Source organism: Heteronotia binoei, chromosome 12, assembly GCF_032191835.1.
Source record: "Heteronotia binoei isolate CCM8104 ecotype False Entrance Well chromosome 12, APGP_CSIRO_Hbin_v1, whole genome shotgun sequence".
Classification (NCBI taxonomy): Eukaryota; Metazoa; Chordata; class Lepidosauria; order Squamata; family Gekkonidae; genus Heteronotia; species Heteronotia binoei.
Genome location: NC_083234.1, coordinates 5,433,722 through 5,571,166, shown reverse-complemented (window position 1 = coordinate 5,571,166; position 137,445 = coordinate 5,433,722). Strand labels below are relative to the sequence as shown.

Genomic DNA, 137,445 nt, shown 5'->3' with positions numbered 1-137,445 from the left:
CTCTGAGCCTCCCAGCTTCCAAAGTGGCCTCTCATCTGCAGTCGCCCAAACTGCACCGTAAGGATAATAGTGGCCTACCTGACAAGGCTGTTGTACAGACTGGCGGTGGAAAGTGCCCTCAAGTCAAGGCTATGGCGACCTCTGGTGGGGGTTTCCGGGCAAGGCAAGATGCATGCAAAAAATAAAGCGTAGCAAGGGCGAAATGACTGAGGGAGGGGGGCTCTGCCTTCTGCCCGCAAGGCTCCAGCTTTCAGGTAGAGAGGAGTAATGCAGGGGTTGGGGGGAGGGGGTTTATGCACCAAGCCCCAGCATCAGACGATCTGCAGTAGAAGAGCAAGATCCAAGCCCCGGAGCACCTTGAAGAGCACCTCAGACAGGTTTCTCTCCTGCCCATGCTGGCAAAGCTTATGGGCTTTAAACAGCAAACCCATTTTTAAGTGCTTTCATGAAGAAAGGTTGAAACGCTTGGGGCTCTTTAGCTTGGAGAAACGTCGACTGCGGGGTGACATGATAAAGGTTTACAGGATTATGCATGGGATGGAGAAAGTAGAGAAAGAAGTCCTTTTCTCCCTTTCTCACAATACAAGAACTCATGGGCATAGGCTTCCCAATCCCCAGGTCCCAGAGGGGGATCCCCCGGTTTTACAGGCTTCCCCCCTCCCCCAGCCAGCTGGCCAGCGGGGGAAGCCCCACCCCCAGAGCCATCATGCACCTCCATGAACGATTCCCATAGGGAATGATGGGGAATTGATCCATGGGTATCGGGGGCTCTGGGGGGCCTGTTTTTTGAGATAGAGGCACCAAATTTTCAGAATAGCATCTAGTGCCTCTCCCCAAAATACCTCCCAAGTTTCAAAAAGATTGGACCAGGGGGTCCAATTCTATGAGCCCCAAAAGAAGGTGCCCCTATCCTTCATCATTTCCTATGGAAGGAAGTCATTTAAAAATTTGTGCAGTCCCTTTAAATGTGATGGCCAGAACTCCCTTGGAGTTCAATTATGCTTGTCACAGCCTTGCTCTTGGCTCCGCCCCCAATGTCTCCTGGCTCCGCCCCCAAAGTCTCCTGGCTCCACCCCCAAAGTCCCCAGATATTTCTTAAATTGGACTTGGCAACCCTATGGGCACTCCATAATCAGTCAGGTTAGAAGGGATAAAAGGAAGTTCTTCTTCATCCAAAGGGTGATTAACACATGGAATTCACTGCCACAGGAGATAGTGGCGGCTACGAGCAAAGACAGCTTCAAGAAGGGGTTGGATAAACATCTGGAGCAGAGGTCCATCAGTGGCTATTTTTGTTGTTGCTCAGTCGCACAGTCGAGTCCGACTCTTTGCGACCCCATGGACAAAGTCACACCAGGCCCTCCCGTCTTCTACCATCCTCCGAATTAGCAACACTCTATTGGGGCAGTGATGCTCTGTATTCTTGGTGCTTGGGAGGGACAACAGTGGGAGGGCTTCTAGCGCCCTGACACCACTGGTGGACCTCCTGATGGCCCCTGTTTGGTTTTTTTGGCCACTGTATGACAAAGAGTGTTGAACTGGATGGGCTATTGGCCTGATCCAACATGGTTTCTCTTATGTTCTTATGTGACACAGAGTATTGGACTGGAAGAGCCATTGGCCTGATCCAGCATGGCTTCTCTTATGTTCTTATGTGACACAGAGTGTTGGACTGGAGGGGCCATTGGCCTGATCCAACATGGCTTCTCTTATGTTTTTATGTGACACAGAGTGTTGGACTGGAGGGGCCCTTGGCCTGATCCAACATGGCTTCTCTGATGTTCTTATGTAACACAGAGTGTTGGACTGGAGGGGCCATTGGCCTGATCCAACATGGCTTCTCTTATGTTCTTATGTGACACAGAGTGTTGGATTGGAGGGGCCCTTGGCCTGATCCAACATGGCTTCTCTTATGTTCTTATTGGCCTGATCCAACATCAGAGAAGAACATGGCCTCTCTGATGTGACACAGAGTGTTCGACTGGAGGGGCAACAGGCCTTATCCAACATGGCTTCTCTTATGTTCTTCTGTGACACAGAGAGTTGGACTGGATGTGCCATTGGCCTGATCCAACAGGGCTTTTCTTGTGTTTTTATGTGACACAGAGTGTTGGACTGGAGGGGCCCTTGGCCTGATCCAACGTGGCTTCTCTTATGTTCTTATGTGACACAGAGTGTTGGACTGGATGGGCCATTGGCCTGATCCAATATGGCTTCTCTTATGTTCTTATGTGACACAAGAGTGTTGGACTGGATGGGCCATTGGCCTGATCCAACATGGCTTCTCTTACGTTCTTATGTGACACAGAGTGTTGGACTGGATGGGCCACTGACCTGATCCAACATGGCTCCTCTTATGTTCTTATGTGACACAGAGTGTTGGACTGGATGGGCCATTGGCCTGATCCAACAGGGCTTCTCTTCTGTTCTTATGTGACACAGAGTGTTGGACTGGAGGGGCCATTGGCCTGATCCAACAGGGCTTCTCTTATGTTCTTCTGTGACACAGAGTGTTGGACTGGAGGGGCCATTGGCCTGATCCAACAGGGCTTCTCTTATGTTCTTCTGTGACACAGAGTGTTGGACTGGAGGGGCCATTGGCCTGATCCAACAGGGCTTCTCTTATGTTCTTCTGTGACACAGAGTGTTGGACTGGAGGGGCCATTGGCCTGATCCAACAGGGCTTCTCTTATGTTCTTCTGTGACACAGAGTGTTGGACTGGAGGGGCCATTGGCCTGATCCAACAGGGCTTCTCTTATGTTCTTCTGTGACACAGAGTGTTGGACTGGAGGGGCCATTGGCCTGATCCAACAGGGCTTCTCTTATGTTCTTCTGTGACACAGAGTGTTGGACTGGAGGGGCCATTGGCCTGATCCAACATGGCTTCTCTTAAGTTCTTATGTGACACAGAGTGTTGGACTGGAGGGGCCATTGGCCTGATCCAACAGGGCTTCTCTTATGTTCTTCTGTGACACAGAGTGTCGGACTGGAGGGGCCATTGGCCTGATCCAACAGGGCTTCTCTTATGTTCTTCTGTGACACAGAGTGTTGGACTGGAGGGGCCATTGGCCTGATCCAACAGGGCTTCTCTTATGTTCTTCTGTGACACAGAGTGTTGGACTGGAGGGGCCATTGGCCTGATCCAACATGGCTTCTCTTAAGTTCTTATGTGACACAGAGTGTTGGACTGGAGGGGCCATTGGCCTGATCCAACAGGGCTTCTCTTATGTTCTTAAATGCAAACTTTAAATAGAAGATCTTATTTCCTCACAGGAGTTACATTTCTCCAATACCTCAGTTTTCCTTTTGTCTGGCGTGTTCACTTCAAGCCAAGCACTGGGGCATTTGTTACCCTCATGCAGAGCTTTAGATGGCTGGGAGACATCTTCCGGGGGGTGAAGGGCTGGCAGAGCCTCTTCTCTGGCCGAGGCTGCTGTACAGTTAATCTAAAAATAGGTCAGACTCAATCCAAGCAGAGTGAAGGAGGATTCTTTGGGGGCGGCGCCGCGTTTGAGATTATCTTCTCGCAGCACCCTGGAGTAGCTGCATTCCGGCCTTACAAATAACAGCTGCCCGCCTGATCCGACCTCTCAGTGCCTTCTCGCATCTCGCTGCCCCGTCAGCTACCCCGCCTCCTTCTGGGCCAGAGAAACAACCTACAAGAGAGAGTTCTGTGCAGCGTCTCCGTGGCACAACCTCGAATTAAAATCAGCCAGCAGGATGGAGTCTGCATGCACAGTGACCGGGGGCTTCTTGCTAGATTAGAATAACTGTCCTGCACTCATGTTAGATAGGAGCACCAATAGTGTGCCTAGCTTTTTGTAGGGCTTCTTCAGTAAGGAAAAGCAGCCCTGCAATATCTGGTCGTTGCTCAGGCTGTACGCGTATGGATTAGGTAACAATAGGCTTGGTGCCCAGTGCGCCCTCTAAACTGAGTTAGCGTGAGCTAGCCCACAGATTTCTAGCCTCCAGCTCACACATTTTTGCCTTAGCTCAGGAAGGAGGACCCCGGAGCACACTAATTTATACAGTAGCTCACAACTTTAATGCCAGGAGCTCACAAAGGAGAATTTTTCCTCACAAGACTCTGCAGCTTAGAAGGAACATTGCTGGTGCCTGAATAACCCACGTTAGCCTGAGACTGAGTTAATCGGTGCTGGGAAGCCAAGCAAGGTCAGACCTGGTTAGTACTCGAATGGGAGGCCAGCAAGCAAAACCAGGGTTGCTATGCAGAGGAAAGCAACGCAAGCTCCTTTTGTCTCTCGCCTTGAAAACCCCATACTTTGTTTGTGACTTGACGGCCCTGAATTTGAATGATAGACTGGGATTTTTGCTGCGGGTTTCCACTTATCATTTAAGGTGTGATTGTTTCTGAGTCTTTCTTGTGTCTGACGTTGGAGACATTGGCTTGGATACCATGGATTCCACTCCTCTAATGGCAGCCCCTTCCTTTAGCACAGGGCAGACTCTGCTGACATAAGAGGCTCTGATGGTACGGTGGCTCAGTGACAGAGCATCTTCTTGGTAAGCAGAAGGTCCCAGGTTCAATCCCCGGCATCTCCAACTAAAGAGGGTCCAGGCAAATAGGCATGAAAAACCTCAGACCCTGGAGAGCTGCTGCCAGTCTGAGTAGAAGAAGATATTGGATTTATATCCCGCCCTCCACTCCGAAGAGTCTCAGAGCGGCTCACAATCTCCTTTCCCTTCCTCCCCCACAACAGACACCCTGTGAGGTGGGTGGGGCTGAGAGGGCTCTCACAGCAGCAGCCCTTTCAAGAACAACCTCTGCCAGAGCTATGGCTGACCCAAGGCCATGCCAGCAGGTGCAAGTAGAGGAGTGGGGGATCAAACCCGGTTCTCCCAGATAAGAGTCTGCACACTTAACCACTACACCAAACTGGCTCTCCAAGACTATGCTGTGCTGACTTTAGGGAGGGGTGGTGGCTCAGTGGTGGAGCCTTTGCTTGGTAAGCAGAAGGTCCCAGGTTCAATCCCCGGCATCTCCAACTTAAAAGGGTCCATGCAAATAGGCGTGAAAAACCTCAGCTTGAGACCCTGGAGAGCCGCTGCCAGTCTGAGTAGACAAGACTGACTTTGATAGACCGAGGGTCTGATTCAGTAGAAGGCAGCTTCATATGTTCTGCTTGGTAAGCAGAAGGCCCCAGGTTCAATCCCCGGCATCTCCAACTAAAAAGGGTCCAGGCAAATAGGTGTGAAAAACCTCCGCTCGATACCCTGGAGAGCCGCTGCCAGTCTGAGTAGACAATACTGACTTTGATGGACCCAGGGTCTGATTCAGTAGAAGGCAGCTTCATATGTTCAACTACGCACCTATTCTCAGTTTGGCATATTGATAGGAAAAATACTGGAAACCGTCCAACTTTTATCCACGCTTCCAGGTTTCCTTCTACTTCCCACTGTAGGAAAAAGTCCTCCCAGCACCAGCGGAACACACGAAGCTGCCTTCTACTGAGTGAGACCCTTATTCTATAAAGACCCATATTGCCCCTACTGACAGACAGTAGCTCCCCGGGGTTTAATGCAGAGGTCTTCCTTTCACAGAGATCTGTTACTGGAACCTTTTATAACTGGAGATTAAGCTTTCTGCGCAGCAAGCAGGGGGTACAGAGGCTCCGGCCACCTCCAGTATATGGCCTAGTAACAGAGGCAGCCAGAGGACTTGGTGGGCTTCAGATGTGGACAGAATGGGGCAGGTGCAGACGACAGTGGCGAGGGTGCTCAGGGGCCTGGAGACCTAGACGCCCTTGGAGGAAAGGCTGAGGGACTTGGGAACGTTCAGTCTGGAGAAGAGGGGGTTGAGGAGGGACAGGACTGCTCTCTTGAAGGATGTGAAGCGCTGTCGCTTAGAGGAGAACAGGAAGCTGTTCCTGTTAGCAACAGAGGAGAGAACTCATAATAATGGGTTTAAATTAAGGGTGGGAAGGTATCGACTGGCTATTAGGCAAAAAAACCTTTTTGCAGTAAGAACTGTTCAGTAGTGTTATCAGCTACCGAGGGAGGCGGTGAGCTCCCTTTCACTGGCAGTCTTTAAGCAGCAGCTGGATGAACACTTCAGGGATGCGCTAGGTGGATCCTGCGTTGAGCAGGGGGTTGGACTAGATGGCCTCTATGGCCCCTTACAACTCTGTGATTCTAAGCTGGGGGTCTCTGACTGAGCCCGTAATCAGTGCTTTCATAAAGATTTGTCTGGACAAAACTCAAGACTGTCTTTTTTTTCCTTGCAGAAGCTAATGGCAGAGAGGGAAAGCTAGTTTGGAACAGCCAAACCAAGTAGAAGTGGATGGGTCAAATCCATCTCTGCCATCCTCTGCGTGGCCCCCCACACAGGGCCTGCAGTTTGCGCTTCGAGGAACAGAAGGAGACTCTCTGTTGGAGCCCTTTTCATGCTCATATGCACATACCTGAAAGATACAAAGAGGCACAAGGAAGGACACTTGGAGCTCTTCAAGAAGAATCTTTATTTGCGTGTGGATGCCTTTCCCCACCCCATGTCCTTTGTGTAGACATAACTCCACTGGGCTGCAACCACAGCGCAGAAACCGGAAGGTGAGTTCAGGAACTAAGGGGAAGGAAGGGAGTCAGCTATACGTGGGGGAAGGAGGGGGGAGATAGGGAGCAACATCCACCCAGAGTTCTGTATGGCACTGTAAGAAGATGAGACACTTTCACATTTGTGCCTGAAGCCGTGATGGGGCAGAGGGCACGGTGGCTCCAGGCACCTACAGTACATGGCATAGTAACTGGGGCAGCCGGTGGGCTCCAGAAAGCTGGCATGGGCCACCCCACTTGTCTCCCACCGCTTCTCTCCAAAGGAGGTGTTTCAGATCAGTCCACAAGCCTCCAAGCCTGGTATGCACTTGGAAAACTGGACAATGGTGTTGGAAAAGGGTGACAAGCGCTAACTCCTCAGAAACCTAGGCGTTTTTTCAGCCATCTTTGTGGGGACACGCTGCTTGCTTCTGACAAAAATTCCACCCTCCAAAGGGATCTCTGCTCCCAACATTAGAGGGGTGGCCGGTTTTGGTCTGTAACAGACAGCACTTTAACTTGGCAAGCAAGGAAAGAGATGATGCGAAGGATTGCCCAAAGCTTTCCATAGTAGGACGAGGGACTTTTTTTGTACTTTGGTTTCCTGAGTCCCACGTGAGCAAGATAACTCGTTGGCCACCTCCCTTTCCCAGGGAGCTTAAAATGCCCACTGCATGAGGGAATGGGATCCTTTAAGAGGACATGCAGCTTTTCACCAACCTCACACTTATCTGGTTCTTCCTCATCGCAGTTGAGTTGGGCAGAAACCTGCCGTGTTTGCTGGAGGTTGCTTAAACGTTGGCTTCCTGGAACTCGTTGCTTCTCTCCTCCTCCATGATGTTGGGGAAGTAGTTCTTGGAGAGGCCCTCCTCGCTGGGACCGTCCCCGTGCTGGGTGTCATTGTTGAGCTCTGCCGAAAGGCAGGGCTGCATTAAATGGTCCCAGTATAAGCTGAGCGTCGACTGGTCCTGCGCCGCCATGGCCTTCATCTCGTGCATTTCTCGTGCGCTAGCTACCGGAGTCTGGACTTCAAAGGTCTTCTCAAATCGAGTGTAGTCAACCCGGAAGGCCCCTTTCTCCAGAGACATGCAGGGCTCAAAACGGTGCCCCCAGAGGATCTCGTCTTCGGTGTACGACGTCCGGGCTTGACACGTCATTCCTGCAAGAAAACAATGTTGGGGGCGCACAGAAACTGGATAAACATCATACAGGCTTAAATCCCACCTAAAATTCAGTGTTGGCTCCAGAAGGTGTTCAGAAACACACCCTCCCCTTTGTCAACTGTTGTGGCCTGTTCACAGTTCTTTCTTCACCTTTCTCATACTGTGAGCTTCACCTGCCAAAGTGACGTGTCTCAGAGACGTTTGACTGACTGTTGAAGTTTGTATCCTTTTGTGTTATTTTAGTTGGTCCTAATAAAAGATGCTAGCCCTGTCTCAGGAGATCTCAGAACCTAAGCAGGGTCAGCCCTGGTTAGTACAAACTGGAGAGCCAGGTTGGTGTAGTGGTTAAGTGTGTGGACCCTTATCTGGGAGAACCAAGTTTGATTCCCCACTCCTCCACTTGCACCTGCTAGCATGGCCTTGGGTCAGCCAGAGCTCTGGCAGAGCTGTCCTTGTGAGAGCCAGTTTGGTGTAGTGGTTAAGTGTGCGGACTCTTATCTGGGAGAACTGCATTTGATTCCCCACTCCTCCACTTGCACTTGCTGGAATGGCCTTGGGTCAGCCAGAGCTCTGGCAGAGCTGTCCTTGTGAGAGCCAGTTTGGTGTAGTGGTTAAGTGTGTGGACCCTTATCTGGGAGAACCAGGTTTGATTCCCCGCTCCTCCACTTGCACCTGCTGGAATGGCTTTGGGTAAGCCATGGCTCTCAGGAGTTGTCCTTGAAAGGGCAGCTGCTGTTAGAGCTCTATCAGACCCCCCCCCCCCCACCTCACAGGGTGTCTGTTGTAGGGGAAGGAGATAAGGGAGATTGTAAGCCGCTCTGAGACTCTGATTCAGAGAGAAGGGTGGGGTATAAATCTGTAGTCGTTGTCTTCTACTACTTGGATGGGAGACCACCAAGGAAGCCCAGAGTTGCTACACAGTGGCAGGCAACGGCAAACCACCTCTGTTCCTCTCTTGCCTTGAAAACTACACATAAAATAAAAGACACCTCCATGGCTTTTGTGTTTGAATTTTACTTTGCACCAGTGTTGCTCCCTGCCACTGGACTATACTGAGTGCAAAAGCAAAGGGTAATCAATTGTATAGAGGAGCAAGCCAAAAAGGCATGCTAAGTAATTACCATCCCAGAATTCTATCAATGTAAATTGCTGTACTGCAATATGTACAAGTCAAGTAGGTGGGTGGGATACAACAGAACAGCAATATTCAGTTGTAGTGCTGGCAGACACGGTAAGGTGCTTACGGGGAGGGACGGTGGCTCTGTGGGTAGAGCATCTGCTTGGGAAGCAGAAGGTCCCAGGTTCAATCCCTGGCATCTCCAAAAAAGGGTCCAGGCAAATAGGTGTGAAAAAACCTCAGTTTGAGACCCTGGAGAGCCGCTGCCAGTCTGAGTAGACAATACTGACTTTGATGGACCAAGGGTCTGATTCAGTATAAGGCAGCTTCATATGTCCATTTGCACAATGCTTACCAGTGTTCACACATGTAAAATTTCTTGAGTACTGAGATTTATAAGTAAAGTAAAGTAAATTTATTTTTGTATCCCTCCCTCCCCCGCCAAAGGCAGGCTCAGGGCGGCTCACAGACATGGGACAACCATGATTTCGATAAAATACAATCGAGACAAAGGCAGATTAAAATACAATTAAGTTACCGTTGTAGATTAAATTAAAATAGATAAAACAGCTGTTATAAGTTAAAAGTTGATGGTTAAGGTGCTACAGTTTCACAGTCATGTATAAGATGGCTAGGTGGCTACAAGTCAATTTAGCCGGGTTCTATCTTAAAAGCAAGCTGAAAGAGGATGGTTTTGCAAGCCCTGCAGAACTGATTCAAGTCCCGCAGGGCTCGCACCACCTCTGGGAGTTGATTCCACCATCAGGGGGGCCATTGCTGAAAAGGCTTGCTCCCTTGTTTTCAATCTAGCCTCTCTTGGCCCAGGGATTTTTAAAAGGTTTTGAGAACTAGATCTCAGTGCTCTCTGGGGAACATATGGGGAGAGGCAGTCCCTAAGGTAGGCAGGTGGTGCGTGTAGTCCCGAGAAATGACGCTGTAGTCCCGAGAAATGTCAATCTAATAGCAAGTACAAGTCAAAGAAGGAATGCAGTGGCAGCTTGCACTAAGGCAGAAATAATAAACGTAACAAAGCAGCAATTAGACACCCACTCCAGGTATTGTGGTGTTTCAGATTTTCTTCATCAGCTGCAAATTTCCTCTAGCAAGCTGCTTCATTGGAACCCAGTTTCAGGATCTCTGTGTTCCAGACAAAAGGTTCACAGCATGGTAATAGAATCTTTTACTATATATATTGCAATACAGCAATTTACATTGATATAATTCTGGGATGGTAATTACTTAGTGTACCTTTTTGGCTTGCTCCCCTACACACCTGATGTACTGGCAGTGTTGACTTTTCAAAGAAAGAAAAGCAGATGTCAAGAGAGCATCAGCCTCAGCACGCAGTAATTAATCCATGTATTCATATCCCACCGAGGAGCCCAGAGTGGGATACATGGATGAGCTTTCCCCTTTCCCCCCTTCACAACAGCCCTGCAAGATGGACTAGCCCAGGGGTGGCCAAACTTGCTTAATGTGAGAGCCACACAGAATAAACATCAGATGTTTGAGAGCTGGAAGGAAGGAAGGGAAGCAAATAGATGGGAGGGGAGATAGAGGTGGAAAGAAAGCAACTTTAACTTTAAATGCATTCTCCAAGCTGCCAACTTGTTTGGAGTGGTGATTTAAAGACATAAATGCCTTCTCCAAGCTGGCTGACGGGGCGGTGGAGGCTTCGAAAGCCACACAATACATGTGAAAGAGTCACATGTGGCTTCCAAGCCGCAGTTTGGCTACGCCCAGACTAGCCCAAGAGTGTGTGCTTGGCCCAGGGTCACCCTTCACGATTCAGATGCAGATCCTCCTCCCTAGACTAAGCTCGACATCCTAACCGCTGCACCGCAAATCCTCTTTCCACTTATTGAAACTTCTAATTCACCCACTGAACAAACTTCTCATGGTGAACGTTTGAGAGCTGCCACAAGATTCCGGCCTCTGTTTGAACAGAGCTTAAGTGATGTAGGAGACTGTAAAAACAAGTTTCAGTGTTGATATATCAGCTTTGTGGGATCACAACCAGAACATCACGGACAATAGGATTCAAAAGGTTCCCAGGCTTTGCTGTGCTCCAGTCAGAAAAACCCTGGCTCCATGCCTCAGGAATCTCAAACAGGCTGTTTTCCAGGGGAATTAAACCCCTCTGGAGCGTGAGACTGAGAAATCTCTACTCTGAGATTCTTTTTTTTTTCCCCTTACAAATTACAGGTCCAGAGCTTCTTGCTTGGGATCCTTGTAAAAATAAGCCAGTTTAGGTTTATAAACGGAGTAATTACTTTAAGGAAATTCTGTCCAATGCAAAAGCTTGGAGAAAAGGGATGGGCATATCCGGGGTCATTTGGATTTGAATGTGCAGCCTCATTTGGAATAGTGTGTACAATTCTGGTCACCGCACCTCAAAAAGGTATTATAGCATTAGAAAAAAATGCAGAGAAGGGCAACTAGAATGATTAAAGGGATGGAACACTTTCCCTATGAAGAAAGGTTAAAATGCTTGGGGCTTTTTAGCTTGGAGAAACACTGACCGAGGGGTGGCACGATAGAGGTTTAACAAGATTATGCATGGGATAGAGAAGGTAGAGAAAGAAGTACTTTTCTCCCTTTCTCACAATACAAGAACTCGACATTCAGTGAAATTACTGAGCAGTCAGGTTAGAATGGGTAAAAGGAAGTACTTCTTCACCCAAAGGAGCATTAACACATGGAATTCCCTGCCACAAGAGGTGGTGGCAGCTGAAAGCATAGACAGCTTCAAGAGGGGATTGGATAAACATGGAGCAGAGGTCCATCAGTGGCTACTAGCCACAGCGTATTGTTGGAACTCTCTGTCTGGGGCAGTGATGCTCTGTATTCTTGGTGCTTGGGGGGGGGGGGGGGCAACAGTGGAAGGACTTCTAGTGTCCTGGCCCCACTGATGTACCTCCTGATAGCACCTGGGGTTTTTTTGGCCACTGTGTGACACAGAATGTTGGACTGGGTGGGCCATTGGCCTGGTACAACAGGGCTTCTCTTATGTTCTTATGTGACACAGAGTGTTGGACTGGGTGGGCCATTGGCCTGATCCAACATTGCTTTTCTTATCTTCTTTAAATCTTCTTGTTCTGCTACTACTGAAGAATATATCCTACGTGGCACTTGTTCTATGAAAATAGCAAACCACTCTGCCTGTTTTGGCCTTCGGAGGACGTCCCATTAGAATTCTGTTTGCCTGAATTGCTGAAGTTGCCATTCTTCAGAATTCATCTCCTGCTCCAGGATTGCTGGTGATCAGCCCCTGGGCGGTGGCGGGAGGGGGGCATTTTAGGTGCCAGGGTGCATGCAGGAGTGTCCCAGACAGCGGCCAGCTGGCTACTTCAGCCGTTGCAGCTGTTGAAATCCACTTTGAATGACTGAGGATGTAGTGCAGAATAAAATGACAAATTTCTGGTGCATCTTTACCAAACAGAAGCACCACACTCTCTCGGCCCCTCAGTCAATGCAAAGAAGAAGAAGACCATAGATTTATACCCCGCCCTTTTTTCTGAATCAGAGTCTCAGAGTGGCTTACAATCTCCTTTATCTTCCTCCCTCACATTTTTCCTGGGGTAGCTATTAGGGTGGCCAGATCATCCCGCCCACCCGGGAAAGTCCCACCCCTGCCCCCAAATTCCCACCTCACAGGTTGGCTAACCCGGGACCAATCAAATCCCGGGTTCGCCAAAATCCCGCTGGCTGGCTGGCTGGTGCCTGGGGTGGGATGGGCGCGCTTGTCGGTGCCAAGGCCAGAGGGTGGCAGGGCGCTCCAGCAGGTAACCTCCCCTCTGCCGCGTGTCCTTGGCACCCGGGGTCTCGATCGCCCCCCTCGGAGCCGACCCCCTCCCCCGCTCTCGTGGAAGGCTCTGCACGAGCAGTTAGGGGCTCCCCTCTGCCTGGGCAGCAGGCGGGTCGCTCAAGTCGTCCCCAAGTCCTGGGTGCAGCTCGCCTCCCCGCTTTGTGCCCAGGGAGAAAAAGAAGTCGAGCGCGTTCGAACTAACACCCCCAGCAACGAGTCCGAAACTTCTCTTCCTCAGGGGAGCAAAGTGTGGAAAGGAGCAAGGCGAGCGCGGCTGCATCCTGCAGGAGGGAATTTCAAAACTATTGCACTGCTCACGGCACCCGTGCTGACGCAGCCAGGGCAATTCTCCTGCCTGCCTTGGAAGCAAAGGAGGGGGTGGGATATTTGGGGTGGATGCGGGTGGGCGGGGAGAAGCTTTCTCCGTGGCGTTTTCACAGCAGACCGCGGATTAGACCTCTCAGTTTTGGTAAACACCATTATATAGAAGGGGCCCTCACCTAATTGGTCCGTGGCTGCCCACCCTGCTCTCCACCCTGCCCGCAACGCGTTTCCCAGAAACTTGTCTTTTGCCGGCTCCCGTCGCTCTGCCTTCCCTCCTTTCTCCGGGGCCCCCACGTGGTCCTGCGGCTCGGAGCCAGCGCCGCCTTCCTAGCTGCCGAGGCGGCTTCGGAGTAAGTGGCGGGAGGAGCGGCGCGAGGCAAAGGATCTCTGGCTGCCGCCGCGCCCTCTGCGCAGGGGGGAGCTGGGGAGGGGGTGCTCCTGCCAGCCCCTTCTCTGCTGCTTGCTTTGGGGGAGGAGGAGGAGGGTGCCCAGCTGATGCATTGTTGGGAGATCGGCGATGCTCGGATCCTGGCCGGGGCTGAGGCTTGCTGCTGACGCTTGGGGGAGAGCCCTGAGAAGCTGGCGACGAAGTAGACTCAGTAGCGTAGGTATCTTGAGCTGTCTGTCTCTAGAGCGGGGGGGGCAAGCTGTGGCCCCGGAGCCACATGTGGCTCTTTTACACCTATGATGTGGCTCTTGAAGCCCCCACCGCCCATCAGCTGGCTTGGAGAAGGCATTTCTCTCTTTAAATCATTTCCCCAACCATCGTTGATGCATTTTCTACATGGCTTGGAAAATGCGTTTCAAGTTGCTTTCTTTCCACTTCTCTCTGGTCCCTCCCACATCTGTTTTCCTTCCTGTCTTTTGCAGCTCTCAAACTTCCAACATTCATGGCTTGCGGCTCTCAGACATCTGATGTTTATTCTATGTGGCTCTGACGTTATTAACGCCTCAGGCTCCAGGGCTTCCTGCTTCCCCGCTGCTTCTAGTTTCAGCGGTGGCATGACGTCACCGGAAGTGATGTCACCGGAAGTGATGTCACTTCCTGTTTGCGGTGGCGCGTGCTTCGCGCACACACACACACATTCATTCCCCCCTCAAGGTGTCCCTGGCTGGCCTGCAGATATTATGGCCACCATAGGTATGCACTTGTCTTCAGAATTTTTCCAAGACTGTAGGGGTCAACAACGCAAAGGAGATGATGATGATATTGGATTTATATCCCGCCCTCCACTCCGAATCTCAGAGTGGCTCACAATCCCTTTTACCTTCTTCCCCCACAACAGACACCCTGTGAGGTAGGTGGGGCTGAGAGAGCTCTCCCAGAAGCTCCCCTTTCAAAGACAACTCCTACAAGAGCTCTGGCTGACCCAAGGCCATTCCAGCAGCTGCAAGTGGAGAAATGGGGAATCAAACCCGGTTCATCCAGATAAGAGTCTGCACACTTAACTACTACACCAAACTGCCTCTGAAGAGACAGATTCTGCATACAGGAAGCGAAGCACATGATGTTAGGGTGGAGAGGAGACTGGGCTTGGGAAGATGCCCCTACTGGAAGAACTGGGTAGGACAAGCACACCTCTCTTGTGGCTTGTGCAATGTCTCAGGGCATGAGAGACTGAACTGCCAGCATGGTGTAGTGGTGAAAGTGTCAGGCTAGGAGCCCAGAAACCCAGGTTTGAATCCCCACTCTGCCATGGATGCTTGCTGGGTGACCTTATGGCAGTCACACACTCAACCCACTCCACCTCACAAGGCTGTCGTGAGGATAAAATGGAGGAGAGGAGAACTGAAAGCAGCTTCGGGCTCCTGTTGAGCAGGAAAGCAAGATATAAAAGTAAACAAGGCTTTTTTTGGAGCAGGAATGCACAGGAGACTGGCTTGGTGTCAGCGGGTGTGGCCTAATATGCAAATGAGCTCCTGCCAGGCATTTTCTGCAAGGAAAGCCCTGAAAGTAAAGAAAATAAAATTGCACGGCCAGAAAATTGTGGCTGCTGTTTCTCTTTGGACTGGGCTTTGGCGTCAGGTCCGGAAGTTCCCATCTCTTCCACCCTGTCAGAAGGCGTGCATGGCCGTTGTCTTGTGATGTTTAAGCAACTATGGGGATCTATTTTTTTGCAGGAAATTCCTTGTTAATTATGGGATAAGATCATTATTTACTATGCAAACTTTATTTTTTAAAAAAACAAAAACCCCTTTGTGCTCCTAAACCGATGGCAGCTATCTGGAAGAGCAGGGTTAGAATTGTTTAAACAAACTCACACAATCCTATGCCCAGTTAACTCTTGAGTGACACAGCATTCATTATTCATGGCTGGGCAGAAAAGGTAAAGACGCCCCATTTGTTTGCCGTGGGGCTGCACACCGACCCCCGCCTCAGCCCAACCCCAGAGGCCTAACACTCCAGCCCCATCTTCCAGAACAGAACCGGCAAAGACCTGCCACACGGCACCTGTGTTTTAAGAATATGAAAGCAGCTGGTCTTTGAGATATCGTGGACCATCCCAGAAATTGTTTCTGTGGTGGGGGCTCTGAGTTTTACAAAAAAAAAAAAAGTTTAGAGTCTCCAAGTTGCCCATAACTGCCTGCAGTGAATTTATCACGTTATTCAGGATGCTGTCCAACTGGATTGACTTTTTCCTCTTCCAACAAGTTCAGGATGAAAGAAGGTCTTAAGGACCACCAGATGGCACCAAACCTGGAATTCCAGCTTTTTAGGATTTGGTCTGGTCCCTGAGCGTTTGCCAGAAATATTCCAGTCCCTGGAGTTGTGGGTCATTTCCCCCCCCTCCTCGTGAATACACACACACACACTGTACCTGGTTGTCAACTAGATTTGTCAGGGAAGCAGTTTGCATTATGTTCTCCCATAGCAATATATGATCTTTCTCTTACAATAGGGAGGGACAGTGGCTCAGTGGCAGAGCATCTGCTTGGTAAGCAGAAGGTCCCAGGTTCGATCCCCAGCATCTCATAACTAAAAAGGGTCCAGGCAAGTAGGTGTGAAAAACCTCAGCTTGAGACCCTGGAGAGCTGCTGCCAGTCTGAGTAGACAAGACTGACTTTGATGGATCGAGGGTCTGATTCAGTATAACGCAGCTTCATATGTCCAATATCCAGGGCTTTTTTTGAGCAGGAACACAGTTCTGGCTGACTTGGTGTCAGGGTGTGTGGCCTAATATGCAAATGAGTTCCTGCTGGACTTTTTCGGCATAAAAGCCCCACATGTCCTCTTTTATATGGCAAAAAGAATAAAAGCCTTCTCGTAGCTCTTGAAATGCACAACATCCACAGGAGCGTGATCAGGAGAGAAAATACCTCTTGGTTGGACCCAAATCACCAAGACCCGCCACAGCCCCCCTGAATATGTGGTGGTAGCAGCTGGATTTGGGCCCCAGAGTTAAATCTAGGGCGTTTTCGCACTGACCTTAATCGGCAGCGACGCCCCTCTTCACCGCGCAGGCTCTGCGCGGATTTCGCACCAATTGCCGCGGAGCACCCGGAAGAGCCGCAAAGTCCCGCGGCTTTTGCAGCGCAAATGGAAACTGGTTTTTGGCGGTTTCCATTTGTGCCGCAAAAGCCGCGGGACTTTGCGGCTCTTCCGGGTGCTCCGCAGCAATTGGTGCGAAATCCGCGCAGATCCTGCGCGGTGAAGAGGGGTGTCGCTGCTGATTAAGGTCAGTGCGAAAATGCCCCTAGTTTCTCTGAGATCATTCATGCTGAAAAAAAAGTAACTTCTGAGTTAGCTGGCAGTGGGGAAGAGAGCCCACGTGCTGTAGCAGTTGAAGTGTCTGGCTAGGATCTGAAAGATCCAGGTTTGAATTCCCACTAATGCGTGGAAACTCTCTGGATAACCTTGGGCTGATATCTCCCTCTCAGCCTCACCTTTCTCACAGGGTTCTTATGAGGATAAAGTGGAAGAGAAAAGTCTCGTCAGCCGTCCTGAGCACCCTGGAAGAAGGAGAGGATAAAATACGCAAGACAGTGTGCGTTTGCAATAAAAAAGGCCAACGCCATGCTGGGAATTATTAGGAAGGGAATTGAAAACCAATCAGCCAGTATCATAATGCCCCTGTATAAATCGATGGTGCGGTCTCATTTGGAGTACTGTGTGCAGTTCTGGTCGCCGCACCTCAAAAAGGGTATTATAGCATTGGAGAAAGCCCAGAAAAGTGCAACTGGAATGATTACAGGGCTGGAACACTTTCCCTATGAAGAAAGGTTGAAACGCTTGGGACTCTAGCTTGGAGAAACGTCGACTGAGGGGTGACATGATAGACGTTTACAAGATAATGCATGGGATGGAGAAAGTAGAGAAAGAAGTACTTTTCTCCCTTTCTCACAATACAAGAACTCGTGGGCATTCAATGAAATTGCTGAGCAGACAGGTTAAAACGGATAAAAGGAAGTACTTCTTCACCCAAAGGGTGATTAACATGTGGAATTCACTGCCACAGGAGGTGGTGGCGGCCACAAGCATGGCCACCTTCAAGAGGGGGTTAGATAAAAATATGGAGCAGAGGTCCATCAGTGGCTATTAGCCACAGTGTGTGTGTATATATAAATTTTTTTGCCACTGTGTGACACAGAGTGTTGGACTGGATGGGCCATTGGCCTGATCCAACATGGCTTCTCTTATGTTCTTACGCAAATTTGGAAGCTGCAACTGGTACAAAACGCAGCAGTCGGGTTGTTGTTGGAGCTACTTTTACAGGAGCACGTTCAACCTGCACTGGTGATGCCTCAGTGGTTGCCCGTAGCATTCCGGGTTTGCTTCCAGGTGCTGATTATGACCTTTAAAGTCCTATATGGCCAGGGACATACTTACTTCCGGGGCCGCCTTTCCCTGTATGAGCCCCAGAGAGCACTAAGATCAAGTTCCCAGAGCTAGAGCCTTTTTGGTAGCACCCCTGCCCTGTGGAACACTCTCCCCCAAAATGTCAGGGCCCTGCGGGACCTGCCACAATTCCGCAGGGCCTGTAAAACAGAATTGTTTAAATTGGCCTTTAATAACTAACGGGGAAGCGACCACTACACCACAGCCTGGATCTTCAAACCCATCCCAGTATAAACATAGAGCGCCTGACAATATTCAACAACATTATTGTGTGCAGCGCTAAATACGGACTAATAATACTGACGCCATCTTGAATTTCAGGATTGTAACTGTATTATGTATTATATGTATTGTGATGTAGTTTAATGATTTTGTTGTATTCTATTTTAACTTTATGTATTTTTAACTATTGTTAGCCGCCCTGAGCTCAGTTGGGGAGGGCGGGATATCAATATAATAGATAAATAAATAAATACTGAATACATAAGTTCTGAATACATAATACTGTATGTAATACTGAATACATAATTCTGAACGTTATGACCAGAGGGATTTCTGTTAACAAGATGTGGTTGATAGCAGGGCTTTTTTTTTTTTGTAGAAAAAGCCCAGTAGGAACTCATTTCATATTAGGCCACATGCCCCGTGACCTCACCTGCTCAGTAGGTTGCTTTCTGCGTATTGACACAGAACAGGGCAGTGCCATCAGCTGCATTTAATGCATTAACGGTGTTCCTGTGTGTTCCTGCTCAAAAAAGCCCTGGTTGATAGGAAATTTATTCACCAGAGCCAGAATGTGAATAATTGCGCCAGGGCTTTTTTTTGTAGCAGGAACTCCTTTGCATATTAGGCCACACACCCCTGATGCAGCCAGTTCTCCAAGAGCTTACAGTAGGCCCTGTAAGAAGAGCACAGTAAACTCTTGGAGGATTGGCTACATAAGAGGGGTGTGACCTAATATGCAAAGGAGTTCCTGCTACAAAAAAAGCCCTGAATTGCAGTATGGAGACAGGAGAGAGCTCCAGATGCAGAGAAATGGCTAAGGAAAGTATGGTATATTATACTTTGAGGGAAAATATTTCTGTATAGGAAATTCTGGGATGCATGCAAGATAAATCTAGAACTCTGGTCTCCATTATTTTTTGGAATAGAGATAAATGGGAAAAATCGAAAAAGAGATCTTGAACTTATCACTTCTTGGCCTTTTGACTAAGATCAAATGTAAAAAAAGAGATACTGAACCTTGTTTAGATTGTCAAATCTTACTTCAAAGATAACTGTATTATATATTATGTATTATGTAGTTTCATGGATTGATTCGTATGAAGTAAAGAGGTTATAAAATTAATAATAATAATAGTAGACAAATGCTGCACAGACTGGTAGAAGAAGATGACGATACTGGATTTATATCCCACCCTACACTCTGAATCTCAGAGTCTCAGAGCAGCTCACAATCTCCTTTACCTTCCTCCCCCACAACAGACACCCAGTGGGGTAGATGAAGATATTGGATTTATATCCTGCCCTCCACTCCGAAGAGTCTCAGAGCGGCTCACAATCTCCTTTACCTTCCCCCACCCACAACAGACACCCTGTGAGATAGGTGGGGCTGAGAGAGCTTTTACAGCAGCTGCCCTTTCAAGGACAACTCCTATGAAAGCTATGGCTGACCCAAGGCCATTCCAGCAGGTGCAAGTGGAGGAGTGGGGAATCAAACCCGGTTCTCCCAGATAAGAGAGCTATGGCTGACCCAAGGCCATTCCGGCAGCTGCAAGTGGAGGAGTGGGGAATTAAACCTGGTTCTCCCAGATAAGAGAGCTATGGCTGACCCAAGGCCATTCCAGCAGGTGCAAGTGGAGGAGTGGGGAATCAAACCCGGTTCTCCCAGGTAAGAGTCCGCGCACTTAACCGCTACACCAAACTGGCTCTCACAAGGACAGCTCTGCCAGAGCTATGGCTGACCCAAGGCCATTCCAGCAGCTGCAAGTGGAGGAGTGGGCAACCAAATCCGGTTCTCCCAGATAAGAGTCCACACATTTAACCACTAAACCAAACTGAACCCTGACAAAGGGTTGCTCCAGCCCTCCCCTGGTGATGGGAAGGGTGCTCACCTGTGGCTTCCACGATGCCTTCGAGGATGACAATGATTTCAAACTGCTCCTTCTTCAGTGCTTCCGCAGACATCTCCCAGAAGGGGCTGAGGTCATTGATGACGTGGCAAATTATTTGCGGCTCCACGAGGAAGAGGCGGTCCTCTCCCGTGTCGTAGCCCAGGTTCAGCTCTGACTGCTCCAGCGGGATGAATTCTCCTTCCTTTGTCTGCCTGGACTTAATCAGCTTGGCTCTGATTTTGGCATCCACCATGTGACTGTCCCGCAAGTCCCCAATGCGTAACATCAGGCAAAGCTTCTCGTCCCGGTGGGAGATGACGCACTTCTTGCTGAATATTAAGGTCTGGGCCCGCTTCTTGGGTCTGGAGATCTTCACAAACATGCACCCCACCATGAGGGCGTCGATCATGGAGCCGATGATGGACTGGATCATGAGCAAGACGACCCCCTCCGTGCAGTTGGCCGTCACAATTCGGGAGCCGTAGCCAATAGTCCGCTGACTTTCCACAGAGAACAGTAAGGCAGAGATGAAGCTGTCGATGTTCTCGATGCAAGCCTGCCACTCGGTGTCCCCTATGTGGTTAACATCGTCCCTCACCCAGGCATCCAGGAAATAGATAATGCCAAAGACCACCCAGGTGATGACGTAGCACATGCTGAAGACAAAAAGGAACCAACGGTACTTTAGATCCACAATGGTGGTGAAGATATCCGACAGGAACCTCTTCTTCTCTTGAATGTTGCCCAAATTCACCTGGCACTTGCCCATTTTGGTCACGTAGCGCTGCCGCTCCTGCTTGTTCCCCAAACTAAATTGCCGGTCGTCGTCCATGAGTTTGCAGCGCCGGCTTTGCCCTTTGTCCGAATTGGCTACAGAGACGACACTGCGGGTGGGGGTTTTGCTCCGCGCAGAGCTGATGATGTTGGGTGCGCTGAGAGCGTGCTGCGGATAAAACTGGGAGTTGAAGTCCCGCCACAGTGTAGACGGCGACGGCTCGGTTTTGGAGCCGCGGTGGTATCTGGGCAACTCGCCTGTATTGATGGAGACACTGGGGCGGCGTTTGGTTGGCACAACTGTCCCGTAAGCGGTCGGCTCCAGTGTGCTGTGTGCCCTCTGGAGAAGGAGTGACCTGTTGTTGGGGATGGTTGAGCTGCAGGATCCGGAAACGTAGTTGCAGGTCAGGGCACTTCTCTTTGCGGCGGTGGCTTCTGTTGGTGGGTGGCTGTCTTTTACGGGACCCATAGAAATGGCCACCATTTCGGGCTGCAAGAGGAAAAAAAGAACATGTCAGCATGCATGCAAATCCAGCCCCCCTCCCATTCCCCATTAAATAACTGAGTCACCTGCACGGGGACAATCATGGATGTTTCTGCTGCTGACAGATCCCAGGAGGCAGCCGTGTCGGTCTGAAGCAATAGAACAAAGCAGTAGGCAAGTGCACCTTTAAGACCAACTAAGTTTTATTCAGAACGGAAGCTTTTGTATGCTCTTCAGCCAGTCTGATGAAGTCTGCTTAAGAGCATGCAAAAGCTTCCATTCTGAATCAAACTTAGTTGGTCTTCAAGGCGCACTTGTGTACTGCTTTGTTCTGTTGTTGGCAGGCTTCATTTTGGGCAGGAGTTCACAGGAATGGAACTCCAGAACCTCTAAATTTTATTGTGCTCTTTTGTTTCTTACCCCCCCCCCCAAAAAAATACTCGCTTCTGGGCTCCATTCTTCAAACCTCCTGTGATGATTTCGCTGAACGCTAAGGTTTGTCAGGCCCTGGGTCTATCAAAGTCAGTATTGTCTACTCAGAGTGGCAGCGGCTCTCCAGGGTCTCAAGCTGAGGTTTTCCACGCCTACTTGCCTGGACCCTTTTGAGTTGGAGATGCTGGGGATTGAACCTGGGACCTTCTGCTTACCAAGCAGATGCTCCACCACTGAGCCACAGCCCCATTCATGGATCTCCAGCTGAGGTTTTTCAAGCCTGTTTGCCTGGACCCTTTTGAGTTGGAGATGCCAGGGACTGAACCTGGGACCTTCTGCTTCCCAAGCTGATGCTCTACCACTGAGCCGCAGCCCCCATTCATGGCTCTCCAGGGTCTCAAGCTGAGGTTTTTCACGCCTACTTGCCTGGACCCTTTTTAGTTGGAGATGCCGGGGCTTGAACCTGGGACCTTCTGCTTACCAAGCAGATGCTCCACCACTGAGCCACAGCCCCATTCATGGCTCTCCAGCTGAGGTTTTTCAAGCCTGTTTGCCTGGACCCTTTTGAGTTGGAGATGCCAGGGACTGAACCTGGGACCTTCTGCTTCCCAAGCTGATGCTCTACCACTGAGCCGCAGCCCCATTCATGGCTTTCCAGGGTCTCAAGCTGAGGTTTTTCACGCCTACTTGCCTGGACCTTTTTTAGTTGGAGATGCCGGGGCTTGAACCTGGGACCTTCTGCTTACCAAGCAGATGCTCTACCACTGAGCCACTGTCCCTCCCTTAATGATGGAAATCTCCATCATGCCACTGTGAGAAAGTAATTTAAAAAGTATTCTGGGAGTAAGGTTTTATTATGACAATTCTAATTCAAGAAGCATTTTAAGGGAGATGCTGAGCTGATATATTTTGGTAGACATTTTGGTGATGTCAGGGCTGTATGGCATATGCAAATGAGTTGCGCTAATGAGCTCCAGCACCTCTTTTTCTATGAAATGACCTTGGGCTGTTGGTGTGCCCCATGCCCACGAACTTCCAGACAGGCAGTAGTGCCAGCTCTGCAGAAGATCCTGACCAGCCACAAGGCGATTGGCTCGGTCTGGCCTCAGGCTAATATCAAGATGGCCACCTGAGAACACTGAATCTGGCCGTCTCAGATGTACATAGCAGTTCTCCTTTTGGGATACAGTCTTGAGATTCTAGATTCAAGTCCAGTATAGTCTTGAGATAGAAAAGCAGTGCTGGAAGGACCCTCAAGGGTCATCTAAGTCCAACCTCCTGCACAATGCAGGAAATTCACAATCCACCCTCCCCCCCTCCACTGCCCTAGTGGTCCCTTCTCTACAGGCTTCCTTGGAAGGTGGGTGGGCTCTCCTTCCTTGGAGGTTTTTAAAGAGAGGCTAGATGGCCATCTGACAGCAATGCGGATCCTGTGAATTTAGGGGGAGGTACTTGTGAATTTCCTGCATTGTGCTGGGGGTTTGACTAGATGACCCTGGAGATCCCTTCCAACTCTAGGGTTCTATGATTCTCCTTCCTTGGAGGTTTTTAAACAGAGCCTAGAGGGCCATCTGACAGCAATGAAGATCCTGTGAATTTAGGGGGAGGTGTTTGTGAGTTTCCTGCATTGTGCAGGGGGTTGGACTAGATGACCCTGGAGGTCCCTTCCAACTCTATGATTCTATGCCCAGAGGAAGACAAAAAGCCTCCAGGATCTGTGGCCAATTTGGCCTGGAGGAAAATCCCTTTATGACATCAAAATGGTGATCAACATTACTCTGGCCATGGAAGAAAGGGCCATGAGAGCCTGGTGCTGGCTCACTCCTTCCCATCCTCCCTTTTATGATCTACTTAAGGTCACAGAATCAGCTTTGCTGTCAGCCAGCCATCTAGCTTCTGCTTGAAAGCCTCCAAAGGAAGCCTATTCAGTTGAGGAAATGTTCTATCAGGAAATGCTTCCTAAGGGCTGGCTGGCTGGCTGCTCTCCTAATCTAGGGATTGCTTTGCAGTTGCACCAACTATTAAATGGACAAAGTAGGTGGGGTGGGGGGAGGAGGGGCCATCAGAAAGGTTCAGGAGCTGTGCTCCTGTGAGCTCCTGCTGAATTCAAGGCCTGCATCTATCTCTGTTAAAATTTGTTCTGTTAGTTTTAGCCTAGCTTTCCAGCCTGTCAAGATCATCCCGTATCTTGACTTTGTCTGCCGCTGTATTTGCTACCCCTTCCAATGTAATGCCATCTGCAGATTTAATGAGCACCTCCTCTATTCCTTCATCCAAGTAAATGGTGAGAACAACCTCTAATCTGCAGTTATAATCCGTAAATGAACAGGCTGGATGGGAGAGAAAGAAATCCTTTTCTCCTTTTCTCACAATACAAGAAATCGTGGACACTCCATGAAATTGCTGAGCAGTTGGGCTAGAATGGATAAAAAAGAAGTCCTTCTTCACCCAAAGGGTGATTAACACATGGAATTCACTGCCATAGGAGGTGACAACGGCTACAAGCATAGATGGCTTCAAGAAGGGATTGGATAAACATCTGGAGCAGAGTTCCATCAGTGGCTATTAGCCACAAGGTATAGATGGAACTCTGGGGCACATGATGCTCTGTATTCTTGGTGCTTGGGGGGCAGCAGTGGGAGAGCTTCTAGTGCTCTGGCCCCACTGGTGGACCTCCTGAGCCAGTTTGGTGCAGTGGTTAAGTGTGCGGACACTTATCTGGGAGAACCGGGTTTGATTCCCCGCTCCTCCACTTGCACCTGCTGGAATGGCCTTGGGTCAGCCATAGCTCTGGCAGAGGTTGTCCTCGAAAGGGCAGCTGCTGTGAGAGCCCTCTCAGCCCCACCCACCTCGCAGGGTGTCTGTTGTCGGGGGAGAAGATATAGGAGATTGTGAGCTGCTCCGAGTCTCTGATTCAGAGAGAAGGGCGGGATATAAATCTGCAATTCTTCTTCTTCTGATGGCATCTGGTCAGAATGAGCTGATAGCAGGTAGCAAAGGTGCAGAGAGGGTCTCTGGTGTACTGACCCCAGTATTATTCCTCTGATTCTAGGTTATTAATTCAGGTACGTTCAGAAACAGGACAGTTAGAAACAAGACCAACGTTTGTTCTGTATTTTTGAAAACCACCCCAGCCATAATCTTGAAAATGCAACTGAAGGACAACTCTCCCCTGTCCCCCAAGAAGTCAGGAGGTTTTCTATAGGCCAACTATCTGTTATCAGAGCTGGGGCTCCAGGGGTGGCGGTGGGGTGGCGGGGAGTGTCAAATTAACTCCTTGAATTGGGATGATCTCGTGGGGAAACGTTTCCCATGGTCAGGAGAACTCCTTGTGAGGGAAATACCATTCAAAAGGGATGGGGGGGGGCAGGATCGGAGCCTCATCCTAGCCGGAATGAAGCCAAAACGTTTGGCAGCACAGTTTGATTCCAGAGGCAGAAAGGAGACAACGGCTGGAAAGGAAGCTTCCGCCATCTGTACCTGAGACAAGCGTTTCATTCGGCGCATTTAATTGATATATCGTGCCGTTGCATTTAAGGAGCATCGCCATCAGGAAGTAGTTAACAAGACAAAGGTGTGGACTAGACATACAAGTTTGTATCTGCTGTCTGGGCAGAAAGTTCGCCCTTTAAAACGTCTCTTGTTGCAACCAACAGCCCTGCAGAGTTTCCAAGACAAGAGGTGAACAGAGGTGGGTGGCTGGCCGTTGCCTCCCTCTTAATTAGCATTGCCGGCCCTAAGCTGGGAAATATCTGGAGATTTAGGGGTGGAACTTTTAGGGTGAAGGGGAGGGACCTCAATGGGGTATAATCGCATAGAGTCCACCTTCCAAAGCAGCCATTTGCTTCAGGTGAACTGAAGATCAGTTGTCATCCCAGAAGATGCCCAGGCACCACCTGGAGGTTGGCAACTCTACGAAGTTTGCAGAGCAACCCTGGTCTTCCTTGGTGGTCATGCAGGTCAGGGCGACATACCTAGAGCAGAAGCACTTTGGTGTCTCTTGAGGAAGGGGGCAGTTTTGATCCACTACAGCAAACAGAGGAAACATAGAATCATAAGAGTTGGAAGGGTCTCCAAGGTCATCTAGTCCAACCCCCTGCACAATGCAGGAAACTCACAAATACCTCCCCCTAAATTCACAGGATCCTCTGTTGAAAAACCTCCAAGGAAGGAGAGCCCACCACCTCCCGAGCAAGCCTGTTCCACTGAGGAATCGCTCTAACGGTCAGGAAGTTCTTCCTAATGTTGAGCCGGAAACTTTTTCGAATTAATTTCAACCCATTGGTTCTAGTCCGACCTTCTGGGGCCACAGAAAACAATTCTACACCATCCTCTCTAGGACAGCCCTTCAAGTCCTTGAAGATGGTGATCCTATCACCTCTCAGCTGCCTCCTTTCCAGGCTAACCAGGCCCAGCTCCTTCAACCTGTCTTCACAGGACTTGGTCTCCAGACCCTTCACCATCTTCATCGCCTTCCTCTGGACCAATGTTCCCTTTAAGCTGTGGAGTCTTGTGAGCAAAAAATTCTGCTTTGTGAGCTCCTGGCGTTAAAGTTGTGAGCTCCTGCATCAATGAGTTTGCTCTGGGGCCATTTTTCCTGAGCTAAGACAAAAAGGTGTGAGCTGGAGGCCAAAACTCTGTGAGCTAGCTCACACTCACTCAGCTTCGAGGGGACCCTCCTCTGGACCCGTTCCAGCTTGTCTATATCTTTCTTAAAATGTGGTGCCCAAAACCCTGCTCTCCCCTCCCTCCCCACCCCCCAAAACGCTCCCGCTTGGGCGGCCACCCCCAGGAGGCAACTGGGCCCGATGCACCCACCTTCTGGGGAAAGGTCCCGTATCTGCTGGTGTCTGTAGGGGGGCGAGGGAGATAGGCCAACATGTGCTTAGCCGTGGGCGTCTTTGCCGGGGGGATGGAGTTTCTGCGACTCCGCGAGTCTTCGCACATCAGCCACCAGTCGCCGGCGTTCTTGCGGACGCAGATCCCGTCCTCCGGCTGTGAGTCCTCCATGTCGCCGCTGGAGGCAGGCAGCGCCATGACTGCAGCAGGCCGAAGCAGGGCCTAGCTCCGAGCTTTACACCGTCTTCGGTGGGGGGACCTTCCGCAGGAGACAACAAGAGAGTGAGGGGGGGTTATTTTGTTGGAGTGAGTGACTCAGCCTGCCTGGACACTGGGGGGGGGGGGGGGGCGCTACATCACTCTCATTGTGTACAGGTGTCACCTCTTCGAATGGGATGCCTCACTTTGTCTGAACCCCTCTGACTCCTTACTCGCTTTGTCTTCCCCCTCTCCTCTCATGGCCTTCCATGGAGACACACGCCTGTGCTGGTGTCTCCGGTAGAGACCATGTCCTCAGACCTCCACACACATTATGCCAGATAAACTGGCCACTTGGGATAGGGAAAAGCCAGTTTGGTGTAGTGGTTAAGTGCTTGGATTCTTATCTGGGAGAACCGGGTTTGATTCCCCACTCCTCTACTTGCACCTGCTGGGATGGCCTTGGGTCAGCCATAGTGGTTAAGTGCGCAGATTCTTATCTGGGGGAACCGGGTTTGATTCCCCACTCCTCCATACGCAGCCAGCTGAGTGACCTTGGGTCAGCCGTAGCTCTCGCAGGAGGTGTCCTTGAAAGGGCAGCTGCTGTAAGAGCTCCCTCAGCCCCACCTACCTCACAGGGTGTCGGGTGTGTGTGGGGGGAAGGTAAAGGAGATTGTGACCGCTCTGAGATTTGGAGTGGAGGGTGGGATATAAATCCAGTATCATCATCATCAAATACTCTTTAGATTAGACTTCTCTCTCTTCTTTTGACTGCAACCTGAATGTGAACTGGAGCTACTTAAAAATAGATCCAGGTGGGCAGTCGTGTTGGTCTGAAAAGATCCAATTCTGGGAGATCCAAAATCCACCTGGAGGATTCTAGTCAATATGTCAAGGCTCTTATTCAAATTACAAAACAAAAAAAAATTCTAAATATAAATAATCACAAAATTGGAACCATATCACGTATTCCAAATGGAAATCCCACTGGGATACACTTTTGGTAAAATACATAGACAAACCAGCTCTGAACGTCTCTTGCCTTGAAAACCCTGCAGGGTCGTCGTAAGCCGGCCACAACTTGGTGGCACTTCCCACCACCTCCACCAGATTTGGAAGGGCCTTCTAGGTAATCAAACCCAGCCATGTGCTGGCCCCCCAGAGGATCCGCAACAATCCAGTTCCTGCATTCAGGCATCCTCCTACAATCACATCTGTTCAAGTCTTCCAGGAGAACCTTGTCTTCCTGCATCGCTCTTTGGACTAATGCACATAAACCGAAGAATTTTTGAGCAGTGGTTCCAAATATATGTGAGTGATTTGAGGAAGGGAGAGCCTCTCGAAACACGTCATATCAAACCCGGGAGGCATGTCGTCATCACCTTTCCACGCTGAAGTGTAAGAGAAATCACCACTGGAAATTGACCAGAGTCTTGGAAATTGATCAGAGTCTTCTGTATGGACTTCTGTTATTGTAAAGTGGTTTTAAATTATACTGTGGCTTTGGAATGAATGTGTAACATTGCACATTTAAAGTGCATAAACATGTTAATATAACACGTTAATGCAAGCGACATATACTTTTGTGTGTCTGCTCAACTTTCAGATGGAGCCCGGAGATCTCCTAGTATTACAGCCAAACTCCAGATGAAAGAGGTCAGTTCCCCTGGAGAAAATGTCTGACTTGGGGCATGGCCTCCCAGAGCATTATACCCTGCCCCCTCAACCCTCACCTTCTCCAGGCTCCACCCCCAAATATCCAGGAATGCCCCAGCCTGGAGTTGGCAAAAGCAAGCTTCTAGAAGAGCCAGCCAGTCAGGTCAAGTCTAGGGCTGAAGAGGTAGCAGCCAAGACGTCTGCCAGAGAAACTCCTTTCCATTTCCACCTGCATTTCATAAGGACATAAGAGAAGCCATGTTGGATCAGGCCAATGGGCCATCCAGTTCAACACTCTGTGTCACATAAGAACATAAGAGAAGCCATGTTGGATCAGGCCAATGGCCCATCCAGTGCAACACTCTGTGTCACAGAAGAACATAAGAGAAGCCATGTTGGATCAGGCCAGTGGCCCATCCAGTCCAACGCTCTGTGTCACACAGTGGCCAAAAATACCCAGGTGCCATCAGGAGGTCCATCAGTGGGGCCAGAACACTAGAAGCCCCCCCACTGTTGCCCCCCACCCACAAGCACCAAGAACACAGAGGATCACTGTCCCAGACATAAGAACCTAAGAGAAGCCATGTTGGATCAGGCCAGTGGCCCATCCAGTCGAACACTCTATGTCACACAGTGGCCAAAAAACTTAGGGCCAGGACACTAGAAGCATTCCCACTGTGCCTCCCCCCAAACACCAAGAATACAGAGCATCACTTGCCCCAGACAGAGAGTTCCATCTATACCCTGGGGCTAATACCCACTGATGGACTTCTGCTCCATATGTAGGACTTTTCTGCATTCCTCCCCTCCTCTCCCCAAACCCTGCTCTCCCCAGGATCCACCCCCTCCCCTAAATCTCATGAATTTCCTAGCCTGGGGTTGGCAACCCCACCCCTACAGTTCAGACCCAGTCTGATGTATCAGCAGCAGCCAGCAGCCCAGTCTGTCCTTCCTCACGTAGACAGTGCCGTAACCGAGAACAGCTTCTCACCTGCAACAATGACCTACCCAACAGAGACGCAGCCTCAGAGAGCGGACCCCAGGGCTGACCCAGGTGCTGCCTTTGTCCTCAGGCGCATGCAAACAACACAACCTAACAGCATCAGCTATGCCGTCATCTTCCAACACGATATCAGCCCCTTTGCAAAAGAATAAATAGACACAAACCTGACATTGCAAACCACAATCTTCGGAAACAAGAGGATGAACGTTTTAAACTTCCATGCCGTTCTGTTGCTGATCTGAGAAATACTCTTCTCCTACAAAAGGACTTCAAACTGAATGCAGTAATTTTTTTTTAATTAAGATTTGTCAGCATGCCCGATGCTATCTCCTCACACGCCCGTGAGGTTTTAACAAGGAATTTGGATCTCTCAGTCACTGTAGGTGTTAATATCTTGTATATCCCATCCGTTACAGATGTTAGTTCAACTACACTTCTGCAACTTCTGTTTGGATCTGCTTATCTTGTTTCATCCTGCACTTTGCTAGATTAGATTCTCCATTAATCCTACTTTGCCCCTCTCACAACAGTTGGGGGTGCCCTTCGCCCACTCCGAGAGAATTGATTACTCTTCGGGTTGGATTTTGTGTTAAACCGGCTTCTCTTTTGTGACATCTCACCGCCACCCCCGGCATGCGCAGCTCTCTGCTGTAAGTGAATGCAAGATCCAAATGAAGGGACACATCGTGCATCTGATGAAGTCATCTTGGACTCACAAAAGGTTCAGCTGGAATCAATACTCCCTCTAAGCCTGGGGGCTGAATCAGGCCCCCGGAGGGCTCCTATCAGGCCCTTGAGCAACTGGCTGTTGTCGGCTTCCTTCTCCTTCTCTCTTGCTTCCTTCTGCATCTCAGCTTGCTCTGCAAGGCTTGCCCAGTTGCACAGGAGCTACAGAGCAAATACTTTATTTTCTCCATTGGCTGAGGCTCCTCCCTTGGGGAGGAAGTGGGATGGGAGAGCTTGCTTTGCCAGGCTCTCTCAGTTGCATAGCACAGTTACTGAGTCAAGGCCCTCTTCCTTCCTTCCGTCTGAGGTTCCTCCCCTCCTGGTCCCTTGGGTAAGGAAGGAAAGAGCCAGAGCTTCCTTTACCCAGCTCCCTGGATCCAATGGGAGAGATACAAAGAAAGCACCTTTAAGACCAACGAGTTCTAATGTTTTAAGCAGATTTTGGGGGGGCACAATGGGAGAGCTTCTAGCATCCTGGTCCTTCTGATGGATCTCCTGATAGCACTTGGGTTTTTTGGCCACTTTGTGACATAGAATGTTGGACTGAATGGGCCTTTGGCCTGATCCAACATGGCTTCTCTTAGGTTCTTATTTTATGTGGGTTTTTTAAAAAGATATATATTTGTGTTTGTCTGTGACATTTATACAATTTATATCTCTGCTACCTAATCTTAAACAAGTACTCACAGGGCCTGGCCTAACATGGCTCGGGCCAACAAGGTCAGATCCGGCCCTCATAACAAATGAGTTTGACACCCCTGCTCTTAGCTGAGGAGTCTTGTGAGCAAAATTCCACTTTGTGAGCTGCTGGCACTAATGTTATGAGCTGCTGCATCAATTAGTTTGCTCTGAGGCCATCCTTCCACAGCTAAGACAACAATCTGTGAGCCGGAGGGTAAAAAAACGGTGAGCTAGCTCACACTAACTCAGCTTAGAAGGAACACTGGCTGGAATAAATGCTGTTAATCTCTGAAGTGCCACTCAACTCCTGGATCACTTTGCTGCTAATGAGCTGCTGGAGGAGAAGAAGAAGACGACTGCAGATTTATACCCCGCCCTTCTCTCTGGATCAGAGACTCAGAGCGACTCACAATCTCCTATATCTTCTCCCCCCACAACAGACACCCTGTGAGGTGGATGGGGCTGAGAGAGCTTTTACAGCAGCTGCCCTTTCAAGGACAACTCCTGCGAGAGCCATGGCTGACCCAAGGCCATCCCAGCAGCTGCAAGTGGAGGAGTGGGGAATCCAACCCGGTTCTCCCAGATAAGAGAGCTCTAGCTGACCCAAGGCCATTCCAGCAGATGCAAGTGGAGGAGTGGGGAATCCAACCTGGTTCTCCCAGATAAGAGAGCTCTGGCTGACTCAAGGCCATTCCAGCAGATGCAAGTGGAGGAGTGGGGAATCAAACCCGGTTCTCCCAGATAAGAGAGCTTTGGCTGTCCCAAGGCCATTCCAGCAGCTGCAAGTGGAGGAGTGGGGAATCCAACCCGGTTCTCCCAGATAAGAGAGCTCTGGCTGACCCAAGGCCATTCCAGCAGCTGCAAGTGGAGGAGTGGGGAATCGAACCCGGTTCTCCCAGATAAGAGAGCTCGGGCTGACTCAAGGCCATTCCAGCAGGTGCAAGTGGAGGAGTGGGGAATCGAACCCTGTTCTCCCAGATAAGAGAGCTCGGGCTGACCCAAGGCCATTCCAGCAGATGCAAGTGGAGGAGTGGGGAATCCAACCTGGTTCTCCCAGATAAGAGAGCTATGGCTGACTCAAGGCTATTCCAGCAGCTGCAAGTGGAGGAGTGGGGAATCAAACCCGGTTCTCCCAGATAAGAGAGCTCTGGCTGACCCAAGGCCATTCCAGCAGATGCAAGTGGAGGAGTGGGGAATCGAACCCGGTTCTCCCAGATAAGAGAGCTCTGGCTGACCCAAGGCCATTCCAGCAGCTGCAAGTGGAGGAGTGGGGAATCAAACCTGGTTCTCCCAGTTAAGAGTCTGCACACTTGACCACCACACCAAACTGGCACTGCGCCAAACTGGAGGTGGAAAAAGCTGGTCAGGGTGTGGCTGCCTTATGGCAACCCCACAGGGTTCTCAAGGCAAGAGACGTTCAGAAGTGGTTGGCCCTTGCCTGCCACGGCGTCACACCCCTGGCCTTCCTTGGGGGCGTCCCATCCAAATCTTAACCAGAACAGACTCTTCTTAGCTTCCCAGATCCGATGAGCAAGCTAGCCACGGTTAGCCAGAGTCGGGCTAACACAGCCGATGGTTCTGCGTTTGTAAAAGGGACATGTGAGCATCCCAGCGTTCCCAGTGCCCACCTGGAAGCGAGATAATGGCTCCGAAGTCTTTGCGCCTGTTGGAATTGCAAATGCAAATGCTAAGGAGGGTGATATTGTTTATCAAAGTATTTGCATTCCCTGCTTTCCCTTCTGGTTCAAGGCAGTTTACAGGAACAGTTCAGATCATTTGCAATTAAACCAGAATGAAATAACAAAACTCAAATGCCGCCCCCACACCCCAAAAAAGAGAGAGATGCCAGCTATGATATGCAGGATCTACAGTGGAGTGCCTCTGTGGGTTCCTTCATAGGAAAAACACAGAAGAAAAAGGGAAGTATTTGTGAATCACTGCATTATCATGGCAGCTGTCCTGTGAGCGGTCCCCTCTGAAGCTGCCTTTGCCACCACCCAGCCATGGTGGGCGAGGCAGGCCAAGTCGAAGCTCCCCGCCACGGGCAGCGCCAGCTGGCTGAGGAAGCACACGGCCGGTTCTGCAGCCTCAGCCCAGAGAGTGCATTTGGGCAGGGCTGGGCTCAAAATGAGCCGAAGGAGATGAGTGGGTGGTTGCCAGGCCGCAAGCTCAGCCCTTGCAAAGTTCAGGCCAAGCCAGAACAAACAGGAGACCGAGAGATTGCTGCCGGTCGCGATCCAAGTCTGGAGGAAACCAGTCTTGCGTCCAGGAATCTGGCACTCAAATGGGGAACGTTTGCAAGAGAGAGATGCTTTGGGGCTTGGATCAACATATGGAGCAGAGGTCCATCAGTGGCTATCAGCCACAGGGTATAGATTGAACTCTCTTTCAGGGGCAAATGATGCTCTGTAATCATGGTGCTGGGTGGGGGGGCAAGAGTGGGAGGGCTTCTAGTCTCCTGGCACCACTGATGGACCTCCTGATGGGGCCTGGGTGTTTTGGCCACTGTGTGACACAGAGTGTTGGACTGGATGGGCCATTGGCCTAATCCAACATGACTTCTCTTATGTTCTTATGTGACACAGAGTGTTGGACTGGATGGGCCATTGGCCTGATCCAACAGGGCTTCTCTTATGTTCTTGTGTGACACAGAGTGTAGGACTGGATGGGCCATTGGCCTGATCTAACAGGGCTTCTCTTATGTCTGGGGCAGTGATGCTCTGTATTCTTGGTGCTGGAGGGGGGCAAGAGAGGGAAGGCTTCTAGTGTCCTGGCCCCACTGGTGGACTTCCTGATGGCACCTGGTTCTTTGGCCACTGTGTGACACAGAGTGTTGGACTGGATGGGCCACTGGCCTGATCCAACATGGCTTCTCCTATGTTCTTATGTGACACAGAGTGTTGGACTGGAGGGGCCACTGGCCTGATCCAACATGGCTTCTCTTATGTGACACAGAATGTTGGACTGGATGGGCCATTGGCCTGATCTAACAGGGCTTCTCTTATGTCTGTGGCAGTGATGCTCTGTATTCTTGGTGCTGGAGGGGGGCAAGAGAGGGAGGGCTTCTAGTGACCTGGCCCCACTGGTGGACCTCCTGATGGCACCTGGTTCTTTGGCCACTGTGTGACACAGAGTTGGGCTGGATGGGCCATTGGCCTGATCCAGCATGGCTTCTCTTATGTTCTTAGGGCAGCCCTGCTGGTCAGCAGTAGAACAGTTAGATTTGAGTCCAGGAGCAACTGAGAGACCCAAGACTCCCTTCATCCCATACTAGTCAGAATGGAGAGGAATAGATTTTCAGGGTTTCCAGCTCTGGCTTGGGAAGCACCTGGAGGTTTGGAGGCGGACCCTGGGGCAGGTAGGGGTTGGGGAGAGGCAGAGTCTCCATATGACACAGTGCTATACAGTCTACCTTCCAAAGTGTCAAGTTTCTCCAGGGGAAGTGCGCCTTGGGGGTCTGGAGATCAACTGAAGTGTTTGGAGATCTCCAGGCCCAACCTGGAGGTTGACAACCCTGTGTCCTTGGACTTTATATCAGAGTCAGAAGGTGGCAGGAGCATTGCAAAGAAGGGGCGTGAGAGGCAAATGAGCACTGCACATTGTTGCAGCTTGACTAGAGCAGAGGGGAAACACAGAGGGGCAGAAAGTTAGCAGCTGTAGTGAGAGAAGAATTCTGTGTCCCTCTTAGTCAGTTTGGTGTAGTGGCTAAGTGGATAGACTCGTTTCTGGGAGAACCGGGTTTGATTCCCCACTCCTCCACTTGCATCTGCTGGAACGGCCTTGGGTCAGCCAGAGCTCTTGTAGGAGTTGTCCTTGAAAGGGCAGCTTCTGGCAGAGCTCTCTCAGCCCCACCCACCTCACAGGGTGTCTGTTGTGGGGGAGGAAGGTGAAGGAGATTGTGAGCCGCTGTGAGACTCTTCGGAGTGGAGGGCGGGATATAAATCCAATATCATCTTCTTCTTCATCACCACCGCTGGGAGGTGTGGGGGGGGGACCATTGTTCTGAGTTTGTGAGTGAGAAGGAAATCTCAGGTGCTGCCTTCACACTGTCGGTCACAGGGGACGACCCCTGAGCCAGTTTAAATGCCTTGCATCCCGTCACCTGCCCGTATTCTCACAACTCCCTGCTGGACAAACTGTTCTGCTGCCGGCTGGGAAAAGCCAGGCCAGAAGAGGCTAAAAGCTGAAGCCTGAGCAGGGCAAAGAAATAGTCTTTTCCTTGAGGGGTCATTGCCCCCGCCTGCATTCCTTGCAAGCGGAAGAGCGGGAGCGGGGCTTTTGCCTTCCCAGCAGGGGATTTCTCATTCCTCTCGCCTGTGTTTAAATAATGAGCTTCCAGCCAAGCGCACGCAAGCCAGTTGGGGCAGGGCTGGGTATTTGTGTGGGGGCGGGCGGCTGCCTAATAGCAGATGGCTAAACTAATTAGGGGACAGGAGAGCACTGCCCAGGCTGCGAGGTGTGTCTTTCGGCCCTTCCTTTCAGGTCTACGGCAGCCCAGAGGGGGGGGGGGGGAAGAGGAATGCATCTGGTAGGGTTGCCAGTCTCCAGACGGGGGCTGGAGTTCTCCTGGAAGGACAACTGACCTCCAGACAACGAAGATCTGTTTCCCTGGAGAAAACGGCAGTTTTGGAGGGAGGGCTTTTAGGGCACGATCCCCTGCCCTGATCCTTCCTTTCCCCAAACCCCAACACAACGAGACTTTTCCTCCCTCTCCCAAAAGATTAGAAGTGAGGGCATCGGACGAAGTTGCTGGGCCGTAGGTTCCGGGTGGACGAAAGGAAATACTCCTTTACACCGAGAGTGATTAAAAGGTGAAATGCCAGAGGATGTAGTGATGCCCACAAGAACAAACGGCTTCCAAGATCTGATGAGATCGTGATAGGCTGGCTTGTCCAGGTTGGGACAAAATGCATATCTGCAAAATGTTTATGTGTATGCGTGCATGTTGGTAACCACCTATCTGAAAACTGTACACACTATGACTCAGATTAACAGAGGTGTCGAGCATGCAGTTCAGGGGTCGAATCAGGCCCCTGGAGGGCTCCTATCAGGCCCCCGAGCAATTGGCTGTCATCTGCTTCCTTCTCCCTATATCTTGCTTCCTTCTGCATAACAGCTTGCTCAATCGCACAGGAGCTACAGAGCAAAACCTCTATTTTCTCCATTGGTTGAGGCTCCTCCCTTGGGGAGGAAGGGGGGGGAGGAATAGCTTGCTTTGCCGGGCTCTCTCAATTGCACAGCAGAGCTACTGAGCCAAGCCTCTCATCATTCTATTGGCTGAGGCTCCCCCACCCCACCCCAGTCCCCTGGGGAAAGGAGGAAAGAGCCAGAGCTTCCTTTGCCCAGTTCCCTGGATCCCATGGGAGAAATACAAAGAAAGCATCTTTAAAACCAATGCATGCTAATGTTTCAAGCATGTTTTAAGTTTTTTTTTAAATATATATTTGGGGTTTTCTGCGTTCTTTATAAAATTTATATCTCTGCTACCCAGTCTTAAATAGGTACACACCTGGCCCAACTCAACATGGTCTCATTTATGTCAGATCCGGCCCTGGGTTCGACACCCCTGGGTTACAACCCAGCATAAGGGGATTCAGGACAGACTGATGGAGAGAGCTGAGTGGCCCCCTAAGGCTGCCCTAAAGCGAAGTCTGATCTCCAGGGGCCTGCAACGCCTATATTGGCTCAGCAGCAGCCCATAGAAAACTGATCGGCGTGCGGCAAAGAGACTCTGCTGGGAAATCAGGGCTTTCTCCCCCTTGCAGCTGAGATCAGAGTGTTTGACTTTTGGCATCGCTCCGAACACGGATTCTGGCAGTCAGCCAAACAGACATGCACCAAAGCCGCTGCAACGGCAGCTTGTGGTGGTCTTCGATCCAGGGGGCCACAAGGCTGACTTGATACCTTTGGGCAAGTCAGTGACTCTCAGTGATGCCTCCCCTCACAGTGTCAGCGGAAGGAGAAAAGGAAACCAACAGCCTCTCTGTTTGAGGACTGCCACTCCTAGGTCATCAACGGAGTGTCCAGTGAAAAGAACTTCTCTCGCAGCCTGTCACAAGATCCGGTGCTCCAAAGGATTTCTCCCTGGTGCCAGACAGGAGATGGGATGAGGAGGGGATTGGATCAACATCTGGAGCAGAGGTCCATCCGTGGCTATTAGCCACAGCATATTGTTGGGACTCTCTGTCTGGGGCAAGTGATGCTCTGTATTCTTGGTGCTTGGTGGGCGGTGGGGGACGGTGGGAGGACTTCTAGTGTCCTGGCCCAACTGATGGACTTCCTGATGGCACCTGGCTTTTTTTGGCTACTGTGCGACAAAGAGTGTTGGACTGGATGGGCCATTGGCCTGATCCAACAGGGCTTCTCTTATGTTCTTATTGGTTACAGCGTATTATTGGAACTCTCTCTCTGGGGCAAGTGATGCTCTGTATTCTTGGTGCTTGGGAGGGGCAACAGTGGGAGGACTTCTAGTGTCCTGGCCCCACTGATGGACCTCCTGATGGGGCCTGGGTTTTTTTGGCCACTGTGTGATACAGAATGTTGGACTGGATGGGCCATTGGCCTGATCCAACATGGCTTCTCTTATGTTCTTATGTTTCTCTCTGTCTCTTTCACACACACAGTGAAATCATAGAGAATCACAGAATCATAGAGTTGGAAGGGACCTCCTTAACAAACACTTAGCAAATCTGTATTTAGTAAGCGGTTCTCTTGGTAGACTCTTTGCCGTTTTAGGAAGCTTTTCACATATTCAGGTAAGAAGCCTATGGGGCATTCATTGCAAACGCAAAGACTGTCATCTACAGGTTTCCGTTACTTTCTATATACCAGCGAGGTTGTTGGGCTGCTACCAGAAATGATGTATTTGCAGCTCGACGAAGCACAACTCTGGTACGTGAAGCTGCCTTCTACTGAATCACTTCTTTGGGTTCACTGAGATCAGTCTTGGCCTCAGGCTGAAGTCTTTCATATCAAAGTAGGGGGTGTCAAACATGCAGTTTGGGGGCCGAATCAGGCCCCTGGAGGGCTCTTATCAGACCCCCGATCAACTGGCTGTCACCTGCTTCCTTCTCCCTCTCTCTTGCTTCCTTCTGCATCACGGCTTGCTTTGCAAGGCTTGCTCAATTGCACAGAAGCTACAGAGAAAAACCTCTGTTTTCTCCATTGGCTGAGGCGCCTTTCTTGGGGAGAAAGGGGGGAGGAATAGCTTGCTTTGCCAGGCTCTCTCAATTGCACAGCGGAGCTACAGAGCCAAGCCTTTCTTCTGTTGGCTGAGACTCTCCCCCCCCCCCCCCAGTCCCCTGGGGAAGGAAGGAAAGAGCCAGAGCTTCCTTTGCCCAGTTCCCTGGATCCCATGGGAGAAATACAAAGAAAGCATCTTTAAGACCAATGAGTGCTAATGTTATAAGCAGGTTTTAAGTTTTTTTAAAAAATATATGTTTGTTTGTCTGTGTTTCTTTTTTATAAAATTCATATCTCTGCTCCCTAATCTTAAATAGGTACACCCATGGCCTAGCCCAACCAGGCCTTATTTATGTCAGAGGCAGCCCTCGTAACAAATGAGTTTGACACCCCTGATCTACAGGCTGCTCCTTAACTACAGTCTTGGTGCTTGGGGGAAAGTGCAACAGTGGGAGGGCTGAACCGAGGACCCCCATACCAAGCAGATGTTTTGCCACTGAGCCCGTCTGGGCATGCCCCTCTTTCAAAGACACAGGGGGAAACCCAGAAGCAGAAACAGCTTGGTGCCACCTTCCACCAGATCTTGGGACCTGATTGGATAAATAACTCTGGCATTGCTGACTGTCTAGGATACTCCAGGCTTCCCCACCACAGCCCAAGCTTTCTGGAGGCTGTGGATTCACAGGCAGTGCGTTTATGACGGCAATCTGTCAACCTCATCTCCCTGAGACAGAAGGCTGCAGCTTGGGGTCAGGTCTGTATTTCAGCTCCCCAAACAGTATTTTGAATGAGGAGGACCCTGGCGGAAGACATGGGGCGTTTAAGAGGAGCTCTGCAAAAATGGTCCCACGAGGGAACCATTGGTGCTCAGGGTTCCCAGCCTCCAGAGGGGCCTGGAGATCTCCCAGAATTACAAATTATTAAATTCTGGGCTCAGTGCAGGAGGAAGCTCTTGTGTATTTATTTATTTATTTTAAGATTTATATCCCGCCCTTCCCACTAGGTGGCTCAGAGCGGCTTACAACATATAAAACTAACATAAAATATAAAATTAAACGTTAAAATTGACATTTCATAATTTATAGTTAAACATTTGTAATATACATGAACATTAAATCATACAGCGGTCCTAAAGCTACACTCATCAGTTTCAAGTTCAGTGTTCCATGTTCAGTATTCGGTGTTCTGTGTTCTGTGCCGATTAGTTGTGGGCCAGCCGGAAGAGGGATGTCTTACAGGCCCTGCAGAATTGGGTAAGGTCCCACAGGGCCCTTACCTCTTCCGGCAGCTGGTTCCACCAAGATGGAGCCATTACGGAGAAGGCCCTATCCCTTGTAACTTTCAAACGGGCTTCCTTTGGCCCGGGAACAACCAGGAGGTTTTGGGTTCCTGATCTTAGTGCTCGCTGGGGAACGTGTGGGAAGAGACAGTCCCTCAAGTAGGCAGGTCCAAGGCCATATAGGGCTTTAAAGGTAATAACCAGCACCTTGTACCAGACTCGGTAACATATTGACAGCCAGTGCAGAGCCCAAAGTCCCGGCTGAATGTGCTCCCACCTTGGGAGCCCTAATAACAACCGGGCGGCGGCGTTCTGCACCAGCTGCAATTTCCGGGTTCGGCACAGTGATTTAAGCTCTTTGTTAGTGATTCAGCATCTCTACTAAAAAGGTAAAGGTAGTCCCCTGTGCAAGCACCAGTCATTTCTGACTCTGGGGTGACGTCACATCACAATGTTTTCATGGCAGATTTTTTATGGGGTGGTTTGCCATTGCCTTCCCCAGTCACCTTCGCTCCCCCCCCCCCCCCCCAGCAAGCTGGGTACTCCTTTTACTGACCTCAGAAGGATGGAAGGCTGAGTCAACCTTGAGCTGGCTGCCTGAACTTCCGCCGGGATCGAACTCAGGTCCTAAGCACCAGAACAGGTGGCAATATATCCACTTGGGGCAGGGGAAAAACCCAGCCCCCAAGAAGCAGAAGCTCATCTGTGTTTGGGCCCTTTTTGGATCCTTCATTAGAATATGCATCCCCATTGGCAGATCCTAGAATCCTCTCAAGTCTATCGTGATGCGCCTCAAGTTCGGTCCTATAGCTCCAATGAGCCAGGTAGGAGCTTACACCCAACATGTCCAGGCAGGCCTTCCCATACACAACACCAATGGTCCCCTGGGAAAAGAAATCAGTCCTCCTGGAGAGAACTGTTGCTTTGGAGAGTAGCTTCTATGGCACATTCCTCCCTCCCTTCCTCAGATCCGCCTTGCTCATGCTCTGTCCCCCAAATCTCCAGGAATTTCCCAACACAAACTTCCCTCGGCCCACCCTGCCCCATCCACAGACATCTGGCTGCCCGCTCAAGAGATGGAGTCACAAGCCAGCTTCATTTCATAGAATCATAGAGTTGGAAGGGCCCTCCAGGGTCATCTAGTCTAACCCCCATGCACAATGCAGGAAACTCACAAAACCCTCCCACTAAATTCACAGGATCCTCATTGCTGTCAGATGGCCATCTAGCCTCTGTTTAAAAACCTCCAAGGAAGGAGAGCCCACCACCTCCCGAGGAAGCCTGTTCCACTGAGGAACCGCTCTAACGGTCAGGAAGTTCTTCCTAATGTTGCGCTGGAAACTCTTTGGATTTAATTTCAACCTGTTGGTTCTGGACCTACCTTCTGGGGCCACAGAAAACAATTCCACACCATCCTCTAGATGTGTGGTACTTGAAGATGGTGATCCTCTCAGCCGCCTCCTCTCCAGGCTAAACACACCCAGCTCCTTCAGCCTTTCTTCATAGGACTTGGTCTTCAGACCCCTCACCATCTTCGTCACCCTCCTCTAGACCCATTCCAGCTTGTCTATATCCTTCTTAAAAGGTGGTGCCCAAAACTGAACATGATCCTCCAGGTGAGGTCTTTCCAGAGCAGAGTAAAGCAATACCATCACTTCACGTGATCTGGACACCATACTTCTGTTGATACAGCCCTAAATTGCATTTGCTTTTTTAGCCACCATCCTCAGTCTCCACCCCCAAAATCCCCAGGTGTTCTCCAACCTGGAGCTGGCAAAACCCCTAAAAATGGAGCCACAACACAGTTTGTAGGAAATGCTTCAATGCTATGCCCCACCCGGTCCACAAAATCAAATTAGGCAACAGCCCGAGGGAAAGCAGGCAGTCTCAGCCCAGAAAACACAGCGAAGCGATCTGCTGTCCCCAACCTCAAGATGCTGCCTTTTTCTCCATAGGAGGATGAAGGGCAAGGAGTGAAATGGGCTCATTTGGCCCTCAGATTTTTGGAGGCAGCAGAACGCTTTCGTAGCGTATGGAATTGGGCCTGGAAATTCACAGGAGCCTGTGGAGGCTCTTGTAAACTCCCCTGCCTCAGCAGAGAGTGGGGCATGAATTGAACTAATTAATTAATTAAAACCAGATAAATGTGTTCTGGACATCCCCGCTGGGGAGTCGGGTTGCCAAGTCCAATTCAAGAAACATCTGGGGACTCTGGGGGTGGAGCCAGGAGCAAGGTGCTGACAAGCATCTTTCCACTCCAAAGGGAGTTCTGGCCATCCCATTGAAAGGGACTGCACACCTTTGAAATGCCTTCCCTCCACTGGAAATAATGAAGGATAAGGGCACATAAGAACATAAGAGAAGCCATGTTGGATCAGGCCAACGGCCCATCCAGTCCAACACTCTGTGTCACACAGTGGCAAAAAATTTTATATATACACACACACTGTGGCTAATAGCCACTGATGGACCTCTGCTCCATATTTTTATCTAAACCCTTCTTGAAGGTGGCTATACTTGTGGCCGCCACCACCTCCTGTGGCAGTGAATTCCACATATTAATCACCCTTTGGGTGAAGAAATACTTCCTTTTATCCGTTTTAACCTGTCTGCTCAGCAATTTCATCGAATGCCCACGAGTTCTTGTATTGTGAGAAAGGGAGAAAAGTACCTCTTTCTCTACTTTCTCCATCCCATGCATTATCTTGTAAACCTCTATCATGTCACCCTGCAGTCGACTTTTCTGCAAGCTAAAGAGTCCCAAGCGTTTCAACCTTTCTTCATAGGGAAAGTGCTCCAGCCCTTTAATCATTCTAGTTGCCCTTCTCTGGACTTTCTCCAATGCTATAATATCCTTTTTGAGGTGCGGCGACCAGACTTTTTGAGGTGCGGCACCTTCTTTGGGGGCTCATAGAATTGGACCCCCTGGTACAATCCTTTTGAAACTTGGAGGGTATTTTGGGAAGAGGCACTGGATGCTGTGCTACAAATTCGGTGTTTCTACCTTAAAAAACAGCCCCACCCCCAGAGCCCCAGATACCTGTGGATAAATTCTCCATTATACCCTATGGGAATCAGTCTCCATAGGGAATAATGGCATGCCCAGCAGACATCCTCCACCCCCCGCTTTCTGATGACCTTGAAGCGGGAGGAGGGCCTCCAAAACGGGGTATCCCCTGCCCCCACCCGGGGATTGGCAACCCTACTGGGGAGGGGGCCTCTTAGCCATATAAGAACAGGCCTGAGGGATCTGACCAGTGGTCCCTCTGGACCAGCATCCTGTTTCCAGGAGTGACCAGTGAGATGCTAGAGGAAAGCCCCCAAGCAGGGTCTCACTGATTCCTTTGCCGGCCAGCCCCAACATCTCCTTTGAACACAAAGGCCTCCTTCGACTCTTACAGCTCATAGCTCACAATACAGACCTGTCCTCCATAGATCTGTTCAACCCCAGGAAAGATGGTCTTTAACAGATACACAGAGCGGGGAGAGAAAGGTTCCCTTTCCCAACCAGTGTTCCCTCAAAGCTGAGTTAGTGTGAGCTAGCTCAGTTTTTTAGCCTCCAGCTCACACCTTTTTTGCCCCAGCTCAGGAAAAATGGTCCCAGAGCAAGCTAATCGAGGCAGTGGCTCGTAACTTTAATGCCAGTAGCTCACAAAGTAGAAATTTTGCTCACAAGACCCCACAGCCCAACTTCACTGGGTATTTGAAGGCACTTACGTCCAAGACAGTAAGAGACATCCAGTTAGTGGGATCCCTAGGTAAGGCTGCCAGCTCTTGGACGGGGAATTGCTGGCGATTCTGGGGGAGCAGGCGTGGGAAAGGAGGAGTTTAGAGAATGGGGGGACCTCAGCACGGTACAATGCAATCAAGTCCACCTTCCAAAGCAACCATTTCCTCCAGGGGAACTGAGCTCGGTCGGCTGGAAATGAGTTGCAATTCCAGGAGATCTCTGCCCACACCCTGGAGGCTGGTAAACCCTCCCCCCTCCCCTGGGAAAGCAGGATCTGGGAAGATTGCCAAGTAGGGTGGGCAACTGGTAGAAAAGGAGGATTTCATAGCAAACCAAATCACATCCTGCAGCTGTCCCTGCTCCCACCCCCCCCCCCATCACCTTAGATTAGAACATCAGAACGTAAGAGAAGCCCTCTTGGATCAGGCCAATGGCCCATCCAGTCCAGCACTCTGTGTCACACAGTGGCCAAAAAACCCAAACAGGGGCCATCAGGAGGTCCACCAGTGGAGCTAGAAGCCCTCCCACTGTGCCCCCCCCAAGCACCAAGAATACAGAGCATCACTGCCCCAGACAGAGAGTTCCAACAATACCCTGTGGCTAAGAGCCACTGATGGACCTCTGCTCCAGATGTTGATCCAATCCTCTTTTGAAGCTGTCTAGGCTTGTAGCTGCCACCACCTTCTGTGGCAATGAATTCTCCAGGTTTGAGCTCCAGGAATTCCCTGAGGGGGAGTAGCTTCTAGAAGAGGCAGCTGGGGCATCTCTGGGCTGTGGAGGCAGCAGCCAAGAAATCTGGAGAATCCTGTTTTGCACTCGCTGTTGCATCCCTTGGAGATCTTTCCTGCTTCCCTCCTTGCTGCGAGCCAGTCCCCCAGGGGTTCTACTCGCACTAGCATTGCCAATCCCCAGGTGGGAGCAGGGGATCTCCTGGTTTGGAGCCCCCTCCCCCGCTTCAGGGTCATTAGAAAGCGAGGTGGGGAGAAGGAAATGTCTCCTGGGCACTCCATTATTCCCTATGGAGACCAATTCCCCATAGGGTATAATAAAGAATTGATCCTCAGGTACCTGGGGTTCTGGAGAGGCTGTTTTTTGAGGTAGAAGCACCAAATTTTCAGCATAGGATCTGGTGCCTCTCCTCAAAAATCCCTCCAAGTTTCAAAAAGATTGGACCAGGGGGTCCAATTCTATGAGCCCCAAAAGAAGGTGCCCCTATCCGTCATTATTTCTAATGGGAAGGCATTTAAAAGGTGCGTGGTCCCTTTGGAGTTCAATGATGCTTGTCACAACTTTGCTCCTGGCTCCACCCAATGTCTCCTGGCTCCATCCCCTGATATTTCTTGAACTGGATTTGGCAACTCTAACTCGCACAAAGGTGCGAAGATGCTTAAATGTCAGGGGTGCCGCTTCCAAGTTGTGTTTTTTGCTGGCCCGCGGGAGATTGATCCCCTTTCACTTTGCAGTTCAAAAGCCAGGAGATCACTGTGAATTCTAAAGGCCCCTTCACCTCAGGCAACCTGGCAGCTCTCTGTCAGGGATGCCGTTTAGTGAGTCAGTCAAAGGGGAAAAGGAGAGGTCCCCTGTGCAAGCACCAGTCGTTTCTGACTCTGGGGTGACATTGCTTTCACAACGTTTTCACGGCAGACTTTTTACGGGGTGGTTTGCCATTGTCTTCCCCAGTCATCTACACTTTCCCCCCAGCAAGCTGGGTATTCCTTTGACCGACCTCGGAAGGATGGAAGGCTGAGTCAACCTGGAGCTGGCTACCTGAACCAGCTTCTGCTGGGATTGAACTCAGGTCGTGAGCAGAGGGCTCTGACTGCAGTACTGCAGCTTTACCACCCTACGCCACGGGGCTCTTAAGGTAAAGGTAGTCCCCTGTGCAAGCACCAGTCGTTTCCGACTCTGGGGTGACGTTGCTTTCACAACGTTTTCACGGCAGACTTTTTACGGGGTGGTTTGCCATTGCCTTCCTCAGTCATCTACACTTTCCCCCCAGCAAGCTGGGGACTCATTTTACTGACCTCGGAAGGATGGAAGGCTGAGTCAACCTCGAACCGGCTACCTGAAAACCCAGCTTCCGCCGGGGATCGAACTCAGGTCGTGAGCTAGAACTTAGGACTGCAGTACTGCAGCTTTAACACTCTACACCACGGGGCTCTTGAGTCGAAGGGAAGAGAGGGACAGAACTCAGAGCAAGGCTCCAGGCTCTCCCTTTGCATCTCTCCGTGATTAAATTGAAAAACTGCAGCTCGTTCCAAGAGCATTTGTGGTTTTCATCCCTCCTAAGAGCCAGGGAGAGGGGAAGCCTCCGGAAGAGCCTCACGTGGGCGGAAACATGCGGGGGGGGGGAGCCCGGCTCCTTAGCCTTTCTGAATAGTAGCAGCCTGTCGGGTTGCCAAGCTCTATGAAAGGCCTGGAGGTTTCCGGAAGGGCGACAGATCTCCAGGCTGTAGCGATCAGTTCCTTTGGAGCAAATGGCAGCTTTCAAAGGTGGAATTTCTGGAGTTATATTCCAGAGAGACCCTCCTTCCCCAAACACCACCTCCAAATCTCCAGGAATTTCCCAACCCAGAGTTGGCAACCCAGGCCACTCGACACGAGCTCAATGTCCATCAATGAAGTGGGAGGAGAGATGAGAAGATGCCTTTTTGGTTGGCGGAGGGGGGGGACAGCCTGAGGGGGGAGGATGTTGACATGCTAGGAGAGGCCGAACCCCGTCTCTGGAGATGAGGGGACCGAAGGGCCCTGCCTGTCCCCCAGCGTTCCCACGTAGGACTTCCGCTTTGGATTGCGACCGCTCCTCATTTGGCTTCAGCCCATGGCTGGCTCGATGGTAGAAAGGGCTGGCAAGTCGCAGCTGACTTCTGGCGACCCGGTAGGGTTTTCGAGGCAAGAGATGTTCAGAGGCGGTTTGCCGTTGCCTACCCCTGCACAGCCACCCTGGGCTTTCTTGGCCATTTCTTGTCCGAACACCAACCAGGGCCGACCCCACTTAACTTCTGAGATCTTATGAGATCGGGTGGGGCAAAAAACACCCAGAGGGGGCTGGCCCAGGCCTGGAGCTTACCAGGGGCCCATGGGGTTTGGGGGGGGGGCTCTTCCCATGGCCACCCTCCTCCTATCTGATTTAAATCGCCCCACTGCCCCTCCCATGCCATTTAAAGGACCCGCCGATCAGCCGGTCGACAGGCTCTTTCAATCACACAGGAGGGAGAGGGATGCCCCCCCCCAGTTTTCTGCACTCACCCCCATGGGCCGCTCCCCCTGTGGCCCCTAGCTACGGGGCTGCACTGACTCTGGCTAGCAGGCCTGGGCGTCTCCCAGAAGGGTTGGCCTCCTTAGCTTCTGAGATCTAATGAGACGACAGCACAGGCCCATCTGGTTCCTAACATGGCCGACTTCCCTCTGCCTTCTGGCCGGCGAGAAGTGGGGCGCTTACCTCATCTCTCTGACGGAGCGCGCGGCCAGGGCTGGATCCGGTCAGCGGCAAATCCCTCTCTCTCCGTCCCCCTGGAGCTCCCGCCTGCTGGCCCTCCCCGGTCGGTCGCAGCAGAGTGTCGGTCCCCTCGGAGGCTCCGGGCAGGGCCTAGGGCTTGCCCTTCATGGCGCTTCCGGGCCCGTTCCCATCCCTTCTGGAGGAGGCCAAACCTTCCTTCCCCAGTTTGTGCCTTCGGAGCTGGCGAGGGAGACCCAGGGAGCCAAGCGGCCGCCTTCCAATCCCTGCTCTGGGAGAAGAAGGTCACCCGTTAATCTGTCTCAATGGCAGGCAGAATTACCTCAAGATGATTTAATCAGGGCCCGGGCAAGGAGGAGAGATGCTGGCCGGGAGGCTCTGGGGCTCACAGGGTTAATCTGCCGGTTTCAAGAGTTGCTGCTGCCCCAAATAGCACATGGCCGGTCGTATGGGGAGAGCGTCTCTGGAAGCTCACCCTCTGCATCAACCAGCAGGCCCCCCCAACCTTCCAAGGGACCCAGTTCTACCATAGCCTTGGAAGGGGGGGGGGCAAGGCTGCCAGTCCAGTTAAGTGTGCGGACTCTTATCTGGGAGAGCCGGGTTTGATTCCCCACTCCTCCACTTGCACCTGCTGGAATGGGTTAGCCATTAGCTCTGGCAGAGGTTGTCCTTGAAAGGGCAGCTGCTGTGAGAGCCCTCTCAGCCCCACCCACCTCACCGGGTGTCTGTTGTGGGGGAGGAAGGGAAAGGAGATGGTGAGCCGCTCTGAGACTCTTTGGAGTGGAGGGCGGGATATAAATCCAATATCTTCATCTACCTCACAAGGTGTCTGTTGTGGGGGAGGAAGGGAAAGAGATTGTGAGCCGTTCTGAGACTCTTTGGAGTGGAGGGCGGGATATAAATCCAATATCTTCATCTACCTCACAGGGTGTCTGTTGTGGGGGAGGAAGGTAAAGGAGATTGTGAGCCACTCTGAGACTCTTCGGAGTGGAGGGCGGGATATAAATCCAATATCTTCATCTACCTCACAGGGTGTCTGTTGTGGGGGAGGAAGGTAAAGGAGATTGTGAGCCGCTCTGAGACTCTTCGGAGTGGAGGGCGGGATATAAATCCAAATCGGCCGGTGTCAAACCTTCCCTTCCTGGGTAAGGTCATAGAGCGGGCGGTGGCGACTCAGCTGCAGGGATTCCTGGAGGACACTTCCGCACTGGATCCATTCCAGTCCGGCTTCCGGCCAGGTCACGGGACGGAGACAGTTCTGGTCACCCTCATGGATGATCTTATGCGACATCTGGATCAGGGCGGCTCTGCAGTGCTGCTGTTATTAGATCTGTCAGCCGCTTTTGACACGGTTGACCACCAGCTACTGACAGACCGCCTCACCGATGTGGGGATTCAGGGATCTGCTTTGCAGTGGCTGACTTCCTTTCTCCAAGATCGGGGACAAAGGGTGGTGATAGGGGAGGAAGCATCCCAGAGGCACTCCCTTAGTTGCGGGGTGCCGCAGGGAGCGGTCCTATCCCCGATGCTATTTAATATCTATATGCGCCCCCTTGCCCAGATTGTCAGGAGGTATGGACTGGGTTGCCATCAATATGCGGATGACACCCAGCTCTACCTAATGATGGGTGGCCAGTCTGACTGCACCCTGGAAAATCTAGACCTGGCATTACAAGCCGTGGCCTCTTGGCTCAGACTGAGTCGGCTGAAATTGAATCCGACGAAGACGGAGGTTCTCTACCTGGGTCGGGGTGGTCCAGGGAGAGAGATCCAGCTGCCGGCCCTTGACGGGGTGCCACTGATACCGGTCCCCAAGGTCAAGAGCTTAGGCGTGCTCCTTGAGTCCTCCCTTACAATGGAGGCTCAGGTGGCAGCCACTGTTACATCTGCCTTTTTCCATCTTCGGCAAGCACGGCAGCTGGCCCCTTACCTGGAGCGCAGCGACCTAGCGACGGTAATCCATGCTACGGTCACCTCAAGAATAGATCACTGTAATGCGCTCTACATGGGGCTACCCCTGACGCTAACCCGGAGACTACAACTAGTGCAGAACGCTGCAGCACGGCTGTTAATGGGGCTACCACGACGGGGGCACATTCAGCCAGTGCTGAGAGAGCTGCACTGGTTGCCTGTTGTGTTCCGAGTTTGCTTCAAGGTGTTGGTATTAACCTTTAAAGCCCTCTATGGTCAGGGACCTGCCTATCTACGGGACCGCCTTTCCCCACATATCCCCCAGAGAGCACTGCGATCAGGGACAAAAAATCTGCTGTCTGCCCCTGGCCCAAAAGAAGCCAGGCTATGCGCAACAAGATCTAGGGCCTTCTCGGTGGCAGCACCAGAACTTTGGAACACCCTCCCAGAAGCTATAAGGGCCCTGCGGGATTTGTCGGCGTTCCGCAGGGCCTGTAAGACCGAACTGTTCAGACAGGCTTTTCTGGTTGACTGAAAATGGGCTGCCACCGGACATCCTGCAGAAGCTGGCGATCATAGTCAGAACCCACTACCGCCAGACTGGATTGAGACAGCGCAAATAGTTTTAAACTGATAAGTGTATTATGGTTTGATATGTTTTATGGAATTGATTGTTTTTATGATATTGTAAGCCGCCCTGAGTCCGCTTGCGGAGAGGGCGGGATATAAATGTAAAGTAATAAATAAATAAATAAATAAAATATCTTCATCTACCTCACAGGGTGTCTGTTGTGGGGGAGGAAGGGAAAGGAGATTGTGAGCCGCTCTGAGACTCTTTGGAGTGGAGGGCGGGATATAAATCCAATATCTTCCTCTACCTCACAGGGTGTCTGTTGTGGGGGAGGAAGGGAAAGGAGATTGTGAGCCACACTGAGACTCTTCGGAGTGGAGGGCGGGATATAAATCCAATATCTTCATCTACCTCACAGGGTGTCTGTTGTGGGGGAGGAAGGGGAAGGAGATTGTGAGCCGCTCTGAGACTCTTCGGAGTGGAGGGCGGGATATAAATCCAATATCTTCATCTACCTCACAGGGTGTCTGTTGTGGGGGAGGAAGGGGAAGGAGATTGTGAGCCGCTCTGAGACTCTTCGGAGTGGAGGGCGGGATATAAATCCAATATCTTCATCTACCCCACAGGGTGTCTGTTGTGGGGGAGGAAGGGGAAGGAGATTGTGAGCTGCTCTGAGACTCTTCGGAGTCGAGGGCGGGATATAAATCCAATTTCTTCTTCTTCTTCCAAGTGAATCTGAAGTCAGCAGGAAGGTGGGCTCTGTCCCTCCCTCTCAGATCTTCGTCTCCTCAGTCTGGAGAAGGCCTGAGGCTGCACCTGCAGTGCCTACATGGCAGGGAGATTTACAGCTGTTTTATGAAAACCCGAAGAGGAGCCAGGCCTCTGGGATAGGCATGGAGGATGTGGAGGAAGCTCGCTTCTAGGCCCCCCAGGAAAGGGCTGCAAGTAGGGTTGCGTTGTGTATATGTGGACTCTTGTGAATGTTCTTCGCAGCATTCCCGCCTGGCTCATCATCGGAGCCTTAAGAGCTGCGCTCGTCTAGAACCATGGACGGTAGGATCCACATCTCTGCTCCCCTGCTCCAATCAGAAGCCCCCTCCTGGCTCAAACGACCAATGGCATTCTAGTGTGGGGAACCTAGGACTGTATATAGTTGGCCCCTTGGCTCAGTTTAGCCGGTCTTCTTAGCCACGAGTTACCATGCTGTAACTCAATAAAGCGCTATAATCACAGCAACCTCATCTCTCCTGGGAACGGGCCCGGAAGTGCCATGAAGGGCAAGCCCTAGGCCCTGCCCGGAGCCTCTGAGGGGACCGACACTCTGCTGCGACCGACCGGGGAGGGCCAGCAGGCGGGAGCTCCAGGGGGACGGAGAGAGAGGGATTTGCCGCTGACCGGATCCAGCCCTGGCCGCATGCTCCATCAGAGAGATGAGGTAAGCGCCCCACTTCTCGCCGGCCAGAAGGCAGAGGGAAGTCGGCCATGTTAGGAACCAGATGGGCCTGTGCTGTCGTCTCATTAGATCTATATATTATATTATAGGTTGCCAGCTCCAGTCTTGGAAATTCCTGGAGATGATGGAGACTACGGGGTGCAGAATTTGTGGAAGGGAGCAACCTCCATGGGTTATAATGGCATACAGTCCACCCTACAAAGTAGCCATTTTCTCCAGGTAAATTGCTCTCTGTGGTCTGGAGATCAGCTGTGTTCCCAGATCTCATAAGACACGTTGGATCAGGCCACGGCCCATTCAGTCCAACAATCTGTGTCACACAGCAACCAAAAAACCAGGTGCCATCAGGAGGTCCACCAGTGGGGCCAGGACACTAGAAGCCCTCCCACTGTTGCCCCCCAAGCACCAAAGATACAGAACATCACTGCCCCAGACATAAGAACATAAGAGAAGCCATGTTGGGTCAGGCCAGTGGCCCATCCAGTCCAACACTCTGTAACACAGTGGCCAAAAAACCCAGGCGCCATCAGGAGGTCCACCAGTGGGGCCAGGACACTAGAAGTCCTCCCACTGTGCCTTCCCAAGCACCAAGAATACAGAGCATCACTGCCCCAGACATAGAACATAAGAGAAGCCGTTGGGTCAGGCCAGTGGCCCATCCAGTCCAACACTCTGTAACACAGTGGCCAAAAAACCCAGGCGCCATCAGGAGGTCCACCAGTGGGGCCAGGACACAAGAAGCCCTCCCACTGTTGCCCCCCCCCCCCAGCACCAAGAATACAGAGCATCACTGCCCCAGACAGAGAGTTCCAACAATACGCTGTGGCTAAGAGCCACTGATGGACCTCTGCTCCACATGCTTATCCATTTCCCTCTTGAAGCTGGCTATGCTTGTAGCCGCTGCCACCTCCTGTGGCAGTGAATTTCATGTGTTCATCACCCTTTGGGTGAAGAAGGGCTTCCTTTGATCCGTTCTAACCCAACTGCTCAGCAGTTTCATTGAACACCCACGAGTTCTCGTATTGTGAAAAAGGATAGAAGTCCTTCTTTCTCTACCTTCTCCATCCCATGCAGAATCTTGTAAACCTTTATCATGTCACCCCTCAGTCGACATTTCTCCAAGCTAAAGAGTCCCGATCGCTTTAACCTTTAGGGTTTGTAGAATCTTTCGGGCTCAAGTGCCGTGTTCTACTGGAGAAAGTTTTCCTTCCAGACGTTTCGTTCTCAGCTGCGGAGAACATCCTCAGTGGCGTTGCAGCCGGAGCAGGCGCTCTGACCTTCTTGGCTGCTGTGCGTTGAGTGGGCTTTAACCTTTCTTTATTTTGTAACCTTTCTCCAGACCAATGTTCCCTCGAAAATGTGGAGTCTTGTGAGCAAAAATTCTGCTTTGTGAGCTCCTGGCATTAAAGTTGTGAGCTCCTGCATCAATTATTGTGTTTCGGGGCCTTTTTTTTTCTGAGCTGAGACAAAAATGGGTGAGCTGGAGGCGAAAAAATTGTGAGCTAGCTCACACTAACTCAGCTTAGAGGGAACACTGCTCCAGAGCCCACCGTGGGTTGCCCGGTCTCACCCCCTGGCTATCGGGGGATTACCCCCCCCCCGGAAATTGGCAGCCCACCTGGGAGCAGTGAAGAAAGCTGTGTGAAGAGGGAACATCCCAAGAAGAGATTCAGCCCTTGGCAGGCCAATGAGAATGGGACCTCTGTGCTCAGTGCATAGCCACCCACCCAGCAGGCCTCACGATGTATCTCTTCACGGGGAGGAGGGAGCACGGAAGCAGCACCAGCCGCTTCCTGAAGACAGGACCTACGGCACAGCAATGGCTGCTCCTTGCAAAATCATCCCTGCCCTAGAAAAATAAGGCTTTAGTCCCACACATCCCTGCTGCCGTGGGCAGAGCGGTCTTCTTATCTAGGCAGGCTCCTCCTTGTGGTTGGGAAAGAGGGTCGGCCTCAGAGGTTGGCTTCGCTGGGCAGCTGCCATGGCCCAAGAAGAACCTCAGGAGGGCCTACAAGCCCACCTTTGACCTGTGCAGGTGCAGCCCCTCTTTCTTGCTGAGCGGTTCCTCAGTGGAACAGGCTTCCTCGGGAGGTGGTGGGCTCTCCTTCCTTGGAGGTTTTTCAACAGAGGCTAGATGGCCATCTGACAGCAATGAAGATCCTGTGAATTTAGGGGGAGGTGTTTGTGAGTTTCCTGCATTGTGCAGGCGGTTGGACTAGATGACCCTGGAGATCCCTTCCAACTCTATGATTCTAGGATTAGGAAGACCTTCCTGACCGTTAGAGCAATTCCTCAGTGGAACAGGCTTCCTCCTTGGGAGGTGGTGGGCTCTCCTTCCTTGGAGGTTTTGAAACAGAGGCTAGATGGCCATCTGACAGCGATGAAGATCCTGTGAATTTAGGGGGAGGTGCTTGTGAGTTTCCTACATTGTGCAGGCGGTTGGACTAGATGATCCTGAAGGTCCCTTCCAGCTCTAGGATTCTAGGATTAGGAAGACCTTCCTGACTGTTAGAGCAATTCCTCAGTGGAACAGGCTTCCTCCTTGGGAGGTGGTGGGCTCTCCTTCCTTGCAGGTTTTTAAACAGAGGCTAGATGGCCATCTGACAGCAATGAAGATCCTGTGAATTTAGGGGGAGGTGTTTGTGAGTTTAGAGTGGTTCCTCAGTGGAACAGGCTTCCTCCTTGGGAGGTGGTGGGCTCTCCTTCCTTGGAGGTTTTTCAACAGAGGCTAGATGGCCATCTGACAGCAATGGAGATCCTGTGGATTTAAGGGAAGGTGTTTGTGAGTTTCCTGCCTTGTGCAGGGGATTGGGCTAGATGACTGTGGAGCTCCCTTCCAACTTTATGATTCTGTGAACTGGAGATTCTCACAGAGGATGTCAGGAAGGTCTTGGTAGATCAGAGAAGATCTTTGTAAGGTAGGAAACGTGTCTAAGCTTCACAGTCACTGAAGGGAGCTTTGATTCCTGAAAGCCTATAACTCAGGGGTGGCCAAACTGTGGCTCGGGAGCCACATGTGGCTCTTTCACACATATTGTGTGGCTCTCAGAGCCCCCCTCTGCCTCATTAGCCCCCTTTGCCTCATTAGCCAGCTCTCTTTAAATCAAGCTCGAAGCTAAGCCAGCTGGTGGCTTGGAGAATTATTTAAAATTGCTTTCTTTCTACCTCTCACAAGAACATAAGAGAAGCCATGTTGGATCAGGCCAATGGCCCATCCAGTCCAACACTCTGTGTCACACAGTGGCCAAAGAAAACAGGCTCCCTCAGGAGGTCCATAAGTGGGGCCAGGACACTAGAAGCCCTTCCACTGTGCCCACCTCCCAAGCACAAGAATACAGAGCATCACTGCCCCAGACAGAGAGTTCCAACAATAAGCTGTGGCTAAGAGCCACTGACGGACCTCTGCTCCATATGCTTATCCAATCCCCTCTTGAAGCCGGCTATGCTTGTAGCCACCACCACCTCCTGTCCAGTGAATTCCACATGTTAATCACCCTCCCTCTCCCATCTTCCTTCCTTCCTTCCTTCCTTCCTACAGACATCTGAGGTTCATGTCTTGTGGCTCTCAAACATCTGACATATATTCTACGTGGCTCTTATGTTAAGCAAGTTTGGCCACCTCTGCTATACACCAAAACCTTGTTGGTCTCAAACATGTGACTGGCCTTAAGTCCGTCACTTATTCAGATTGTGTCTGGCATTTGAAATTTATTTATTTTCTACCTTGCAGAACTCAAGGCGACTTACAACGCAACTAAAACAACCATCACACAAAATGCACAGAAGACCACAATTTAAAGTCACAATTAGGACTGTCAATCAATTTTTCTTTCTTTCTTTTTTTTTTTAAAGAACGAACGAAGTCCAATACAGTCCTAAATAAAGCCATCTCCAGCTGCCTCCTAAGGATTTAAATAGGCCAGGTGCACCTCCCTGGGGGGTTCTATAGTTGTAGGCAGTTGTGCTTTTTCTACACACAAAAAAGCCCAGCATGAACTCATTTGCATATTAGGCCACACCCCCTGATGCCACGCCAGCTGGAACTGCGATTCAGAGTGGAGGGCGGGATGTAAATCCAATATCATCATCGTCTTCAATATCCACAACCGTGCAAGGATTTGTCAACCGGTTTATCGTTTCCAGTTTTTCATTCACTGACCGTCATTTACCAACTCTAGTCAAAGTGCCGAAGACAACCTGAGGGAGTGTCATTGACTCAGCACCAGTCCAGAGCAGGACTTGAGCTTAAGGTGAGACCTAGGGGTCTCCCACTTTTACAAATGAATCTGCAGCTGGCAGAGATCGGCTCCCTGGGAGAAAATGGCTGCTTTGAGGGGTGGGCTCTAGGGCATTGTACCTTGCTGAGGCCCCTCCCCTCCCCAAACCCCACCCTCTTCTGGCTCCACCCCCAAAGTCTCCAGGTATTTTCCAACACACACCTGGCAGCCCTATTTGAGCTTGCCCCCCCACCTCAGTCCACCGGAACTCTCTGGTGACCTTTCGAAGACCCCACCTTAAAGCCCTCCTGCCGCTTACATGCTTGCCTTCTGGGCAGGCAGCGGAAGGGATTTCCCAGCTCTAATTGGGATTTCCGTTGCCTGGGATTTCCTCCTCTCTAACACAAGCCACTGGGGCTGCCCCTTTCTTCCTAGAGATCTCGTATTGCTAGGAAACCAAATGGCTGCCAGACCCTAAAAACGTGCCTGAACCCTGAGCATTCAGGAGACTTATGCAACTCTCCCCCCACCACCAGGGTTGCCAATCCCCAGGTGGGGGCAGGGGATCCCCCAGTTTGGAGGCCCTCCCCCCCACTTCAGGGTCATCAGAAAGCAGGAGCGGGGAGGGAAATGTCTGCTGGACACTCCATTATTCCCTATGGAGACTTATTCCCATAGGAAATAATGGATAATTGATCCACGGGTATCTGGGGGTCTGAGGGGGCTGCTTTTTGAGGTAAAGGCACCGAATTTTCAGTATAGCATCCAGTGCCTCTCCCCGAAATACCCTCCAAGTTTCAAAAAGATTGGACCAGGGGGTCCAATTCTGTGAGCCCCCAAAGAAGGTGCCCCTATCCTTCATTATTTCCTATGGAAGGAAGGCATTTAAAAGGTGTTCAGTTGTGCTTGTCACACCCTTGCTCCTGGCTCCACCCACAAAAGTCCCCAGATATTTCTTGAATTGAACTTGGCAACCCTACCCACCCCCCGCCCCCCCACAAACACACACCTCCGCAACCCAGGAGATTTCAGATGGCTTGGTTTGAATAGCCTTAAGGGGCTCTGAGTGCATAAAAGCTAATGCATGGGCAAAGGGAGATGGCTGTGGAAAGCGGCAAGCAGTATTTAAACTGAACTCCATGCCAGGGAGGGGAAGGTAGCTGCAAAAATAGCAACAGTTAACCTGTGCTTTATAAATAGCTGCTTAGCCTGACTCAAACAGCTCGAGTTTATTAACACCCGCAGGAGCCTTTAAGTGCTTAGACAGGCACGACTGCCAGAATTCAGGTAAAGGGAAGGGAAGGGAGGGTGTCCCTTCGTCACCTTTAAAAAATATATGTTGCAAAGTTCCTGATTTGTTTCTTTTTCTAAACCGTTGATGAGGGAAAGAGTGTTAAAAAGGATTGCACAAATCTGTGGTGGAAAAACTCAGCACAAGGAACCAAAACGGAGCAGAAAAATAAAGATTCCAGAATTTCATTTTGCACAATGGAAGAAAAGACGTGGAAACTGGGATCTAATAGCTGAAACCAGGCCTTTTTTTGTTGAAAAGGCCCAGCAGGAACTCATTTGCATATTAGGCCACACAGCCCTGGCATCACCCTTGTTTCACACAGGGCTTTTTATGTAGAAAAATCTCATTTGCATATTAGGCCACACAGCCCTGGCATCACCCTTGTTTCACACAGGGCTTTTTATGTAGAAAAATCTCATTTGCATATTAGGCCACACAGCCCTGGCATCACCCTTGTTTCACACAGGGCTTTTTATGTAGAAAAATCTCATTTGCATATTAGGCCACACGCCCCTGGCATCACCCTTGTTTCACACAGGGCTTTTTATGTAGAAAAATCTCATTTGCATATTAGGCCACACACCCCTGGTATCACCCTTGTTTCACACAGGGCTTTTTATGTAGAAAAATCTCATTTGCATATTAGGCCACACACCCCGATGCCAAGCCAGCCGGAACTGCATTCCCGTATGTCCCTTCTCAAAAAAAGCCCCGGCTAAAACAATCAAGCTGCACAATTTGGTACCATCACAAGATTACATTCCCAGCTCCTAAATTTGAAGGACCAAAGCACAGATTTTGCATTCCCTAATTTGTAAGCAGGTTACCACAAGGTCATCAAGAGGATCTAGAGATCAGTTGTAATTTCAGGAGATCTCCAGGCCCTACTGGAGTCTGAAAAGTTTTTAGCACTCTCCTCCCATCCCGCCCCTCCTACCCACAACTCCACGTTATGAAGATCTTGGTGTCTCAGTTCCCCCTCTCCTGTTCTACATTGATCAGTGTTGTTGTTTTTAATATTCCTCTCTTACCTTCAAGATCTGCATTTAGGTTCTTCAAGTGGGGTTGCCGACCTGAGCCCTGCCTAAACGAGGTTGCCACCTCCAGGCTGCGAAATATTTCATTCATTCATTCATTCATTCATTCGATTTCTATCCCACCCTCCCCAGACGACATAAGAATTTCTAACAATCAACCAACTTTAAAAAAAAAAAATCATTCTTAAAACCACCATAAACGATAGCAAGATGACATTCTAAAAGTATCGTAACATCCCAGCTCTGACTGATCCTTAGGTTCCCAATGGAAGAAGAAGACAACTGCAGATTTATACCCCGCCCTTCTTACACTCTCCTATGTCTTCTCCCCCCCACAACAGACACCCCGTGAGGTGGGTGGGGCTGAGAGGGCTCTCACAGCAGCTGCCCTTTCAAGGACAACTCCTGTGATAGCTATGGCTAACCCAAGGCCATTCCAGTAGCTATAAGTGGAAGAGAGGGGAATCAAACCCGGTTCTCCCAGATAACACTACACCAGTACACCAAACTGACTCTCCAAAGAAGAGAAAGGAGGGAAACAAAAAACTTCACCAAAACAACTAAATTAAGAACCTGGAAGGTTAAATAAATACAGAGCTGAGGGCCGATTCTCTCTTCCGCCCCATCTATTTTTGCCTCCTTCCTTCCTGTCTTGCGGCTCTCAAACGTCCAGTGTTTATTCTCTGTGGCTTTTACGTTTATGTGACACAGAAACATATAAATGATGCAGTTATCAAAAAGACATGTATTTATTACCTGATAATTTTAAAATGGTTGTGGGCCTCAATACAAAATAGTCCAACTTTAGCCTGAATATAAAACAAAATCTGTAAAATGTACACAAGTGAAACCTAATGCGATCTAACTGGTCGTCTTCAGTGGTCATGCATATTACAATTATATTACAATAATAATATAGTTAATCACAGAGCTTTTTTGTAGCAAGAACTCCTTTGCATATTAGGCCACGCCTTCTGGTGTAACCAATCTTCCAAGAGCTTACAGGGCTCTTCTTACAGGGCGTACTGTAAGCCCTTGGAGGATTGGCTACATCGGGGGGGCGTTGCCTAGTATGCAAAGGAGTTCCTGCTACAAAAAAAAGCCCCTGGTTAATCAATGCAGAACCAAAACAGAGTTTTATAGTTGTAATCAATGATGTCATCACCTGGGTGGTGTTCCTCAAAAGCAACTCAGAGTCAATGTACCATATTGCTATGTACCATTACCGTACATTGACTCTGAATTGCTTTTTGAGACTTGTATCTTCTGGATCAAAATATAATTGAATATGATTGAAACACCACCCAGGATTACGACACAAAGCGGTATGATAATACACCTATGCCTTACCCCTATGCCTTACATCGTTGATTATAACTATGAAACTCCTTTGATTATCTATTTGCATTATTATTTCAATGTTGAGCTTAATTGTATGAGCTATGCCAGGGTTGGCCAAGCTGCAGCTTCAGGGGACGGATGGTGGCTCAGTGGTAGAGCATCTGCTTGGAAAGCAGAAGGTCCCAGGTTCAATCCCTGGCATCTCCAACTAAAAAGGGCCCAGACAAATAGGTGTGAGTCAGTATTGTCTTCTCAGACAACCTCTGCCAGAGCTATGACTGACCCAAGGCCATTCCAGTAGGTGCAAGTGGAGGAGTGGGGAATCAAACCCGGTTCTCACAGATAAGAGTCTGCACACTTAACCACTACACCAAAGAAGATGGTGATGATATTGGATTTATATCCCACTCCGAATCTCAGAGCGGCTTACAATCTCCTTTATCTTCCTCCCCCACAACAAACACCCTGTGAGGTGGGTGGGGCTGAAAGGGCTCTCACAGCAGCTGCCCTTTCAAGGACAACCTCTGCCAGAGCTATGGCTGATCCAAGCCATGCCAGCAGGTGCAATTGGAGGAGTGGGGAATCCAACCCGGTTCTCCCAGATAAGAGAGCTATGGCTGACCCAAGGCCATTCCAGTGGCTGCAAGTGGAGGAGTGGGGAATCAAACCCGGTTCTCCCAGATAAGAGTCTGCACACTTAACCACTACACCAAAGATGATGATGATGATATTGGATTTATATCCCACTCCGAATCTCAGAGCGGCTTACAATCTCCTTTATCTTCCTCCCCCACAACAAACACCCTGTGAGGTGGGTGGGGCTGAAAGGGCTCTCACAGCAGCTGCCCTTTCAAGGACAACCTCTGCCAGAGCTATGGCTGATCCAAGCCATGCCAGCAGATGCAATTGGAGGAGTGAAGAATCAAACCCGGTTCTCCCAGATAAGAGAGCTCTGGCTGACCCAAGGCCATTCCAGCGGCTGCAAGTGGAGGAGTGGGGAATCAAACCTGGTTCTCCCAGATAAGAGAGCTCTGGCTGACCCAAGGCCATTCCAGCAGCTGCAAGTGGAGAAGTGGGGAATCCAACCCGGTTCTCCCAGATAAGAGTCTGCACACTTAACCACTACACCAAACTGGCTCTCCATTTGATCTTTGCCATTTGATCCTAACTTTGTATCAGTTTACACTCTTAACCCACCAATTCTTAACCACCAGTATGCTGATGACACCCAGCTCTGTTGATGGATGGCAGACTGTCTTCCTCCCCTGAACAGCTGTCGGAGGCGTTAGAAGCCGTGGCTGGGTGGCTACAGCAGAATCGTCTGAAGTTAAATCCGACTAAGACGGAGGCCCTGTACCTGAATTGAGGGGGGCGGGGTTCGTGCATCCAGCTCCCAGCCCTGGGCAATGCCGCTTTGGTACCGGCCCATCAGGTGAAGAGTCTGGGAGTGATTCTGGATGCCTCCCTCTCCGTGGAGGTCCAGGTCACAACAGCTGCATGGTCTGCCTTCCTCCATCTATGGCAGACCAGGCAACTAGCACCATACCTATCCTCCCAAGATCTGGCTACAGTGATCCATGCAATGGTGACTTCCAGGCTGGACTACTGTAACTCGCTCTACGCTGGCTTGCCCCTGAAACTGATCCAGAAGCTGCAGTGGGTGCAGAATGCGGCAACTCGCCTGCTGACTGCATCACCTATACATTAGAATACAGCTGGCACTCCGCGACCTCCACTGGCTGCCTATACAGTACCGGATCCATTTCAAGGTGTTAGTTCTGACTTTTAAAGCCTTATGTGACCTGGGACCAACATACCTGCGGGACCGTCTCCTTCCATATACGCCCCGGAGGTTGCTTCGTTCGGCCTCCCAAGATTTTCTGATGGCTCCTGCCCCAAGGGATGCCCGTCTTGCCTCTACCAGGGCCAGGACTTTTGCGGTCCTGGCCCAGACCTGGTGGAATCAGTTCCCTGTGGAGATCCTGCAGGGTGACATGAGAGAGGTTTACAAGATTAAGCACAGGATAGAGAAAGTAGAGAAAGTACTTTTCTCCCTTTCTCACAATACAAGAACTCGTGGGCATTCGTTGAAATTGCTGAGCAGTTGGGAGGTACTTCTTCACCCAAAGGGTGATTAACATGTGGAATTCACTGCCACAGGAGGTGGTGACGGCTACAAGCATAGCCAGCTTCAAGAGGGGGTTAGATAAAAATATGGAGCAGAGGTCCATCAGTGGCTATTAGCCACAGTGTGTGTGTGTGTGTGTGTGTATATATAATTTTTTTGGCCACTGTGTGACACCGAAGTGTTGGACTGGATGGGCCATTAGCCTGATCCAACAGAGCTTCTCTTATGTTCTTATGTGACACAGAGTGTTGGACTGGATGGGCCATTGGCCTGATCCAACAGGCTTCTCTTATGTTCTTATGTGACACAGAATGTTGGACTGGATGGGCCACTGGCCTGATCCAACAGGGCTTCTCTTATGTTCTTATGTGACACAGAGTGTTGGACTGGATGGGCCATTGGCCTGATCCAACAGGGCTTCTCTGATGTTCTTATGTGACACAGAATGTTGGACTGGATGGGCCACTGGCCTGATCCAACAGGGCTTCTCTTATGTTCTTATGTGACACAGAGTGTTGGACTGGATGGGCCATTGGCCTGATCCAACAGGGCTTCTCTGATGTTCTTATGTGACACAGAATGTTGGACTGGATGGGCCACTGGCCTGATCCAACAGGGCTTCTCTTATGTTCTTATGTGACACAGAGTGTTGGACTGGATGGGCCATTGGCCTGATCCAACAGGGCTTCTCTGATGTTCTTATGTGACACAGAGTGTTGGACTGGATGGGCCATTGGCCTGATCCAACAGGGCTTCTCTTATGTTCTTATGTGACACAGAGTGTTGGACTGGAGGGGCCATTGGCCTGATCCAACATGGCTTCTCTTATGTTCTTATCCGGCCCCTACCTGGCTTGCTGGCCTTTTGTTGGGCCTGCAAAATGGAGCTGTTCCGGGGTGGTTTGCCCTTGCCTTCCCCAGTCATCTCCACTTCTCCCCCAGCAAGCTGGGGACTCATTTTACCGACCTCAGAAGGATGGAAGGCTGAGTCAACCTGGAGCCGGCTACCTGAAAACCCAGCTTCCGCCGAGGATCGAAGTCAGGTTGTGAGCAGAGCTTAGGACCGCAGTACTGCAGCTTTAACACTCTGCGCCACGGGGCTCTTCAGAGAGAAGGGCGGGGTATAAATCTGCAACCTTCTTCTTCTTCTATGATACAAGGGTGTTGCAGATTGGGGGAGTGGGCCCAGCTGAAAGAGCGAATTTGCATTTCATCGAAGGTGAATTTGATCTCATGGCTGAGAAGAAATTGGAGCCAGGGACTTCCTTGTTCAGGGCACAACACACCCTGGGTTGGGAAACTTTGTGAGCTCCTAGCAGATTATATTGGAATGGCAGCCTGTCCACCACACTCTCTCTGTCCTCACAGCAACTGACATTAAGCAAACGTCTCCACGTCGCCCAAAAAACCACTTCAGATAATGACTCTGCCTCGTGCCGAGGAACGGACCACCTCAGTGGGGAAAAGCTCCTAGTATTACTAGCTCTAAGTTAGGAAATAGCTGGAGATTTGGGGGCGGATCCTGGGAACAATGGGTTTTGGGGACAGGAGGGACCTCGGAAGTGTATCTTGCTGTAGTATCCACCCTCCAAAGCAGCCATTTTATCCAGGGGACATGATCATGGCCACCTGGAGATCAATGGTAATAGCAGGAGGTTTGCAGGTGCTACCTGGAGGTTGGCAACCCTCTCACTTGGCCCTTGAAGGAAACTGCTGCTACCGGCTCAAGTCCCCTCCAAACCTTTGTCTCCTGAGCTCAAGGACTGGCAGGTATACAAGGCCAGGGGGATTTCCCAGGTAGAACACCTGCTTCGCATGCCGACAAAGGCCAAGAGCCCAGGAACTCAGGTGTCACCAGTTAGTATTAACTGCCAGGATCTGAATGCGGCGAGAAAGGAAAAGATTAGCTGATCCTGCCTGAATAGATGAAGTTGCACCATTGCGGTTTTATTTGATTCTTTTACTGGTTTTTTTCTGTTTTGATGCTGCTTGTTGTTTATTGTGTATTTTATGTTGCTGGCCGCCTCCAGTCTTCGTAGAACGGGCGGGATATAAATCGATTGTAACAAATAAAGGGCAATTGGTGATGAGCGAGCCCTTTGCCTTTGCCAGTCGGAGCGGACAAAGTCTCAGTAGAAGGCAGCTTCATTCATACTCTGCAGAGGAGAGATTTCATTCAGATGTGCTCACCCATTTTCTTATTTCTTTACATCATGCAGCAGAGAAGAGCCCAGAAGCACACAGGAGAGATGCTGGAACTTGTCTCGAACTTGGAAATGCAGAGATGTGCCAGCCTGGAGCCCATTTAATCACCAAATAAATTGCTGGGGAGGGGGGGGTGGAAGGTCGCACCCACATCCCACACCCACACTTCTTCTTTGCCAATCTGTACACGGGAGGGTGAGGGGCAGGAGGCTAGAAAGCGGCCGTTGAAAGGGGCCATCCTGCAGCAGTTGTAATGGGGTGGGGGAGGGAACACATTCCAGCAACAGTGAAGAAAATTTCCCCTGCATTTGTGAGATGGCAGCCAGCACAGTGCAAGGGCGAGAGCGTCAGGCTAGCTTCTGGGAGAGCCAGATTATAACACCAGGTTTGAATCCTCTGCCGGTTGACCTGGGGCCACTCCTGGACTCGGACTAGCCTACCTCATTGGGTTGTTGTGACAATAAAACAGAGGAGCAGAAAACAATGTTCTCCCCGGTGAGAAGAAAAGCGGGACTAAAAGTAAATAAATGCACAATATTGTTAGTGAGAGCGGCCTATGGCACACCAAAAAGGCAGCCATGATGGGGGAGGTGGGGAAATATTTCTTGTGTAGGTATTGCAAAAAGATGACAAAGGTCATTCGGTGTAATCGCCATGACTTCCCCACCTAAGGTTGCCAGTTTTGGGATGAGGAATACCTGGAGATTTTGGGAGTGGAGCCTGAAAAGGGTGAGGATAGAATGCCAGTTTACCTTCTGAGGAAGCCATTTTTTTCCAGAGGATATCTATTTTCCAGAGAACATGATCTCAGAGAGCCAGTTTGGTGTAGTGGTTAAGTGTGTGGACTCTTATCTGGGAGAACCAGGTTTGATCCCCCATTCCCCCACATGCACCTGCTGGAATGGCCTTGGGTCAGCCATAGCTCTCGCAGAGTTCTCCTTGAAAGGGCAGCTTCTGTGAGAGCTCTCTCAGCCTCATCCACCTCACAGGGTGTCTGTTGTGGGGGAAAAAGATAAAGGCGATTGTAAGCCACTCTGAGTCTTCTATTGCCTGTAGATCAGCTGAAATCCAAAGAGATCTCCAGCCACCGCCTGGAAGTTGGCAACCCTAATCCCACCCCATGCAGTAGCAAAAAGGATAATGGGGTCAATGGTGGTTTCCTGCAATAACCTACTGCACCCCACCTGGAGGATTCTCGTGCATTCGCGCTAAAGGTAAAGGCAGTCCCCTGTGCAAGCACCGGTCATTTCCGACTCTGGGGTAATGTTGCATAACAATGTTTTCACAGCAGACTTTTTACGGGGTGGTTTGCCATTGCCTTCCCCAGTCACCTACGCTTTCCCCCCAGCAAGCTGGGTCCTCATTTTGCTGACCTCGGAAGGATGGAAGGCTGAGTCAACCTCGAGCCGGCTACCTGAAAACCCAGCTTCCGCCGGGAATCGAACTCAGGTCGCGAGCAGAGCTTAGGAATGCAGCAGTGCAGCTTTAGCACTCTGCGTGCACCGCTACCAAGCTCCCAAAAGCTACCTGAGCGGGTGGCGTGCGACCGAGAGCCGTGGCAACGTCCACCTGCCCATTATGCCGATTGCACAAGCCGTCCTCTGCTGGGCAGCCTTCTCCAGCCACACCTTGAGCAAACCGGGTGCATCCCCTCAGAGCTCCAAGTGGACATTTCAGCAAGAGCAGCAGGTGCAGGCGCTTTCTCAAGACGACTTGCACAACGGTGTGCCTGGCTGGCAGCCAGCCCTTGGGAACTGACGGGTGCCAGTCCTGAGGTCAGAGCGGAGGATGGAGGAGTCTGGATGAAGTAAGTTTCGAGGGCCCTGACGGAAAACATGATTGTGGTCTGCGTTTTCCCAGGCAGCCGCCAGCCGGTGTCTGGGAAAGGAGAAGAGGGACACAGGACGTCATCTAGCAGAGCCTTAGATTTTGGCAACTACAGGTCACCCTTTCCATGGCACTCCTCTCTTCTTGGGAATTTATGACAGCGGCGGCGGCAGCACCTTGCTTTTCGCTTGCACCATTCCTCCACCCGTTCATCTCCTTCCACAATGATCTTCCTTTCTTGGTTCGCTACAGAGAATCCAGTGCTTCAGCTGCCTAGATCTGAATGGGAACAACAGAGCAGAGAACACTGGTCCATTTGGCTAAGGAGGTCAACTTGCTCAGTTTGGTGTAGTGGTTAAGTGTGCAGACTCTTATCTGGGAGAACCGGGTTTGATTCCCCACTTCTCCACTTGCAGCTGCTGGAATGGCCTTGGGTCAGCCATAGCTCTGGCAGAGGTTGTCCTTGAAAGGGTGGTTGAAAGAGCCAGTTTGGTGTTGTGGTTAAATGTGCAGACTCTTATCTGGGAGAACCGGGTTTGATTCCCCACTTCTCCACTTGCACCTGCTGGAATGGCCTTGGCTCAGCCATAGCTCTGGCAGAGGTTGTCCTTGAAAGGGTGGTTGAAAGAGCCAGTTTGGTGTTGTGGTCAAGTGTGCAGACTCTTATCTGGGAGAACCGGGTTTGGTTCCCCACTCCTCCACTTGCACCTGCTAGCATGGCCTTGGGTCAGCCATAGCTCTGGCAGAGGTTGTCCTTGAAAGGGCAGCTGCTGTGAGAGCTCTCTCAGCCCCACCCACTTCAGAGTGTCTGTTGTGGGGGAGGAAGGGGAAGGAGATTGGGAGCCTCTCTGAGACTCTCGGAGTGGAGGGCGGGATATAAATCCAATATCTTCATCTACCTCACAGGGTGTCTGTTGTGGGGGGAGGAAGGGAAAGGAGATTGTGAGCCGCTCTGAGACTCTCGGAGTGGAGGGTGGGATATATATTCAATATCTTCATCTACCTCACAGGGTGTCTGCTGTGGGGGAGGAAGGGAAAGGAGATTGTGAGCCGCTCTGAGACTCTCGGAGTGGAGGGCAGGATATATATTCAATATCTTCATCTACCTCACAGGGTGTCTGTTGTGGGGGGAGGAAGGGAAAGGAGATTGTGAGCCGCTCTGAGACTCTTCGGAGTGGAGGGCGGGATATAAATCCAATATCTTCATCTACCTCACAGGGTGTCTGTTGTGCGGGAGGAAGGGAAAGGAGATTGTGAGCCACTCTGAGACTCTTCGGAGTGGAGGGCGGGATATAAATCCAATATCTTCATCTACCTCACAGGGTGTCTGTTGTGGGGGAGGAAGGGAAAGGAGATTGTGAGCCGCTCTGAGACTCTTCGGAGTGGAGGGCGGGATATAAATCCAATATCTTCATCTACCTCATAGGGTGTCTGTTGTGGGGGAGGAAGGGAAAGGAGATTGTGAGCCGCTCTGAGACTCTTCGGAGTGGAAGGCGGGATATAAATCCAATATCTTCATCTTCCTCACAGGGTGTCTGTTGTGGGGGAGGAAGGGAAAGGAGATTGTGAGCCGCTCTGAGACTCTTCGGAGTGGAGGGCGGGATATAAATCCAATATCTTCATCTACCTCATAGGGTGTCTGTTGTGGGGGAGGAAGGGAAAGGAGATTGTGAGCCGCTCTGAGACTCTTCGGAGTGGAAGGCGGGATATAAATCCAATATCTTCATCTTCCTCACAGGGTGTCTGTTGTGGGGGAGGAAGGGAAAGGAGATTGTGAGCCGCTCTGAGACTCTTCGGAGTGGAGGGCGGGATATAAATCCAGTATCTTCTTCTTCTTCAGGCAGAAAGCACTGGAGGCGGCTTTTTTTGGGGGGGGGGGGGCTTTGATTCTCACACAAGCCTTGTTGCAAAGCGCCTTTGGGCTGCCATAACGATCAAGGAGCAGAAGGCTCGCTCCCCTTTTTGATGTTGGACTGGCTTTTGATGTTTGCCATGCTGTACTTTTTATTTTCATGCCAATGAAAGTATTTGGATTGGATTCTCTTCCCTGTCATGCTGACAGGTGTGCCCGGGAGTCTACGGGAAGACAGAAAGCAACTACCATCCTCAGGATATTGGGAGTTTCACGCTGCATGTTCAGCAGCATTATATAATCGACACAAAACATATAATCTGCGCTGTGGTTTAGTGGCTCCGTTTTGGAAGTTTCTGCATCTGCCACATTCATGCCCAGTCATGTGCTGGGAAAGGGTGAGCCAACAGCTCCGATCTGATGAGCCCAGAAACTTGTGTCCTTCGTGCCCAGGAAGGATTTCCAGCTGCGTCAGCCTCGGCAGTTTACAAAAGAAGAGCCAAACTAACACAACATGAAAAAGGATCCTGGCTACGCCCAGAAATTAGAGTCATTAGCTTCGATTCCTCCCCCTGCACAGCTGTGGCAAAAGCCAGCCTCAAATCAAAGAAGCTTCGCCGGTACCTGCCGCGCATTCACGCTCCCCTAAAGGGACGGCTGCAGCGCTCTTCTCAGCAAAGCCTCAAGGCTACCTCCAGGGACGAGGTGCGCCGTTGACACACTCCAGGTACTTGAACATGGCTTGGCCTCCCAGGGCCAGAGCTCAGCTGGGTGGAATCCTTCTCGCCTTCTTCGGGTGGGTCTCGTCTTGCGTGACAACCGTCGTGCCTCTCTGGAAAAACTTGACCTTGGACTTAAACCAGCTGGAAGTGTGGAACATGGGCCTGTGGCACGCTTGTGTCATTCAAGACGAGGGCGCCACGGAGTGCAAGGCCTACGACTCTCTGCTGGCCCTGCCCCTCGTATTTAGACTAGCTAGGATTTTAATGGTCACTGCCAACATCCTGGGATTTCTTGCGTTCTTCCTGTGTCTTTGGGGGCTGAGCTGTCTGAAGACCGTGAACAAAAACATGGACGTGAAAAGACAGCTCGGGGTGGCTGGGGGAATCTTCTTCTGCCTCTCCGGCATAGCCACCCTGGTGCCCATCTCCTGGGTTGCCTACAACACAGTACAGGAATTCTGGGATGCAACGGTGCCCGAGATTGTTCCAAGGTGGGAATTTGGGGACGCTTTGTTCTTGGGTTGGTTTGCTGGTTTTTTCCTTCTCGTCGGTGGGCTCCTTTTTATCTGCTCCACTTGTCTGCAGGAGGCTGAAGAACCACCCCAGCCACTGCCCGCCTATCCTTGGCAGGAAGCACCGAATGGACCCAGGCTGCAAAATCGGCATCGGTACACAGCAACCAAAAATGCTGACCTTGTCATCTGAGCTCTATGAGCTGCACCGGTTCTAGCAAAGATTGGAGACTGTTGGAATGCTTTCTACTTAGGTCACCGAGCTGTGCTTCTGAATCCTTCAAGGAGGCTGAAACAGATCCTTTGTTTGGAAATCTGTGCCCTGGAGCAAGAAGATGGTGCTATTACGCAGGGTTTTCAGCCATTAGCAGGATTGTCTGTACCATCCAAAGGAACATAAACATGAACTCTAAAGAGGAAAGGTACGGCCAGGCACTGCAGAGAATTTCACATATGATTTGGGGCCAAAGTAGGGGTGGATCCATTGTCAAGAGCCAGGTATCAAATTCAGCAGGTATTGCCAGAGCTTAAAAGGCGATTAAGTACTTTTAAAAAACTGAGCTCTATGTTTGCTTTTCACAAGACGTGGATTAAAAACTCGCTGCTTAAGGCCCGCTGGCAACAATTAAGGGATGCAAAATAAAACGGGCTTCCATCTGGAACTGCTGCCGTTCACTCACTTGGGCTGCGTTCAAACATCGCAATAAACCATGATTTGATCAAACCCGAGTTAGCGATGCAGTCTAAATGCAGGCGGGTCAACAAATTTAGGATGTGGTGGTGTTGTTGTTCAGTCGCACAGTTGAGTCTGACTCTTTGCAACCCCATTGACAAAGTTACGTCAGGCCCTCCTGTCTTCCACCATCCTCCAAAGTCTGCTCAAATTCATGTTACATCAGTAATGCTGTCCAGCCATCTCATCTTTTGCCATCTCCTTCTTCTTTTGCCTTCTGTCTTTCCCAGCATCAGGGTCTTCTCCAGGGAGTGCTCCCTTCTCATTTGGTGGCCAAAGTATTTGAGCTTCAGCTTCTGACCTTCCAGGGAACAGTCTGGGTTGATTTCCCTTAGGACTGACTGATTTGATCTTCTTGCAGTCCAAGGGACTCTCAAGATTCTTCTCCAGGATGTGTTAGTCGATACCAAATTGGGGTTTGAAGCTAAATTTGTACCTAGCCAGTCAACCGCAGCTTGCTCTGACTGGTTTGTGGTGACATCTGAATTCAAACACGGTCCTCTACTCTACTGCAACCACCTGGCCACAAAGTTGGGAGGATATCCGCCCTTCTGGGAAGAAAGAAACAGACAAGCCAGGATTCGTAAGTATCTGAGTGCATATTAAGTTAACTTGGAATCAGATGTCATCAGCAAATCAAAAGCATTCCAGTGTTTCTTACCCTGTCCCCCCAACTTTTTCAAAGTCTGATTTGTGGCAACTTAAAAAAAAAATAACGAAAACAAATCTGCCACTGTAGAAAAGAACAAGTGTCCAGTAGCACCTTAGAATTGGAAGGGAACCCCAGGGTCATCTACTCCAACCCCCTCCAGAATGCAGGACACTCACAACCTCTCCCCTACATCCCCCAGTGACACCTGCTTCCATGCCCAAAAGATGGCAACCCCCCCCCCCTCCAGGATCCCTGGAGAATTGCTGCCAGACCTCAAGATGGTGAACAGCATTTCTTGGGGCACGAGAACTAAATCCTGATGCAACCCATCCTGTCCTCCTTCTCATGATCTGCCTAATTCACAGAATCAGCGTTGCTGTCAGATGACCATCTAGCTCTGTTAATAACCTCCAGTGAAAGAGCCCACCAGCTCCCAAGGAAGCCTGTTCCACTGAGGAACTGCTGTGTCGGGAAGTTCTTCCTAACATTTAGTCGAAAGCTCTTCTGATTTAATTTCAACTTGTTGGTTCTGGAACAACCTTCTGGGGCAACAGAAAACAACTCCACACCATCTTCTATAGGACAGCCCTTCAAGTACTTTAAGATGGTGACCATATCACCTCTCAGTCATCTCTTCAGGGTAAACATACCCAGCTCCTTCAGCCTTTCCTAACACCAAGACCCCTAGCTCCTTTTCAACAGACTACTGCCAAGACAAGTCTTCCATCCTATAAGTATGCGTTGGATTTTTCCTACTTAAATGCAGAACTTTACATTTATCCCTGTTAGAATTCACTTTATTTGTTTTAGCCCAGTTTTCCAGCCTGTCAAAATAGCCCTGTATCCTGACTCTGTCTTCTACTGTATTTGCTACCCCTCCCAATTCCGTATCATCTGCAAAGTTTAATAAGCATTCCCTCGATTCCTTCATCCAAATCGTTTATGAAGATGTTGAACAAAATAAGTACCACGCCAGATCCATGAGGCACTCCACCTGTCACTCCTCTCCACTTTAAGAACTAGCAAAATTTGTGGCAGTGTATGAACTTCCATGCGTTACTGCTCACTTCTTCAGATATCTGAAGCAGTGACTCACGAACGCCCACATACCCTGCCACAGATTTTGTTAGCCTTTAAGGGACTCCTAGACTCTGGCTCTTTTCTGTCGCTACAGAAAGACCAACATGGCTATCCATCTTCATCTACCATTGGAGTGCTCGATTGTCTCCCGTGGCTAAAGCACTACTGAGATTTCTCAGGGCTACTGCCCCTTTTTAAAATGTCTTTATTTTCTTGTGCTTCCCACAAGGGAAACCCAGAAGTGAAGCCAGTTTCTCCCACAAAGTGAAAAGCAGAATGGAGTCTTTTCTCACCCCCCCCCCCACCCCAAACAGACCACCATGCCGATTAACTTTATAGGCCTGTAAACGGTGAGCGTGGCTGCAAAGAGAACAGGAGGCAAGCTGTTCTGTCATCTCAAGGAATCAAAAGGAAACGTCTACGTTCTCTCAGGAGTCAACAAAGGTCCCATTTCATGCTGGGAAGCCTTGCCTAGGAGGCTGGCTGGGCCTGGACTTTTATGGGGATTTTAACGTTGGATGAAGTGCCAGGCGCTCTAGTTTTAATTCTGTTTTACAGCCCTTTGCAGGCAAAGATTAGTGGAAAGAGCACCCTCCTGCGAAGGCAGCCTGAGGCTTCCCAAAAGCATCCAAGTCCTAAGCCTGACTAAACAGAAGACCGGCCTCCCGTGTTCTGCAATCACAACTACACAGAGGGGTCCCTCTCTGCTGGCCATCGCGACTCAGTCAATGTGAACGTCTTGAAAGGCAACGGAGAGGCCATTCTGTTGTCCCCCCCTTGAGAGGCGGTGAGAAGATGCGTGGCTCTGGTTTCAAATACTGCAAAAGCAGACCTGGGAAGAAACATTAGCATAAGCTTTTATAAACCTGTGCTCTGCTCATCAACAGCTTCCCTTGGACAGCTTTCCAGGGAAGGCTGGATTGTATGTTTAACCTCATGAACATATGAAGCTGCCTTATACTGAATCAGACCCTGGGTCCATCAAAGTCAGTCTTGTCTACTCAGACTGGCAGTGGCTCTCCAGGGTCTCAAGCTGAGGTTTTTCTCACCTATTTGCCTGGACCCTTTTAGTTGGAGATGCCAGGGATTGAACCTGGGACCTTCTGCTTCCCAAGCAGATGCTCTACCACTGAGCCACCGTCCCTCCCCCGTGATATTTGGATGTTCTGTTGGTTTAGGGCGGAGGTTCTCCTTTCTCCCGAGTAATTGGTGCAAAACACGACATGAGTGCTTGGCCAGTTAACATACTCAAAACCAAGCCAGAGCATTAAGAGCCCCCTTTACACAGCAATTCACAAGTGAGGACCGCCCAAAGCATCCTGGGAAAGACAAACCATTTTGGCCCCTCGACACTCACTGTAGCACCGCTGTGAGCACAGTGCCCCTCCCCCCACAAGCTGACTCACCAGTTCCCCAGATGGGAAGACCTGGCCCCACTGGTGGACATCCTGATGGCACCTGGGGTTTTTTGGCCACTGTGTGACAGAGTGTTGGATTGGATGGGCCATTGGCCTGATCCAACATGGCTTCTCTTATGTTCTTATGTGACACAGAGTGTTGGACTGGATGGGCCACTGGCCTGATCCAACATAGCTTCTCTTATGTTCTTATGTCACACAGAGTGTTGGATTGGATGGGCCATTGGCCTGATCCAACATGCCTTCTCTTATGTTCTTATGTGACGCAGAGTGTTGGACTGGATGGGCCATTGGCCTGATCCAACAGGGCTTCTGTTATGTTCTTATGTGACACAGAGTGTTGGACTGGATGGGCCACTGGCCTGATCCAACAGGGCTTCTCTTATGTTCTTATGTCACACAGAGTGTTGGATTGGATGGGCCATTGGCCTGATCCAACATGGCTTCTCTTATGTTCTTATGTGACACAGAGTGTTGGACTGGATGGGCCAATGGCCTGATCCAACAGGGCTTCTCTTATGTTCTTATGTCTGGGGTAGTGATGCTCTGTATTCTTGGTGCTGGGGGGGGGGGGAACAGTAGGAGAGCTTCTAGTGCCTTGGCCCCACTGGTGGACCTCCTGATGGCACCTGGGGTTTTTTGGCCACTGTGTGACAGAGTATTGGACTGGAAGGGCCACTGGCCTGATCCAACAGGGCTTCTCTTATGTTCTTATGTCTGGGGCAGTGATGCTCTGTATTCTTTTATAAACCTATGCTCTGCGCATCAACAGCTTCCCTTGGACAGCTTTCCAGGGAAGGCTGGTGCTTGGGGTACACAATGGGAGGGCTTCTAGTAGTCCTGGCCCCACTGGTGGACATCCTGATGGCACCTGGGTTTTTTGGCCACTGTGTGACACAGAGTGTTAGACTGGATGGGCCATTGGCCTGATCCAACATGGCTTCTCTTATGTTCCCATGTCTGGGGCAGTGATACTCTGTATTCTTGGTGCTTGGAGAGGGCACAGTGGGGGGGAGGTTCTAGTAGTCCTGGCCCCACTGGTGGGCCTCCTGATGGCACCTGGGGTTTTTGGCCACTGTGTGACACAGAGTGTTAGACTGGATGGGCCATTGGCCTGATCCAACATGGCTTCTCTTCTGTTCTTAAGACCACCAGTGCCCTGCCACAAACATCAGGCCCGTTTTCTCAAGCACAAGGGCTGAAAAGATTCATCTGTTCCTACAACAGCAGGCAGGGGTTTTGTAGAAAAAAACAGGTGGTGGAGCTCATCCAGGGATTGTTATGCAGCTGCACCTACTACCGTAGTCAATGGGCAAGGTGGGGAGGAAGAGGAGGAACCCTCAGAAAGGGTCAGGAGTTTTGCTCCTGCTGGATTCAAGGCCCGGCAGCAGCTGTTCTGACTTGGAGGGACCAAGCTGGCTGGACCTCGTCAGACCTTAGAAGCCTAACGGGGTCAGCCCTGGTTCCTGCTCGAGTGGGAGACTGCCAAGGAAGTCCAGGGTTGCAACATAGAGGCAGGCGATGGCAAACCGCCTCTGAACACATCTGGCCTTGGAAAAGTCGGCTGCAACCTGACAACACTTTCTGCAGCCACAACAGCAGGCAGGCCCCGCCAAAGGCTTCTGGATGGGAATGCAACCGATACTATAGCCCCTAGGTTTAATCAAGGTTTCAAGCAAGCCTCAGGCAGTACCTCTTCCCCCAGCCCATCCACCGATTTCTGGGCTCGGGCCTCAGAACCAAAGCAAAGCACTTCAGTGTTTAAATAAGGCAACAAAATATTTATTGCAACTTATAATTACCTAAAAGGCTTATCAAATACAATGGCTTCCATTGACACCCTGATTTGTCAGTATTCCAATAAAATGAAGGCCATTTAAAAACAGACAGGCAGATGCTTTCCTTCAGAATGTGTGGACTGTTTAAAAAAAAAAAAGGGGGGGGGGGCTCGTCTTGGACTTCAACACACCGTGCATCTCAGATGCCACCCTGGTCATTAAATGCTGTGACTAGCGCTGAAGGAAATATTTTGCCAGGGAAATGGGCAGTTTTCTTCTGAGCGGAGGCTTTCCACCTCGACTCCCTGCAGTGGAACGACTTCAGTGCTTTTGCCAGTGCAGTCTCGGAGCTGTGGCTGATTCCCCTGGGGCAACCAAGCACTACGTTCGGCTAGCAGCGCTTGGTTTAAACACTCACTGACGCAGGTAGCCAGTCACGATGCACACTCAGTGCCTCCACTGCTCGCCACGCAGGTGGCCAGTTCCATCTTCATGCTGCCTAAGTTCTGTTAAATCAAACGCAGGCAGCGCTTCCAATTCTATTCTACAGTGTTTGAACTCCCCCTTGAAAAAGAATTATTGATGAACATCCCGCCCCATGACTTTTGCAGAAAATAAGGGAGACCCAAGTCCTGTTCTAACGTCACTGAGCATCAATAACTTACACAAGGCAAATCACAAGGAGAAAGCTTTCCCCCGTTCCACATGCGCCCCACCTCTGACTGTGCACACGCCACATGCGCTGGCCCAGCTGCAGGCGGAGTCCACAGGCCCCCCGTCTAATGTTTCAGTCAGGCACCGTGTTCATATGCGAACGGCGCATGCTAAACCAGCTAGTGAACGTGCCAAGTTCAATGAAATGCGGCGGAGTGCGTGTGGAATGCTTACAGGGGAGTAAGTACTTATGGTCTACACTGTGCACAAATGAAATGAAATAAAAATTGGGCAATGTAGTGTGTACGATATTTCATTTAAAATTTAAAATTTGCACAGCGCCTCTACGTTCTTGTTGGGAGTAAAAAAAGGCAAAATGCTGTTCTAGGCAAACGCATGCTGTGAAATGTCAGTGCCTGCCCTCACTTAGTGCACGTTTAAAAGAAAAAGCACCACAGTCTTTTCAGCGCTTTCCTAGGCAAATGATCAGTTCCGTTCCGATGAGAGTCGTCCAGACGGATGTCCTTCCTTCCCCCTCCCTGCATGATCCTGCAGACGAGGGCAGCGGCTGAGCTTCGGGATCTGCGGCCTCCAGGGGAGATTTAGTTGACAGTCACAGTGGAGGCCCTGTGGATGGACTCCATCACGGCTGCAAACCGGCTGCAGAGGTCGTAGGGCGAGTTGGGCCGGATCTTGGGCGGCTCTTTCAGAACGACTCCCTCTGCGGAGCAGTCCAGCAGACGGGGCAGCAATTCACCCAACTTCAGCTGCAAGTCTTCTACAAAAGGAAAGAACACGCCCAACAATTAGGAAGGGAAGGACGGTCTGAAACTAACTAGCTTCATGGTCTGTGCTGTCGTCGCTGGCTGAGACCTCCCGCTCTGAAGTGAAAGCAGCAGGCCCCGTGCGCAGCTTGCCACCGCTGATGTGCTAGGGACAGCAGTAGCTGTGAACCTGGTAACTCGTTGACAGCTCTTCAAGAGCAAGGGAGGGTTTGTCCACACCGTTCACTTGATGCTGTTCACCCTCTACTGGTTGAAGTGAGCAACATCCATTAACTCCATTTACCACACACAAGAACGCAACAGGAACTCCACTGAATTAGGAGACTGGACCAGCACATCTAGTCCAGCAGCTGCTTCACACAGAAGCCAACAAGTTGCCCTGGAGGGAGGGGCAAAAAACAGGAAATGGAGGCCAACAACTTCCCCTGATGTTGTGGTATTCAGAGCCTCTGAATACCGAGGTTCCCTGTAGTCATTATTGGCTAATAGCCGCTGATGGACCTCTCCTCCATGAGCCTGCCTGAATTCATCATAAGGATATCTATGCTCGTGGCCTATGGCCCTCACTGGCAGTAAGTTCCTCAGCTTAACTACTCACTGAATAAAGAAACATTTATTTTTGTCTGCACTGAATCTATTACCCACCAACACCACTGGGTGGCTAAGTTCCAGTATAATGATGGAGGCAAAGACGGTCTCTCTTAACCACTTTTTCTTCACCTCCGTTGCAAGTTTATAAATATGTATCATGAGCCCCCCCCCCTATTTGTCTCTTTTCTAAACTGAGAAGTCCAAGACTCTTTAGCCTTTTCTCAAAGTGCAGATGCACCAACCCATCAATCATTTCAGTTGTCCTTCCTATGCTTTTTCCAGTTCTGTCCTCTTCTATATTTTTTCCCCAGCTCTACAATATCCTTTTTGAGATACAGTGGCTGTAATTGTGCACAATATTTCATCTTCTTTGTGTGTGTGTGCGCCAACCACAGGGTTTTTAGTGCAAGAAACGTCCAGAGATGGTTTGCCCTTGCTTGCCTCTGCGTAGCAACCCTGACATTTCGTGGTGGTCTCCCATCCAAATAGTAGCCAGGGCTGACCCTGTTCAGCTTCCAAGATATGCTGAGATCTGGCCCACCTGGGCCATCCAGGGCACAGCCATGCTGGAGACTGAACCTGCGGGGCCTTCTGAGACCAAAGCACGTGTTCGACCACTGAGCCGTGACCCTTCCTGCTTCACCTTAGCTTGATATAAAAGCATTACAGTATTGGCTGTTTTATTCCCACTCTCTTTCCTAATAATCTCCAGCATGTAGTTGGCCTTCTTTGCCATTGAGCTGAGTTAGAGCCAATATAACCCCAAGATCTTTCTTTCCTTCTCCATCTCTGCCAGTTCAGACCCCACCAGAAAGCACTGAATGAATGCTGGGAATTATTAGGAAGGGAATTGAAAACAAATCTGCCAGTATCATGTCCCTGTATAAATTGATGGCGCGGTCTCATTTGGAATACTGTGTACAATTCTGGTCACCGCACTTCAAAAAGGATATTATAGCATTGAAAAAAGTCCAGAAAAGGGCAACTAGAATGATGAAAGGTTTAGAACACTTTCCCTACGAAGAAAGGTTAAAATGCTTGGGGCTCTCTAGCTTGCAGAAATGTCGACTGCGGGGTGATATGATAGAGGTTTACAAGATTATGCATGGGATGGAGAAAGTAGAGAAAGAAGTGCTTTCTCCCTTTCTCACAATACAAGAACTTGTGGGCATTCAATGAAATTGCTGAGCAGTCAGGTTAGAATGGATAAAAGGAAGTACTTCTTCACCCAAAGAGTGATTAACATGTGGAATTTCCTGCCACAGGAGGTGGTGGCGGCTACAAGCATAGCCAGCTTCAAGAAGGAATTGGGTAAAAATATGGAGCAGACATAAGAACATAAGAGAAGCCATGTTGGATCAGGCCAATGGCCCATCCAGTCCAACACTCTGTGTCACACAGTGCAAAAAATTTTATATATACACACACACTGTGGCTAACAGCCACTGATGGACCTGTGCTCCATATTTTTATCTAAACCCCTCTAGAAGGTGGTTATGCTTGTGGCCGCCGCCACCACCTCCTGTGGCAGTGAATTCCACATGTTAATCACCCTTTGGGTGAAGAAGTACTTCCTTTTATCCATTTTAACCTGTCTGCTCAGCAATTTCATCGAATGCCCATGAGTTCTTGTATTGTGAGCAAGGGAGAAAAGGACTTCTTTCTCTACTTTCTCCATCCCATGCATTATCTTGTAAACCTCTATCATGTCACCCCGCAGTCGACGCTTCTCCAAGCTAAAGAGCCCCAAGCGTTTCAACCTTTCTTCATAGGGAAAGTGTTCCAGCCCTTTAATCATTCTAGTTGCCCTTTTCTGGACTTTCTCCAATGCTATAATATCCTTTTTGAGGTGCGGCGACCAGAACTGCACACAGTACTCCAAATGAGACCGCCCCATCGATTTATACAGGGGCACAAATCAGTGGGTTCCTGATCAAATCAAGCTGAACTCTCCCCTAGAAGCTAAAACGACTGAACTGAGACTATCGTACATTGGCACATCATGAGAAGACAGTCGCCGGAAAAGACAATAATGCTGGGCAAATTTGAAGGCAATAGGAAAAAGAAAGACCCAACTTGGGATGGATTGGTTCAATCAAGGCAGCCCCAGCCTTCATTTTGCAAGACCTCAGCAAGGCTGTTAACGATGTTCTGAAGGTCATTATATCATGGGGTTGGCGTTAAAAGCTTGATGGCACTTAACACACACACACACATTAATCTACACGGAATGGATTAGTCCAAAGTGAGATTACCTGCCTACAGATCATTCCCAAATATTTGTGCTTTCTAAAACTGCTGCTTAGCCAATAAAGCTTTTATAACCTGATCACTGCTTTTAGAGAATTAGAATAAGAATACATTAGAATAAAATTATTTACAGTTCCTCTATTCATTTAGCACGACTCTACCAGAGAAAGCGGTGTCCAAGTTCAGCCAAAGGAAAGAGGAGATGGGGGAAAACTTGCACTCTTCATCCCCTAGCACATGTGCGCACACACTCAAGCTGCATTCCTGTTAGGGAACTGTAAGGGGCTGACCAGAAGCAAGCAGGGCTCAGACTGGTACTGATACAAACCCAAATAAGTTCTCCTGGTGGGGCCGGCTAACCATTACCCCCAAGATAAAAGAAAGTAAAGAGAAGTGTGCTTTTGAAATTGATTGGGCTCTGGCCGCCACAGTAAGCAGAGCTGGGACCCCAAGGCAGTGGGGTGAGGGACCACCTGGGATGACCGGAGCGGGTAACAAGGCAGTGCATGCCAGGCAGAGCATTCTGAATACCTTCAACATGCACTGCAAATCAAGTATTTTACAGGTTATTGGGGATGAAGAGAACGGCACTCCGCAGTTAACGGAGAGCACAGTCAATACAGTTTCTATTCCACCCCACTCAGACAAGCCTGACCATTTTTCACCATCTCCCAGAGGCTGAGGTTTGCCAAACCAGAGGCTTTTCCTCTCTTGACAGCTTAGAAACTAATTTGCAACTTTATTGTTACAACAATCTGGATCCATTTTGCTTCAAGCCCAGCCCATCCCTTCTGCACAGGCTTGGTCCGAAAGTTGCCTAGCTAGCGCCAGCCGCAAGCAAAGATTGGTATTTTAATAAGCAAATACTAAAAAAAAAAATGTTAAAAGTTAGTTCTGAAACAATCTGAACCCTTCCTGATGACACTGCTATTGCCTCTGAAGGGCTCACCATGAATGGCCTTTTGCTGAATTTCACCCATTGAAGAAACAAAGCAGAAAGCCATATTGGGGAGGAGATACTAGATCAAGAGGAAGAGAAGACTTGGGCATATTATAGAAGTCAGGGATGTGCAGAAAGCTTGGTATTTGGGGGGTTTGGGTATACTGAGCCTGAAAAATGTCAGCGTTTCTCTATATTCCTGAATCTGAATACCAGTATGGTATTTGGATATGGGAAACCCATTTTTCCACTAGCTCCATTATACTCTATGCAGGGCTCATACTCGATATTTAAATCTATTTTAGGGACCTTCAGGGTACTTTCAAGTCAAAAACGGGACCAAAATAGGGACCTCATAAAAACCATGGAGACAACAAAAATGTCACTCAAAAGATTTTTTAAAAAAAATTCTACCAGTAAGCCAGTTAAAATCAAACAAAAAAACTTTTAAAAAGACTCTTTTCAGTGCATATTAACTCCTTAAGTTCAATTTTTAGCTTGTCTCAATTATTATGTTAATCGATTATTTTAGCCATATTAAATGACCAAAAATAAGGGTTTTTCATTTGACCCAGGATGGGGTACGGTTCATTTTTATTCATAGTCAAAATACAAAAACGTAGAGTACTTTTATACCTCTACTCATTATCATTTCTTTTTAATACCTTAAATATTAAATAGTACATTTAGCTTTGGTTAACAGTTAATTGATCCTTTTACTACTTTTCTTTCTTGGCAGACCTTTAAAAAAAAAATTAGAGAAGATGTTTTCCCTCCCAATGTCTTTGCTTGCATGCATGTCTTTTATTGGTCATGTTCTTTTAGAGTTATAACCTTTATATCCTTCCAATAGCCCATGAGCTGCCTGCAGTTTTTCAAAGCTTTTCTGTTCAGTTAAGACGTAATGCATGATGTATGCTCAAGGAGTCTGTCAGCCGCACTCTTCCTAGACTTCTACTTTTCTTTTCATAACCAACATTTTCTTCATATCATCAAAAGCCTTCTTTTCTTCACTTTCCACTCTTCTTTTGCCCTTTCTCTCTCTCTCTCTCTCTTCTGTAAGTCTCTTTTCTCCCAGTTTGATTTCCTCTAAGCACTGATGGGCCAATTTGGTGTAGTGATTGTGGGGACTCTTATCTGGGAGAGACGGTGGCTCAGTGGTAGAGCATCTGCTTGGTAAGCAGAAGGTCCCAGGTTCAATCCCCGGCATCTCCAACTAAAAAGGGTCCAGGCAAGTAGGTGTGAAAAACCTCAGCTTGAAACCCTGGAGAGCCACTGCCAGTCTGAGTAGACAATACTAACTTTGATGGACCAAAGGTCTGATTCAGTAGAAGGCAGCTTCATATGTTGGGAGAACTGGGTTTGACTCCCCACTCCTCCACATGCAACTGCTGGAGTGACCTTGGGCAAGTCATAACTCTCTCAGAGGCTGTTCTGGAAAAGGCAGTTTCTGTTAGAGCTCTCAGCTCCACCTACCTCACAGGGTATCTGTTGTGGGGAGGGGAAGGTAAAGGAGATTGTAAGCTGCCCTGAGACACCTTCAGGTAGTGAAGGGTGGGATATAAACCCAATCTCTTCTTTTCTTCTTGCACTTCTTCCACAGGCAATGAGCTTTTTTTGTGATTGGCACACAAGCAGGTTATTGCCATAAAACTTCAAGGCGTCTGTGACATGCAATTGTGCATTTCTTTCAAAGCAGCTGTCTGCTCCGTAATCACATATCCAGATGTTGAAAAGCCTCTCTCAATATCACCATTAAAGGTAAAGGTAGTCCCCTGTGCAAGCACCAGTCGTTTCTGACTCTGGGGTGACATTGCTTTCACGTTTTCATGGCAGACTTTTTATGGGGTGGTTTGCCATTTTCTTCCCCAGTCATCTACACATTCCCCCCAGCAAGCTGGGGACTCATTTTACCGACCTCGGAAGGATGGAAGGCTGAATCAACCTGCAGCCGGCTACCTGAACCCAGCTTCTGCTGGAATCGAACTCTGGTCGTGAGCAGAGCTTAGGACTGCAGTGCTGCAGCTTTACCATGGAGCCCTTAATCACCATGTGGCAATGAAAGACAGGCTTTAACAACTTTTGTTACTCCCTTGTATTTTGTGTCATTCATTACATTCTTTACTTCAGAAACTTCTTTCAAAAATGTTTCAAGGTCTCCATTATCAATTCCTATGAATGTTTCTGCTCTAATCACCGTCCGCTCATCAATCAGGCAGTTTGTATGGATTTCAAAAGGCATCATTCTTACCCCTTTTTGCTTCATTGCTGGTAGCTGAGAGTTTTCAGATTTAAAAAAGCCGTATCATGAAGGATAGTCTCTCTTTATGTTGCATTCCTCCTGGAAGTATTTCCCAGACACAATGAAGTATTTCGGAACTTTTAGCTTGAAGCTGAGGGCTTGCATTTATTTACTCTTTTTTTAGCTCGCTCTGGATTTCCTCACTATATATAAATGCAATGAGGGGTTTTTAAAGAACTGCTATCAAAGTCCTGACTTGTCTCAGGTTTGCAAACTCTTATTACTAATTTTCTGCAGAAGTTCCTCCAAATGCTTGTACAGAACATGAATCATGGGAGTTTCTCTTTGGAAAAACAGTACTCAGAGAACATCTTAACACTTGAGATGACAAAAAGGATTTCAGCTTTCATCAGAAGATTTTTTTTTAAGTACAGAGAAATGATTTTGCAGAACTGGTTTTTCACCAGTGATGACTTCTACGGTGGTACAAATTCTAGAAGGCATTTTGTTATGGAAGGCCATTTGCTCAAGGAGTCACAGCTGCTGATCCTAGAGCAAACCACCTCGAGGAGAAACGTTTGATAAGAACTTGGGAAGGGAACTGAAGATGATGTTGAATATTCTGAAAGGCTTCGAATCTTGCTGGGAATTCATGAAAAAAAATTGTAAACCACAATACAGAAGAAGTTCAGACACAGATTTCCTCAAATTCATCTAGGCCCTTTTGCACAAGACAAGACCTCTCAATGCTTCAGTTCCGTATCTCATCAGCCTAAAAACCTTTTTGTTTACGTTTGCTCCATCGCTACCAAGTGTCACAAGCTTGAGGGCTTCGCTTATTTTCTTCTTCAAGTCCTCTGCAGTTGCACGGCCAATAATAAAAAAAAAATCTCCTTTTCCCACCTCTTGAGATTTGTCAGACCCAAACCAGATTTTGATTTGCAATGCCTTATGTCCACCATTGTTTGTTTTCTCATCAAAGTGTGAGGTGAAATAAGAACTCCTCACATCGTCCAGTACTTTATTTTAAAACTAAGCTCCAAGTGCAGCTGATACAAGGTATGAAACTTTGGCAGCAGAAAACCAAAAAAAAGTAGTGAGATCTAGTCGAGGGAACGTAGCTGGAAGTGTTTCTTTGAAATCAGAGCAAGATGCGGAAGAGTAACGACAACACACTTCATGGCCGGGATCAGTTCCGCAGAAATGGAAGCATCCTTCTTGACTGGGGAAGGCGAAGGCAAACCACCCCGTAAAAAAGTCTGCTGTGAAAACGTCGTGATGCGACGTCGCCCCAGAGTCAGAAAGGACTGGTGCTCGCACAGGGGACCTTGCCTTGCCTTCTTACTTATCATTTTAAGAATTCCAACTGCGGTGCAGACTGACCTGAATCAGGTCTACATTCTTCATTGCATGTTGAGGTTTCTAAAGCTGCATTTTCTGATGGTGAAAAAATGTGTTCCGCTGCTGAAGCAGCTGAACAGACCCTCAAGTTCTTTTTAATGCTACTCTCAACTGTAAGAGTCCAAGTTTCATTTCACAGTTTTTAAAATATTTTCTTGTGGCAACAAGGAAGAAAAGGTACAGCTACCACACTGCAAGAAATGGAGAAAAAATATCAACCAAAGAGGAAAGAATCCAGGGCGAAAAAATATTTTTTTTAAAAAAAAGCAACAAGGGAAAAGGTCCCTGAAGAGGCGGTTTAATGTTGTACCCAGGACAAAAGGTTGAAACTTACCACTTTTTAAAGACACTGGACCTGAATTACTGCAACTTGCCTAAAAATTATATTGAAAATCATTTTTTAAAGATTACATCAATCATTCAAAAAAAATTAATATACCTACTTTTAGGGACCTAGGATTTTAAAAAGGGACTTTCAGGGGCCAAGTATGAGCACTGCTCTACGGGGACCTATAGGGTATACTGCAGAACTGATCCAGGGGTATCTGGGGCCCCTTGTTGTTTGAGGTCAACAGAACTGCAAGGAGGCTGGCTCTGGCATAGCTGAATACACCCAAATAAAGAAGACAACATTGGATTTATACCCACCCTCCACTCCGAATCTCAGCGTCTTAGAGCGGCTCACAATCTCCTTTACCTCCCTTCCCCACAACAGACACCCTGTGAGGTGGGTGGGGCTGAGAGGGCTCTCACAGCAGCTGCCCTTTCAAGGACAACTTCTGCCAGAGCTATGGCTGACCCAAGGCCATGCTAGCAGGCGCAAGTGGAGGAGTGGCGAATCAAACCCGGCTCTCCCAGATAAGAGAGCTCTGGCTGAACCAAGGCCATTCCAGCAGGTGCAAGTGAAGGAGTGGGAAATCAAACCCAGTTCTCCCAGATAAGAGAGCTATGGCTGACCCAAGGCCATTCCAGCAGGCGCAAGTGGAGGAGTGGGGAATCAAACCCGGCTCTCGCAGATAAGAGAGCTCTGGCTGAACCAAGGCCATTCCAGCAGGTGCAAGTGAAGGAGTGGGGAATCAAACCCAGTTCTCCCAGATAAGAGAGCAATGGCTGACCCAAGACCGTTCCAGCAGGTGCAAGTGAAGGAGTGGGGAATCAAACCCAGTTCTCCCAGATAAGAGAGCTATGGCTGACCCAAGGCCATTCCAGCAGGTGCAAGGGAGGAGTGGGGAATCAAACCCAGCTCTCCCAGATAAGAGAGCTCGGGCTGACCCAAGGCCATTACAGCAGCTGCAAGCGGAGGAGTGGGGAATCAAACCCGGTTCTCCCAGATAAGAGAGCTCTGGCTGACTCAAGGCCACTCCCGCAGATGCAAGTGGAGGAGTGGGGAATCAAACACGGTTCTCCCAGATAAGAGAGCTCTGGCTTCCCAAGGCCATTCCAGCAGGCGCAAGTGGAGGAGCGGGGAATCAAACCCGGCTCTCCCAGATAAGAGAGCTCGGGCTGACCCCAGGCAATTCCAGCAGCTGCAAGGGGAGGAGTGGGGAATCAAACCCGGTTCTCCCAGATAAGAGAGCTCTGGCTGTCCCAAGGCCATTCCAGCAGGTGCAAGTGGAGGAGCAGGGAATCAAACCTGGCTCTCCCAGATAAGAGAGCTCGGGCTGACCCCAGGCCATTCCAGCAGCTGCAAGGGGAGGAGTGGGGAATCAAACCCGGTTCTCCCAGATAAGAGAGCTATGGCTGACCCAAGGCCATTCCAGCAGCTGCAAGTGGAGGAGTGGGGAATCAAACCCAGCTCTCCCAGGTAAGAGTCCACGCACTTAATTGCTACACCCCACCCCCCTGTTTTTTTTCAGGCTCAGCTGTATCAATAAGGTATTTTCCCATATTTTTTTCCATTTGGTTTATGCGGCGCGCACCCCCCCAAGTCAGGCCAGAAACTGAGAGGCTCCTTACCGTCCATGTCTTTTCCCAGGTAAGAACACCAACGATTTCTCATGACCTCAATGGCATCCAGGTCATCCGTGGAGACGTCCTTGCTTACGATGAGGTGCATGCAGGGAATGATCAGCTCATTCAAATAGCTCATGCTCTCAGCCACGCTCACTTCGTGGCAGCTTTCAAAAAGGGTTGCTGCAGCATCGTTCAGCTTCTGCGGAAAAGCAAGATGAGAAAAAGCAGTCCGGTGACTGTGACCAATCGATAGGGCTCCTGCCATTTTTTAGACTAGCAGTGAAAGTTCAGGCAGGTGTGACGTCCTTGACCTGCCCTGAGCAGGCACAGCCAACTTTTAAAAGCATGTTTGCGCTACAAATTCTGAACCTGCGAGACTCCGGAAAGTATAACTCTAAGCAAACACAATGGTCGGATGCTGTCACTTTGCGTTAAAGGAAGGCAGTGTTGTTAGCGCAGCAGACCAGGATACAGCCTTAAAGACAGCACACAAAACAATCTGTTTCTTAAAGAGTATCGAGGGAAGCGCCAAGCAGAAATTAGTGGGATGATATTTTCGACAGACATTTTTAAAGCATTAACACTGATTCTCCCTCTCATATGAAGCTGCCTTTTACTGAATCAGACCCTCCTGGGTCCATCAAAGTCAGTATTGCCTACTCAGACTGGCAGCGGCTCTCCAGGGTCTCAAGCTGAGTTTTTCACGCCTATTTGCCGGGACCTTTTTTTGGAGATGCCGGGGATTGAACCTGGGACCTTCTGCTTCCCAAGCAGATGCTCTACCACTGAGCCACCATCCCTCCCCTTAGACATATGAAGCTGCCTTCTACTGAATCAGACCCTCGGTCCATCATAGTCAGTATTGTCTACTCAGACTGGCCGTGGCTTTCTAGGGTCTCAAGCTGAGGTTTTTCACGCCTATTTGTCTGGACCCTTTTAGTTGGAGATGCCGGGGATTGAACCTGGGACCTTCTGCTTACCAAGCAGATGCTCTACCACTGAGCCACCATCCCTCTCTATCATACTGAGGATGGTGTGGAATTGTTTTCTGTGGCCCCAAAAGGTAGGACCAGAACCAATGGGTTGAAATTAAACCAAAAGAGTTTCCGGCTCAACATCAGGAAGAACTCCCAGACAGTTAGAGCGATTCCTTAGTGGAACAGGCTTCCTCGGGAGGTGGTGGGCTCTTCTTCCTTGGGAGGTTTTTAAATAGAGGCTAAATGGCCATCTGACAGCAATATAGATCCTGTAAATTTAGGGGGAGGCATGTGTGAATTTCCTGCATTGTGCAGGGAGCTGGACTAGATGACCCTGGAGGTCCCTTCCAACTCTGATTCTGTCTACCTACCCACCCTCATACAACTATCACCTTAAGCAGAAACACTGACTATCAGATCACACAGGAATGGGCCCAAACACACAAATGCTTATGCAAAGAAGGGGAAACGGAAGTGCAGGTGTGAGCTAGAAGCTGACAACTTGCCCGCAAAGAGGAGGGGAGGTTGGGGAAGGGCGCCACTGCCGCTGATACCAACCAAGAGGCATTTCCTTCTGTAGAGAGCGATCAAAGCTTCATCCACACCTCTGTTGGGTCCCCTGCTCAGCAGGGTAATGTTGCTCTGATAAGCATACACCAGGTAGGTCAGGGCCTCACAATACCTTGGGAAGAAAAAGAGGGAGAGAATGCCAGTTCCTCAGAGTTATTGCTGCTTATACAATATAACTTCAGCTAGTCTTGCCGAGTGCAGAGGGACACCTCTTTGCTCCCAACCCCTCAAACTCTAGCCTAGTTGCCAGACTAAAGGCACATTTCCAGCACTCCATGGGCAGTCTGAGGATACAACCGCACAACAGACTTATGTTCTCTGTCGCTCCTGGACATCTTCAGCACCCCCAATTGGAAACAGTTCACACAATCTTACTTTTCATTCTGGTATAGCTCCAAGCCCGTCAGCAGGTATACAGACACCTTGCGAAACAAGCTGTAGTCTTCATGCCATTTCTGTCCGGGAAACAGCAAGCAGTCAAAACCCAACATGATGCAGGTGTCCTTACAGCCTGCCCACCTCCCACTACTGTGTTCTTATCTGGCTGCTTTCCTCCTGTTTTCACACAATGCCACACCCTTACTCATGTCAGGACCTTTCTCAATCAAGGTCATTCTCACACAGCCACTAATTCCAGCCAGCAGCAATCCCCAGCAGACTGTGGGTGCCTCAGACAAGGCTGGATAATTTGCCCAAGCTCGGCAGAAGACCTGGACAGAGGCATTTAGAGATCCTGCCTCTTTGACACCCCCCTCACTCTTCTGTTGTCCTCTGGACATGGACTGAACATAAGAACATAAGAGAAGCCATGTTGGATCAGGCCAATGGCCCATCAAGTCCAACACTCTGTGTCACACAGTGGCCAAATTTTTATATATATATATATATATATATATATATACACATATATACACACACACACACACACACACACATATATATATACACAATGTGGCCAATAGCCACTGACGGACCTCTGCTCCATATTTTTATCTAACCCTCTCTTGAAGCTGGCTATGCTTGTAGCTGCCACCACCTCCTGTGGCAGTGAATTCCACATGTTAATCACCCTTTGGGTAAAGTAAGTAAGTAAAGTAAAGTAAATTTATTTTTATATCCCGCCCTCCCCCGCCAGAGGCGGGCTCAGGGCGGCTTACAGACATGGAATACCATGATTTAAAATACAATCTAGACAAAACAAATTTAAATACAATTCAATTACATAGGTTAATTAAAATAAATAAAACAGTTGTTATGGATTAAAATTAGGTTACGGTGCTATAGTTCACAATCATACATAAGATGGCTAGGTGGCTACAGGTCAGTTTAGCCGGGTTCTGTCTTAAAAGCAAGCTGAAAGAGAATGGTTTTGCAAGCCCTGCGGAACTGATTCAGGTCCCGCAGGGCTCGCACCGTCTCTGGAAGTTGATTTCACCATCGAGGGGCCATTGCTGAAAAGGCTTGCTCCCTGGGTGAAGAAGTACTTCCTTCTATCCATTCTAACCCGACTGCTCAGCAATTTCATTGAATGCCCATGAGTTCTTGTATTGTGAGAAAGGGAGAAAAGTACTTCTTTCTCTACTTTCTCCATCCCATGCATAATCTTGTAAACCTCCATCATGTCGCCCCACAGTCGATGTTTCTCCAAGCTAAAGAGCCCCAAGCGTTTTAACCTTTCTTCATAGCGAAAGTGTTCCAACCCTTTAATCATTCTAGTTGCCCCTTTCTGCACTTTTTCCAATGCTATAATATCATTTTTGAGGTGCGGTGACCAGAATTGCACACAGTATTTCAAATGAGACCGCACCATCGATTTATACCGGGGCATTATGATACTGGCTGATTTGTTTTCAGTTCCCTTCCTAATAATTCCCAGCATGGCTTTGACCTTTTTTATTGCAATCGCACACTTTCTTGACATTTGACTGGAATACATTTGCTCCAATGCTCCCCATCAGAAAATGTGTATGCATGGACACACAAAATCAAAATAGAAGCAGAGCACACTAACACACAGAAGCTCTTGTCTTTCCAAAAATTGGGCAGAGATCCCGACATCTCACAAGTGCGGCCCATTAGTCCCACTGGGAGCATCTGTTGCCGGGGCAATCAGAGCACCAAATCCCCAGGTGTGGTTTGAACATATCAGCATCGGAATACCAAGCCACAGAGAGCAGGTGGCCAGGGCCAGCAAGCCTCTTACCTGATACTCATCCATGTTGATGTCCTCAGGACCGATGTCTTTCAGCTTGGCTCGTGCAACTTTCATAATGCTAATTGATCTGCTTGCAAGACAAAAAAAAGGTGGTGGTGGTGGTGGTGGTGGTGGTGAGAATACAGAAACAAGTGACTGCGGAGAACTAGAGGCTCTAGCCAAGGACTGACAATCACCCTGAGATCGCAGAAGCTAAGAAGGGCTGCCATTGGTTGGTGTAGTGGTTAGGTGTGCGGACTCTTATCTGGGAGAACCGGGTTTGATTCCCCACTCCTCCACTTGCAGCTGCTGGAATGGCCTTGGGTCAGCCATAGCTCTCTTATCTGGGAGAACCGGGTTTGATTCCTCACTCCCCCACTTGCAGCTGCTGGAATGGCCTTGGGTCAGCCAGAGCTCTCTTATCTGGGAGAACCGGGTTTGATTCCCCACTCCTCCACTTGCAGCTGCTGGAATGGCCTTGGGTCAGCCAGAGCTCTCTTATCTGGGAGAACCAGGCTTGATTCCCCCCTCCGCCACTTGCGCCTGCTGGAATGGCCTTGGGTCAGCCAGAGCTCTCTTATCTGGGAGAACCAGGCTTGATTCCCCACTCCTCCACTTGCAGCTGCTGGAATGGCCTTGGGTCAGCCAGAGCTCTCTTATCTGGGAGAACCAGGCTTGATTCCCCACTCCTCCACTTGCAGCTGCTGGAATGGCCTTGGGTCAGCCAGAGCTCTCTTATCTGGGAGAACCAGGCTTGATTCCCCCCTCCTCCACTTGCACCTGCTGGAATGGCCTTGGGTCATCCGTAGCTCTGGCAGAGGTTGTCCTTGGAAGGGGAGCTGCTGTGAGAGCCCTCTCAGCCCCACCCACCTCACAGGGTGTCTGTTGTGATGGAGGAAGGGAAAGGAGATTGTAGGCCGCTCTCTCTGATACAGGGAGAAGGGCGGGGTATAAATCTGCAATTCTTCCTCTACTTGGATGAGAGACTGCTAAAGGAGTCCATGGTTGCTACGCAGAGATAGGCAGTGGGACTCCATGCCCGAATGTCTCTTGTCTTGAAAATCCCATGGTCCTGGGGGTCACTGTGAGTCAGAGGTCACTTAATGGCACTCGGCTGACTGCACCTACAGGCTGAAATACTTTACTGCCCTGCCCCAGGGTAGCCTGATTGCCTCAGGTAACTATTTGGATGGGTGACCACCAAGGAAGTCCAGGGTCACTAGGAAGAGGCAGGCAATGACAACCCACCGCTGAGTACCTCTTGCCTTGAAAACCCCACAGGGTGACCATAAATCAACTGCAACTTGTCAGCAAAAAAAGGGACCAAAATCAGGCAGATATTTAGACGCCCATGAGCTCAGAGCACTGCAATTTTTGATTTTGCAATGTGTCACGTGAGACAACTATGCTTTATTATTATCAGGAAACACGGAAGAAGTGTTTGTTTAAACCATGTTTTAGTACCTTTAGTGTATCTTACTGATCATGTCTTTGGACTCCTGCCCCCTTTTCTTTGACTGCAGCCGCCTAAATTAAGTCCAAACAAAAGCCTAAACAATCCTCAAGAGAAACAGTTGCAATGAGCCCTCTCTCTCTGTACGCTGATCCTAGCTGACTCTGCTGGGCTATTCCACACTTTGGAGGTCTGCACTGCACAAACCTTTCATCGAAGCTGAGGTTTTTGTCTGCAAACTGCTCCAGAAGAGTCCGCTCCACCACTCGCGGAGGAGCATCGTTCTGCAAAAAGTAAACTAGAACGTGCTGAAGCCGGGGGTCGTTCTGAGGTGTGGGGGTCTCTCTGGAAAGCTGATACAGCCGGGCGTATTCTTCACGGAATGCCTAGCAAAGCCGAGAAACAGACGACAGTTACCAACTCAGTCAGTCATGGATCTACTAAAGAGCAGCTCTAACCCCACTGAAGAATATATGCTCAGTGACAGCAGCTCCTTCAAGCTCAAGGTCTGCTAATGCTCAGGAATTGCAATCCTACACAGCCTCCCACAGGGACATTTTGGCCCAGTTTCGTGTCTGAACTGCAAAGCCCGAATGACGGTATACTCCAGGCATTCCACTTTCTGTGATTCCCAACTTTGCTACTGTCCTGTTTTTGCCTTAATTCCTTGTGCCTGCCATTCCCCCATCGTGCACCACCACAGGGCTTCAGAAAACAAACATGCCCTGGCAACGGGCATGTTGCTAAGGTAGGGCCAATTGCCAATTTTTAGACACAGTGTTGTGTCGATGACCAAATACAGCTGCCATCCCGCTATAGCGTACATTGCTATATTCTGGGACTACTTCTTCCAGGAGGCCCCATTGTGACAGCTTTGTTCACCTTTGGCAGCTGTCAGCCTGCAAGTTTCAGGGTCAACAGCTACTCCTACACGGGCCGTACGGGACCTTAGTCAATTCCGTAGGGCGTGCAAAACCGCCCTCTTCCGGCTAGCCTTTCAAGATGGAGCTTGAAATAAACATCACGCCATCACAAATACTAATAACCGAGATAACAGCGAGTAGAGATTATTCTAGACTGTTTTTAGATTGTTTTAGATTATGTAAAAATTTAACAGTAAATTGTAATTTTATTGAATTGTATAACTGTTTTATTGTTCAATGGCTTTGCCATACCTGTAAGCCGCCCTGAGCCTGCCTTGGCGGGGAGGGCGGGGTATAAATAAAATTTTATTAGTATTATTTTCTGTTCCCACCAGTGTTCCCTCTAAGTTGCGGAGTCTTGTGAGCAAAAATCCTACTTTGTGAGCTCCTGGCATTCAAGTTGTGAGCGGCTGCATCCATTATCGTGCTCTGGGATCATCCTTCCTGAGCTACGACAAAAATGTGTGAGCTGGGAGCTAAAAATCTGTGAGCTGGCTCAGCTTAGAGAGAACACTGGTTCCCTCCCAGTGGAGCGGCAACCTCAAGAAGGTGAAGGAGGCTCAGACACTCTTATCATTCCGCAGAATATATAAAACAGAACTGTTTGGGAAGGCATTCTATAAAGACACAGGCACACACATAAAGCTATCCTATGCTGAATCAGACCTTCGGTCTACCCAAGTCAATTTTGTCTACTCAAGACAGGCAGCAGCTCTCCTGGGCCTCAGGTAGGAGTCTTTACATCAGCTACTGCCTGGTTCTTTTAGCTAGAGATTCCAGGGATTGAACCTGGGACCTTCTGAATACAAAGCAGCAGCTTTTCCACTGAGCCGCATCCCTTCCCGTAAAGGAATAAGGGTATAGCTTGCTGTCTGTGGAAAATCCACTGGTGGTTTTTAAAATGCATTATCCTATTCTTATCACACTGTTTTCTAATCACCATAATCTAGTGCTCACTACATTTTATATGTATCATTCTGTTTTATTGCTTGTTTTCTAATTCTACAATCTAGTCTTGCTGCACTGTCATAATACATTACTGCAGGTTTAAATTTTGTAATCTGTTGCAGAATTAGGGCTGGATTGAGCCTCAGTCCTCTGCTAAACTTCTGCTATTTTAATTTCTATAGCTGAAACTTTGGTTTGTTTCCCAGAAGGCTTTAGGGCACTTTGGATGATGTGACCTTCAGGTACAGATAATGCTGTACCTGTCTCTTGGCTCACAGGACTTTTGCCTTTTCCAGTGTGGGACTTAAGAGCAGGGGTGGCCAATGGTAGCTCTCCAGATGTTTTTTGCCTACAACTCCCATCAGCCCCAGCCATTGGCCATGTTGGCTGGGGCTGATGGGAGTTGTAGGCAAAAAACATCTGGAGAGCTACCGTTGGCCACCCCTGACTTAGAGGATTGTAAAACCCCAGTGCTGACACGTGGGAATGCCCCATGCAAACTCAACTGTGCCAAATAAACTCTCTGAACTTACACAATCACCTGTATAAACTGACAAGGAAGGATGGTGACAGGAGAGGAGTTTTATTGGGTGGAGAGCTGGATGGAAATTCCTCTTTGTAGAGAGTGAAAGCCTGACTCTGGATAGTCAGAATATCATTAAGCACCATGAGCAGAAAGAAGGCCCAACATCTCTCCCCACCACAGTCTGGCAACACTGCATGAAAGCAGGAGAATGTGACACAAAGAGATATCAGGCAGTGGAAGTAGTACTTTAGAAGGAAGTACTATAATGCCCAAAGTACGAAGGCCTAGATCATTTCAGGGGAAATGCCATTTTCTTTTTTTTTCTCCACATAACCCCCTTTTTCAATTCTTCTGAGAAAAGTTGCGAAATCTGGGGGAAACACTAACACCCCCCCCCCTCCTTAATTCAAGATGTACAGTATTCATTTTCTTTTCCAAAGAGAAAAACTGAGATGTTTTGGGAAATACTACAAAACTTCCTATGGAATTTATATGTCCTCTTTTACCTAATAATGAAGACATGGCTGTTACTTGCCTTTTAAGAGAAGATGTGGACAGGACTTACAATAGATCAGACTGAAACAAATCCCAAACAGGGGCCAAATTTTGGCCTTTGCAGCAACCATCTCTCCCACACTGCCCTTTAGCAAAACACCGCCTATTTGCTTTCAGGACAGCAGCCGCGGCTTCTGCTTGCCTTTCTTGATACCTTCCTGAGGCAAGACAAAACTGAAGCCACACAGGAACCAGGTAAGACCAATTAGGGAGGAGCAAAGCAATGTCGGCGCTTAGCAGCCCCTAAATACCGTGTTACCTTTGTGGGGATGGGGGGGGGGGTTGTACTGAGAAGCCTCTTCCTCCAGAAACCATTGAACTCCTGCTTCCTTGATGTTACCCATCAGAAGACGTTCTCCCATGACCAAAACAGACAACACTCTGTGTAAGCAAAACATCCCAGGGGAGAACAAGGAAGATGGCTTGCTGGCATCTGGCATGAAAGCCCTGACGTTTCCCCACCAAGACAGACAGACAGACTTGCGTGCCCAGGTTCGAAACAGCAGGTACCTTAACTAGCCCCGCTTCAGACCCATCCCGGTCAAAAGTCTGGCGGGCTTTAGCTATGGCCAGGATCACACCCTGCATGGCGGGACTAAGCATCACCTGCCACAAAGAACAGAGAGAGGTGGATACGGGGGAAAAGGACAATAACCAAGTGGGGAGGGGAAGAGAAAGTTTAACAATTATGAATTTAAGAGACAAGCTTCCCAAAGCAGGCAGAAGAGCCAAGGTCTGTTTAGGGGATTCATTTCTAGGATGCATTGATTCAGGCTTACACGCATGCAGATTTTAGGCACTAACACCACAACACTACGGGCTACAGCTGAACCGTGTGTGCATGCACCACGAGATGGGCCTGTGGTTAAGCAAGCAAAAGCGCAACTCAATGCCGCACGAAGCTAGTGGCTAACTTTCCCATGCGCTGTGGTTCACTGACCTCCTAGCAATAAAACTGGCTCCTACGTGGCAAGAGGATGCACAAATTCAGACAGGAGCTCCAAGGAGCGCAGTGGTGCCGTCGTCTCCTCCTCCTCCCCTCTTTTCCACACAGCGCACAGAAGCACCAAAGCAGCTGGGCCTGAACACTCCACACAACACAAACCGAGGCACTGGCTGCACTCAGCCGCCTACCTCCTCGTCATAGCCATCAGCATCCGACCTCACCAGAATCTTGCCCACACTGGGGATCTCCACTTCAGAGACCTGAGAGCTAGGCAGGGCAGGAGCCACAGGGGCCACCCCCACAGGGCCCTGCTGCTCTTCTGCCTGAGGTGCGAGGCTGGCTTCTTCCAGGGTTTCCTCCGCTGGCTCTGCCCCCTTTGGCTGCGGCAGCAGGGCAAGAAGGGAGGAGTGACAACGTCAAATGATAGAATAAAAAGACAGACAAGCAAAACAGGAAGTCTGAAATCAGATATGACAGGAGAACGTAAGGACATAAAAGAAGCCATGTTGGATCAGGCCAATGGCCCATCCAGTCCAACACTCTGTGGCCAAAAAACCCAGGTGCCACCAAGAGGTCCACCAGTGGGGCTAGAAGTCCTCCCACTATGCCCCCCCAAGCGCAAGAATAAAGAGCATCACTGCCCCAGAGAGACTTCCAACAATACACTGTGTCTAACAGCCACTGATGGACCTCTGCTCAATGTTTATTCAATCCCCTCTTGAAGCTGGCTATGCTTGTAGCCACCACCACCTCCTGTGGCAGTGAATTCCACGTGTACATCACCCTTTGAGTAAAGAACTTCCTTTTATCAGTTCTAACCAGACTCCTCAGCAATTTCATTGAGTGCCCACGAGTTCTTGTATTGTGAGAAAGGGAGAAAAGTACTTCTTTCTCTACCTTCTCTATCCCATGCATAATCTTGTAAACCTCTATCATATCACCCCACAGTTGACGTTTCTCTTAAGCTAAAGAGCCCCAAGCTTTAACGTTTTTGCACAGGGAAAGCGTTCCAACCCTTTAATCGTTCTAGTTGCCCTTTTCTGCACTTTTCCCAATGCTATAATATCTTCTTTTTGAGGTGCGGTGACCAGAATTGCACACAGTACTCCAAATGAGGCCGCACCATCGATTTATACAGGGGCAGAGGCACAAGCAAGAATGGGGAGGAAGGTGGTTCTCACCGCTATGAAAGCTGCCCCCGCCCCATTCTTCTCATAAACGTCAGCTGCTTTGGCGATGGCTTGAGCCGTCTGGTCCTTGGAGATCATGGCATGTTCGGTAGAGAGAGGGCACACCACGTGTTCAGAGGGTGAAGCTAGTGTGAAAGAAAAGAGATGTGGCCTATCGTTAGCTTTCAAGGAGGCTGCCGGGGGCGGGTGCTCCAAAGCTTGGGAGGAGGGTTTGCACCCAGCGGCGCCTGGCTAGAAGCTGGCAGCTCAAATGGGAGGGGGTGGAGAGTGCCAGCCTGAAGAGCAACTGCCTCTCACCCTGCGAAGAGTCTGTCGAGAGATACTGAGAGTCAACGGATGACTCCAACTCCTCTATCTGTGCCATCTTGCAGGACTGCTCCTCCTCCATTTCCGCCATTTCTTGTTCAACCCGCCAGTTGTGGTCTCGAATGTAGTCCTGCAGTGCTGTATCCAGAGCTTCCGCTTCCCTCTGGAAATGCCCACTGTGGTCCTCATTGGCTGGGGAAAAGAAGAAGTCACCAGTAGGGGCTCACTGCTCTCACACCCCGCCTCTGACAGCAAAGATGCTGTCACAGGAAGTAGTCACTCGCTCTTCCCTTATTGGCACTCGGGGGCTCTCTCCAGTTATTTGGGAAGATTAGACAGGACTTACAAAAATCAGTCTGCGGTTTTTATTTACACACACCACACTACGTGCAGAGGGGAGGGGGAGAATACACATGCACTGCACATGATGGAAGAGCCCTTACAGTGCTTGGTCCTATGCCAGCCTTCCGATTCATGCATCCTTTCCGCTAATTCCCAAATCCTATGCACACATTCATTCATTTTTCAGCTTTTTATTCCACCCTTCCCAACGTGGGGCCATCCCTAACAGGTTACTACAAGACTTTGGTTTTGCCACCGCAGATCAACATGGCAACTGCATGACTGCACTGTGACTGCTTCCATCCCATCCTGCCCCCCACAAGTGCGGCCTTGGTGGCATATGCGCCACCCTCCCTTTCCTACGCAGGATGCTGGCTTTTTTTGCTCCCAGGCCTAACTGCTTGCTGGGTGTTGGCCCATGGATGGCCCCATTTTCTGCTTCTTACTCCCTTCCTTATCCTTGAACACAGAACTTTATGAAGAGCCACGGAGCAGACTTAACTGAACGCAACCTATGAGATCAGCCCTCAAAACATCATTGGTTAGGAAAACTGGAACTATCGGCCAAGTATCCTGGTCCCATCCGGATCCCCTGTGCTATTCAACATCCACTTGGGATTTACAGCACGGGGGATCCAGATGGGGCCAGAATACTTGGCTGATTGCGCCAGTTTTCGTCTTCCCCGACAGAACTCTCTCTAGAAGCAAAAACGACTAAACTGAGGCTACCATTCTTTATGAGAAGACAAGACTCGCTGGAAGGTACAATTACACTAGGGAAAGTTGAAGGCAGCCCAAAAATGGGAAGACCCAACACGGGAAGGTTTAACTCAAGAAAGGATGCCGTGCCCAACACTTTGCAAAACCTAAGCAAGGCTGTTAAAGCTAAGACGTTTTAGAGGTCACAAATTTCTATGGTCCCTGTAAGTTAGAAGTGATGTGATGGCACAACACACAAGAACTTCCTGACAGAGCAGTTCGTCAGTGGAACAGGCTTCCTCCTCGGGAGGCGGTGGGCTCTCCTGCTTTGGAGGTTTTTAAACAGAGGCTGGATGGCCACCTGGCAGCAATGCTGATCCTGTGAACTTAGACAGTTCATGAAAGGGAGGGCAAGAAAGGTTAACATCAGTGCTTAGTTCTTGTGGCCCTTTCTTACACACTTGCTCTGGGGTCAGGCAGCAATTTTTCTCCAGGCTAGTTTGGCCAGGGATCCTGGAGGCTGTTGTGGGGCTTGTGGAGGTTTTTTGGGCCGTCTTCTGGGTACAGAGCAAGTGTCACTGGGAGTGTGTGGGGGGAGGAACTTGTGAGTTTCCTGCATTGCGCAGGGGGCTGGACTAGATGACTCTGGAGGTCCCTTCCAACTCTATGCTTCTACATGCAATTAGTTATAGCTACAACTAGATAAGTTACTATTTTGACCAGGGCTGAAGGAAATCCAGCTATAAAAGCACCCCAGTGGTGGAACTAGCTGCGGGAAGAGGTACGGGCCCTGCGGGATCTTGGCCAATTCCGTAGGGCCTGCAAAACCGCCCTCTTCCGACTAGCTTTCTAAGATGGAGCTTGGAATAAACATCACGCCATCATTAACATTAACATAACCGAGATAACAGCACTATTAGATTATATTTTTAGACTATTTTTAGATTATTTAAATATTTAATTGTTATCTGTATTGAATTGTATAATGTTGTTTTATTGTTTTAACATGGTTTTACCATGTCCTGTAAGCCGCCCTGAGCCTGCCTCGGCGGGGAGGGCGGGGTATAAATAAAATTTATTATTATTATTATTATTATCTTCCACCTTGGCCTTGCAGGCTTATTATTTGGAGCTATCCCATCCGAATCTGGAGAGTTTCAGCCTTGCCCAAACCTGTTCCCAGACAGCCAACCTAGAAGGTCCCTCCCCAAAGAGAACCCCCTCATGCTACCAGCCAAGGCCAGCTGCACCCTGGCTCTGGCAGGCCATTCAGCACCATCACCTGCAGCAGAGTGGAAAAGCGTTTCGTTGATGTACATCAGGCAATAGGCGCTCGCGTTCCTCAGGCCTCCGAACGAGTCCCTCTCCAGCTCTTCCCAGGAGGCGTCTGTCACAGAGATGTCATTATACTTCAGCCACCTCTTGCGGGGATGGTTATAGATGTAGGCCCAGTAGTGGCCGGCATTGGCCTGGCCTTCATGGATGAGGACGGCATGCAAATGATAAGGAACCTGCAAGAGATGTGACACTCATCCACCCGCCCACAAATGCAGGCTTGCTTTGAGCACAACCTCAAGAGAAATTCAACCAGAGGCATTCCCAGCTGTTCTGCCTATTAACAGCTCCCCATTCATACAGCCCTGGTTGGCCAGGCAGATTCCTTCCCCGCTGCAGCAAGAGGCTGAGAGGCTGGCTAGCACAAAGGGGTGTCATGTAGCATACATCGATTTCCCGCCCCCTTCCCCACCCCACACAAAACTTGAGGATCAAAGCCCATCGATCCAGAGACATTAAAGTGACCGGAATCAAATACAAGCCGCCAATCACAGGAAGAAAAAAGGAGGTCGCAGGGCTACACAAATAAAAACAGACTCTAAATTTAAGCCTTGCGGAGAAGAGCAGCCGAGAGGCAAGTTCTGCATAGTTCAGAATACACCCAGCATGTGAGTTGAGGGATGCAGATGTATGTCTTTTGACTAAGAGGCCCCAGAGCCCCAGAAGATTCATTCTGAGAAAAGCAAAGATATGAAAGGCAAGAATGGGAACTAGGGGAAGGTGTAAAATTAGAAAGCCTTAAGAGGTCTTACCGCAAAGCAATGGTTATACAATTTGCATGGTATTATACAGAACCTGAAATCCAAATTGATACAACCTTGCCTTTAAACACAGAGGTCCGTCTAACTCTGCCCAGAAAACAAAATGCGAATGTCTTTGGAACAAGAGTTGGCAAGCCAGCCAAGAACTGAGCGGCTGGGTGGTGGACAGACTGCTACAACTGCTCAGGCCACAGCAAACCTCCTTCCTTAATTCTATGTGACATTTTGGGGTGGAGGGGGTGGGGGCGGGGAGAGAGGGTTAAGGAGACAAAGCTGGGCACCCGAACGTTCATTTGCCAGCAACTGAGGCCATGAGTACCTCAGAATACTGCTAGGGTGGAAGGGTGGGAAATTGAACTATATTTTCTTATTTTACGTAAGTCGCTTTGGGGGCCTTTCTGGAGCAGAGCGCAGGACATAAAAACATACCAATAGATTTTGGCCCAAGCAATTGCAGTTACCTTCCCATGGAATTCTGTGCTATAGTAGGTGGCGGCAGCTACAAGCATTGCCAGCTTCAAGAGGGGATTGGATAAGCATATGGAGCAGAGGTTCATCAGTGGCTATTAGCCACAAGGTATAGATGGAACTCTGTCTGGGGCAAGCGATGCTCTGTATTCTTGGGGGGGGGGGGGACAGTGGGAGGGCTTTTAGTCCTGTCCTGGCCCTACTGGTGGACCTCCTGATGGCACCTGGTTTTTTTGGCCTCTGTGTGACAGAGTGTTGGACTGGGATGGGCCATTGGCATCTCTTATGTCTCCCCCCACCCTCATGCACAAATAGCAGAAGTTTGCTTTCCAGAAGGACCCTGCTCCCAAGTGAGATGTCAGACCACTTACCTGACTGAGGGACGGATCAACAAACATCAGATCAATGGTCTCCGCAAGCAAGGCAATGGAGTTCTGCAGGCCTGCCAGCCAAAACACAGCTTTCAGTACTTCTGTCTGATGCTGCTGCATCCCTCCCTTACACACTTCTTCCCATTCTGCACTTGGTTACAATTTGCACACGCATGTGGGTGCATGCAGACATGCTCTTCCTGCCAGGGGCATGTGGGCAATGTAAGTGCGGTGTATTGCATGTCCCCACAGTTACGGTTCTGTCTTGTGCTCAAGGACAGCAGCCCTAGAAAGCTGGAAATAAAACGTTTACCTGCTCTTACCATAGTGCCCATCAGAGAAAAGGAAAGAAGAAAATACAAAGGCTGTTGAATTTGATTTTATCAGCGTGGGACTGTTTGCACTAATGGGTACCTGGCACAAACCACTCTAATCTTTAACAAGCTTATACCCATCATAGGTAGAGAGACAGGCACAGGAAAGATCTGTAAGCAGTACTGTTCGATCCTGTCCACAGACTCCTTGCACCTCTGGGGGCAATTTCCCCCGCCTCCCCTCTTGCTCCCTCTTCATTCCAAGGCTCCCAACACGCACAGAATTCCTCCTGCTACTGTGCTATAGTACACCTTGCAAAGTTCTCAGATCCAGGGACTTGAATGTGAAGGTCAAAACAAGACAATTCCTACAAAATGTGCAAATGGTTTCTACATTTGGCATTTTCTTGGGGCACGGTTAGGCTCTAAATCCACATGCAGGACCTTGTTACACGAAGGACACAGACCTTGGATGTCTTGCTCAACCTCTTTCCTCCACCGTTGCAGGCACGTCATGACGAGACTCATCTCATCCTCTGCGACCACGCGAGGAGCTGGGTGCTCCGGCATCTCCGCAGGGTCCCAGGGAGACTGGAAAGGTCTGCTCGCTAGTTCTTGTTCAGAGGGGACTACAGCGTCTTCACCACTCTCAGTGGTTTGTGTTGCCACCCCCCTAAGGAGACAGGCAAGAAGCTGATGGTACCATTTACAACCACAGCATGCGGCACTTTAAACAGCAACAGACTAAACAAGCAAAGGAAACAGTGGAATTGCCACAGCTTTATGGCACCGCATGACCTTCTGCTACAGTTTGGGTTCAGGTGGGAGAGAAATTGTACCGACTGAAGAGTTTTTATCGTATTTGTAATCTGCCTTGGGTGCCAGTGAGAAAGGCAGGTTATGAAAGAAAATAAATACAGTACTGAAGACTCGATGGAATAGGCCTTGTGCCCTTCAAACGGATAACCCCATTTTTACCTGCTAGGCATGGGAGGCGTGTCTGAAACGTGGCCTTTGGCCTGGAATTCTGGTGGGGAAGGCCTCGTACTTGCAAACTCCAGCACATAGAGCAGCATGTCCCGCAAGGGGAAGCGGTCTTCACCAGATCCGTATTTCATGTACCTAAAAAAAGCCATGAGAGATCAGCTTAGTGAATCCTTATGTTCTTGAAATCAGGAACAAAGAAAGAGGTTTAATTAGTTACCGATTTCCCTTCGTACCTTTGACATCTCCATAATTTCACACGCTTTGTTAGTCAATGCCCAATGCCGGTTTTGCATTACTGAATGATTTCTTTTGCTTAGAACTAGAAGATGCAAACAAGGATCACGTAATGAACCATCCTAGGCAACTGCCTTTTGAAACCTTTGGTAAAGCTTCGACCTGGATAGCTCAGGCAAGCCCAATGATCTCATCAGATCTCGGAAGCTAAGCAGAGCCAATCACGGCAAGTACATGAACGGGAGATCTCCAAGGAATACCAGTGCCAGGACACAGAGGCAGGCATATCAAGCCAACTCTCTGAAAAACATCCAAGACCCAGTAAGGGGTCACCAGAAGTCACCAGGACTTCTAGGCACACAAGCGCACACACACACATACACACACTACAAGACAAAAACAACCCCCCTCAGGTAAATACTCTGAAGAGTGAGAGCTCCAATGTATGTTTTAAAGTTAAACCTGTCAACTAGGATACCACCAGAACTAAGTAGAATACAAAAGGGCCAAGGGATGTGGGGAGAACAATGGGATTGCATTTCAACCACTCAAACCTTTCATATAAAGAATAAATTTCAGTGAGAATGATTTGGATGGGCCACAGACATGCTCAGCTGGAATTTCAGGACTCAAGGCTCAATTCAGCTAAGCATTCTGCCCCATTGCAAGAATCTTGAATAAACATATGGAGCAGAGGTCCATCAATGACAATTAGCCACAGCATATTGTTGGGACTCTCTGTCTGGGGCAGTGATGCTTTGTATTCTTGGTGCTTTGTGGGGGGGCAACAGTGGGAGGGCTTCTAGTGTCCTGGCCCCACTGATGGGCCTCCTGAAGGTGCCTGTGTTTTCTGTCCACTGTGTGACACAGTGCTGGACTGGATCCAACATTGGCCTGATCCAACATGGCTTCTCTTATGTTCTTATGTCTGAGGCAGTGATGCTCTGTATTCTTGGTGCTTGAGGGGAGGGCCCAGTGGGAGGGCTTCTAGTGTCCTGGCCCCACTGATGGACCTCCTGGTGGTGCCTGTGTTTTCTGTCCACAGTGTGACACAGTGCTGGACTGGATGGGCCACTGGCCTGATCCAAAATGGCTTCTCTTATGTTCTTATGTGACACAGAGTGTTGGACTGGAGGGGCCATTGGCCTGATCCAACATGGCTTCTCTTGTGTTCTTATGTGACACAGAGTGTTGGACTGGATGGGCCACTGGCCTGATCCAAAATGGCTTCTCTTATGTTCTTATGTGACACAGAGTGTTGGACTGGAGGGGCCATTGGCCTGATCCAACATGGCTTCTCTTGTGTTCTTATGTGACACAGAGTGTTGGACTGGATGGGCCACTGGCCTGATCCAACATGGCTTCTCTTATGTTCTTATGTGACATAGAGTGTTGGACTAGATGCGCCACTGGCCAGATCCAACATCGCTTCTCTTATGTTCTTATGTGACACAGAGTGTTGGACTGGATGGGCCATTGGCCTGATCCAACAGGGCTTCTCTTCTGTTCTTATGTGACACAAAGTGTTGGACTGGATGGGCCACTGGCCTGATCCAACAGGGCTTCTCTTATGTTCTTATGTGACACAGATTGTTGGACTGGATGGGCCACTGGCCTGATCCAACAGGGCTTCTCTTATGTTCTTCTGTGACACAGAGTGTTGGACTGGATGGGCCACTGGCCTGATCCAACATGGCTTCTCTTCTGTTCTTATGTGACACAGAGTGTTGGACTGGATGGGCCACTGGCCTGATCCAACAGGGCTTCTCTTATGTTCTTCTGTGACACAGAGTGTTGGACTGGATGGGCCACTGGCCTGATCCAACATGGCTTCTCTTCTGTTCTTATGTGACACAGAGTGTTGGACTGGATGGGCCATTGGCCTGATCCAACATGGCTTCTCTTCTGTTCTTATGTGATACAGAGTGTTGGACTGGATGGGCCACTGGCCTGATCCAACATGGCTTCTCTTATGTTCTTATGTGACACAGAGTGTTGGACTGGATGGGCCACTGGCCTGATCCAACATGGCTTCTCTTATGTTCTTAATCTCAGCAATTCGAGCACTGCAGCTTGCTGTGTGCCCAGGACAGGACAGGAGCGCCCTCCCCCCTCAACAAAAGACACTAGGACTGTGCAACTGCACCCCCACTTTCAGGCTGGAAGTGCTGCTGGGCTAATGGATACAGTGATCCAGAACAGCCCCTCAGCATATCTTGTGTCTGCATCATGGTGTTATGCTCCAAAAGAACTCGAATGCCAGGCCTTTATTGGTCCTTTATGCTGAAGGATAACAAAGTGACTGTACAGAGATGGAGATTCCTGCTGTACTTTCTCTGACGGAACATCACGGCCTGGCAAACAGGCCAACCTAGTTAGCTCACACTTGCTCCAAGATGAGAAGAACAAGACTAAGTATGGCACAGTGGCTGGAGCAAGGGATGAGGATGCACAAAAACTGTGTCTGAATCCCCACTCATCACAACTCCTCACCTAACCTACATCACAAGGTTGCTGTTTGAGGATAAGCTGGAGAAGGAAGAAATGACGTGTAAGCCACTTTCAGTACCGATTAGGGTGAAAAATGGGATACACTTTTAAAAAAAAAATAAGCAGAAGAAAGAAACAAGGGATATTATCAGTGCAGGTCAATGGCTGCTCCCCACACACTCTGTATAGAGTCTACGTTTCAAAAGCCAGCTACCTACCTTTCCAGTTTCCGCTGCAGAAGTGCAATCTGATCCTCCAGCTTCTTGATTTCTTCTCTTCTGGCTTGAATAAGTTCTTTGTTGCTATACAGGAACCTAAAGAAGGAATTTCTGCTGCATGAAGTGTTCATAGGGGGATGCCCCATCACCTCGCAGTTGTGCGGAATCAACTCAAGTCATGTCACTGTTCCGCTAGCACAGGGCTTAATGTGAAAGTCACATAGAATAAAGATCAGATGTTTGAGAGACTCAAGACATGAATGTCGGAAGGAAGGAAAGGGGCATGGAAGGAGATGGATGGACGGATGGATGAGGGGGGAGGAGAGGTAGAAAGAAAGCTGTTTTAACTTTAAATGCATTTTCCAAGCCGCCAGATGGCAATTTAAAGAGAGAATGCCTTCTCCAAGCCAGTCAACAGCTTTGAGAGCCACACAAGATGTGTGAAAGAGCCACATGTGGCTCCCAAGCCGCAGTTTGGCCACCCCTGCTCTAGCAGAAGGAAGTCTGAAGCCCCCAGAAGATAATCTTTCCTTCTCTGTGATATGCAAAAGGACCCAAGGGATCATTTCACATGCTTACCTGTCCATGTAAATTACTTGTGAGAATTCTAGCTTGCTGTGTATCTTCTCTGGCTGTCCAAGGGACTGATTGAACTCAAACCGGGAAAGTTCAAAGGTCAGCACCGGAGGGAGTTTTGTGAACCAGCGCTGGAACACAAGTAGATACGGAAAGGCTGTGAGAAGGATGGAAGACTACCAGCCCTTGACAAAGTACACATACACACATGCAGGTATGGGAAACATTTACGACATAGCCATAGAAATGTTCATTGCAGAAAGTAATGCCCAGTCCCTAGAGGGGAGGGGGGAAATCAATGTCATCATGCCTAGAGAGCGCATCAGCGAGCCTTTATTTCAGAGCTTAATTAGTCTACCTTTGGTATGTGTGTATCGAAGGCTTAAAAAGGTTACTTCCCGTATCACCACCTACAAGGCTTGAGAGTCCCCTAGTAATCACTGCCACCTATTCGGAAAGTCATTCAACAGCTGCTCTAAAAGCCACGTTGGGGAAACCCAGCCAACATTTCTGACTTCCAGGCTTTTAATAGACCACCACCACCACCAACTGCCAAGAAAGCCTCGCATGACGACAGAACACACCCTCCTTGGGAGCTATTTGTAGCCAGCTGGCCCATTGTGCTCTTAAAATCCTAGAGAGAAAAGCAGGGTTAAACTGATCGGGAAAAGTGAGGGGTGGGGGGAAAGAGAGGGAGGCTATTTTCAACTTTTTACTATTTCTCAACCTATCACCTTGTGGTGTTTGAGGCCCCTTTCGCAGCTGGTGTCCTGATCAATAAAGCCCCAAGAGCCCCCCCCCCCCCCCCCCCAGTTTCTGAGACTGACTTCAGGATCTATTTGACCCCAGCCATTGATCACTACATTCTTTGTCTGAGAGGAAACTAAAAAAAATGCCAGAATCAGAACCAGCCCTGGCTTTCATTCACTGTAAAGATCCGTATTTTGAGAAAGGGCCAAGAGTTCAAACAGATCTCTCAAATACATCCTCATAGGAAAGCCTTAGTAAAAGTAGTGAAGTACGTAATATCGACCTTTTTACTATTCCTCAACCTGTCTGGCCTGATCTTGCCAGATCTCAGAATCTAAGCAGAGCCAGCCCGGGCTAGATTTTTTTATTATTGTTGTTGTAATACGTGTAATACGTGCATGGGTGCGTGCGAGGCTTTTTTTTTGTAGCAGGAACTCCTCTGCATATTAGGCCACACACCCCTGATATAACCAATCCTCCAAGAGCTTCGTATAGGACCTACTGTGAGCTCCGGGAGGATTGGCTACATCAGGGGTGTGTGGCCTAATATGCAGAGGAGTTCCTGCTACAAAAAAAAGCCCTGGGTGTGTGTGCACCTGGAAGGCAGGGTGACCTCTGGCGACTGACCCTACTTGGGGCTTGGAGGATATTCAGGGAGGTGCCTGAATGAAGCCTGCCCCCACCTCCCGACTGCTGGTATTCCAAGGAGGTCTCCCATCCAAATACTTGCTGGAGTTGACCCTGTTTAGCTTCTGAGATCTGATGAGATCGGGGTTGCCTGGGATACCAGGTCAGAGATTGGCCCTGGCTAGCATTTGGAGAGGGGACCTCCAAGAAATACCAGGGTCCTGGCACAAAGGCAGGCAACTGGACATCTCTTGCCTCGAAAGCCCCACGGGGTCACCATAAATCAGTTGTGACTTGACGGCACTTTCCACCGCCTCGCATAATGTGGCAGAGGAAACAGCTAACTCTAATTAAAACAATGGTCAAGCTGCAACATTACCACTTGCCTCCAAGTTCCCAACACTGTAGGATAAACTTAAAACTCCCCTTCCCTAGCCTGGTGTTCTGGGAAGCGAGACGAATGCTCATTTTGAAAGCCCCAATGGTACTTTCTGCAGCAATCTATTTCTAAGAAAGTGATCTCAAAAGCAGCACTCTACTATCTATACACGCATAGAGATGGCTTTCCTGGGGCCTATGCAGACAGGTAGTACACAGTGGTTAGTCTGAACATTACAGAAACTTTGGTTCAGATCTCTGTTCTGCGATGAAGGTTTCTAGGTGACTCTGGGTCAGTCACTCTCCCTGTAGCCCACCACAAAGAGCTCTTGTGAGGATAACAGTGGGGGGGGGCAGGAAATTTGTGCATGCTACATTACACCCCTTCGTGGAAGAGTGGGATTAAACCATGAGACAATCAAGACAGCAACTAAGTATTTAGTTGCATTCCCGGATAGCTACACAATGTTTTCCAATACACAAGACCCAACCAACTTTATTCTAAGAGCAAACCAACAAGCGCTACTACTGAACAGAAAGGCCTTAGGAACTCCAAAGGAACCCAGTATCTTGACCTCCATTTCAAATTCCCCATTCAAAGAACTCATGTATGTTGCTTTTGCTAGTTGGAAGAAAGAATTTGGGGGGAGGAGAGGGGGAGAACAATCTTCCCAATGCACTCTGCACTGTGCATTTGTGAATCCCAAGATAATATCACTTGAAAATGTCAGAGAAAAGCAGAATGCGATTTGAGGCATGATTTAAAATTAGGAAAGGCAGATCAAAGAAAGAATTAAAAAGTCAGAATGAAAATGAAGCATACACTAAGAGGAGAAAAACATAAATTATGAAAAAGGCATACCATAAAGCTAAGCACTGTACTTTTGCCCTCCGAAAATATGGAGGCAGTAGTTCTCCCCCTACTCGACAAAAAGAGAGAGACTTAATCGCATTTAAAACACAACCAGACTGCTTCACAAGGCAAGCTCCCCAATGCAGGTTATGCTGGACGTTGACGATTTTGCAAAAGAAGTATCCTAGCTTGATATATTGCTTCAACAGCGGTTCCCAAAGCAAATGTACACTTAATGTATTTTGTGGCACCTCAACTACATGGACTTAACTGGACTCTTCATGCTTTTAACATTTGCAAAATCAAACTTTGCCTTCGTACTATGCAGCTGAGCAGAAAAGCCGGCAATGTGTACCACTGACCTCTTGCCCGTATTTCACTGATTGATCAGAAGAAGGTGATCCAGTTTCCTTCTCTACCATGGCTCCTTCCAAACACTCGTTCAAGTTCATATAACCGTTTACCTGCAGGGGATACTGGCCAAAGGTCTCGATTTTGGAAAAGGTCTTGCCTAAACAGAGGGGAAGACAGTCATAAGCCAGTTTGCAAAGAGCAACTCTCTTTACAAATAATCCTACTTTGGTTTTGGCCACTGTGTGACACAGAGTGTTGGACTCGATGGGCCATTGGCCTGATCCAACATGGCTTCTCTTATGTTCTTATGTGACACAGAGCGTTGGACTGGAGGGGCCACTGGCCTGATGCAACAGGGCTTCTCTTATGTTCTTATGTGACACAGAGTGTTGGACTGGAGGGGCCACTGGCCTGATGCAACATGGCTTCTCTTCTGTTCTTATGTGACACAGAATGTTGGACTGGATGGGCCATTGGCCTGATACAACATGGCTTCTCTTATGTTCTTATGTGACACAGAGTGTTGGACTGGATGGGCCATTGGCCTGATCCAGCATGGCTTCTCTTATGTTCTTATGTGACACAGAGTGTTGGACTGGATGGGCCATTGGCCTGATCCAAAAGGGCTTCTCTTCTGTTCTTATGTGACACAGAGTGTTGGACTCGATGGGCCGTTGACCTGATCCAACAGGGCTTCTCTGATGTCTCAAAATGTTCAGGTACTGCAACAATTTCTTATTAGAACTAAACCAAATGAGTCTTTTCCCAAGTTGGCTGTGAAAAGGAGTATCTTTAATACAAGACTGTTTCTGCTCCCTTGATTTAATGCTTGCTCCTTATTTACTTTGGAGAGTGATGCCTCATGAACTAATCAAGCCACTTAGGAACATATGAAGCTGCAGCCAAGTAAAGTTTTGGTGGACTTGTATCTGAAGAATTTATCACCTGTTGCTGTGGGACACAGTCTGCTTCATCAGACAGAAGTTTAATGCCACAACATATTTTGGTAGTTTTGAAGGCGCCTAAGACTCCTGGCTGCAGCCAGAACAGCAGTCTAAGGCAGCTGCTTCCTCTGGAAGATGTAGCCATTTGACAGAACACTGATCCGTGTAGCTCAGTACAGCCTACTCTTTATCAGCAGTGCCTGCTTACAGTCTCAGACAGGGACTGCCCCACAATTCAGCTACCTGTTAAATTACAAACACTCATGTTTATTAAAAGCCACCGGTCTGTATGACGGTTAAGTCTACAAAACTTTCATCTCAATAAGTACAGCGCACATGCCACTCTTAAATGAAGGCATGCATAACAAAGGAGAGCCAACCAAAACGGAAGATGAGATGGGAACTCCTTTAGAAGCCTGTTAAGAAGCCTGAAGAGCTTGTGAAAAAACCCAACACTTAAGCAAAAAATATTCTAATAATAATTAAAAATTATGAAAATTGAGTCTAACGCAGTGGTCTTATAGCCCAGTTCCAAGCGAAGGTCCTAGGTATTTTTTAATTAAATAATTTATAATTATTATTAGAATATTTTTTGCCTAAGTGTCGGGCTCTTTCAGAAACTGTTTAAACCATCACTCCCATTATTAATTGTTGTATAAGAAGCCAGAAGAGTCAGGGATATGCCAGTCCCATGTTATATTCCTGAAATGCAAGAAAGCATTTTGCATGTATTACAGTATTGTCGACATGAAGTAATTTTAACTGTAATTTCGATAATTTGCTTAAGCAATTTGTTTTCAAATATTTATTTTTTTCAAGGTTAGCAGTGAGTACACAATGGAGGTGTTAGTAAACACACGGCTCCAACTTACCTTCATGAATTCCTTCAGTTAAAAAAGTTCCATAAAAAAGTTGAACCATTGGGTTTTCTGACTTGTCTTGGGGGCTATTGCTGAAGACACAACAAGTTCAACATAAGCAGAAATATGGATTGCAGAATTAAAATTTCGAAGGCTCATTAAAAATAGTATTCAGGGGCTCATTTTTAAACACAACTCAGAAAGTCACAGCAGTATAAATACAGGAAAGAGGAAGTGTACTTGAGGCTAATTTTTCAGTTTATGAGAAGAAAAAATGAAGCCTTAACAAAAATGCCCACCAAGGCTGCAAACTGTGACCCGGACTGCAGGACAAGGCTCCTCATGAAAAGGTCTTCTTGCTTGTAGAAAGCAAAGCAGACATCCTGTGAAGCTGAGGCCAGAACCCTTCCTCTCCCCACACACTGGTCTTTGATGTGCAGTATGGGAGGAGCCACCAGCCACAACAGTCCCCACCTGCAGTCTGGTTTGACCCCCAAACAAGTCAAAAGTTTCACCAGCATTTTAGTTGCCAAACAGAAGTTGTGTGTGTGTGTGTATGGGGGGGGGGGAGGTTTCCACCCCCCCCCCCAATATGCTTTCTGAACCTCAAAAGTCTCCCCGCAGCTGATATCACATTAGGGGACAACAAAGGAACCAAAAGTTACCTGTATGTATCCCCCAAAGGGACAAACAGCAGCTTCTAAGTCCCTTTAAGGTGGGGGAAAATGTTAAGCACCTCCCCACCCCATCATAACTAATAACTAAACTGAGGGTATTGTACTTTGGTTCACATTATAAGGTTAGAGTCACTGGAAAAAAAAGAAAACAATAATGCTAAGAAAAGGAGAAGGCCGCAGGGAAAGAGCAAAAGCCACCAAGAGACAGATGGACCCAACCAAGGAAGCCACAGCCCAGTCTGTGAAACCTGAGCAGGGCTGTTAACAAGAGGACCTTTGGGAGGACATCAATTCACAGGGTTGCTGTAAGTCAGAAGTGACCTGACTGCAGCCAGCACGTGCTACCAAGCCTTCCCACACCTGCTATTCAACAACACGAGCACGGCAGAGGGCCAGGTGCCGAAGTGGCCCACCTGATCGGACCTTTCAAGCAGCACAGCTCGGACATGGTGACCACCCCCAAAATGTTAAAACTTCAGGAATTTGACATGTGCTGCAATCAGAAAAATGGACGGCACTGAACTCATGGAGTCATTGAGCTGGCCCCCCCAGGGCTCCACTCCACTAACAGTGCCACCTTCCCCTTTCACTGGGAGAAATAATTTATAATTTCCAGTTATTTTTAACTGTTCAATTGTTTTAATTTTTTTTTTGTGCACCGCTTTCAAGACCCTGATTGAGTGGAAACATAAAAATGTTTTTTAACAAATAAAAAGAGGCTAGAAGGTACCTAGAAGAAGGTACCACTGTCAGCAGAACCCAACAATCACAGCACTTGGTAAGTTTTGGAGAACAGGAAGCATTCAGAATGGGCATGTTGCTCAGTTTGGAAAATGCCCACATTCCCTGGAAAATGAGCTTTTATCGTGCATGAAACACAAGTCAGACTTTTTTATTCAAAAGTTTCTCCCATGAAAGCCTTTTCTTCATAACAGCCATGAGCAGATAGCAGCCAAAAAACTTGTTATAGCACTGAAGACAGATACTTCCCTGATGAGAAGTAACTGGCATAAACTAGCAACGACCTGCTCAGAGAACAGACGAAGCCTGCAGCAGTTCAGGGCCCTCTCATCCAACGGCTGGTGAAAGTGGAGTCTCAGGACTCACCTGACATTCACAGCCGACTGGAAAGCATCCTCCAGCCAGTCCAGGAGTTTGTGCGTGAACTCACTCACATCTTGCTAGAAAGAAGAAAGGGCAAGAGTTAAATACCACCAAAAGAGGTGCACAGAACTGCAGAACCCCACCCCATTATTTTTTTTAAAAAACTCCAAGCAGAGTTTAGAGACTAGAAGTAACCTCTGCAGAGAAAAAAAGATGGCTATCAGGTATTAGGCTGAAAAGTGCAGGAGAGTTCTCTCCCCCCCCCACCACACCATCTGTGCTGAGTTTTGACCCCCCCCCCCCCAAATATTTGACAGAGACCTGGCACACACCAGTTACTTTATTTATTTATTTATTTATTTATTATTTGTATCCCGCCCTTCCCACAAGTGGCTCAGGGCGGCTCCCAACAATTAGTCAAACATAAGATTAGACAATATTTAAATATATAAACAGTTAAACATTTAAAACAGTTAAAACCTTAAAAACCAGTAAACATTCCAAAAATATATATATAATACAGGAGTCTGGCAAGCTACATTGAGTTTCTCATCTTAGCTAGGTGTAAGCTAGCCGGAAGAGGGTCGTCTTACAGGCCCTGCGGAACTGAACGAGGTCCCGCAGGGCCCTCACCTCCTCTGGCAGCTGATTCCACCATGTAGGGGCCATAACAGAGAAAGCCCTATCTCTGGTGGATTTTAAGCGGGCTTCTTTTATGATGGCAACATGACCTTATCTAATTGCATCCCGAGGAAATGAGGGTGCAGGACAACTGCAGACATTATGGGAGCACATAAACACGCAAAGGAGTGACAGTTCACCTGCTGCTCATCAGGAGATCTGAATGCCCCCCTGAGGAGTTCTAGCGCTGCAGAAGGGTCTACAAATTTACGGATTGTTCCCAGCATCAAGGTAAAGAGACACTGAAGCTCCTGCATGAATGTGATGTTCCTCTTCTTCTGCAAGGGAGAAAACACAGCCTGTCACAGAAGCAGGCCAGGCCTGTGGGAACGAGGACAATCGAAGTGCACATTCCGACAAACAGCTAGTTATGGGACGGCAGCGGCGGAACATTTAAAGCTAGTTTGGTGTAGTGGTTAAGTGTGCGGACTCTTATCTGGGAGAACCGGGTTTGATTCCCCACTCCTCCACTTGCAGCTGCTGCAATGGCCTTGGGTCAGCCAGAGCTCTGGCAGAGGTTGTCCTTGAAAGGGCAGCTGCTGTGAGAGCCCTCTCAGCCCCACCCACCTCACAGGGAATCTGTTGTGGGGGAGGGAGATAAAGGAGATTGTGAGCCACTCTGAGACTCTTCGGAGTGGAGGGCGGGATATGAATCCAATATCTTCATCTACCTCACAGGGTGTCTGTTGTGGGGGAGGAAGGGAAAGGAGATTGTGAGCCGCTCTGAAACTCTTCGGAGTGGAGGGCGGGATATGAACCCAATATCTTCATCTACCTCACAGGGTGTCTGTTGTGGGGGAGGAAGGGAAAGGAGATTGTGAGCCGCTCTGAAACTCTTCGGAGTGGAGGGCAGGATATGAACCCAATATCTTCATCTACCTCACAGGGTGTCTGTTGTGGGGGAGGGAGATAAAGGAGATTGTGAGCCGCTCTGAGACTTTTCGGAGTGGAGGGCAGGATATGAACCCAATATCTTCATCTACCTCACAGGGTGTCTGTTGTGGGGGAGGGAGATAAAGGAGATTGTGAGCCGCTCTGAGACTTTTCGGAGTGGAGGGCAGGATATGAACCCAATATCTTCATCTACCTCACAGGGCGTCTGTTGTGGGGGAGGAAGGGAAAGGAGATTGTGAGCCGCTCTGAGACTCTTCGGAGTGGAGGGCGGGATATAAATCCAATATCTTCTTCTTCTTCTAAAGGTGCTTCCCTTTATGGATGAGACCTACTGAGTGAGGCCCTCTGACCCTCACAGCTGATATGCCCATCAGGGCATCACGTCCAAATACCTAGTTGGTATTCATGATATCAACCATTTATTTAGGATGTCTACAATTTCAGTTCATAAGGGTCCCTAGGTTCAAGCTCTTTGCAACTCCCAACCTCATTCCTCATTCCCCAGGAAAGCTGTCACAAAAAACCCCCAAACATTTGGCATTCAATGTAATTAAAAAAACAAAACAAAAACAACTGTACATCACTCAGAAAAAGAATACTAAAGTTGGAGAAGTTCGTAACATATCATATTGACAAAATAAAAATCAAAGATTTCAGGTTTTCGCGGCTGGTAACATCATTAGGGTTTGTAGAATCTTTCAGGCTCAAGTGCCGTGTTCTACTGGAGAAAGTTTTCCTTCCAGACGTTTCGTTCTCAGCTGCGGAGAACATCCTCAGTGGCGTTGCAGCCAGAGCAGGCGCTCTGACCTTCTTGGCTGCTGTGCATTAACAAGAAGGCAGCAGCCAAGAAGGTCAGAGCGCCTGCTCCGGCTGCAACGCCACTGAGGATGTTCTCCGCAGCTGAGAACGAAACGTCTGGAAGGAAAACTTTCTCCAGTAGAACACGGCACTTGAGCCCGAAAGATTCTACAAACCCTAAAAATAAAAATCATTAATACAAGATCCCGTATTTGGTCTGGAATTATGATCCATTTATGACGACACTATTCTTGTTTCTAGAGGTAAATCAGAACCCAGCTTCACCCTTTATGCTTTCTGTAGTCATCAACACACACCACCAAAATCCAGTCACCTGCAGTACAATTTTGCACAAGATCAACGGCAATGTCAAGATCTACAAAGTACCCCACCACTACTCAGAAGGCACTTACACTGCGGCTTTGACAATTGTCAAGGACGCTGTCTGGAACGCAGTAGCCGAGGACCAGATGTCGGAATTCTGGCAAGTGGAAAAGAGACTGACAAAAAAAAATTAAAATTACATAATTGCCTTTTCTGACCAAAACAATCTTCTCTCAGTTCTGTAGAGGCACCACCCTTTGGAAATTGGCAATTATCACGGCAGCTTCAGAAGTTATGCATTACCTAACGAGAAAACATTTGTGTGGGGCAAGCATGAAAACCTGAAGCAGGTCGCTCAGATGCTCAGCTCCCCAACTGGTATTGATGGGACTTTAGGGTGCCTTCATCCCAGCAGAGATCCCTTTTGGCAGGGCTACGCTTTCCTTCTCCAGTGCTTTCCATCTCCTCCTAATGGGGGAGCCATCTGCTCTCCTCTGCCCGCCATGAGTGGGACCCCACGGTCCATTCTCTCAGTCCCCGTCTCGCAGAAGACAGAAAGATGGGGCCACAGTCTCTCCAAAAACCTTTCAGCATAGGCCCTTGCTGATTTATCGTATCTGGATGACAAATGGATCTCACACACACATTGCAAGTGAGAGCCACAGTATCAGCCACATTGTTTGCATACCTCTTTCACTCAGTGTAACAAAAGCACTCCAAGAGAAATTACATCCCACTAGAGTGGTAAAGCTGCAGTACTGCAGTCCAAGCTCTGCTCATGACCTGAGTTTGATGCCAGCAGGAGATGGGTTCAGGTAGCCAGCTCAAGGTTGACTCAGCCTTCCATCCTTCCAAAGTCGGTAAAATGAATACCCAGCTTGCTGGGGGGAAAGTGTAGATTTGGGGTCCCCAATCCCAGGGCCAGGGACCAGTACCAGGCTGCAGCCTGTTTGCCACAGGCTGTGGAGCCTCGCCGCCCCCCCCCCCTCAGTGCCTCCTCCTCCCCCCTCCATTTTCACCATTTTAAGGCCGGGGAAGGGAAGGAGGCAAGGGCAGAATTGCTCGCCACTGCTGTGGCAGTTTTCCTGTCGATCAGCTGATTGACTGGTGCGGGGGGAGGTTAGCCTGGGAGGTGTTTCATGGCCCCTTCCCCGGCCTTAAAATGGTGAAAACGGAGGGTGGGGGGAGGCGACGGTGGCGAGGCTGTGGGGGGGGGGGCGGCGAAGGAGGGAGGAGGAAATGGGGGAGGAAAACGGGGAGGAGGCAGCACCGTGGGGGGGCGGTGAGAGGCTGAATTGGGTGTCCCCACCCTGCCGGCCCTGGGGCCACAGTCAGCAGGCCGACCCTGGGGCCAAAAAGGCTGGGGACCACTGGTGTATATGACTGGCAAAGGAGGGAGGAGGAAACGGGAGAGGAAAATGGGGGGAGGAGGCAGCTAGGCTGTGCGAGGGGTGGCGAAAGAGGGAGGAGGAAACGGGGAAGGAAAACGGGAGGAGGAGGAGGCGCCACGGGGGGGGGGCAGGGAGAGGCTGAATTGGGTGCCCCCACCCTGCCAGCCCTGGGGCCATGGTCAGCGGGCCGGCCCTGGAGCCAAAAAGGTTGGGGACCACTGGTGTACATGACTGAGGAAGGCAATGGCAAACCACCCAGTAAAAGTCTGCCATGAAAATGTTGTGAAAGCAACATCATCCCAGAGTTTGAAACGACTGGTGCTTGCACAGAGGATTACTTTTACCTTTTAGAGTCACGCAGTTCCCCTTTAAAACCACAGGCTAAGTACTGCTACAAACCCCAAAGCCACTCTGAAATACTAGCACAAGCATACCTGTATGACTGAACTGAACCAGCAAGTATTTCCAATGTTTTTCATTCCTACAGGCCAGTCGTCTGTTCTCCTCCACCCATTCTGGCTGAGGCTCTCTCCCCAGACTTCACATCGTTTTCTTTTGGAACGATTTTTACTTTCTGTCACACTTGACTCGTGAGCTCTGCAGGAAACACAGTGCATCGAAACAAAGGAACTGTACTGTATTACCAAGGAGTTCAAGCTTCAGTCAAGCCCACAATGTAACTTCCCTTGCTCCTGATGAGACATTACAAACATTTGGAAAGGCAAAAGCATCCCTGGCAAAGACAGCTTTCTCGCCCCACTCTTGCTCTTACAGAAGAAAACCAACTATGTTAAGTTCATAAAACTACCATGATCAGCTATGCAAGAGGGGGTGGTGTGGAGAGAAGACCACCAGGATTCACCCGGCGTGGGTCACCCAGAGTACATACATATCCTGGATCATCATCAGACCTCAGAAGCTAAGCAGGTTCAGCCCAGATTAGCACTTGAATGGGAAACCACCAAGGAATACCAGGGTTGCTATGCAGAGGCAGGCAATGGCAAAAAAAACCTCTGCACACCTCTTGCCCAGAAACCCTACAAGGTCACCGTTAAGTCAGCTGTGATTTGACATCACTTCCCATAACCCATCCGAATGCACAGGGAAGTTCGCTCCAATACGTACATTTCAAGTTGTCTGAAATGGCTACTCAGAAAAAGGTAGAGCAAAGAGTGTTATTTGTACCAGGGCCAATGTAAGAGAGTTAGCAGAAGCGAACCGATTGTTGCCACAAACAAAACTTGGGTAAAAAAAAAAAAAAAGACAGTGCAGATGGTTCTTTCAGAGAGTAAATAAAATTGCTTTATAACTGAAGGTCCTTTCCCGAGGCACAATAAATACCAAAAGAAAAAAAAATGTATAGCATACACAATCACTGTTCCATTAGAATCCGCTTGAATGGCGCAAACAGCTGGAAACTTCTGGATTCTCAATGGGGTGAGTTTCTGCAGATCAGCTTGGTTATGTGGTACTGAATCACTTGTACCTGGAAACAAAATGTACCTGTCAGTATCTACAGGTGCTCCCTCAAAGCAAACACCCCCTTTCCCTAACACAGGTTCTTGCAGATAGAAACGGCAATTAAACACTGATTTGCTCCACACTGCTCCTCTCTCCCACAAAACTATCCAAGGGAAGCAGATGACACACAGGGAGCCTGCAGGCATGCAGCCAGTAAAATAAATGACCTGTAACCCAGTGCACAAAAGTTCATTTTCCTCATGTAATACAACTGGTCTGCTCCCATCCACATGACTGAAGAGTTACAAAAACATGGTGATTTCGGGATTCCTTTCCAATGCCTTATTAATGTCATAAATATTCTACCTTTCTTACTGAGATTCAAGGTGGATTGCACAGTGGAAAAGCCAATGCAATCAATCCAATAATAGTCTCAGCAACAATCAACTATAGGTCTTTACTGCAAGCTCCTCTAGGTTCGAGGAAAGATGGGATACAAACTTTTGAATCAATCAATAAATCGAGCAGTTTCCAATCAGCTCCCCCCCAGAGTAGTCTCCTTGTAAACCGGAACGGAGCTTCTGAGACTGAGGTTTTTACATCCTGCATCTCCCCTTCCTGATTAAATGTGCCGGTGATAAAAGCGTTCAGGTGAACCCTGCCCAGTGATGGCCACCTACTCGTTGCCTCCGTTTGGACGACCACACTCCGTTCAGAGTCAGCTGGTTCTGCAGCACAGTCAGATGGCTCTTGGCCTGACTCTTTCGGCAGACCCCGGGTGAGAATCTCAACGGCCACCATCAAGTCCCCATTAGCAGCCTAATGACAGAAAGAACACATGGGGCATGTAAACACTGTTTAGTGACACATCTATTGAAATGACATGGAAGGTTTGCCATCTGAACATTAACGCCTGTTGAGCAGAAAGGAGAAGGGAAACAGAAGCATCCTGAAATGGACTGTGACAGAATGCAAAGTTTTATGGATTACTGTAATGGGGATGTGGTTTAGGTCTTGGAAAATAATCACTGCACTATCTTTAGTATGACTAAGCGTGCTAGTGAATCTGAGAGTTTGTGCATATATAGCTCAAGCTATTATTCACTATGTATTTATAGTCAGCTTATCTCACTTAATCTTTTAAACGTTATGTACTGCTACACTAGCAGTCAACATTTCAATTAATTGCATGTAGGCTACACAGATTAATCTGTTTATGGTCTGCTTATCTCACTGAAAATCAAGATCTGCAAATCCAATATGCATTCAGAAACGTCAGAAGCCTGCTGCTGTTTCACCAAGATCAAGTTATGCTCAGTGAAGAGGGTGCGGTGGCAGGCACCTAACCCCTTCTTGGCAGAACCCAGCCCACCTTCCTGCTGGGCAGTGGCTAGCGAGGGGCATGAGCTGGGCTTGGTGAAAGGGGAGCCTTTTACTCCCCCCCCCCCTTGTGGTGCGGAGAAAGGGAAGCTGCTGGAGAGGGTGGCTCTTTCCCCCAGTCCCTCACTCTCTTCTCTGCTACAGCACAGTGTGATACAGGGAAACAAAGTGGTTCCCTTAATGCCAGCGGCAGGGAAAGGCGGCCAAGAGGAGTACCCTATGGCAGGGCTGATGGAGGAAGAGGGAATGGGGCGGGGGGGGGGAGACCACAGTGGAGGCCGCCTATGAACTTATCCCAGAGATCCTCCAACAGCAGCTGCATCCCTTGCCAAAAAGAGATCAAGTTGGGAACTACCAGTCAGCTAGAGGCCTTGCTAGGCTATGGCCACACCCATTTTCTTGGCACAGGTGGCAGGCACCATGACACCCACAAACAGTGCGTTTTGGGGAGGGATGACTGTTTAAATGTTTACAGAAAAGTAAATGGTAAACATATCCAGTCATGTAAACGTTTAATACTTACACCCCTAAAAACATTAAAATAATGTTTACATCACATCAGACAACAGGTATTTCGGGTCACAACGGTTGGCATGAACAAGAGTTGCACATTCAAAACGATGCATGACAGTCTCTACAGCATTCAGTAACAATTCCTATACAATGTATTTCCATGGATATATATTTGTTTAAATGCAAACACTTATGGCAGCAGTCAATAGGCTATAATTTATTTAGAATATTTCTATGCTGCCTTTTCAGAGACCACCTTGAAATGGCTTACAATTTAAAAAACAAAAACAAAAAACAGCATATAAGGCATTTTTAAAAGTCATTCATAAAAATCCACAAGCCATTAAAAAACAAAACATCATTGCGTGATGATACACTGAAGAGTTTGGTGTTTTTATCACTGTAAAGTTTACCATTATATCCAAGCATACCAATTGTCCTTATTTTGCCTATATGAGATCATTTCTGTTCAGAAAGTATATTTCCCTTGTTAGAAATTTTGCTTTCAATTTTTCCTTTTTTTCCTAACTTTCAGATGACAAAAATTATGATACATATGCTAAGGTAGTGTAGGATGTAGCAGTTTGCAAGTCTCTTAATTATTTGAAATTTTGCTGTAGAAAACGATGGTTTTTATTTTATTTTTTTTAAAATTCCATAAATATATTAGTACATTTTTATAATTAGCCAGGTTTTTAATGATGTCTTTTATGTGTCAAAACAGAAAAGCAACTTTGAAAGGAAAGTAAGTATTGCATACATCTCAAGTTGTCCTCAAATGTTTGATGTACTTTACTGGCTGGGGGAAAGGAAGTAAGAAAGAAGCATTTTCCCATGGAGGGAGGAAAAGAGAGAACAAGCAGAGGGTAAATGCCTAAGGAAGGCCCTGCTTGATGCAGAAGACAACAGCGTCAAAGTTGCCGGAAATTTTTACATCTCTAACAAAACCCCACCAGTCCAGAACTGACATCACAGCCAGAAGGGACTGCTACAAACCCTGGAAGGGAAGGTAAAAGAGAATCAGTAAGCAGGCCTTTCCACGAGCCATTTGCTGTTCAAATACAAAAGAAGATAATATGTTCGAAGATGCTCTTCAAGGTCAGGAGAGGCAGTATGCAAAGCTGCCATAGTGCCACCCCCTCTCCAGGCTTGAGACAGTATCTGTGGGACAATCCACCTGCTCCATTGGTTTTAAAGAGGCAAAAAACAGTCATAACTGCACTGGCAGCAAAATTAGAAGACAGGCAGCAGTGGAGAAAGGGTGGGGACTTGGGAGCAGTGTTCCCTCTAAGCTGCAGAGTCTTGTGAGCAAAAATTCTACTTTGTGAGCTATTGGCATTAAAGTTCTGAGCTACTGGCAAAAAAGTTGTGAGCTACCGGCAAAAAAGTTGTGAGCTACCGGCAAAAAAGTTGTGAGCTACCGGCAAAAAAGTTGTGAGCTACTGGCAAAAAAGTTGTGAGCTACTGCATCAATTATTGTGCTCTGGGGCCATTTTTCCTGAGCTAAGACAAAAAATGTGTGAGCTGAAGGCTAAAAATCTGTGAGTTAGCTCACGCTAACTCAGCTTAGAGGGACCACTGCTTGGAAGTGAAGGGGGTTGGGATGAAGCAATGAAAGGAGGCATCCATTTAAGAATGATCAAACAGATCCCGATTTACACACCTGCACTGTACATTTAATGCTGAACCTGGATGCCTCCCCCTCCACGGAGGCCCAGATCACGATGGCTGCCACGTCTGCCTTTTGTTATCTTTGGCAGATCAGGCAGCTAGCACCATATCTACACCCCCAGGACCTGGCTACAGTGATCCATGCAATGGGTGCTTCCAGACTAGACTACTGTAACTCGCGCTATGCTGGGTTGCCCTTGAGACTGATCCAGAAACTGCAGCTGGTGCAAAATGTGGCAGCTCGCCTGCTGACTGCACCACCTCTACGGGTGGGCATTCGGCCGGCGCTCCGCAGTCTGCACTGGCTGCCCATTGAGAACCAGGTCCGCATCAAGGTTTTAATTTTAATGTTTAAAGCCTTACTTGGCCTGGGACCAACATAGCTGTGGGATCATCTCCTCCCATATATGCCCAGGAGGTCGTAACGTTTGGCCTCCGGCTGACCCCGGCCCAAGAGATGCCTCCCTTGCCTCCACTAGGGGCAGGGCTTTTTCAGTCCTGGCCCCGACCTGGTGGAATCAGCTCCCTACAGAGATCCGGGCCCTACGTGGCTTATTAGCCTTCCGTAGGGCCAGTAAAAAGGAGCTGTTCCATCAGGTTTTTAGTTGAGGCTGCGAGTGTCCATCCTTGATCTGGTTGGCCTCCCCTGCCGGCACTGTCACCTGTGCTACAAAACGGAATCACATCTGCCACCTCTATGGGATAACATCTTATCATGATGTGAGATGGCCAGGCTGGGAAATATGTGATGATATGGGAAAATGTTTGAGTGCTGCTGAGTGGTCTGTTTCTAAAACGTTTTAATTGTATTTTATTGTTTTATCGTATGCTGTACTCTTGCCCTGAGCCCTAGGGGGAATGGGCGGAATAGAAATATACTAAATAAAAAACAAACAAACACAGTGGCAGGAATTTCTGCAAAACAACAAATGTCTATATCAGATAAAGAGTACTCACCTTCAGGGTTTTATGGAGAACTAGAGGATCCTGAATCCCTGTGATCTCTCTCAGCTGGTTTACAAGCATGCTGGAGTTCTATGTTAAAAGAGTCCCGAGAAAGAAAACGTCAAGATTATAACCTTAATGGCAAAACAAGACCTAATAAAAGATGACTTTGCTGTTTGCTCCTTAGGATCGGTAAAGAATTTTTTTTTTTAAAGAAGTTTCAGAAGAATGCGTGAGTGGTCCTGCACATTTTGTATGTTCATAAGAAGCTTCCAGTTATGACACATTCACTTGAAGGCAGCTAACTCAAAATAAGTACCACTCCCCGCCCGCCAGTCCCTGGGGAAGGATCCAGGTCCCTGGATCCCATGGGAGAAATACAAAGAAAGTACCTTTAAGAACAATGAGTGCTAATGTTTTAAGGTTTTATATATATATATATATATATATATATATATATATATATATATATATATATATATATATATATATATATATATATATATATATATATATTTGTGTTTGTTCTTTATAAAATTTATCTCTGCTACCTAATCTTAAATAGGTACACACATGGCTCAGCCCAACCCAACATGGCCCGGCCCCTTAGGGCCTCATTCATGTCAGATCTGGCCCTCATAACAAATGAGTTCAACACCCGTCATAGGGTTTTCAAGGCAAGAGACTTAATAGATACCATCATCTGCATAGCAATTCTGGACTTTCTAGGTAGTCTCTCATCCAAATACTAATACAGTAGAAGACAGAAACAGGGTCCAGGATGATCTTGACAGGCTGGAAAACTGCGCTAAAACCAATATAATGAATTTTAACAGGGATAAATGTAAAGTTCTGCATTTAGGTAGTATGTATGATTTAATGTTCATGTATATTACAAATGTTTAGATTTTTAACTATAAATTATGAAATGTTAATTTTAATGTTTAATTTTATATTTTATGTTAGTTTTATATGTTGTAAGCCGCCCTGAGCCACCTAGTGGGAAGGGCGGGATATAAATCTTAAATAAATAAAAATAAATAAATAAAAATGCAATGCATGGTTATAGGATGGGAGAGACTTCTCTTGACAGCAGTATGTGCAAAAAGACTCTAGGGCAGGAGTGTCAAACTCATTTGTTAGGAGGGCTGGATCTGACACAAATTGGACTTTGTGGGGCCAAGCCACCTGTGTCGCAAAATGTAATGCCAGATAGCAGACATACAGACTTTAGAGAGAACACAAGCCAACATAGTTAAAGATATAATTTTTAGACCTTCAGCTGGCCATAGGAATTGCTGGGAAGTTAAACAAGAGTTCCTCTCCATTGAAACATATAGACAAAGTTGCAAGGAATATCTGGAGTAGATTTTCTGTTCACATCTGCTCTGCCCAGAACCCTGAATGAAAATCCATTCCATATTTTCTTTGCAGTTTTGCTTTCTGCTTTAGCCTCTGCTAAGAGAAGGCAGAAGGAGCTGGGAACAACAGCAGTCTTGGAGCTTCTCAGGGTAAGGACAGGAGAGAGGAGAAGAGAGTCCCACAGGCCTGACTGAAGCCCTAGGTGGGCCAGTTTGGCCCATGGGGCACACATTTGATACCCTTGGTCTCGGGGTATTAGTGGACCATACACTGGACATGAGTCAACAGTGCAATGCTGTGGTTAAAAAGGCAAATGCAGTTTTGGGCTGTATTAACCGAAGCATGGTGTCCATATCACGTAAAGTGATGGTATCGCTTTACTCTGCTCTGGTAAGACCTCGTCTGGAGTACTGTGTTCAGTATGGGACACCACATTTTAAGAACGATATAGATAAGCTGGAATGGGGCCAGAGGAGGGTGATGAATTCGGTGAGGGGACTGGAGATGAAGTTCTATGAACAAAGGTTGAAGGAGCTGGGAATGTTTAGCCTGGAGAGGAGGGGGCTGAGAGGGGATATGATCACCATCTTCAAGTACTTGAAGGGCTGTCATCTAGAGGATGGTGTGAAATTGTTTTCTGTGACCCCAGAAGGTAGGACCAGAACCAATGGTTGAAATTAAATCAGAAGAGTTTCCGGCTCAACACAAGGAAGAACTTCCTGACAGTTAGAGCAGTTCCTCAGTGGAAAAGGCTTCTTCAGGAGGTAGTGGGTTCTGGAGAGCCAGTTTGGTGTAGTGGTTAAGTGTGCGGACTCTTATCTGGGAGAACCTGGTTTGATTCCCCGCTCCTCCACTTGCACCTGCTAGCATGGCCTTGGGTCAGCCATAGCTCTGGCAGAGGTTGTCCTTGAAAGGGCAGCTGCTGGGAGAGCCCTCTCCAGCCCCACCCACCTCACAGGGTGTCTGTTGTGGGGGAGGAAGGTAAAGGAGAGTGTGAGCCGCTCTGAGACTCTTCGGAGTGGAGGGCGGAATATAAATCCAATATCTTCTTCTTCCTTCCTTCCTTGAAGGTTTTCAAACAGAGGCTACATGGTCCTCTGACAGCAATGCTTATCCTGTGCATTTAGGTGGAGGTGTTTGTGAATTCCCTGCATTGTGCAGGGGGTTGGACTAGATGCCCCTGGAGGTCCCTTCCAACTCTAATGATTCTAACCAGGGCCAACCCTCCTTAACTCCCAAAATCTGATAGACTAGCTGGGCCATCCGCCACTTATAGGCATTAAAAAAGAAAATCCCACCTGTCCCATTTTGTGCCTTGCTGCCCTCACATTAACCCATTTTACAGTTTTCTAATTAGTTTGGGCCTTCTTTAAAGAGAGTTCAGCCAGACCTGAGACAGAACGTTTCAAATGCCACAGTACCAAAGCTAGAGAGCAGAAGGCTAGCACTCCGTGTGTTTTATTTCCACCCAAAAGTGGCAGCACATGCCACTGGACATATAAGGAGCCTGTGGAATTTGCAGGGGCTAAAGAGCTATTTTAAGTTGCCTGCACATGCCATTTCAGTTTGTCATATCTCACGTACAACAAGGTGCCAGATATGCACAGCACTCCAGACCCGCTCTACCAAGCTGTCCGACAATCATCTGGCTACGAGAGCCACAGTTCTCTTTCTTGACCGTTTTACAGGTCCAAAAAGTAGGTAGATGAGGGTGTCTTATGACACAGTAGAATCAAAGCCACGTCACAGCCAACATGAAGATTTATTTCAAGCAGCTGTCTCAGGGATTCCATTCAGTTCATGTCTGAAGCTTCCCTGGTCGGCAACCAGGCCCCATTAATTCCCAAGATTTTAAAAAGAGAACTGCAGAACAGAAATATTTATTGTATATAGCCGAAGGCCAGCACAATGGAAAATTAAGAACATTAAAATAAAAAGCAAAACTAAAAGCATCATCAAAAAATCTGTTATAAGGTAAAACACAAAAACAAATAATACTGAATTACCGAACAAGAATTACCATTAGACTCAATCATAATAAACCTAATTAGTTACGGATATTGGTATATAATGAAATTATAAACACCTAAAATGAAACCTCTTAAGTCACAAGATTTTCTGCTCTGCAAACGAACTGCCATTTTTTTTCATGTGAAGAAAGCATCCTATTTAATGTCATGATCCAGAAATGACACTAAGTTTCATTGGCACATTTCAGGTACCTTTATACATATGTGCGCACACCCACACACATAGGGTTTTAGAGAAAAATCCAGCTGGAACTCATTTGCATATTAGGTCACATCCTCTGATATCACCATTGTTTCATGCAGGACTTTTTAATAGAAAAAATCCAGCAGGAATCCTCTGCATATTAGGCCACACCCCCTGACACTGAGCCAGCTGGAACTGCATTCCTGTGCATTCCTGCTAAAAAAAAGCCCTATATACACGCACAGACCACTTACACTCATTGGCCAAGGCAGTTTACACATAATAATTTAAAATCAATAAAACTAAATCCCAAATGAGTTCCTTCCCCCACAACAAGTTGCTTGCACCTTACACCCCATTATAGACCCCAGCAAAAAAAAGGCTTCACGCTGCTTCTTGAAAACTTCTGAAGACAGCTGCCCCCTCCACCTTCGCCTACACAGGGTGGGAGCTCCAGTAGAACCTTAAGCTGGTAAATAGTCAGCAGGTGGCAGCTAGAAGACTGCAGGTGCCAAATGACAGGAGACATCTCTTAGACATGGGGCTACTAGGCAGCAAAGGGTATATTAAAGGTTGAGGCCATGACCTTGAATAGGAATGGCATCTTGCTGGTTTACAATGAGAGGCCTTCTTACAGGGCCTTCACAAATCTAGCCACAATTACTGGGGTATATAGACAACAAAAGTGGTGATGTGTAACTAGCATCAGCATCTGTAGGCAAGCTGCAAACCATTTTTCTATCATAACAGGAACACTGCCACTTCTCAACAATGCTTCAGGGCTGCCAAAAAGTTGTCTGCTTGTCGCAAAATCATTTGATCTCATCTTGAATGACATAACTGAACCATGCTTACTGATCACTGAAACAAGCCACTGAAAAACGAAAAGATTTCCATTACACAGTGGTATGGCACAATGTTAGTCACCTTAAATAAGAACATACGAACATAAGAGAAGCCAGGTTGGATCAGGCCAATGGCCCATCCAGTCCAACACTCTGTGTCACATAAGAACATAAGAGAAGCCATGTTGGATGAAGTCAATGGCCCATCCAGTCCAACACTCTGTGTCACAGAAGAACATAAGAGAAGCCATGTTAGATCAGGCCAATGGCCCATCCAGTCCAACACTCTGTGTCAGACCGGCAAAAAAAAAAATTATATATACACACAAACACACACACTGTGGATAATAGCCACTGATGGACCTCTGCTCCATATTTTTATCTAAACCCCTCTTGAAGGTGGCTATGCTTGTGGCTGCCACCACCTCCTGTGGCAGTGAATTCCACATGTTAATCACTCTTTGGGTGAAGAAGCACTTCCTTTTATCCATTTTAACCTGTCTGCTCAGCAATTTCATCGAATGCTCACGAGTTCTTGTATTGTGAGAAAGGGAGAAAAGTTCTTCTTTCTCTACTTTCTCCATCCCACGCATTATCTTGTATCATGTCACCCCGCAGTTGACATTTCTCCAAACTAAATAAGACAAAACGTGATGCATAACAGTAATGAAGAACTTCATTCCCAGTAGGTCACAACACATAAATACTGTGGCAAGTTACTTACTTGGAATGTCTGCTTTTAAACAAAAAAATAAAATGCACGCACGAAAATCAGATCCACGTTCAGAATACAAACGGCACAAACTTAACATACTATGTACTTCACTTTTATAAGCACATTTCTCACCATAGGAAGATCTAATCCATAACGTTAATTCTTTTTGGAAAAGCTTTCCATTTTGCATCTTTTGTTTCAAAACGTCTCAAGGACAGACTCTTTTTTAATACCGATCCCACAGCTGGGTTTCCACTGTCAAGAGAGGCCTTGCATCTTATCTACACCCACCCCACTTTTTGAATTGAAGAACAAGAAACCTGGCAGTCAGCACAGGTGGAACGTCACCACACAGGCAGAAGCTCTTCTGGAAATGATGTCCAAACCTATCATGCTTCATCAGCAAGCAGAATGGCTGTGCAGTCCAGGGCACCACCACTACCCGTAACACCACCTCATGCTTCAAGAACATTCACAACCATTTTTGCAGACAGAAATTTTGCATTCCATACTGACTTCACCTGTACAGTACCTTACTTCCCTTGATTCTCAGAGTGTCACTGCACAATCTACTGATGGTCATTCACATTTCTTTGTACTGGGCAATGGAGCCATCACGGCCAGGACTTCGTGTGGTGCACCAACGGCCAGAAAATCACCAACAAACCAACAATTCCCCAGACGGCACTTTTCTAATTACCAGGACCATCCTGGTGAATGACAGGGAAACTTCCAATTCTGACATAAAAGGTACTGAAGGTGAGCCACAGCAACTATAAGATTTGGATCCAAAATAAGCTTCGTGTGAACCCAATATCAGAAGCACCTCAATAATCACTAGCAGAAGAAACAACATCTCTCCTGCCCTCCGTCCAATAACCACACTACCTCTTGGGCCAACTAATGAAGATTCATGGACCACACAGGAGATTAAAAACCCCTTCCACGCTTGGCACCTTCTCTTGGAACTATTTATTGAGCATGCAAATGCAGAAAAGAAGGCTATGGGCAGACAGGACTGGACAGACCACAAAATGCCCTCTATCCCTCCTCGTTACAGAAATACAACCTGAATATTTTACCATAAGCCAAAATATTTCCTAAAAACAAAATTGCTAAAAACGTAAGTACATTCGGCATACAAAGGGAAAGGATGTTATTTTGCTAACAAACAAGTAAACTGAAACTAAAAAGTCAGAAGCAACAGATTTGCAGTGCACTTAAACCTCAGGAAAAAAACAAACAAACAAAACATAGCTGATATTTCCCATTTTCTCTGATTCCAAGTCCCAGAACCTTTCCTTGTTGTTGTTCAGGCACCTGAAACTGACAACTACTGGATCGTTTCAATACATCCTGCTATACAGGGAAGGATGGGGGGGGGGGGGGGGCAGAGGGGGGGAGCTTGCCCCAGGCACCGATGGAAGGGGGCACCAAATTGAGTATGGTGTCCATTGTATTCTATGGTAAGATAGAATGGCCCACAAGGGGGCACCATTTTTTAATTTTACCCCCCCCCTCGAAAAGCATGTGAATCCACTCCTGTTGATATATATACTACGTAAGCACTGCAGACCAGAGAAATTCTGGATAACAACCACCAACTGGAAGGTCTATGTCTTTAAGAACGTCCCTCCTGAAGTTGTTCAAGCAAAGGCATGAATTAAATTTAAAACCTTTCAGAAAAGAGAGAGTAAGTCATAAACTTCCACACACACGCCTGTGATAATATTTCCAATGGGGTTCAAAGCCACAGAATTAAACCAAGTTTCTCCCTTTAAATCAAGAAGGCTCCTCCCTCTTCTCCTCTTATAGTAAGACTGGAATTCAGAGCACAACACAACACTGCCATGCCCTCACCAGCCTTAATGTTTTAAAGGCAGAAGCCATCAGAAGAACCCAAACCTGAAAGAGCTCCATTGCCTTTGATTCCCCGCCCCCCTCCTCTCCACCCTTTTTCACATTAGAGAACTGCACTGGAGAGAGAGGAAAGTTCTTCATCCCCCAAATTCAGCACATGTTCTAACAAACATGTTCTAACAAACCCGAGAGGCATGAAAGCACAGAAGGAAAAGCATCCCCCCTCCACTTCCTCAAACCAAGTCTCGACATAAGCGACTCTTGAAAAACAAACCCAGCCTGCATTTTCTGCACTGCACCTTCCCCCTCCCCTTTGGTCTCCTTGCTCCCCGAAGCACCAGGTCAGGATCCACTGTAACGGCCTAGGGCAAAAGTGCCGCGGGGGCGGGGGAGGGCGCGCACAGAGAATAATGCATAGAATGATAATGTAAATTAAGTGGACAAGAAGTAGGAAAGAAAAGTCCTTTTGTTTTACCTAGACCTTCAGCAACTATTACCTTTTATTGCTCTCCAGACCAAATGGTCTTCCAGTTTATTACACTATTTTGCCATTTGATCCTAACTTTGTATCAGTTTACACACTTAACTCACCAACTACATGAATTTTCAGCTAGGGTTGCAAATCCCCAGGTGGGGGCTGGGGATCCCTCAGTATGAAGGCTTCTCCCCCCCCCCCCCACACGGTTCAGGGTCATCAGAAAGTGGGGAGGGAAATGTCTGCTGGGCACTCCATTATTCCATATGGAGACCGATTCCCATAGGGTATAATGGAAAACTGATCCACGGGTATCTGGAGGGCTGTTTTTTGAGACAGAGACACCAAATTTCCAGCACAGCATCTGATGCCTTTCTCCAAAATACCTTCCAAGGTTCAAAATGTTTGGACCAGGGGGTCCAATTCTATGAACCCCTAAAGAAGGTACCCCCATCCCTCATTATTGCTAATGGAGGGAAGGCATTTAAAATAATAATAATAATAATAGATTTTATTTGTATCCCGCCCTCCCCGCATAAGCGGCTCAGGGCGGCTAACAGCATCTATACATTTACATTAATAGATAAAAACTTTAAATTTGACAATTAAAAGATTAAACATATAAAAACCAGTTAGTATATTTAAAATACATAATTTAAGTTAATTTAGATTTATCTTTATCTGGCAGCGATAGTGATATTCTGACGCTGGTTCTGCCAGTTTAAGTAGTTCCATAGTAATATAGATGGCGGATTCCTCATTCACAGCAATTCAGCAGTCGATGTCGGTGTATGCTTGTTTAAAAAGGACGGTCTTGCAGGCCCTGCGGAACTGGTCAAGGTTCCGCAGGGCCCACACTTCCTCCGGAAGCTGATTCCACAGTGCAGGGACCGCAGCTGAAAAGGCCCGCGCTCTGGTGTTCTGGAGCCTGACCTCTCTCAGCCCAGGGATAGTCATTTTATAAAGGCATGCAGTCCCTTTAAATGTGATAAACCCCTAAAGAAGGGGCCCCATCCCTCATTATTGCTAACGGAGGGAAGGCATTTAAAAGGCATCCAGTCCCTTTAAATGTGATAAACCTCTAAAGAAGGGGCCCCATCCCTCATTATTGCTAATGGAGGGAAGGCATTTAAAAGCCATCCAGTCCCTTTAAATGTGATAAAGCCCTAAAGAAGGTGCCCCATCATTAATTATTGCTAATGGAGGGAAGGTATTTAAAAGGCATCCAGTCCCTTTAAATGTGATGAACCTCTAAAGAAGGCGCCCCATCCCTCATTATTGCTAATGGAGGGAAGGCATTTAAAAGGCGTCCAGTCCCTTTAAATGTGATAAACCCCTAAAGAAGGTGCCCCATCCCTCATTATTGCTAATGGAGGGAAGGCATTTAAAAGGTGTCCAGTCCCTTTAAATGTGATGAATGCCTAAAGAAGGTGCCCCTATTCCTCATTATTGCTAATGGAGAGAAGGCATTTAAAAGGCGTCCAGTCCCTTTAAATGTGATGAATGCCTAAAGAAGGTGCCCCTATTCCTCATTATTGCTAATGGAGAGAAGGCATTTAAAAGGCGTCCAGTCCCTTTAAATGTGATAAACCCCTAAAGAAGGTGCCCCATCCCTCATTATTGCTAATGGAGGGAAGGCATTTAAAAGGTGTCCAGTCCCTTTAAATGTGATAAACCCCTAAAGAAGGTGCCCCATCCCTCATTATTGCTAATGGAGGGAAGGCATTTAAAAGGCGTCCAGTCCCTTTAAACGTGATGAATCCCTAAAGAAGGTTCCCCTATCCCTCATTATTGCTAATGGAGAGAAGGCATTTAAAAGGCGTCCAGTCCCTTTAAATGTGATAAACCCCTAAAGGTGCCCCATCCCTCATTATTGCTAATGGAGGGAAGGCATTTAAAAGGCATCCAGTCCCTTTAAATGTGATGAACCCCTAAAGAAAGCGCCCCATCCCTCATTATTGCTAATGGAGGGAAGGCATTTAAAAGGCATGCAGTCCCTTTAAATGTGATGAACCCCCTAAAGAAGTTGCCCCTATCGCTCATTATTGCTAATGGAGGGAAGGCATTTAAAAGGTGTAGAACAACATAGGAGTCGACTGCACCTTTAAGACCAACTCAGTTTTATTCTGAACATCATAATAATAATTTTTATTTATACCCCGCCCTCCCGCCGAGGCAGGCTCAGGGCGGCTTACAAGACATGGGCTCAGGGCGGCTTACAAGACATAAGCTTTTGTGCGTTCTCTAAATAAAACTAAGTTGGACTTAAAAGTGCAATCGACTCCTATGTTGCTCCACTACTTCAGACCAACAAGGCTGCCTAGTTGGATGTATTTAGAAGCGACGGCCAGCGCTCCCCTTGGAGTTCCACGGTGCTGGCCACACCCTTGCTCCTGGCTCCACCCCCCGTCTGCTGGCTCCACCCCCAAAGACCCCCAGACGCTTCTCGAATTGGAGTTGGCAGCCCTCATTTCCTCCCGGCTAAAACTTCTGCGGTCTTCAAGGCGCCACTGCGCTCCTCCTTCGCCCCCCTCCCCGGCAGCCGAATTCGAACCCCGCTCCCGTCCAAAGACAAGCGCGGCTGGAGCCCCCGCCCCGTGGCTCACCCTCGCCTGGCTTTCGGAGACGGCGACAGTGGAGGCGGCGACCTCCTCCCGGGCCGGCGGCGGCTGCTCGGCTATCATGGCCCCCTCGGCGGCAGCAGCCACCACCAACCGCCCGGCGAAGCCCCTCGCCTCCCAAGCCCCGCCCACCGCCGCCCGCACCACGCCCCCCGACGGCCGCTGCTTCTTCTGCGCTCCTCGCCACGCCCCCTCGCCCGCAATGGACGCCGGCTCGAGCGCGCCGCCTGCCAATCACACGCGGCCGGGGGCGGCGCCCGCTCGTTAAGGGGGGACACGCGCCCCGCCCCACCCCACCCCCTCCCTTCCCGCCAGCTGGGCGGGAAAAAAGACTCGGCACGCGAGGGAGGCTCCGCCCACCTCCTCTTTTCTCTCGCCGGCGGTTGGCCGTCCCGTTTGGCGCCTTTTCTTTGAGGGGGGCGAGATGGCGCCCGGGCCGCCTGAGGGAGGCGCGCATTTAGTTTTGTTTCATTTTATTCGCTTTATATCCCGCCTTCCCCGCTCAGGGCGGCTTACCTATTCATATACGTACATAAAATATAAAAATACAATTAAGACATGAACAGAAATTTTGCCACAAGTTCTGTTAGTCTTTAAGGTGCTTCTGCCCTTCTTGCTCTTTTCTCCTACAGGCAGACGAACGTGGCCATAATTAAAATTTAGATGGTGATCTATTTTTATATTTATTTTGGCGCCTTTGGATTTATATCCTGCCCTCTCGGCCGGAGCAGGCTCAGGGCGGCTTACATGTTCATATACGTACATAAAATATAAAAATACAATTAAGACATAAAAACATATGTCCCCACAAAAACATAAAAAATATTAGCCACAATGTATATATATAATTTTTTTTGGCCACTGTGTGACACAGAGCGTTGGACAGGATGGGCCATTGGCCTGATCCAACATGGCTTCTCTTATGTTCTTCTGTGACACAGAGTGTTGGACTGGGTGGGCCATTGGCCTGATCCAACATGGCTTCTCTTTTGTTCTTCTGTGACACAGAGTGTTGGACTGGATGGGCCATTGGCCTGATCCAACATGGCTTCTCTTTTGTTCTTCTGTGACACAGAGTGTTGGACTGGATGGGCCACTAGCCCGATCCAACATGGCTTCTCTTATGTTCTTATGTGACAGAGTGTTGGACTGGATGGGCCACTAGCCCGATCCAACATGGCTTCTCTTATGTTCTTATGTGACAGAGTGTTGGACTGGATGGGCCACTAGCCCGATCCAACATGGCTTCTCTTATGTTCTTATGTGACACAGAGTGTTGGACTGGATGGGCCATTGGCCTGATCCAACAGGGCTTCTCTTATGTTCTTATGTGACACAGAGTGTTGGACTGGATGGGCCATTGGCCTGATCCAACAGGGCTTCTCTTATGTTCTTATGTGACACAGAGTGTTGGACTGGACGGGCCATTGGCCTGATCCAACATGACTTCTCTTATGTTCTTATGTGACACAGAGTGTTGGACTGGATGGGCCATTGGCCTGATCCAACAGGGCTTCTCTTATGTGACACAGAGTGTTGGACTGGATGGGCCACTAGCCCGATCCAACATGGCTTCTCTTTTGTTCTTATGTGACACAGAGTGTTGGACTGGATGGGCCATTGGCCTGATCCAACATGACTTCTCTTATGTTCTTATGTGACACAGAGTGTTGGACTGGATGGGCCATTGGCCTGATCCAACAGGGCTTCTCTTATGTTCTTATGTGACACAGAGTGTTGGACTGGATGGGCCACTAGCCCGATCCAACATGGCTTCTCTTATGTTCTTATGTGACACAGAGTGTTGGACTGGATGGGCCATTGGCCTGATCCAACATGACTTCTCTTATGTTCTTATGTGACACAGAGTGTTGGACTGGATGGGCCATTGGCCTGATCCAACAGGGCTTCTCTTATGTTCTTATGTGACACAGAGTGTTGGACTGGATGGGCCATTGGCCTGATCCAACATGACTTCTCTTATGTTCTTATGTGACACAGAGTGTTGGACTGGATGGGCCATTGGCCTGATCCAACAGGGCTTCTCTTATGTTCTTATGTGACACAGAGTGTTGGACTGGATGGGCCATTGGCCTGATCCAACATGGCTTCTCTAAAAAAAAAAATAAACATTTCAGCGCTATAATTAATCTTTAGATGGTGATCTATTTTTATATGACGCTGTGTGCCTCTTCTCAAGGAGAAGTAAACAGAAATAAATCAGATAATATAAATAAATAAAAAAGAGTTAAATAAAATTCCAATGCTGGGACGATAAATAAGTAAAAATGCAGATAAGCCTCTAGAAGGGAAGCCCGCCAACCAGAGAGCTGGCCTGGTGTAGTAGTCAGAGCCTCCGTCTACGCTCTGGGAGACCCAAATTCAAATCTTCACATTCTGCCATGGGAGCTTGCTTGGTGACCTCTGGCCAGGCCCACGCTCTCAGCCTGAGCTACCTCATGGGGTTGTTGTGAGAATATAATGGAGGAAGGAGAATGATGCCAATCCCCCTTACATAGAAAGATGGGATATTACATGAAATAAATAACAAGTGCAAGACACCTGGACTGAATCCAGACCTAGGTTTCTTGTCTCATTACCAATGCTCATTTTTCCATGCTTACTTTCCCTGACTGCATATCACACCTAACCCAATCATGCTTGCTATTGTCATTTGCCTGGTAATGTCATTTGGCATCTGACATCACTCTCCTCCCTCCAAGATAAAAGGACCGATGAACTCACATTGGGGCTAAAAATCCCAGCTACAAATACAAGTTGATGGGGTGTGAACTGGCAGAGACTGATCAAGGGAGAGATCTTGGGGTCATGATAGATAACTCACTGAAAGTGTCAAGACAGTGTGCGTTTGCAATAAAAAAGGCCAATGCCATGCTGGGAATTATTAGGAAGGGAATTGAAAACAAATCAGCCAGTATCATAATGCCCCTGTATAAATCGATGGTGCGGTCTCATTTGGAGTACTGTGTGCAGTTCTGGTCGCCGCACCTCAAAAAGGATATTATAGCTTTAGAGAAGGTGCAGAGAAGGGCAACTAAAATGATTAAAGGGCTGGAGCACTTTCCCTATGAAGAAAGGTTGAAACGCTTGGGACTCTTTAGCTTGGAGAAACGTCGACTGCGGGGTGACATGATAGAGGTTTACAAGATAATGCATGGAATGGAAAAAGTAGAGAAAGAAGTACTTTTCTCCCTTTCTCACAATACAAGAACTCGTGGGCATTCGATGAAATTGCTGAGCAGACAGGTTAAGACGGATAAAAGGAAGTACTTCTTCACCCAAAGGGTGATTAACATGTGGAATTCACTGCCACAGGAGGTGGTGGCGGCCACAAGTATAGCCACCTTCAAGAGGGGTTTAGATAAAAATATTGAGCACAGGTCCATCAGTGGCTATTAGCCACAGTGTATGTGTGTATATAACATTTTTTGCCACTGTGTGACACAGAGTGTTGGACTTGATGGGCCGTTGGCCTGATCCAACATGGCTTCTCTTATGTTCTTATGTTCACATTTTATTCATTTATTTTATTTATTTTGCGGGCTTATATATGGGCCTTTCCCATAAACTTTCTAGCTGTCTCTGAAGAAGTGAGCTCTCGCCCTGCCACGAATTTTGTTAGTCTTTAAGGTGCTACTGCCCTCTTGCTCTTCTCTCCGGCTACAGACAGGCTAATGTGGCTGCCCAATCTTATTTCCACTGAGCAAAGTTCTTTTATGTGTTACATTGACATATTTACACCCCCACCTTTCCTTCTGATTCAAGTTTCAAGCTTTCCTCAAAATTACGTAAGCAGCTTTTCCACTGAAAGAAGGCTACCTAGAGGATGGTTGGATCCCCCTCCGAGTGCCAGTATTAGAGGTCCCCAGAACTACAATCTGTGGACCTAGGGTTGCCAATCCCCAGGTGGGGGCAGGGGATCCCCCGGTTTGGAGACCCTCCCCCCGCTTAAGGGTCGTCAGAAAGCAGGGGGAGGGGAGGGAAATGTCTGCTGGGAATATTATTCCCTATGGAGATTTATTCCCATAGAAAATAATGGCGAATTGACCTGCGGGTATCAGGGGCTCTGGAGGGGCTGTTTTTTGGGGTAGAGGCACCAAATTTTCAGTATAGCATCTAGTGCCTCTCCCCAAAATACCCCCCCCCCCAAGTTTCAAAAAGATTGGACCAGGGGGTCCAATTCTATGAGCCCCAAAAGAAGGTGCCCCTATCCATTATTTCCTGTGGAAGGAAGGAATTGAAATGGTGTGCCGTCCCTTTAAATGTGATGGCCAGAACTCCCTTTGGAGTTTAATTATGCTTGTCACAGCCTTGATCTCGGCTCCACCCCTAATGTCTCCTGGCTCCACCTCCAAAGTCTCCTGGCCCCACCCCCAAAGCCCCCAGATATTTCTTGAATTGGACTTGGCAACCCTATGTGGACCCGCATTCTACCCCACATTCGAATCTCTGTTCTGCCAGAGCAGCTTGCTGGGTGACCTTGGGCAAGTTGCCTTCTCTCAGCCTCAGCTACCTCACAGGGTTGTTGTGACCATAAAATGGAGGAGAAGAGAATGATGTAAAGTACTTAGGGTCCTAAGTGGGGAGAAAAGCAGGATATAAATAATGCGAACAAACAAATTTGTGATCCATTTGGCTGCTTCAAAACAGGGACTTTCAGGGGGGATGGAAAGGAAAACGACATGCATTATTGGAGGGGAAATTTTATCGGTGCAGCACACAAATGCATACTGTGGGAAAAGAAATGTCTGTGCTCAGCATGATTATACCATCTCTTGTTCCCTTTGGTGTGGCTATAAAGATCAGAAGCCACATGTCATGCCCCCACAGAGCATTTCTGTGCCACAGTATATATTTTGGACTGTCCCCACAACAACTGGCATGCCTAACTATGATACAGATTCCTTCGTATTAGTGAATTTGTGATATTAAATTGGGACCACTGAAGGAGGCCTTTGAGGCCAAAACGCATCTGGAATGATTTCATCGGTTTCTTGGTCCCAATCAGCAATACTAAGTATTCTGCGTTGTGTGTAATGTATATGCAAAGTGTGCTGCCATTGTGTGCGCCACAATGTGTGACCTCCATGGCCTAAAGGCCTATGTTTGTTTTTAATGAACTTTTAAAGGGCTCTGTAATATTCAATATGTTGTTTATGTATGCTTGTAATCTATCTAATTCCACCTCCAGAAAGATCCTCAGGAATATCCTCTATTTGGACTTGGCAGCCCTAGCGTGCAATCTGTGAATTTTTGCAACTCCTGCCCATCAAAGCCTAGATGAGAGATCCTAAACCAGGGCCATAGCCAGGATTTTACAAGTTTGGGGGCTTTTTAAAAAGCCAGGGGCCACCCTTTCCCATCCACTGCAGGGCTTGCTGCTTCTCATAAGCTTTCTGGGGTAGGGGCAAAAGATGGAGGCTCTGAATGAGGCCAAATTGAGGCAGCCAACCATAAAACTTTGGAGTCAAGAAGGGACTGCACCTTTTGTGCTAGCAGGGGGGTTTCCTTTCAGCCAGGAGCTCCATCTAACCCACATTCCCCAGCCCGTCCCCTTCCCCAGCCCATTCCACATGGCTTCCTCTGCCTCTCCCCTCTCCACCAGTTGCTTTTGCTGTTGCAGTGCACTGTGCCCTGCTCAGCTCTCCTGGCTCTGGCTGCCACTGATGACACTCCACTGGCTCAGCCATGGCAAAAAGAAAATGAAAAAAGAAGACTGCATGCCAGAGGCCCCCTGGAAGTCAGGGGGCAGTGCCCCCACTAAACTGACCACATAATCAATTTGGCTCAGTGGTCCTACGTTCCACCCCATCCTCAAAGGGAGAATGTGACCCAGCCATCCATGCACTTTTGTCACCTGGGCCAACGCATGAAAATGCAGCCTGAAATTTATATTGTCCCAACCCAACTGCTAAGGCTGTTAAATTAGGGGGGGAACTTCATGTTTTATTGACGGAATCCAAACCATCCAAGTCAGGGATACCTGCATTGGCCACCAGGTGGCAGTCTGACTATATGAAATACAAGAGCGACAGTTCTACAAAAAAGTTTTCCAAGATTTTGAAGTATTTTGAACTGAGCAAGAGCTGAGACTGGGTTCCATGCAGGGAAAGGTCTTTTAACGTCCTTCTTGCCAGCATGAACAGGTATTTTGGCAAAGTTCTCTCCTTATACACATCAGCCACCCATAGTACAAATGGGAATGAGCAACTGATGTGCAAAAAGGAGAGAACCTGTTCACACTGTGGGCGTAGTGGGTCTTTTGGTCTCTTCTCAGACTTGATTGAGATATAAGAGCAATGGAAATGCCACATTTTAATCAGTCCCTTCGGTAAATAAGCATTTCCTTTTGTCCATCCTGAATCTACAGCCCATCGACTTCACTGGCAAACTCAAGGACATACAAAGAAACTGATGGGCAGTATATTCACGATGGACAAAATAATTTTTTTAACACGATGAGTGATTAAAATGTGGAATTCACTGCCAGACGATGAAGTGACGGCCACAGCCATGAATGGCTTTCAAAGGGGATTTGACAGATTCATGGAGGACAGGTCTATCAGTGACTACTCGCCATGGTGACAAAGTGGAACCGCCGCAGTCAGAGACGTAAGCCTCTGAATCTCAGAGCCCGTAGGCGACATCAGGGGATGGCCTTGGCCTCTCTGCCCTGTTGTTAGTCCTTCAGAGGAACTGGCTGGCTACTTTGTGAGACAGGATGCTTGGCTAAATGGTTCACCGGTCTGATCCAGCAGGGCTCTTCTGCTGCTTTTGGTATGCTACGATAAGCTTTACTTGTTGAACCTCCACATTCGGAGTCAATCAACTTCTGAAACCCAGAGCCAAGAGGCCACATCAGGGGTTGACCTAGGCCTCTATGCTCTGTTGTCGGCCCTCCCGAGGAACTGGTTGGCCCCTATGTGAGACCGGATGCTGGACTAGATGGACCATGGGTCTGACCCAGCGGAGCTCTTCTTACATTCTTATATTCTTAATTAGATGAAAATACCCATGTCCCTTTGAATAGTGTGCTGTTCAAACTGGGCTGCTGCCCCTGCAAAGTAGTGAGATCTACTTATCTAATCTAAGAAGCTCAGGGCAGCATTCTTGCTTCTCCCCACTTCCATGTTACAACAACCTTGTGAGGCAGGTGAGGTTGAAAGAGAGCAATCTGTCAAAGGTGCAGGGCTTTTTTTGAACAGGAATGCACAGGAACAATGAAAAGTGAAACAATGGTGACATCAATGGGTGTGGCCAAATATGTAAAGGAGTTCCTGCTGGGCTTTTTCTACACACACACAAAAAGCACTGCTAAGGTCACCAGTGGGCTTCATGGGAGCGTGTGGTTTGAAAAGGTGATAAAATCAACATGCCCTGGCTTCCACTTATTTGCAGTTGCCAGCTCATGAGCAAAGGTTTTATGTTCATAGAATATATGCTT

The 137,445-nt window shown here is 48.6% G+C and overlaps 3 protein-coding genes and 1 non-coding gene across 4 annotated transcripts; 2 read left to right on the top strand and 2 right to left on the bottom strand.

Moving 5' to 3' along the window:
- Positions 1–7,238: 7,238 nt before the first annotated feature.
- LOC132580588 (G protein-activated inward rectifier potassium channel 4-like) lies at positions 7,239–26,697 on the bottom strand. Its single transcript, XM_060251497.1, has 3 exons — positions 26,422–26,697; positions 19,914–21,177; positions 7,239–7,709 (listed from the first exon to the last, which is right to left on the bottom strand). Exons 1-3 carry the CDS (start codon positions 26,638–26,640, stop codon positions 7,342–7,344), a joined length of 1,851 nt encoding a protein of 616 aa, XP_060107480.1. The 5' UTR covers positions 26,641–26,697; the 3' UTR covers positions 7,239–7,341.
- A 31,613-nt stretch (positions 26,698–58,310) lies between these two features.
- On the top strand, positions 58,311–58,385 carry TRNAS-GGA (transfer RNA serine (anticodon GGA)). The gene has a single exon. It is a non-coding gene; the product is annotated as a tRNA-Ser (tRNA).
- An 8,493-nt stretch (positions 58,386–66,878) lies between these two features.
- On the top strand, positions 66,879–67,616 carry CLDN25 (claudin 25). The gene has a single exon (XM_060251221.1). It carries the CDS (start codon positions 66,927–66,929, stop codon positions 67,614–67,616), a length of 690 nt encoding a protein of 229 aa, XP_060107204.1. The 5' UTR covers positions 66,879–66,926.
- Positions 67,617–73,066: 5,450 nt separating this feature from the next.
- USP28 (ubiquitin specific peptidase 28) lies at positions 73,067–130,120 on the bottom strand. Its single transcript, XM_060250512.1, has 26 exons — positions 129,966–130,120; positions 119,901–119,978; positions 116,060–116,198; positions 115,287–115,404; positions 114,353–114,515; positions 112,617–112,703; positions 110,652–110,789; positions 109,834–109,907; positions 108,062–108,141; positions 106,254–106,402; positions 103,287–103,414; positions 102,708–102,803; positions 99,757–99,900; positions 99,246–99,451; positions 98,465–98,535; positions 96,812–97,040; positions 94,480–94,680; positions 94,174–94,307; positions 93,181–93,372; positions 92,557–92,652; positions 89,302–89,480; positions 87,651–87,729; positions 85,823–85,902; positions 85,436–85,559; positions 83,904–84,099; positions 73,067–74,516 (listed from the first exon to the last, which is right to left on the bottom strand). Exons 1-26 carry the CDS (start codon positions 130,041–130,043, stop codon positions 74,341–74,343), a joined length of 3,435 nt encoding a protein of 1,144 aa, XP_060106495.1. The 5' UTR covers positions 130,044–130,120; the 3' UTR covers positions 73,067–74,340.
- Positions 130,121–137,445: the final 7,325 nt, after the last annotated feature.

Coding starts and splice junctions, on each gene's coding strand:
- LOC132580588 (XM_060251497.1), bottom strand. CDS start 26,640: ATGGCGCTGCCTGCCTCCAGCGGCGACATGGAGGACTCACAGCCGGAG. Junction 21,178..26,421: donor ACGGGACCTTTCCCCAGAAG/GTGGGTGCATCG, acceptor TTCCTCTTGCAG/CCCGAAATGGTGGCCATTTC. Junction 7,710..19,913: donor AGGCATCGTGGAAGCCACAG/GTGAGCACCCTT, acceptor GTTTTCTTGCAG/GAATGACGTGTCAAGCCCGG.
- CLDN25 (XM_060251221.1), top strand. CDS start 66,927: ATGGCTTGGCCTCCCAGGGCCAGAGCTCAGCTGGGTGGAATCCTTCTC.
- USP28 (XM_060250512.1), bottom strand. CDS start 130,043: ATGATAGCCGAGCAGCCGCCGCCGGCCCGGGAGGAGGTCGCCGCCTCC. Junction 116,199..119,900: donor TTCTCCATAAAACCCTGAAG/GTGAGTACTCTT, acceptor TTCTGTCATTAG/GCTGCTAATGGGGACTTGAT. Junction 94,308..94,479: donor CTCGACAGACTCTTCGCAGG/GTGAGAGGCAGT, acceptor CTTTCACACTAG/CTTCACCCTCTGAACACGTG.